The sequence below is a fragment of the Clinocottus analis genome, unplaced genomic scaffold (genome assembly GCF_023055335.1).
Source record: "Clinocottus analis isolate CAN_PGR_092001 unplaced genomic scaffold, fCliAna1.0.p SCAF_12, whole genome shotgun sequence".
Lineage (NCBI taxonomy): Eukaryota > Metazoa > Chordata > Actinopteri > Perciformes > Cottidae > Clinocottus > Clinocottus analis.
In genome coordinates this window covers 15,887,357-16,031,535 of record NW_027175843.1, presented here as the reverse complement: position 1 = coordinate 16,031,535, position 144,179 = coordinate 15,887,357, and the positions used below count along the sequence as shown (strand labels likewise).

General features: G+C 39.8%; 7 protein-coding genes across 19 annotated transcripts in view; 2 read left to right on the top strand and 5 right to left on the bottom strand.

Moving 5' to 3' along the window:
* stxbp5l (syntaxin binding protein 5L) overlaps positions 1–43,174 on the bottom strand; it is a 114,706-nt gene extending 71,532 nt beyond the window's left edge. For all 11 annotated transcript variants that reach the window (XM_068572076.1, XM_068572077.1, XM_068572080.1 and 8 more), the window contains exons 1-2: positions 42,474–43,174; positions 24,669–24,766 (exon numbers count right to left, since the gene is read on the bottom strand). In XM_068572076.1, the coding sequence (XP_068428177.1) occupies positions 24,669–24,766; positions 42,474–42,641 (266 nt within the window). In that variant the 5' untranslated portion in view covers positions 42,642–43,174. The remainder of the gene's footprint in view (positions 1–24,668; positions 24,767–42,473) is intronic.
* A 13,780-nt stretch (positions 43,175–56,954) lies between these two features.
* Positions 56,955–64,424, bottom strand: gtf2e1 (general transcription factor IIE, polypeptide 1, alpha). Of its 2 annotated transcripts, none has more exons than XM_068572761.1 (6): positions 64,270–64,424; positions 63,363–63,658; positions 62,503–62,660; positions 59,259–59,454; positions 58,727–58,956; positions 56,955–57,750 (listed from the first exon to the last, which is right to left on the bottom strand). In XM_068572761.1, the coding sequence occupies exons 2-6, from the start codon at positions 63,650–63,652 to the stop codon at positions 57,302–57,304; spliced, it is 1,323 nt and encodes a 440-aa protein (XP_068428862.1). In that variant the 5' UTR covers positions 63,653–63,658; positions 64,270–64,424; the 3' UTR covers positions 56,955–57,301. The 2 variants fall into 2 exon arrangements, with proteins under 2 accessions (XP_068428862.1, XP_068428863.1); XM_068572762.1 differs by having other exon boundaries at positions 63,363–63,655.
* A 119-nt stretch (positions 64,425–64,543) lies between these two features.
* On the top strand, positions 64,544–68,446 carry rabl3 (RAB, member of RAS oncogene family-like 3). Its single transcript, XM_068572432.1, has 8 exons — positions 64,544–64,683; positions 65,197–65,288; positions 65,949–66,078; positions 66,172–66,286; positions 66,414–66,564; positions 67,443–67,514; positions 67,976–68,014; positions 68,119–68,446. Exons 1-8 carry the CDS (start codon positions 64,638–64,640, stop codon positions 68,173–68,175), a joined length of 702 nt encoding a protein of 233 aa, XP_068428533.1. The 5' UTR covers positions 64,544–64,637; the 3' UTR covers positions 68,176–68,446.
* Positions 68,447–68,558: 112 nt separating this feature from the next.
* Positions 68,559–70,484, bottom strand: LOC137782797 (granzyme B-like). The gene is made up of 5 exons (XM_068572433.1): positions 70,426–70,484; positions 70,136–70,283; positions 69,492–69,630; positions 68,989–69,249; positions 68,559–68,773 (listed from the first exon to the last, which is right to left on the bottom strand). Exons 1-5 carry the CDS (start codon positions 70,475–70,477, stop codon positions 68,606–68,608), a joined length of 768 nt encoding a protein of 255 aa, XP_068428534.1. The 5' UTR covers positions 70,478–70,484; the 3' UTR covers positions 68,559–68,605.
* A 3,518-nt stretch (positions 70,485–74,002) lies between these two features.
* LOC137782698 (UDP-glucuronosyltransferase-like) lies at positions 74,003–77,714 on the bottom strand. Its single transcript, XM_068572240.1, has 5 exons — positions 76,854–77,714; positions 75,509–75,640; positions 75,266–75,353; positions 74,927–75,146; positions 74,003–74,549 (listed from the first exon to the last, which is right to left on the bottom strand). Exons 1-5 carry the CDS (start codon positions 77,712–77,714, stop codon positions 74,267–74,269), a joined length of 1,584 nt encoding a protein of 527 aa, XP_068428341.1. The 3' UTR covers positions 74,003–74,266.
* Positions 77,715–84,067: 6,353 nt separating this feature from the next.
* nxph2a (neurexophilin 2a) lies at positions 84,068–102,084 on the top strand. The gene is made up of 3 exons (XM_068571787.1): positions 84,068–84,563; positions 84,676–84,825; positions 98,753–102,084. The coding sequence occupies exons 2-3, from the start codon at positions 84,781–84,783 to the stop codon at positions 99,497–99,499; spliced, it is 792 nt and encodes a 263-aa protein (XP_068427888.1). The 5' UTR covers positions 84,068–84,563; positions 84,676–84,780; the 3' UTR covers positions 99,500–102,084.
* Positions 102,085–103,311: 1,227 nt separating this feature from the next.
* spopla (speckle type BTB/POZ protein like a) lies at positions 103,312–114,461 on the bottom strand. Of its 2 annotated transcripts, none has more exons than XM_068572951.1 (12): positions 114,299–114,461; positions 112,959–113,041; positions 110,603–110,720; positions 110,007–110,128; positions 109,554–109,705; positions 109,277–109,404; positions 107,989–108,166; positions 107,466–107,521; positions 107,198–107,320; positions 105,535–105,677; positions 105,384–105,437; positions 103,312–104,875 (listed from the first exon to the last, which is right to left on the bottom strand). In XM_068572951.1, the coding sequence occupies exons 3-12, from the start codon at positions 110,678–110,680 to the stop codon at positions 104,731–104,733; spliced, it is 1,179 nt and encodes a 392-aa protein (XP_068429052.1). In that variant the 5' UTR covers positions 110,681–110,720; positions 112,959–113,041; positions 114,299–114,461; the 3' UTR covers positions 103,312–104,730. The 2 variants fall into 2 exon arrangements, with proteins under 2 accessions (XP_068429052.1, XP_068429053.1); XM_068572952.1 differs by lacking the exon at positions 114,299–114,461 and adding an exon at positions 114,022–114,161.
* Positions 114,462–144,179: the final 29,718 nt, after the last annotated feature.

Here is a 144,179-nt window from a genome sequence, read left to right as displayed (position 1 = left end):
TCATTTGTGAGTTTTCTTTTGACAGTTACAATGATCAGCTAATCAAACTAAAAAAATGTGTCTCATGGGTTCACACAATGCTTGACACCTGTAAGAGCGACAAAGGATTTAGGGCACACATCTGCATAATTACGATATGATGATGTTTGTTCGCACATGCTGTTTAGCAGTTCTAAGATAAAAACGGCGGCATTAATGAATTTCTAAATGCGCTGAAACCACTACAATTTCTCACCCTGCTGTAGCAGGTTGAACAACCAAATTAGTTTTCAACATGAATCTAGAATTTAACACAATAGGCTCCAATCAAGACTATGTTTTTATCTCAGCAGGGAAGACAAACACATCGCATAAGTGCAACACTACAAACAATGGCAAATGTTTTTGTTTGTTGGACTGGCAACAAGCAACGATAACAGCGGAGGGGAAAGGGAGGAGAAACTTATAATTGCATCGCTGTATGGTGGACTAAAATTACCCATGCTTTAATTACTTACGTTAACATTCCAGCCCACATGGACTTGTGAAGAAAGGCCAATCAGCTATTCTGAGAGGGCTCTCATCTACATGATGTTTGATGAACAAAAACACTATAACAAAGCATGTAGAGCGCTGTACAATCTTCTACTTAAAGTAGGTATGGATGAGCGTAAAGACCATGCACATCTGACTGTATCTTACACGAGGGCTTTTCTTTCATCTGCAACCATTCTTTGTTCTCTGCTTCAATACCTCAGTAATATTATTACATCCTTTCACTGACTCCTGAAATGTTCTTCCTCTATCCTCCGAAGCATTTTAACTTGTTTGACGCCAACATCACGCTGAGTTAATTTTGGTACGCTTGTCTTTCCAGTCATGAATAACTGCTGGGTGTAAACATGTGCTTCTTTATTCACAAAAAAAATGCATCCTGAGGGTCTTTTTCCCGGTTGGTTTGGATTATATTTACACTCTAACAAGCTGTGCTTGTTTTTCAGTTGCGAGCCGGCTTCCGACGATGGCAATGTCTGGAATTACTCCCCCATTCACTGCTTCCCTGCTCCATATCGAACAGATCCTGCGTAGTGTACTCGATAATGAGCAGGAAATTGAGATGTTGGGCACTTACCAGTCATTCTTTTGCATCATCATTGACAGGTGGTGTTGCAAGACTGTGATTCTAAGAAACATATCAAATACCATGCGATGAACACTACTCTTTTTTTAAATATTAAAAAAAATTAAATAAAAGGCTTTGGTTTCACTGTCCAAATGTATCTTTTTGGAGCACGGCATGTGAAATAACTGTTCTGACTCAAATACTGCCCTTCCTCTTTGTGTGTATATATTATTTCTATTTTATTTTACATAGATCATCAACTAGTGAGCATGCCAACTTTTGTGCCTGAGGCATTTATCATAAGGCTCAGTCTTCAAGCACAATATCATGTGTGTAGCCAACAAGTGCTATTTAAGAGGCCTCGTATTAAAACTAGTCCGCTTGACATAATCTTAGGTGATACAACAAGTTGTGCACTATAGTCAGTCTCTCCATGTCTCTATTGCTTTCTCTATGCTTTATCTCATTGTAACATCTTTTATAATTACTATTTTAAGAAACAACATGCTAGTATAGTCTGCCGCTGCAGTGGGCAGTTTCCTTTTAATCTCCTGGCAATGAAATACAACACTTTAGTTGTTGTATTTTATAAACAAAGTGGATGTAGGAGGGACACAAGACATTATTTACAGTATCAATAGCAATGTGGATGATTTATGGTAAAAAAATAAATAAATAATCACCACCCAAAATTAGCTATGTCCATATGTTCCTACCAGATGATACTAATGTAAGTGAGGAGTTAGGGCAGGGTATAAACATATTTTTCCCTGACATCAAAACACCTCACAGCTATGTGTAAATTCATGGCTAGCAAAGTGTTATCTGCCTTTAACACGTTTATCAGTATAATAACACGTGGAGTGGAGCATGTTGATGAACATTTCACGTGTGCAGCACGTTCGTGTTCAAGAGTGTGAGTGTGGGTCTGTTCTGTATATCTGTTCAAGTATGTGCAAAATCCTTGATTTTAGAAAGATCGGGCAGCCTCTCATGTCTTAAGGTTAGATGAACAATAAAAATAAATCTCTGTATTTTAGATATATACTATAACTAGCATGTCACACAGGCATCAAATAATTGGGCTCTGACTTACTCATCATTAACAAGGGCAAGACATACAATATGTTGATGCCCTGTATGTTTTACTTGTGCAGAGTTGTGGGCTGGGGTAGTCAGATAAAAGAAGAATTTGGAAAGTAAAGGCAGTTAGAGTTGTTTCCATCCACAGCGTCTGCTGTTTATATGAAGAAGAGCCCTTGAGCGAAACACTGAACCCCAATTTGCTCTTTGTGCACTTTACAGCAGCCCCATGCACCTAAAAGCTGAGGATGGGTAAAATGCAGAGGTCACTTACTGCAGAAGACTCCATTTCATTGAATTATTACAGATGTTTTTTTGTTTTTTTTGCAAGGAGTGTTTTTAATATTCTTGGTAAGTTTGCTGTTCAAAGTGCTGACATTATAAGAGAATCTCTCTAAAAGCCATGCAATTCCTCAAAAGTAAACCACGGCGGCTTTCTCTTCAATTGATGCCAATTTGAGACCGTCTCAATCTAACTGACCTGCTATCCTCTCGTCCTCACTTTATCTCCCCAATCCACACTCACAATCCTTCCTTCATCCACTATGAATCACAAATACGCTCGTCCATTACAGTTTTTCTTTTCCCCTTCCTTTCTTTGTGTGTGTGTGTGTGTGTGTGTGTGTGTGTGTGTGTGTGTGTGTGTGTGTGTGTGTGTTGAGTGTATAATAACAGTTTTGTGTGCCTTTAATAATGCTGGTGGAGCAATGGAGACACAGCTGGGCATTTTAGATTAGTATAAACATCTCACAGTAGAGTGGATACATAACAAGGAATGTGTGTGTGTGTGTGTGTGTGTGTGTGTGTGTGTGTGTGTGTGTGTGTGTGTGTGTGTGTGTGTGTGTGTGTGTGACTGGCCGGCTTGGTGGCTGCTTGTGTTGGCACACACAGCTCTGTACACTTGCACTCAGATGCTTTCTTAGTGGCAGAGTTGGCTGACGGATCCACCACAGTCTTTATCTCTTGCATGCAGGTGAGGCTGTAGACATGAATCACCAACCAGCTTGCTTACTTAATACTTAAGTATTTGGAATATGCAGAGACTGCGTACAAATTCTCCACTGTGTTTGTGTACTATTTTTATATATATATGTTGACCAATTTTAGCAATGACAGAGGTTCATGAAGACCACACAGATTGTAGCCACTTTTAGCTTGTGACTATCTAATTAGTCAGCTGAAATGATCATCTAGCCAGCTGGTTCATGTCATTTCCTTGTATTTGTGTTCGTCAAACATTTCTCGCTGATGGACTGTGGTGTTCCCAGCTGGCTTGTTTCAACTAAGATCCATGAAAAAGGGTCAATTATTCTTGCTGGCTACATACAGTAAATAATAGGGTTGTATTCAAATGAACCTTTGAATGCGGAGCCGCTTTTTTGCATTTCTATTCACTGTGTTTTGAACCAAGTATTTCTGCATATTATATTTGTAGAATTAGTTTACAGTAGTGGATGTGTAGGATGTAAAGTTGTGTTGCCATGCACCTGCATCAATAGGGCGGTCTAGCAGCAATCTAACAGCACCATAAATTGTATTCATTTAACTACAAGATCAACAAATCTAATTTTGACGACAGACATCCGAAGTTAAAATATTGATAAATCTAAAAACATTGAATCTAAAAAAAAATGTCATTCTGTACAGCCAGATTGAATAATATAAAAAAAACCTAAAGCTTACTGGTCGGAGGCAAAATAAGTCATAATCCAAACCATCGAGATGACGCTCTGTTGCTGTACTGCAAAATTGGGCAAATTAGCTTAGGTAAACTCCTCAAAACTTATTAACGAGCAGAAGAAGAGATCAACAAACCATATAATACGGTTAACTCCCCAAACATTGCTTTTTGGCCCACGGGGAAGAGCCTTCATTGTGACATGGAAGCCTCTTTTACTTTTCTTCTGACGACTGTGGTGTCAAGTTGTACTTTCTACTTAGAAAAGCCTTTGACTATAACAGAAAGAGGACGGCTGACACTTGTTTTTTTGCTTTTAAATTGTTCTTTCAAAAGGTTTCTCTCAGTCATTGTGCACATAATTTACAATCAAGACAAATATAACCCTTTACCTACAATTTGCAATAATAATAAATATTTGTCACATCAAAAAGCCCTGCGTAAAGATTCCCCTGTGAATAAATCTTGTAACACATACACAAATGCATCTTCTCACGGCTTTTTTCTGATATGATAAAAGCAGAGAGAAGGCATCTGTCTTGCTCAAGCTTTCATCATTTAAATACATGAGCATGTAATTGACTGTTTCAAATCATTGTGATTAAAATGCTGAAATGCATCCGCTCTACCTACCAACTCTTCCATTATTATAATATTATATATATATATATATACATATATATATATATATATATATATATATGCATATATATATATATGCATATATATATACATATATATATATATATGTATATATATATATATATATATATATATATATATATATATATATATTTTTTTTTTATTTATTTTTTTTTTTTTTTTAACGCCACGCCTAATTTTTTTTAAACGCCACACCTGATTTATAGTCCATTTCACCAAAAACTGCTGCACGTATATGAACAAAAGTAACGGCCATAAAATCCATGGATACCAGATCTAGTACTGTGGCAGAGAGACTGAAAGACAGGATGAGATAATGATCATTCTTATCATTAAGGAGGAGCCGGGTTCAAGCACTCTGGCGACACCAGCGCTGTCAAGTGTCCTTGAGACAAACAGAGACACCTTTTGTTGTCCACTGCCGCAGATCTGAAGGTGACCGTTCTGGGCACAGCTGCGTGGCAAAATGAAAGATAATGAATATCCATCAGATTTCAGTAATATGGTATTGCATTGGCCAGTGCTAAACACTACCAGGAATGCCGATTGGATATTGGGTAATGACACACACACACACACAATGTCTACACTCCTGGCTGCATCTTAACAAGCAGCTCAGTGAGTAATTAACCTGCAGATCACCTGCTTTGAGAGAGTAATATTGGTCCTCCAGAAGCTGGAAACATGTCTGCTGTATCGAGACTCGTATAGGTCGAAGAAAATGACTGAAAATGGACCACAAAATAGAGAGTGGGACTTTTTGAAGTAAGAACGAATTAAGCTTATATTTTAGTTATTTTAGCAAGCACTCTCCCTGAAGTGTCTCTGTACACCTGGCAATAACACATTGAAATACTGAAAAAATTGTTCCCTCATATTCTTATCTATTTTTATATTATTTCCCTCTCCCATAGAACGTGGCAATGCAACAGCATTTAATGAAAGGTCCTGCTGCGGACAATTCTGACAGGGTAACCACAGCCCAACTTTAGATTTCCCCTCACAATCACAGAGCTTTAGGAAAAGCACACACACACACACACACACACACACACACACACACACACACACACACTCAAAGCTCAGACGCAGCAGCCAGTTGTCTGTGGGTAAGGTGCAATTTGACAACAGGAGATATTGATTCAGCTGCCTGCAGGCTTTTTATAGAACCATCATTATGACCCATAGCCCTGCCTGCCTCTTTGCCTGCCCCACTGCCTCCCCACATTGTGAGGTGCAGCAGAAACAGCAGTAAGAGAGGGCAAGATAATGAGGCTGATAATAAACATAGTTAAATGATGGGGAATAGAAAGAAAGACAGAATGCAATGGAGGGCATTGTGAAGGAGATACAAATGGTAGAGGTCAAGGAAAACAAAATGAACGGTGAAAGAAGGTTAATTAAAAAAAAACATTGGAAGGGGAGCTATGTTGTGTAAGATCGCAAGTGGGTGTGGAGAAAAAAAAAGCTAAAATGTGCAAATATGGACCATTATCGTCTGCACAGAAAACAAAACGGGCGAGGGGAAGAGAGAAGCAGGGATGTTAGGTTGAGCAAAAACAATAAATAATGCTGTGTATTACTGCTTGTATATACAGAGACTCATTTTTGGCAGAAGCCTTTGTGATGTGATGTTGTTGTTGTTGTGTTATGATGCACCTTCCGCCAGGACAAATTCCTCGTTTGTACTAACTTACGTGGCGATTAAACGTTTCTGATTCTGATTCTGAAGTATTATAAATAGTTTTAAAACACAGCGATAGGAAATGCAACTTTAATCCCTTTTCTGATTGAAAATGAAAATAAACACAAATTATTGAAAACACAGTCTAGGTACATATTGTACTTTAGTACAATATAATTATAATAATTCCTTCGGACAATTGTAATCCCGTCAAGTTCTCCCGGATTCCGTCTGCAAACACCTCCTCTTTCAGAAATAGCGGCTGGGTCCAGCAGTCAGTCTGGTTCTCTTCTGTAAAACTGAACAGCCAGCAGCAAAACTGAATGAAACTAGCCTAACTAGCTAACTATGTCCTATTAGCGACGCTGAAACAAGATGGATATGGGGCCCCTCACAAAAGGTGCCTGCAGCTCTGCAGAGAGGCACTTGTGAGCCCTGCTGGTGTTACATCAAATATTAAAGTACCAACTGAGTTCTTGAGGCAAGTTACTAAACTGGAAAGTGGAATAAAGTTTTTAAAATGTCTCTTATAATATAAGCAACAATTAAGGCTACACGATTCCCAGCTTGGCTGTCGAGCGTTTGCATGTTCTCCTCATGACAGCGCGAGATCAGCTCCAGCAACCCCGAATAGGATAAGCATTTAAAGATAATGGATTGTTGGACTGGTCTTAGTTCTAATCTTCCCTCTAAACATCAGGGAAATTAGTCTTTAGGAAGCACTAAACCAACTTCTCCCGCTGCAGAAAGTAGTTAAGAAGAAGACAATGTCAGACTGAACAATGCGTTGAAATGGCAAGTCTGTGTGTGTTTCCAACAGCTCTCCTCAAGGCTTAACCTGTAGGATGAGTGTGATCCATCTACAGTGGCATATCCTCTGTATTTATCACTCAAAAATAACTCTGCGTGTGTTAAAAAACTGCTGACAGGGTGAGCAGTAAAAAGCGCTAACAGAAGAAAAGTAGGACAAAGAAAAAGACGTATGACCTCTCGTGGCATTAGAACTGTGCTCTGTCGTTGGAGCTAATGAAGTCTCGTGGCCGCTACATGTGCATGTATTTTAGAAAGTAGGCCTATTATGTAGAGACTACACTATATGTGGTTATTTGCTGGTAAGTATGTTTTTGCTTTGTTTTTTATTGTTATGTAATCTATCGTGTGTACATTGTTATCGCTGCTATTATTTCTGTTTCATATAGTGTGACTTGAGTATCTTTTAAAGCCCGATACAAATCAAATGTATTATGACTAACATTATGATTATATGATCAAAGCAGAAAGTGAGTTAAGCCAAAGCTTATGGGAATTTCATTAGTTTGGGTACTTGGTCATAAACCAAAGTATTGACTGCTTTCTTCATTTTAGAAGCATTAATGCCAGGACCAAATTTGATTGCTAATCCGTTTAGAACATGTTAATCTATTTAAATGAAGGATTGAAGACTTGGACCTGAGGTGGCGCTAGTTGAATCGGGAAAGGATCAACAGTCAGTCCATTCTCTGAAAACCATGAATATCTGCAATCCAACTCTCAAAATTGATTACTTTGGCAGGACATTATACTGTAGAAGAAGGTGTCTCTCATGTGTAGATGCTGATCTCCAAATAATTTGTTAAAATGTTAAAACTATATTCTGACACATTTGATTTCCTTTTTCATGAAAATGGTCCACACATGTTATTGGTTCTTTCCTAACCCACACAAATATGTCTTTCTTTAAAATATGAGCTTCTATGTTTCTACCCTGGAGTGACAATATGAAAATGTAAATCACCAAAATTGACTCGGCAAGAGTTTTCCTCCATTTCCTTCTGAATGGCTTGTTCCCTCTGGGATTCAATCTCCCTATGATTGGCTCGCTGATTGATAATCACTTTAAGTGTTAAAACTCCTGCCTTGCTCTAGTGCTGAGTATCACACAGAATCAGGAGTGTCTTGGAACTCAGAACTCCAGGGCCAAAGAGAAGTGAGGAAAGCTGGTTGCGGTACTCACCGCAGCTCATGCTGTTAGTAATGCTTGTCGCCTGGTAGAAGAGCTCGGCCAATGACTGAGCTTGTCCAATCTGATGTGATTTCATCTGTGCATTTGTTTATAAACTGTCTTTGTTTCCCTGAACCATGAGCACACCTGTCTGGAGTTGTTTGTGTACAATTTAGTCATACCATAATCAATGTCTGTGAGGATTACAGCAGTCTTTATTTAGTTTATTTTTTCCACTGTCTGTGATAAGTTTAATATATCAACCACTGTAGAGTTTGCTGCTCTAGAAGGGATTATTATTAAACATCTGAGTCATCGTGAAGTTTGTTTTACAACATCTGCTCTCATCCTTCAGCTTACTGCTCCCTTTGCGTGACCCAGTTTAGTCATGCCAGAGGAAAATTGTTGCAAAGTAGTGATGTTAATAATCAACCGTTTAACCAACAATAACAATTTTGACCAACTAATGCTGTAAGTTAAAAAGTTAAAAGAAATGTTGAAAGAAAATAGAAGCTGAGCCACCTAAAAAATTAGCACACCTTAAAATGCCCCCAAACTACAGCTGCTGTATTTTATTTGAGAGTAAAATAAACTATACAGTTAAACTATGTTTTAGGGTGTAAATATCATGTGATGGACAGGTTGCTACCAGAGCGTCGTACAATCTGGAAGTTTGTCCATGTTTCGTTCGACATCTTTAACTCTTTCACAGTGAGTTTGAGGGCCAAAAACCAAGATGACGACGGACAAAATACCAAACTCGAGGCTTCAAAACAGCAGTCCACAAACCAATAGGTGAGTACTTCCCTCTTTTTATATACAGTCTAAGAACAAGACACAGGAACTTGGCTCGCGGCTTGAGGATATGAATCATGTATTGACCGACACAGGAAGTGTACTGCCACACTCATAGCTATAGCGTTGCTGCTAACTTCTTACTCGTCACACACTTGCTTTCTCTCTCTTTTGACCGGGCAGACACACAGCCAAGAACATCGCAGCGAAACTAATTGTGTCCAAGACAATACACGCAGTGCGTCTCTCTGAAGAACACTTTGATATGCGGACCCGAGGAGCCAGAGATCAAAAAGCCAGCCTTATGGTTATGGTTAAAGGCTCTACCCACGGAGGCACAGCTGAACAATGTTGTCTGCCAGTGTGATGCAAATGAATCGACTGGAAGAGACAATCATGCAACAGTAGGTGGGGAGCTGGGTTAGAACACACGGAGAGCCGCAATCATTGACCTGTCATCTGAGAAGATGCCCCAAAATGCATCTCTGTTCGCTGATATTAAGTGCTCTGTGGTCTTCATCGGGTGCTTTGAAAGTCAGATGTGAAAGGGAAATTGAGTCATCATGCACATGTGAAGACAAGTGTATGATTGTGTTAGTGTATACATGTGTGACTGACACATGAATAGAATACAAGAATACAGGACAGCTAGTCATAAATCATACAGAAAAACATGTATGTAACGTGATTGTAACATGTAACATGATTGTCCTAATAACCACAACCGCTCAGACCAACAAAAAAGAAGGAAAAAAAGCTCACATACAAACACACTGATGTCGGCGTAAATTGCATTAAAAGCATATAGCAACACAAACCTCTGAAATTATGTTTTTATAAACCATACAACCACAAAAGTGTGCCAGGTATTTACTGTACACATTTCCAATAGTGACACATTATCACTTGGCTAACTCGATGGTGATTGCTTAAGGCAGTCACCCAACACTGCGGTCCTCCCACAGACACACCGTCACACAACCGCGTCTAACGAGGTTATATTTTGCTATCGGTACAGTTCTTGTACTGCTCTTGGATCTGCAGTCCAACGTAGAGGCTGCGTGAACATGTTCCTCATCAAATGGCATCACACTGAGCATCATGTGACATTTACAGCCTATCAGGATCTTTCACAACCTCACAAAGCTTGATTTGGAAAGATGTTATGTTTATGAATGCATTGCATTTCAATACAAAAGATTCAGACACACTCAGGATCCTCCAACCAGTCACTAAGAGAGCACAATGTGCATTATACCAAATGGATTCCAAAGGCTGACATGTATATCCACATTCGGCAACTAAAAAAAACCTGAGCTATCATTTTCATTGCAATCATTCAGAGTCTGTTAGCATGCTACAGCAAAACAAATTTTGACGCTTTCTGCATTCTGCTTTGAACTCTGTCTTTTTCTCTGCTTTGCTCTCTTTTCCTGGTCCCCTATTCGCTCTCTACCCTCTTTCTCTGTGTCTTTTAGTTGCTGTTTTGAAAATGTAAACTGTATGGTTGACAAATGGTGAGTCACAATGTGGGAAGATAAATCAGCCCAACTCTGCAACGCTGCCAACATCTCTCTTTCCATCCTCTTTCTCTTCTCCTCTCCTTGCAGGCATCTCTGTGTTCACCCTCTTGTTCACACATGTACACCTACACCAATCGCTTGCTTACACTTGGAGGCGTGCATCCTTTTCAGACTCTTTTCAACACTCCTTCCAATCTCTCTCTCTCTCTCTATCTCTCTCTCTCTCTCTCACGCGCGCGCTTTTTCTCTCACTCAGATGCACACTAAACTGTTCACACAATACATGTTTGGAATGGCTGCATGTCACAGTCTCTATGAAGCTGCAGGCGGTATTACGGAAGAGATTAGAGTGCTGCTGGATTGAGGCATGACTCATTCACCCCCAAAACTACAAATGTTAAGAACAAGGAGAGTCCAAATATCATATCTAAATGGAAGGAAACAGGAGAAAGGAAGGAAGATTGGAAGATAGAAAGAAGTATAAATGAGACAAAAACACGCTAGAAACAGATAAAAGGAGAATGATGTAGAATTGGGATAAGAAATAGAAAGCAACATGAGAAGAAAGAAAGCATTTAAAAAACATTAAAAAGGATGGGAGGGGGAAGACAGAATAAAAAAGGATTCATGCCATGATGTTGTTAATATAATCATATTTAACATTAGAAAAATATAAATATTGAGGATAAGAACATGACATTGATTTCAGATGACAATTTTTTACACGGTAACTGTGATGAATATGATCCAAGTCATAGTCATGGTAATGACAGTAAGTCCATTGCACTAATAGCTCATTGCTAGCAAGTGACATGTTGTTTAGAACCCATGATACCAAAGTCAATCAAATCGGACCTTTAAAGCTTTTATGCATCATGTAGAAGTTTGTTTCCTTTAAAAGTCCATGAAACAAAAAAATAGCGCTCATAAGTGGTAAGGATACAACCCAATCCATTGCATTGATGTAAATGTTGTGCTAATACTTCACTAATAAACCTTTAACGCAGAAAACTGGAAGTTGATTGGCAACAAAAAAAAAACAAGGTGCATTTTCTTTCTCGTGAAGTGAATCAATACTTTGCACTGCACGTGTGTGTGCATGTGTTTGTGGGTGCATGCTCATTATGCTCCTGCGCTATGGGCACGCACAATTATCAACTCCAATCTAATCAGTCAACAACACAGCAGCACTCAGAAATTTCCATTTAGACAGAATTGAATTCAATCCAACCACAGTTCCTCTGCTCATCAACGCTCTCTGCCTACATCAACCACACCTCTGTTTCGCTCTCTTGCTCCCCTTTATATCTTTCTCTTTTAGGTTTCTTCCTCTTTCACAGCCTGACCCTGCAGGATCCGCTTATCTGTCTCTGGGAATTTGTTTCTGCCTGATCTGACCTTTTTATCGTTCCTCCTCATCTTTCAGGGGCCAGAAGAGCAGATAAAATAGCCACCTATTGGTTTGAGCATGAGATGGAGAAGCGAGGGCAGATAACAGCAATTGCTGTGTCCTCGCCTATCTACTCTCTGCACTGAGGTATGGCTGGTATGAAAGAGGGCTTGGTATAAATCAAGAAAATCACTGCTTCATAAGGCAACACATATTGAGACTGCCAATCATTCTCAATAACTCATTTGAATTTCAATCATTTCATTTTTTTTATATTCGAATCATATTAGATTTTTATTTACAACTGTTTGTCTTTTACTAATAGTAAATACTCTATAGACTGTATGAGTTCCATGATGAGGAGGAGTGAGGCAAAAAGGAAGAAACTCTCTCCAGATGCGCTGCCTTCAGCTCTGGATCGCGAGCTTGCTCTGGTGTATTGATTTCAGGTATCAGATGTGTCACATGGAGAAAAAAAAACATTTAATTTTGCAAAAGAACATGGTCTAATATATTCCTTTCTCCCACATCATTCGTCTACTGATCTAACAACGCAAGTGGGGAGGTGTGGGTAAAGGCCAACAGTCCGGTACAACTGCATTGTGGGTGGTATGCTGCTCCAAACCACTGTTGTTTTGAAGAGGACCTGTGCTCACTCAGACACGGACACTTTTGAGCGATCAAATCCCTGTGAAATTGGATAAAAATCTGATGCCATAGTCCGCTAGATACATTACAAAAGCTAACGATGCTCAAAGAGCCGTATCACTCAGACTTGCAGAGTAAAAGCAACAGGAAAATAATGTATTTTACTATCTGACCGAAAGGTACGACTACAAACTGTCAGTCCGTACACTTTGCTAATCAATGTGTGTTGTTTGTTGTTCTAATAGCTCGTGGTTTAACAGCTTTATCCTGCACTACGTCCTCCAACAATGAGCCCGACACTTCCCTCCCTACTGTATAATTCCCCATCTCCATCTTCACTGATCAGTTCTCCACCTTATAAAGCTGATGAGGAGAAAACAATATCCTTCTCTAGCACCTGCAGTCCATTTGGCCAGATCCAAACAAACACAGAGATTTGTGACAAAGAGGAAAAACTAGATAACGAAAGTCTTTTTGTCTTCACAGGCAGATGTCTCAACCAAACACCTGGACAGCTCAGTTTGTTACATGCTACGGGCTCGGGCGACGAGGTGAGGAATCACATTAACGAGGGAGGCAGCTGGCATTGGTAAAGCCCTTTGGCGAGTGTCTGTTACTCAGTTCTGTTGATGGACGGCATGAATTAAAGAGATATGATGTGCTACGCTGCTCTGTCTCTCTGTGTGACACGATGATGACGGTCACAGCACCTGCTGCTCACAAAGGACAAATCCTTTGTTATATTAATGTCCTTGAAAAATAAACCAAAGGATCCTCAGCTGTTTTGATCCATTGATCTATATCAATTTGTTGAGGTTACTAGCATGGGAAGGAAAACAATCTTTGGGACCATGTTGCAGTAAAACGATCAAAACGGGGGGATATTGTGATGTACCCTTAGGGTTGCTCATGTGTATTATTACATTAAGTTGTGGCACAAGACATATAATGTTCATATGATTCCCAGCGTCTCCTTTTTTATGATAACTGGAGTAGACACCGAAATATAAAGCCATACCCAAGTCTTAAGTGATCCTATTTCCTATTTCACAACATATGTAATTTCATATGGCAATAGCTACATACATGTGGATATATTGTGATGTAATAAAGTGAAAATAATCACATAGAAATGTCTTTTTCAGCTATACTACTGAATTGAAGATCTAAAAACTTTGGGTACTTCATCACATTGATGCAAACATCCTGCAAATCCAATATTTCCATTAGGTGTTCCTGCTCACTGATTCGCAGCAGTGCCCAGAAACCAAAACGAAAGATAATACAGGCACAGACACTATTTAACAAAATCTCTGGTCGACAAATCTGTATTAATCTCCACGTCGGCACGATGCTGCATGACTCACAGGGGAGATTACTGCCCCTTAATTTGTCATAATTAACTTCAAAATTTGCATGGAAAGAGCATGTGAGGTACCAATACTACCGTTCCAAAGTAAACATTGTACTCAATTAGAGGTAACGTAACCAAATTTATGTATTCTGGATTCCATCAGCTAAACAGTCAAATTGTTCCACTAGTCAAGGTGGCACAAAAAAAGCAGCTTAAGATTTTAGCCATTAAGACGTCAAATCAGTTTTCTCCTTCACAGTGTGAGGACATTTACAGTGTGAAGGTGCACAGTGCATTATAACAATGAATAGAGACCCTGTACTTTATAATAACGACCCAGTTTGAACGCCTACTGTGAATGAAAGCCTAACTTCAGATATTATATGAATGTATCTAAAAGTGGAACAGACAACTGTGCGGTAGTGTGCCAGTTTAACCTGAATACATCACAACAGGCCGACTAGAACTAACCCATTTACTGTCTGCGGATCTTCGTTAATTCGTAATGGGAATTACGTCAGGGAATGTCAGGTAAGTGCCTGGTATTTAGGATGGACATTTAATAATGGAAGCTAGACAAAACAGTACTGTTTGTTCTGGTTTGCAGCTTGAGTCTCGACACATGTTGTTGATCGCAGTGTTAAAGGACATCCCCATGTTGGGTCTCTGTCGGCTGGCTATCCGGCCTTCACCAGACTGACTGCCTTTACATTAACTGAACCAAAGTATTGTTATGCCAACTTCGTGGAAAGAAATCAACAGTATGTGTATGTATTTATTCATTCATTGTATTTCGCACAGTAGCGAGTGAGGGGAGTCTGCCAGTCGTGGAACAGAAAGACTCACAGACATACTGGGAGCTTTGGCAATACAGTATAGACTTGAGCCATTCAAAATGCAGGTCAGTGTGGACTGATAGATTTAATAAAATGTGTTGTTTGTATTGGTTCTGTGAGACTTCAAAGCACAAAACCCATCCAGGCGCACACCTCATGTGTGCATAATAACATTTTAGTACCCAAAAACATTTTTCAAAGCGGAGTAATGGCTAAAAGGAAACATCTCTATAATTGAATCCCTGATGAAAAGTCTTTTTAAAGATTTTATTTCTAATCAGAACTACAATCCAGACTTGACACCCTTTAAAAGATGCCATTATTCAAGCACACACACACACACACAAACAAACAAACATACACGCAGCAACTTATGTTGAAGAAAACAGATTTTTCATACTGTAGAAAAAATTTTTTGGATTATGACGTCATCACAATAGAATAATGCACATCATATCTGAGCAAATAAACAAAACAGCAGGAGTTGCACATGCCAATGTGTATGTGAAGTGTCAAACTCCAGTGCAATAAATAATCCGTTTTGTAACACTGGTGCCACTCATACTTAAAAAAAGGCAAACAAGTCATACCATTTGAAATCTCAATGGTTATTCTTTGCAATGAAATGTCAAATGCATACATTTTGTGTAAGCAGGACATAAAGTGTAAACACTTTGTTGGCAAGACATAGATGATTTAAATGTCTATATTTGCATCATCCGAAGGCAACCAGTAGGACAATCTCCTAAAATGCTCTGAATGGAGAGGAACTGTTCTAAAGCGATCCTTCATTACCGTTTGTAATGCAACACAGACATAGATCTAACAGTCCTGTATTCTGTAGTGTTGAAATGCACATTGTGTTTCATATGACGTAACTTGGCGCCAAGATAAGAATGCAGAGCAGCTCCTTGTCTCTTATCTGTCACACAGGCAGTAAAAGAATCCTTCAATTTCTTTCCAGTCACTCTCTCTGCAAGGTTTCTCTGCATCCGACATATTGAGCCATGCATTACGTAATGCATTTACACGTGACCACACAAACCATGCTCCGTATGCATACAAACAGACACCACCTCACCGTCACATGCAAAATCATGTAATTCAAAGGGACATGTAATCTGATCTAATTAAAGACTTAAGGATTACATGTACCATTGCATTGGCAGCGCTGCTAATTGCGTTCGCAAAATTTCTTCGCGGCTTGTGATGATTACAGCATGCCTGTGATTCAGTCAGACCCGGGCTTCATTTGCATTCTTTCCACTAAAACATAAATGTGGTCAAATGTGATAGTGTGAAAAACAAGGGAAGTAAAATTAAACTGCATGGAAATAAAAGCAAACTAATGAAGATGATTAGAAGCCTTAGTGGCTAAACACCAGAATATGAACACAGTCCATATAGAAAATGGAATACACTGTGACATTATAACTGGGGCAGCTTAAACATTGCATTCCTGGGGGTTTACTGGGTGGGTATAATTCTAAATGGATTAAAGGAGGTTCATCAAACAGAAACTAAACAGGGGACCGCAGAGAAATGTTATAACATGAGTTGTCGTTGAATATTGGTTCTTAAACATGCATTGCCAATAGACACAAAATTCTTCATGGAAATGTAGGATTGTGTACAGAGTGTCAGTCTCCAACCTTTGTGTTGATTTACACTGCATGAGAAAGTGTGAAGAAGGATGTGGGCAAGAGCACAAATGTATGTGCTGTTGTTGCTTTTTGCAACAGTCTGGTGCTATTTGCACAAATTTAGCCAATGGCTCTGACGTGCATAATTGCGGCTTGACAATGTGCCTGGCTCCAATTAGGGTTGCCAATTAGAGCCTGCAGCTGGATCACAGAGCTGCAGTTAATCAGATGAAAGGGGAGTGACTTCATACACACATGGTGGGAAAATGCTTCGCAAGTGCTTTGTGTTACACATTGCGCAGCAGTTTACACCTCGTGTTGTCATGAAAATGGACTTCTTGGGTCCCTACATTCAATTATCTATGCCGCTATGTGCTTGCTATCCACTAAAAGCACCCCCAACCGTTATGGTGGAAATGATACGGCTTACATACATGCATTAACATGTGCACACACAAATACATGCAGGCACGGTGACTCATCCAGGCCTGTTTTTACATTTCCTTTCTTCTTTTTTTCTATTTCAAGTTTCCCTCAGCTGGAGAGTACAGTACGATCGATGGGATGTTGCTGAATTCGGAGGACGAAATCTCTAGAAAACATCAGAAGACTTTCGATGTTTGTGTGTGTGTTTGGGTGTGTGTGGGCACATGAGAGTGTACACAGCCTCATAAGCCTGAGGGCCGATGAGTAACACATCTCAGCAACACTGTTAGTTTACTCAGAAAGAAAAATACTATTTTATTCACACAAGTCTTGCTAAATGTGCTTCATGCTTCAGAAACTGGATGTTAGGTGTTCATGCGTTTGGTTGAAATACATTTTTTGTTCATGTTTCAACTTAGCTATAGAACATTATCTTTTTGTGCAGGCACTGACATCTCCAACCTATTTGCCACTCTCTTTTCTCGCTAATTGCACAGTACAGTAATCACAGAAGCTTTACTTTGTGCAATAAAGGTTAGAAGTTCACATCAGACAAAGGTCAGTCTGCCTGTTCGAGTCGAGGTGACGCCCCTTTTTCTTGAAATACTTTTAGATTTTTTTTTGTCTATTTGATTTTGTATATCTCAACAGCTTTAGTATATTCATGTGGTCAATTTACTAGCATTTAAATACATAATACTATATGTGGTATTTACACAAGTATAAAGTGGTTAATTCCATGGTGAATGACGGAAACGGTCAACTACATACGGATGTACTATTTAATACTTACAAAGGCATGCGTTTTGTGCTCTTTTTCAGTTTTACGAAATTATTAGATATTTTATATCATGGAATATATTGGCTGTAAAGCTGAAGAATGCATTTCTTACAACAACCTTTAGCGAAGACAGTACAGCACACATTTCCATAAACCTGTACTAAAGTGCCTCTCAAGGTGCAATTTGAAAGGATTTGAAGTACACTCACTGAATACATCTTTTTAATTAATTTTGCTGCTGATTTTTATAAACTACAATATGAATCAGTGCATATAGTCCATAAATGGTCTAACATGATCATGATCTTTGTCGACTCTGCATGGCTGCTAGTTCAACTCTATACTCCTCATGTCATATTGTCTAAATTCTTGCAATATATCATTTAGCAGGAACTGGACTGTGAACATATGCCAGTGGCATTTCCTAGACTATTCTCAGTGCTGCTATTAATAAGCAGCTGACCTTTTATCCGTTGAATACCTCGGCATCACTCGTCATCCCTCGCTATCTCTCGCAGGGTGGACTAAAAAAAACAAAGAGCAAAGACTGGCAACATTGGGAATAATAATTTAGAAGATGAAGAAGATGCAAAATATTATTGAAACCATTCTATTGTGAGAGCATAGACAACTGATTTTAGAAAGAGAGCAAGATATTCACAATAACAACTCAACTTGTAACATCAAACGTACCCTCAATGCCATAATGAGGCTGGGCAATGGCTTTATTCTAAAAATGTTTAAACTCCTTACTGTTTCTTCTATATAAGAGTAATCATTTGTCTTTTGTTCTATGAATTCAGCATGATACGGAACACTGATACACTTCGGAGTATTCTACACAGAATTCTCTCATTTGCATCCAGACAAAAGGCTTTTCCTCCTCCAGCTGCTATGTATTACTTCACTGGCTAAAGATAAAGGGAATGCAATCAAGCTAAATCTAACTACAGAAAGTGTTCACACACAGTCACACACACACACACATACATAATTGTTGCATGACAATTGTGTAACATTTTGACAATACATTTTCACCACAACTGAGATTATGGTCCAGCAAAAACAAATGACCATCGTGGAGAAGATCTGCCCGCCTCTGGCACTGGATTGTTCAATGGGTGCCACAAGATGATATTTGGTAGTGAATATTAAACATTCCAGTTACCGCACGAAAAAGTGATCCTTTTCAAACAAACAATTAAGGCCGAACAATGTTAGAAACCCTGTACAGTTCAGCAACTATAAGTGCAGTGTTTTCAGTGCGAAAGTGTCCACAGACTTTTCTACACAGCCCAGGCAGAATTTGATACATAACGTTTCATCAAGTCTCTCCCTTACACTCAAATATTGTACATAGACGTTTGGAGAAAATGACTTTCAGAAAAAATGTGTCAAAGGAGAAGAAAATGAGAGTAGGAGACTGAATGTTGTAAAAGGCAGGAGGAGAAAGAAAAGATAAAAACCGAGGCCAACACAATTGAGAAGAGGAAGAACAGAAAATGAATATAATAAATACCTTCCTTCTCTTTCTTCCTCTCCTTTCACAACATGTTAATGGGACACCAAAGAAAGTGACGAAGGATTGTCACTGTGACAGAGACAAACTGCGGCACAACATGAGGTATTGGGTGCTTTTCCTTTCCCCTCTGAATGGTTACTCTAGATGAGATCATTATATCATAGGCTGGAAGTGAGTTTTTTTTCCAACTAAACTAGAAATGCCAGCGTTACTGGAACCCCGAGTAAGGACGAGGACTCCACAGCCACAAGCAAATACATGCGACGACATCATGATACTGAAACAGTAGCAAAACTCCTGTCACTATTCACATACTATCTACTACTATCTACATAGAATGAAGGACATAAATATATATATATATATATATATATATATATATATATATATATATATATATATATATATATATATATATATATATATATATATTTATATATATAATTGAATTACAATGAAGGAAATCATCTGTTTAGTTGAGCGGGGTGCAGCCACAGTCATGGGCAAACATGCAACAGTCAACATTTGCTGTATATTTGGCGAGCAATAGTGTGTAAAAAGTGTCAACTCTATGTGTAACGGAAAATATACTTTGCTATAAACCCTCCTCGTATTACTTTCCCCTAAATTCAAAGGGTAACGACAGGGTAGAGTCATTCATTATATCACTGTGCCACCCTACAGGGGTGAAGTAAGGATAGAGTGCAGCGTGCGGTTATGAGCAGCTTACTATTGCTGCTTCATCCCTTTTCAGTCTTTCAGCACTTTTGCTTGCTCACCTTTGGCACCAGTGAAAACTGCCGTTACTCTCGTTTACAAATAGAGGGCTGCAAATCCTATTAGGTGTAATTCAATCAAGACTAAGTGAAAAAGGCAGGACTTATGTTTTTTTGTGATTGTGTGTGCTCATATTCATGGAAACGTGGATGTGAGCTGAAGTTTGGAAATAGAGTTTGTGCTACCAGTGGTGAAAGCATAGTTATGTAAATAGATCAATGGAGTGTGCAAATACGCCCAACAGTCTTGATCTGGATAGCATCTGATTATGACACTGGCCACTTCCTGTGGAAGCGGAGCTATTGATTGCAAAATAGTCATTATGTTTGCCGCCTGCTAACACAGTCAGCAAAGCCAGCGACACACTGTGATAACGATGAATGCTCAATTGCAAACTATCTGATGGTATCGTTCATCTAACAGTCACTGCAAAGCTGTTTGTGCAACTGTGTGATTAATACTGGACTGTAGCTGTGTGTTTACACACAGTGACCTCCTCCCATTGTCCACACATGTTCTATTGTTCAAATTAGGTTTACTAATTGCTTGCTGCTAGTCATTGAACAACATGTGGCTGCCGATGAGAGAATTTGTCCTCACAAGTAACGCTGCAGTCGTCCTCTCATAAGCAGAGGACTGTTGTCAATGCTGACTAACTTATCTCGATTACTCAGCACTGTCAACAAAGGTGTGGCAGAGGAAAGTCTTGACAGAACCTTGAGTTGATAGAGGACGACATGCAACATTAGCTTCAGTCAAGTCTATTGACATTTTCAGTGCCAATTTCACATCTATTGATATTACGAATCAATATCAAAGATATTTACAAACAGCTCAAAGTATGATGTTTCCGTAATGTTTAGACTTTGTAGATAGTTTATCAGGTGTGCACAAGCTAAATGTATTGCAGTCTAATGTAACACCCTAAAGACCTAGTAGTGTCTCAACGAAATGTGGCTGTTTTGATTTGCTGTTTCAGTGACACATGGATCAATTTGAACTGTCAGTTTTTTATTAATAAACAAGCTGTTGATATCAATACAACGCCTCTATCTGTCCTTTTTCTCCCTCACTCTCACTCTTTTCAATTGCTCTCCGTCTCACACCATATTTTTGTTCTCCATTTCTCTGATCAGATTGAGTGTTATGAGAACTGACTGTCTATCAGACTCTAGCAATTCTATTACCTGAACCCTTTATTGAAAGTGCATCCTCTTTCACTGCACCGACACACAAACCAACAACAATAACAAACACACACACACACACACACAAACACACACACACACACACACGTATACATTTGTGTAAACAATATTGACACAGGTAGACAGGACACATGAATGCACACTCAGCAAGCAGCCAATGTTTAGGCACAGAAAGAGAGAAAGAAACACATTGAACACACAGACAATCATGCATACACTTTCGTGCTCTCTTTCTTTCTTACAATCTGCTCTCAATAAACCAAATCTCAGCATATTTTTGGTAATCTCGCCCCAGGCAGAGGGAGGAGTGTCCTAGGAGCCCACTGCAGAGAGCCTCATTGCCAACCCACTGCGCCAACCCTGATGACATCGTCACTATGCACCATTCACCAGAGCAGGACCAGTCCCACTGACAGTTTGACACAGTGCAGGCACTAACAATGCTGTTCAAAACAAACCACTTCACAACGGACTGTAACAACAGTATTTCTATGAATGACTAATATAAAATATTAAAGGCCTGAGTCTTTCTCAAACTTATGATGTACACAATGTTATCATATTGAGCACATGTCTTGTAATGTCCTTTGAGTACTAAAGTCTTGCTTCAGACAACACTAAGCTCAGTCAACTCCACATCCTCTCACTTTGAAAGCTTTGGATGAGAATTAAATTGACTGGTTGATTCTATCATTAAAGAAACTTGAATAAACATATGCATTTTCAACAAATAGGAAGTAGATTTCAAAGGCAAATTGAGGTTTCTTATTGGAAATACAAGTGCAAGAACTGTGTAAATGAATACATTTCTCAATAAAAAACCTGATTTATTAAATTTAAAACAATGTACATTGCTGCTTCTTAAATATGCTTCAAATAGTATGTGATGTGATGTCCGAAACAACCAGATGTTTGTATAAAAACAAATTAATTTTGATGAAGAAATATAAGGTGAGGCCACTGTTTACAGCGAGGGCTATTGCAGTGAATTTTAACGCTTTGGTTGCACCTGGTTGCTATGATACAGAATACCGACAGAAGTGAAAATGTCAGCACAAGGTACTGCTCTAGTCTTGATGAAGGGAGGGCTGAAGCACGTAGGGAGACAAACCTACTGGTCTGTGTGTATTCATTTCTCCTTCTCCTTCTCCTTGTTGTTGTTGTTCAGTGCTTGCACTACAGGCAGGATGTGACAGTTGTGTTTTGTGACATTGGTCCTGCCTGTCTTCCACCGTGCTGGGATCGTTGAGTAAAAAGTGACAGTGACGAGCACAGCTTTTTCCCCCAAAGTCTCAACTGTCGGTGACCAGAAAATAACAGTAAACATGCAGCGCTGAGCGCTGGATAGACACAATTTGGGCTCCGTCACCCTGCTGGCTTTTGTAGAATAGTGTAAATACACAGCGATCTCATTGCAAAGATGTCAAAAAAGAAAAAAGACATAGCGGTGTTGCAGTAGAGCTAGTAAGAGCAATACCCACTATTGCCCGCTTAAAGCCAGAAAATCCCCATCAACAAATATAATAGCAATAAAACAATAATACAATAAATGGCACCCATAATTGCCCAATACTCTACATCAGCATCAAAACCCAATTACTCCAAACTCGTATAGCTCTTATGGGGTAGATAAGTTGTGTCTAGATAATTTCACTCGATAAATCACAGGACCTCAACTGGGGCCAGTATCCAGATTATTAACCGTTCATTAAGTGTTTTTTCTGACAAAACAACCACACTTGTCGTGGAAACTAAGATATATCGATCGCACTCAATCACGGACACCGTACATACACACGCAGGCACAGCACTCAGAGACACATGCGTGCCGACAAACCACACACGGAAAAAGGCCTATTCTACAGAGATCCCACAGAACAGCAGTCGATCAATAGTGTCATTTGAATGTTTACACGGGAGATCAAACCGTTTTCTTGACAGGAACAAAATACACATTTCTGACAAATAAAGACTGGTTGCTTCACTAAAAGGCAGGGTCTGTCTATAGTATTGAGTCAGTCACAGCCGACAAATAGAAGAGAAAGAGACAGGGTGCGAGTTTGAAATTGTCTCTTTTGCATGCTGCTCCACCCTGGAGAGACTGGGTGAGAAAAATTAAAATCTTGTGAAATGGTCAAATATCCCTGGTTGGTTATGTGTGTGCAACACTATCATAGTGTTTATGCGTAATAAAAGCAAAACGCAGGACTTACTATCGTACTATTTAAGAAGTACAAATGGAGCATGAGAAATTCTTGCAATGACTACAACTGTGCAGCTACAAAGGAACGAACACGGAGAGGGGAAACGCATCAGAGGAAAGAAACAAAAAGATATCATGACAGAAGATGGCAGGTAGACATTTAAAGGCCTGGGATGAAAAGAAGCAACACTCAGACTGCTGTGAAGGACAGAGGAAGGGTGAATTGAATAAATAAGCAGAAATAAGGCGGGTGGGTAGGTCCTCCAGACAGAAAGCGATGGAGGGCGAGGCAGAATGAGAAACGGCTCAATAGAGAAATGTGTGTGAGAGCATGCGATTGAGAAAGCAAGAGGAGAGAGTCAGCGACAGGCCACATGGGAGCAGATGAAGGTGTGTGCAGCATGTCAATACAAACGCTAAGTCACTCAAGGGCTTCCATCCAACTGAAATTGAAGCCTTGCTTCACAGTCCAGTATTCATTCGAGAGCCTCCTGTTCTCCATTTATTTCCCTCTCTTTCAAATATTCAAACAATGTCACATCTTCCTCTGTCACTGTCTCGTGTTTTTCTCTGTTTCCTTCAGCAGATTGTCCCTCTGTCTGTCCATCTATTACCCAAGCAGGATCAGCAGTGTGGCTGCTCCAGCATCAATAATTGCTTGCTTCCCTAAAGGCCTAGTGGGAACTCTGGGTATTTATGAGGGTGTAATCTCCTACCTGGGTTGCACCCACATGTCCTCTCCCATCCCTGTGACCGAGTGACCCGGGGGATGGGCTGTTGGATGGACATTTTGAGTCTGTAACATGACAGCTGAGCAACAAGAAATGACATGGCTGAAAGAGGGATGAGATTTAGAGGAGATGGGGGGAGGAAGGAAGGTCCCTTCATGGTGACGCACTACAGCAGTGCCACAGGTTTGTGTAGGAGTAAATAGAACTTAAGCGTCTTTCACACAGCCCGTTCAGGACGGGACTGTAGTGCCATTATTCCGCTTCGCTGTTCTGTATGAAAGGTGTTATTCCACCGCTTAGCCGGCAGCAGAGATAGTCGCAGAGATGAGCCAACATCTGTGCGAAAAGCGACTGCCAGCAAGTCAGAACTGGTGTTGCATTTGGATAATGTTAGATTTGTGAGCTCCAACCGTCAACAGATTTTAAAAAACGCTATGTGTAGTTAGCAGCTAACCAGAGCTTAGAGCAATCTATAGCCAGCATTTAATGTTTACTGTGATAGACTGCGTTTGTTTTATAAAAATTAACAATAATAGTGTAATGTATTTACTATAAATATGTATTTATGCATGTAAAGTTGTCTTGTTTGTCTCCAGACAAGAGTAAGGGAGGAAGAGAGCTGATGAAAGTTAAAGGATACATCCGTATGCCGCCTGTTCTGCAGCCAATGGCCAGGATCTTCTGCACAGGGTCATAGGCCAAAGAAGTGGGCTGGTAAGGAAAGCCATGACGTACAGTCTGCAAGGAAAGAAACAAAACAATATGTTAGTTAAAATAGAAAAACATCTTACAATCTAGGGTAGTTGAATACTTTTGTCTGACTCCATGATAGTCCACTGTGTGGTGAATTCAGTTGAAGCTTTGTCATTTCAAAAAGCTAACTGTCCTTTTTCTCAAACTGTGACCTTTCATTCTGCAGAAAAAAAAAATAACTTGACGGTAGCATCTGAAATTTAATTATGTTTTTATGAAATGGTTAAAGAAAACTAATGTCATAAACATTGTCATCAAACATTTTGTCTAGTTTTTGGAACTGACCACTTTGATGTGAGACTTTAAAAGGATAAAACACATGTTCCTGTCAGATTGCCTGATTGTTGTGACAATCAGACAACATTTTGAACAACAAATGCATCCATATATATTGTGATACACACATAGCTACTATTACCTGTATTTGCACATCGTTTGCACACTAATTCATACAGAACAAATGAACGATGCATCCAAATGTTAACATACTTCTTTGGGTAAAACCCGGAGACTACACATTGTGTAATTAGTAAAGAAACCACAGCTCCTGTTAATATTGCATCTGGACAGAGAGTAAACTAGACTCAGCATATGCCAACTCCTGACGAGGCAAAACAACACTCTGGAATGCATTGTATGCGCTGCGGCTGTCTGCCATTAGTCATGTTAAATTTCCCAGCAGTGCCTCAACTACAGTAATCTGATCTGGAGTGATGTGAAGACATGGCTCACCAGCAATGAAGGGAAATGTTACAGGATATTTTTTTTTTTTTTTAAAGCAGTAGGAAAAATTACTGTTTTTAGCACTTTAATAATGCTACAGATAAGAATAAAACAGTATATTTATCAGATTATAGTTTAATGATCCTTAAAGAACTGATGACTACCTGTAACGTAAGAGAAGGCTTATAACCATCATAAATGAATATTTGAAAAGGCACAATATTTCATCTGGAAGATGAAAATAAATTGGTCAATAATAAATCTCCTGTTCTGAACCCACAATGAAGTCATCAGTTGCTTATTTGTTAATAACATAACACCTATTGTTGCCAGAATCCCCCACCTCATCACCATCACAAACACCTTTGTTTGGCTGCCTGGATTGTTGTAACAAGGGTTTTGTGCTCTCATTAATACTGGAGAGGATGAATGTGGAAAGATAACATGAGAGCCTGTGCATGAATTAAATGGTTATAAAACACTTAGCGGTGATCAGACTTCACGGAGGAAAAGGAAAAACAACACAGAGACACACTGAGTTGCAACCACTGTGCAGATTGTGCTATATGTGTGCAGGCTTTGCAGGTATTTCCCATTCATAGACCGTAAGTAAGAGCTTTTGTGTGTAAGTTTAGGCTACATGTTCATTATCATTATTTAGACTATAATGCAAACATACAAGTGCATTAGGATGGTGTGTGACATTATAAATTCACATAATTAGCAGGGGCACAGCTGTAGCATACCAATTACTGTAAGAGTACCTGACCTTCAAATGTATATCAGTCACTCGGCTAATACATGCACAGCGGGGTTCCACGACATATAAGCCGATGAATGTCTTGCATATAAAACAGAAAAGAGTAAATTACTGTACTTGTATTGGGCTTTTTTTGTCTTCCGACCACTCAAAGTGCTTCAACAAAATATGTCGTCATTCATTCAATGAACATCCTGAAGGCAGGGGCCCTTCAAGACTATATAATCATTCATACACCGCGGGAACAGCCATCAGGAGCAATTTGGGGTTAGGTGTCTTGCCCAAGGACACATTGACATGGACTAGAGGAGCCGAGGATCGAACTGCCAATCTTCTGATTGAAAGACGACCCTGCTCTACCACTGAGCCGCAGTCGCACCCCAATAACAAACAGTAATAGCACCATGCCGTCAATTGAATCTGACTTTTAGAATAAGCACATAAATAACAAGAAAGTTGCACCCCAAAGAGTACAGATCTTCACTGGATGGTTCTGCTATGACCACTGCTGTACTGTGTAATTAATTGAATACAACCAGGGCTGTACAGACTCGTCATAAGTAAAAGACTTCATTCAAAGCAACGATCTCGATGTCGTGCCAAAACACACTTCTGTCACAAAACAGTCCAAAAATCACCAAGCTGTCTGCCTGCTTAACAGCAGCTGAGTGGCGACAAGGGACAGCAGAGTGTGCACCAGTATTTCCATGGGCTGTTAGCTGTTATCTAAATGCACTATCTAAAACAATAACAGTGTGCCCCAGTTTCTACAGAATAGAAGGCTATAATAGCAGCTCGTGCGCTATTTAAGACTGGTGACAGAGGAGTGAGCAGGCAGCCGACAGCAGTACCAACAAGATGTTTTGAGACAGTCTGTGAGGTGCCTCGACCACGTCAGGTCCTTTAGCACGCAGCCATGGCTGGGCACCTAAAATATTATGCAGTTTGCTGCAGCAGAATGTGAGATTAGCCGCAGACAAACACAGAGGCTCACACTCACTAAGTAACAAATGCATGGACTCACGCAAACACAAAAGGACAGATATAACCTCTCCCCAAGCTTAAAACTGTCGGTGATAATGAATGAACTGTCGGTCAATACGGATTTAGAAAGATGAACGAGAACGTTTGCGTGGGACTTGATGCAAGAAGTATGTTGGATCAAGTTTGCAGGAGGGGCAGTGACACTCGTCTTCACTCTATCGTTAAGAATTACTTGCCTTTACCATCACCCCCACTTATTGAAAAGGACAAAGACGAAGGTTATGTGTTTATCTGAGTTATCAGTCAATAAATAGTTGAGCCACAAACAATAAAGAGAGCTGCAGGTGATACGAACAATGTTCATTTAAAAATTACACAAAAAAATGCTTCATTAGTCGCTCATAGACATACACATAATCGTCGCGGAGAAACACACATTTAGGTCAGACACACATAATCACCCATTCATCCTTAAGGTCTTGCCACCAGTCTACTTCAGGTTCTCCAGCCAAACTCTTGTACACTGTTGCTGGGATACAGAGGAACCCCTCCCCCCCCCCCCCCTTCCACTCCCTCTCTCCCATATACTTACAAGAGAGACACGAAGTGAATGAGAAACACATTTACTCTGGTGAATCTCAGAGCTGCTCATATATATTTCAAAGCCAAAGCCATTTTCTCCATCTTTCAGTGTGTGTATTTGTTCGTTCATTCTCTCTCTCTCTCTCTCTCTCTCTCTCTCTCTCTTTCTCTCTCTCTCTCTCTCTCTCTCCCTCTCTCTCTCTCCCTCTCTCCCTCTCTCTCTCTCTCTCTCAAAATTAAAATAGGAGGTATCTAATAATGATCAACATGGGAAAATAATTAATCTTTACTAACACTGTTGAAGTAGTGAAGATGTAGCCGACAAACGGGTTAGCCGTGCAGCAACTGTTGACCTGCAGCTAAGGCCCTGCGTTATGGCTGCCAGAGGTTGCATTACATCAACTCCGCTCCCCATCCACCTCCTCCCCTTTTCTTTCTCTCTCTCTCTCTTTTTTTCTCTCTCTCTCTCTCTCTCTGTGTTGCTCTCCCCCTCCACACATACACAGCCTTTATGCACCGCACACACCCCTTGTGTTTAATCAGATAACCCCACACTGCCAACCCCACCCACCAAAGACTGATACCACCTCTCTCTCTCTCTCTCTCTCTCTCTCTCTCTCTCTCTCTCTCCCTCTCTCCCTCTCTCTCTCTCTACTGCAGAGCTGGTCTAGACCCCTAGTTCTATAAATAGCAACCAGCAAACATGTCTCCCACTGCCTGCAAATTGTGCATTGAGCGGCTTTATCTCCAAGCATGGATCGACACAGTGAAATATGAAAATATATTAGAATTTCATTAAATTATAGTAATTATCAACAATATTTAGGGTACAAAAGCTCATACTTTTCCAACGCTTGTGATGCAGTTTATTAATCATCATAGAATAATTCACATTTACTGTTTCCATATGGTATTGAGTACCAGCTCTTAACAGGGTGGTCAATTCCGTGTGCAAAGTGTAAGTGTATAAATGTGAAAAATAATAGCTAAACTAAGACTAACGAATCTGTTTTTTTACATTGTATTGTTCCTCATGTTACTTATTAGCAAAGACTAATATATGTTAGGCCAGACTTTTGCAAGTAAAAAAAAGACTAACGTGGTCAGTGTTACCATTGTATTAGGTCGAATTAATTAACAATGATTGTGAGGATCTACAGCCAACACCACTTGGTTGTAGTCTATCTGTCTTTTCTGAGAGCTGTGTCTGTATTTGACCAGTGCAAAAAAAAAAATCCTTATCCTGCACTCCATTTTTGTAGCTTTTCAGATTGAGTCAGTACAGCACACCACAGGACCCCAGTAGATGCTGTTGAGTTGCGAAACAGAAGTGATGCACTGATCAGACTCTGCAGCTTGACCTTGATGGTGCATGGAAACATTCATCTACACAACAACTAAATTACGAAACAAGGCATGAATAAATATAGGCATGGATGGAGAGGGGGGCCCTTGTGACGTGCAGTTTGAAGCAGCAGGGACCACTACTAGTGGTGAATAATGCATAGTGAGAGCAGCATGCATGTGGCAGGAAATGGAAACTGAGAGACATGTATGGTTACCTAACTGTAAATGGGAAGCCATAGTCTTAGCTGCAAGTTAAATGTAGTTGCTTGACAAATACGGAAGAAAATACAACAAGCACACTGCCACACTAAACGTACCTATCCCTAATCAAGAAAAGGCACACGGGTCAATTACAGTGAGGTGGTCAGAGAGACAGTGGACATTTAATGAATATGTAAAACGAAATAGAGTTTTTGTAATCAACAACAGCTGTGTTTATGTGCGCTCTTTTTAACATGCCATTGGTAGTGTAAAGCTAACGTTAGCTTCACACATCTGACTGCCAGCAATTCAGAACACATGAACGCAAGTTAAACGGGTTTTTACGCTAAATTTGACACTAGCTTTTAAGCTAACTTTGACACTAGCTAGCTCTCGGCTGCTAACAGACATTTAACTAGCTAATTTGAATAATAAGACCACATCTGTTAGTGAAGGCGTTGAGAGACACTTTCTTTTCACCTCAGTGGCACCAAATATAACTAACAGTGGTCAGTTAATTACCGATATGGGTCTTAATATGCCTGCATCTCCTTCTGCGCTTTCGGCGTTTTCAGACGGGTTTTGCGGGGTTCACGCGCGAGCCTTATTACCCCTACGCGCGCGCACATACACAGAAGTATGCCCTTGGGAATGTGATGTTTGCCCATAAGACAAAACGTTTTTATCAAGTTTTCAGCTTCGTTGTTGTTCGACTCTTCATTAAAAAATTACATCATGCTTTATGTAATATGGATCGATACCTTGAGTCTCCTCCATCAATCAAGAGATAAGAGGCTGCGCTGGAATGAGTGCAGTCTAAAAATGAATGAGAAAAAGACTCAGCCATATTTTTTGCAGAAGTAACATACATGGAGAAACATTGGGTCTCAAATTCTGGCTGAATTAATTGCACAGATGTGAAGATTTAATATAAGGCAGATTTAATACGGCAGATGATTACCATGTCAGCTTGGTGTGCATTTTTATGTAATAAGACAAGATGCTTTCTCAAATCCGTGACTATGAAAAAAATGCTATTCTGTTGATGTAGCAAATCCTCTCTGTGTGATCACAATATATATATATATATATATATATATATATATATATATATATATATATATATATATATATATATATATATATATATACATATATATATATATATACATATATATATATATATATATATATATGTATATATATATATATATATATATATATATATATATATATATATATATATATATATATATATATATATATATATTATTTCACATAAGATTCATGGCCTAAATGAATGGTGTCCATCTTACTTTTTGATCCTTGATCCATAATCTTTATTGAAGAATCCCAATTTAATCTCAATATAAACATATTTAACATTTTTGTAAAATCAATGTTCAGCAATCCGGAATATATCAGTTTTCTATTTTAAAATTATAATAAGATTGAAGACGAACCTGGACAAATGGACAAGATTGAACTGACGTTAAGATATTGAGTTTGAGTTTATAGACCTATATGTGTCACTAAAGATAAGTCTTGATAAATAGCATACGGCCCACATGTGACTGGTGATCAAATGGGAATGTTTCAGCGTCGCCTTGACAATACTGTATGTAAATCCACCAGGGCAATTCATACCTGAATCACAAAGAGTATAGAAAACTGTCTATTGGTTGAAGCACCCTGCACTTACCACACACCACACAGTAAGTGATGTTGGAGCAGGTGTTAAACTAAGCCCACACCCACACTATGTTGTACGTAACGGCTTTCAATAAGCAATTGAATGGTATACTTGGAATATATTTTTTTGTGCTTCAATGTTGTTGTTTTTTTTACAAGTTCACAAGTAGCACAACAAACATGGGAATTACAGCCTCTCATTAAAGTTTAATTAGATAGAAATGCACAAATAGTTATATTGCATTAAAAATTAGACACATATGATATAAATGGCACTCTTAACTGGGGACCAAGGAGAGAGCATGGAGCTAAGTTTGCATCTTCCTCCTCTATAAACATAGTATGTTCAGGCTAAACACACCTTCTATAGACACCATCTGTTTTGTAAGATAATATTATCCATGAACTGCATGTAAAATATATAATATAATATTACAGCACATGTATTAAGGTGACTTTGTTTGTGATTATTGTTGCCTGTGTGCATACAAATTGTGTCTTTGCATCACCCAGATGTTATAGCATCTGTCCCCTCAGGCTACACATCAGGATGAGAGACATGGTGCAGAGTATTCCCGTCACACACACTCCAATTTATAGAGACGTTACAAAGTCAGAGCGCCCATCACACAAATAGAGATACACGAGGCTTCCCTCACCAGTGTCTGAAGAGAGATATTTTGAGGTTGCTTTATAAATTCCTTTGATCTATGGAGCGGCCCAAAAAAACAGAAGAGGCAAACCAGAACGTGGGTAAGAGAGAAGACGTTTGGGGGAGGAGTGGAAGGGGAGATCAGGGGTTTCTGAATATGTGAAACGAGTTGAAACACACAGTAGTTACACAACGCAGCAGGATACTGTTCATTTATTATCAGATACAATCTTGCCTGTATTTTATAACCAATTTTCTATAATTTGTTGTTTAGATAGTCTACCTCAGGGTGAAGTGCAATTTTCTTATTTTTTTGCAAATTTACCACCGAGTTTGCAATGTCCGGACCTGTAAGAGCAAAATGAAAATAGAAAATAAAAGTGCCCTCTGAAGCCTCCTAAGGACAACACCAGTGTTTTGACGATGTTTTATCAGGGAGCCTGCAAACTTTAAATATAGTTACTGGAATTACATTAAAACAGATCCAATACACAATTTAGATATCAAATGACTGCTGTTAATCAGATTTAAGCATTTTGGCATTTTGACAGCTACTGGGAGATCTGCATGATTTTTTTATGTTTTAACTATTAATAAGTTGATTATACACATTAGAAAATAATGAGTTGTTTAAACAACTGACTGACAAGGAGCAAACATTGGCATGGCTATGTGTTTCTGGTAATCTCCAATATAGTCTGTCCTTGTAGCTCTGTTTTGGTCTCTATCCCCTTCGGGGAATAAGCTGCTCTCTGCTATGTCGAAAAACTAGTCACAAACGTTTTCTGTTTGATGCTTGGCAGGTAATGTTCAGTGGGTTTTGTCAGAGGTTTAAAAAAAATTGCCGCTGAAATCAACGCTGACGAAAGCTGTGAACGGAAACGGGATGAGTGGAGTGTCAGGTGATAATTATCTCTTGGTTCATTATATAAATGAAAGCAATAGTCATCTGACATGAAAATATTAATTAAAGCAGTTTTAAAGCTTTTTCTCAGACACAGGAAGTAAAAAAAATTACCTGTTTGCCCACTAGTTTGAAAAGCACCGAGAACTAACATGGCAGAATGTGCAAATAGAGGACTTCCATTCATCACTGAGGCTGATGCAGGTCTTATAAGCACTTCTTCTATGCGCTTTCTGCACACACAGATCAGTACATGAATGTGAACAGGGTGAGAATGCAGTGTTAGGGCTCTGAAGTATGAAAACGAATGAATGAGCCTACCTCCCTGCTGACTGTAGTGGGCTCATTTGTATGACAGTTGCAGACTACACAGTGTGTAGTCAGGGGGAGTGGGGGCAAGACACTCGTATGTATGTGTATATGTATGTGCAGCTTTTGTGTGTTTTTTTCCTTCCTTTTAGCGGGATGATTATAATTACATAACCACACACACATATATATATATATATATATATATATATATATATATATATATATATATATATATATATATATATATATATATATATATATATATATAAATACTGCAGGTAGGTGCACCATACGGTCTTGTAATTGTTTTTATCTGGCAGCGGTAAATGCAAACCCTTCAAGGGTCAAGTGTACTGAATGTTAAGCATGTGTCTCTTCAAATGAAAACGTGGGCTTAACAGCCAAACACATCATTTTTATTTCGCAAGTGCATAGCACTTTTCTCTGTTTGGAGGGTGTGGGAGAGGTGATTGTTGTGATTGTACGCTGAGGCTCCACGTTGAGCTGTCATGCAGACGTGGGGTCAGAAAACAGCCATGTGAGGATGTACGGTACGTGTGGCCTCTTAACTACAACAGCAGGCGTATCAATCAAACCAGACATGCACACGAATCATGCCTTAGACTTCATAAACAAAATGGTCACGTGTTCCTGCCCACGACATTGTAATGTGACATGTCACTGCCCCCTCATGAGCAACGTGAAGAACCCACATTCTTGCAAGGCGGATTTTTTTAAGCTAATGTGGTTAGCTTGAGTGATTAGCTTACACACTAGTTTTACCAAATGGTTTCATCCTTGAGTCTCTTTCTTACTCTAATATTGCATACCCTGTTGTCAGGAAACTTGTCTGAACTTTTCACCAGAATTTTCGGACAATAACCTATAATTATAACCTATAACCGGACAATTTCGGACAATAACCTATAATTCTGTAACAAATCACGGTTCTATTATAGAACGACAACGAGAACAAAACCCTTCAACTAAGGCTTCTGCATACACCTTTTAGATACTTCTAGAGAGACATCAAGTAGATGAGGTTTGTCAAGCGCTTGAGAGTAGCACTTAAGAGCATAGAATCCACTAACTACTCAGAGAGGCAGGGGAGAAACTATGTTGGGTTAAAGCATTGCAGCACTGCAGTTCCAACTGTTTGGAAGTAAGTGTGTGAAATGTTGTGGTTAATAGATGTTTCTCTCCAAGTAGCCACATGATGGACAAGTTAAAGGATGCATGCACAACTGAATATGGTGTTTTACTCATGGAGATTACTTGCAGAACATCTGTCATTTTAAGCATTTGTTGAATGTTATGATTTGTCATAACATCTATATGGTTGGTCACAACATATATTCTGTACAGATGAATCATAAAACAGTGGATTTAGATGACTGACTTCAACAACCTCCTTTCCTCCCCAGAACATTGATGCAGCCACTGAAACACAACGATGATATGAAAAACAAACAAAGATTCCCTTGTGAATGGGGTCTTACAGAAAAGGGTTGGGCCCTGATCGTTGCTATAGGGTGGTTTTCCTTCATAACATCTATGGTCATAACTTGACTGGTAAGGATAAGAAAATTATTAAACTTTTTTTTTTTAAGGAATACAATAATTTTTGCCACGTATCAGACAAAAGAAGAATAACAGCAGTGATTGATTAATCGTCACTGCGGAAAACAGAGGAAAACAGACTTAATGAGAGTTAGGTGATATCCAATTAAATGGAATGAAGGGCTGTTTGAAAAGCTCACTCCATTATATTTGCACAGCATGAGGTGAGGCAGGCAGTCTGCTGTCACCTAGACAGAATGGACAAAGCCGTCTGAAAGCCCACACAAAACCAAAGAGCTATGTCTCTTTCTTAAACACACAATGTCGCAGACAGAAAATTGACCGTGTTTGTGTGTCATGTTCCTGTGGTTTTGTTATGTTTTTACAGCACTATCACAGCATACAGATTCTGTCTCAGCTGGCTCTACTGCTTCTCTTTTGAACACGTCGATAACCAGGATTTCACTTTAATAACGTTTTTTTTCTCACATAGCCAAAAGTTCGCAAAATAGAAAGGTATAAAATACTGACTCAGACAGATGGATTCTCAAGCACCAACAAAAAAAAATGGATATTGCATACTCAACACACACACACACACACACACACACACACACACACACACACACACACACACACACACACACACACACACACACACACACACACACACACACAAATAGACACACACTGTACTTCTCAGAAACCCTTTATTCTGTGTCTCACTTTATACAGTTTACTGAACATCTTTCCACTCCGTTTGCTCTTTCAGCATCTTCTCTTGTCAGCCTGACATCAACTCCCCCTTAATTGATCCCACACTGTGGATTCTGTCAGGGAGTTGACACATGGTAATGTGAGACTAGCTGGAAGTCAACCCACTGAGTCATCACACCCATGAGATCTCGTGGGGTCGCTTTTGAGGGAGTGAGGTGTTGTAATCTTTACAAGTCGTATCATACAGTCAGGAAAGAGATGGGGCGATGGCACACCCCGAACCTCTGGGCTTAAACCATGAGGTTGACAACATTATGTATTCTTCAGCGCAGTGTTTACACTGGGCCAACTGTACAAATACGCTCAAATCATTCTGCTAATGGTTTAACATACTCCAGATTATTTCAGCATTTACTCACAACCATTGTTTGATACTGAGGAGCAAATATGTGAATTATCAGCACAGGGAATAACAAGCCTCCAGGATCAATAGACTGAATACATACTGTATATGAGGAGTGCTGAAAGTGTTGGTGGAAATAACTCATCATGTAGATAGCAAATTAGTTCCTCCTACAAACAAATACATTCAATTGTGTAAAAAATAGATTATTATAACGAGACAAAGAAGCTATCTAACAAGCTACCATTGAATGGAATGAGAGTCAGAGTCAGATTCAGAGTCAGATTCAGAGTCAGAATCAGAGTCAGAATCAAAGTCAGAGACGGTCAAATCAATAAACGCGGTGCAATAGTACAAAACATAATGGAAAATAGAAATATAAAAACGTACAATAGAATATGAAAAAACAAACAGTTCTGGTTCCAAGTGGCAACAGTCAAAATGACAACCTTTGAGACTTCAAAATCTGTAGTCTACAAATGGATGACGTGACTATAGCAACTTCTTAAATACAGTCAATGGGTACTACTTTTGCACAGTGGTGGTTTGAGCTGAATGACATCGCTAACATGCTGCTGGACCATATTCACCATCTTTGTTTACCGTGCTAGGATTTGCTAGTTAGTGCCAGACACGAGGTACAGTAGAGGGTAATGCACAGAAATTGTGCAACTATTTGGTCACATAATTGTGAAGGTCAGCACACATTTGGTGGCAATCCAATAAATAAAGGAAGAGGTAGGCTCTGATTTAGGGACAAACTAAAGCAAGTGGAAGTTATTTTCTGGGGAACATGAATGTCTGTACCAAACTTATATGACAAGTTATTAAAAGGTTGTTGAGCTATTTCAGTCTGGCGGACTACCAACCGATTGACATTGCCAACATACACACTGCAATAATAGCTCAAATCCTTGTAGAAAAAATTAACCGGATTCTTAGAGACAAAAGAATATAAATTAGCACGCATCTTTCGGGCCATTAGTCTTATTAAAATGTCCATTTGTGTTCCTGAAAGGCTGCAAAATGTGGAACAAAGCATTGAAATTCTTCTGTAAAATGAGTTGTTCTGAATCATTCTGATTATCCTAATAGCCTATTGTTTTTCTTCTTCCTTTCTTTAATAAAATCTCATTTGAAGTGTGAGCGTTCTAGTGATATGGGTAATCAAGAATCCCCTTTTGAGATTAACCATTTAAAAGGAGATTAGAAATTTGAGTGGGGTCAAGATGTCTCAGTAGTGCTCTCTTTCTAACAAGCTACAATACATCTAAATATACATGTGTGTATACACACACACACACACACACACACACACACACACACACACACACACATATATATATATATATACACATGTATATGTCTGAACTGAGTTCAGACATGAGCTGCAGCTGCAGAGTCTTGAGACCACCAGTAAAACTACATCTTTAATGTTTTTTTTTCTGATAAGTGATCCTATGGTCATGGAAACAAGGATTATTCATTCAAAGAAGCAGAGGTGAAAGTCATGTGATCTGATTGTTATAGCAGCACAAACCCCTCTTCAGGGTGTTTGAGCGTACAAAGTGTTTGACTTCGACACTGAAGACCATTTTTCTCCTAAAATACCGTAACACTCATGCACTATGTTCTGTTGCCTTTGACTTTGTATCTAAAAAATGTTTTTTTTTCTGTAGAAACAAGTTAAGAGCTTTTGTAGCTTCAATACTTTAGCAAGGTTGAGAGTGGGCTTGTAACAGTAGTACACTTGATCACAATGCTACAAAGATACAGTCATACAGTAAATTGTTGGAGGAGGCTGGCATAGTTTCTACTACTTCCGTGTAAGCCACAAATCAAAGATGCATTAAGTATGTGCTTCTCTGTCAGCCTAAGGCAACATTTACAAATCATATTTCTTCACATCCGCTTACAATTATCTGTGACGAAGAGTATATTCCAAAATGTCTCTTAAGGCGATTAGGACCATGTTTTTCACTGCAACAACTAGAACGTATTGAATATGGAAGCTAGCGCTTTTCATTGATTCAAATTCTATAGTCGCTACTCCACTTTAGAGAGGTGATGGGGTAAAAAGAAAAAGTAAGGCTCATGCAAAATGAATAAAGGAAAATGAGGTTAAGACTTCCTAGAATGCAAATGACACTATGACAGATGCTGGAAATGAATAGCGTAAAGCACTCAAATGGTTTTCCAACTGTGAAAAACTTCTTTTTTTCCAGATACACAGGCTGTTTTTGTATTTCAGTGCAATAGCCTTATTATATTTGCGAAGCATGTATTGGAAATATTTTGTTGACACTGTGTCATAGAGGTGATTGCGTGGTGGCTCTTTTTTTATTTTGTTATTGAACGGTTTGTAGGGCACACTATTTCATGTGTTGTTATGTTGCCCACTCAACAACAACAACCTGTGAGCACAACATTGACTTCACTGTTTCAAGTTTATATAAGCTTCTTAGCTAAACGTTGCCTTTAAAAATCGAGCAGATAAGAAACACACATTCATTTAGAGTTGTGTTTATGTCCACTTGATTAATGTAATCCCAATATTCACTATAGGTGAGCTCTGTTTTGGTCTCCACCAAATCCATTGGGGCAATGTGTGGCTCTTTAGCAAATGCTTCATAGTGTTCACCAGGTAGTTGTACATCTGTCTGACAGTTGCTGTTGAGCAGGTAGTGCACAATGTTGGCTTTTTTTGATAAAAATAGCTGCCTGAAAGAAAGAAATCAGTAAACTTTGAGCCTTGAAAAAGAAAAGCTAAAATAAATTGCAGAGTAGGTTGCTACTCATAAGTGACACCTTTCACATGCAAGTTGCTGATAAACAAAATTAATAATTATAACCGCTTTAAGCATATCAGTATTTATTTTGAAACCCTTAAAAAATAGTTGAAAATCAAATTATACTGTTTATTGTTTTTTTAGGTACATTTTGAGGGCAGTATAATCATATGCTCTTGTTAATACATCCCTAATTAGTCTTTGCCACAGGAGGACATTGCGGTGAAAAGATTGAACAGAAATACCTGAATGAAAATGAGTGAACTAGAAGGCTATGAGTGACAAGAAAGAAAGAACTGGGGCTTAGAGGTGGTGCAGGTTTTCCATGAATGGAAAATTGGGGTATTAATTTCATGCACTTCCAGTCCAAGTGTCCTTGATACTGAGATCCAAAATGCCTCCCGAAGACGGTGCTACCAGGAGGTGAACGCACATTCATTTAGTGCCCGATTGTCAGATGACAACCTTGCAGCCTCTGCCATCAAGGTATGAATGTGTGTATATCTTGACATGTATCTTGACACTGGTAGGAAGATTAGAAATATGCTATTAAGATGCAACTCCAATCACCAATTACCATAACGATTAGCATTAATTAGCCACAAGACAGAACGGATCCAAGATTTAAGCTGTTTATGCCAAATCCTGATCCTGTTATCAGAATATGGCACCAGAGATCAGGATTGTGCAATACTTTCCAGTGGTTGGTCACTCAGTAAGACAACCCAAAATAGCATTCAGTGAATTAGTCCATCTCAGTCCAAGGCTTGACATGTTTTCCAAGACAACTTTGTGGATGCAACCTTTGTTCTGAGTCTTTATTTGCACTTTTGTGGCCTTCCTATCTGGTCATACGCTCTGACCTCCGTCAGTATTTTCAACTCCATACCTGCTGCATACTGTAGGTTTTATTTTTGTCTCCAGAAACCTTGTTGAAGCACACTTTGTGTCTGCAAGTTTTACTAACACAATCTGCAGTCACACAAGCTCAACATAATTCACAACATTGTGGCAACTCTGCAGTTTAGCTCGACTATTTTTGAGTCAGGGCATTTTCCTGTTTTTTTGGGCTCCACTTGTTTGGGTAGCTGTACTGTAATTTTATGTAGAGAGAAAGTGCTGTTTGTATTCTAGTTTTTAAGTGTAGATAACCGATTCACGTTTTGCTTTTTTTGGGACATCAATGCCGGAAGAGTTTTGTGTTGGAACCACTTCTGTTTTGGAGGTTTAAAAGAACTAAAAACATGAATTGGCAAGTTGTTTGTCAATGAAACCTAACTGAAAAGGGCTGTCTTTATTCCATATAAGCCTAAAAGCTGTAGGGGTGTTTTGAGAAATGCAAACCAGGAAATACATAGACTCTGCTTGGTCTCAACCATCATTTAGCCTCCTGGCTTTCTTTCTTTCCTCCTCTTTAGCTCCATTACATCATAATGCCATGGGAGAACGCTGACTGCAATAATACCTTTTCTTTGTTTTCACACAAATTTACATTAACCCTGACATAAATAATGAGGTTAGCGAGAAAGCTAGTGTTTGGTCACAAAAGTAACAGACACAGAAAAACCGTGCAATTCAGTTCAGTCTCTCTTCTTCTCTTTTCAGTCTGTTTCTACCACTTTCTCTCTAACACAAAATGAATTCATTTTGCTGTAAACTGAAATGTACCAATACTTTCAGCCACCTGGGTGTCTCCTGTTTCCCACCTTTACTCCTTCAGTAACCTTGTTTCAGCACCTCTGCTACTGTGTGCTACACTACAGCACTGTTCACTACAACCACATCAAATACTGTGGAATCCAAACAAAATGAGTTGTTGCATCTTCCCACACCGCACAGTGAGGACAGGAGTCATGACTAACTTTGAGAAGTTAGCCAACATGCCGAAGCCTCCCACACACACTGCAAAGCTCACAGATTTATACCCCCTTAGAAAAGTGAAGATCCAATCCAGAAATAGTTGGGGCAATACTTGGAAATGGAAAATGGAGGTGATCGCATTGATTTAGTCTCTTCTGTGTTCATATGAAATCAAAAGAAAAATGCATTTCCTGTTATTGTTTATTGTTGACTACTGACCAGATTTGGTCATATCCAACAATTCGACATTGCCATATATGACCTTTAAACATGACTGGAAACTAACTAGTTTACATTTTTCATTCAATAATGAATGAGGGAAAAGTCTCAGGAGACATTATATAGTTTGTGTGTGCGTGTGTGTGTGTGTGTCTACATACCCCATTCTGCTCGGCAAACCTTCAGAAAGTTAATGGTGAGAAAGACCATATTAAGACTGACAAATTTCCACGGATCCATCAAAATACTGATTTTATTCCATGTTTACTTTAAGATAGTGTTCTGTAGTTTTTTTTTATCTTAAAAGCATAGGTGAGCGTTATTGTCAAGCACAAGGTTGTCACAGATTTTAGAGCCCCAAACATATATTTTTAGCAAAGAATAATAGATAATGTGATGGACATAGTGGCAATACAAAGCCTCAAGAACACATATAATATCTTTGTCCTATTGAACCCTGTTTGCACCAGGAAAATAAACTGACAGACATAACATGCAGGCGCAGCTATACAGCCTCTTCCCTCCCTCTCCCTCTGTGGCTGTCTCTCACTCCCTTTCTCACACACACACACACACACACACACACACACACACACACACACACACACACACACACACATCAATGCAGACAACCAGCACCTGCTGCACAGACTCAAATTAAAACCCTACGAAGAAATGTCGTAATGGAGGGCATATTTGTACACTGATATTATTTTTAGGGTCTCTGTTAACTGTGTCTTTAGAAAAACAATCATGTATTGAGGCACTCACTGAAGGAGGAGCAGCTTCCTGCATGGGACCGGAGAATCATGCTGTTCTTTTCCAGCACTTTCTCCTCCCTGTCTGCCTGCCTGCCTGCCTGCCTGCCAAGGGTGCTCTGCAGCATCCCTTTTCAGCTTGTGAATCAACCTCCCTCCTCCTAGTCCTTCCAGAAGCTCCATAAACAAAAAATTAAGAACTCCCCTCCCTCCACTAGTGTCAGTCTGCCCAAAAATAATATTGCTTCATAAACAACCCAGTTTCTTCTGCGTTCTCAATGAATTATTCACAGTTGTATGTACCCAAAATCTACGATGTTTCTTTAAGGGTGAGAAATAATCACTGCAGTCAGCTCTAAAATTCATCCAGAAAAAGGGCTGCAATGGGCGGCAGTGGTGGCTATAAATACCCCCCCCCCCTCCCTTACCACCACCACCACCACCACCAACCATCACTCCCTCATTCTCCCCCCTCCGTGAAAAGCACATCAGCTAGGACATCCACTGCAGGTCCCTCCGCTGGCTTGCTGTGCACTTTTTTTTTATGCAAGGGAGGGACACCAGTTATGTCATCGCTCCTACACCATTCGATGCCTGCTCGCTGATGCAACTATCCATCGACTGCCTTTGGTTTGTTTATACCATAAGTGTGCAGGCTACATGCTGATGGTGGCGGCGCGCATGCACTCCAGCTATACAGCACATACTGGTAGCAGCTGGAGTGTACATACAACTGCACACACTTGTCATCTTCTGCCTGCCGTGTACACGTGTCCGCGGGGGATAAGCCGTATGTAGATGAACAATGAGTACATATTGGCCGTTAAGGGGCTCAAACAAGAAGCCACTAAAGCTAAGAAAAGCCAACTCTTCACCCATTCTCTCGTTCTTTCTCTGCTGTTTTGTCTAAAATTGCCTCTATTCTCAGCCGAATTGGATACGAGGAGCTGCCCGTGGTGCTGAACTGTCAACAAAAACAGAACAGCAGGCCACCAAATCTGGCAGCAGATGAACTCATTCCAGATTCAACTTTTACGACCTCTCTCCACTTCATTAATGCCTACATCGGTGCCAGACGTCCTTTTGTTCGCGACCATCACACATGTGAATCAGAATTTGGGGAAGCCAGAATCCAAAGTGTTGCATGGTTTTAGTCCACTACATGTGGACCTCGGTCGTTAGTCGGCGGTTTGGTGGCCTAAAACAGACAAAGCTATGTTTCTACCCACCTTACACAGCTGAAAGTTTTCCGACACCAGCGTCTCCTGGATGTCGATTTCCTTGGGAGTTGGCGCCGATGTGGGAGTCCCGGCCGCGCTGCCGCACGATGGGGATCCGATAGTCCCTCCCGGAGAGGAGGTGGTTAAGCCGTCCAATACCTTCCGAAACTTCTTCATTTTCTACCGTGCTTCTGTGTATAAGGCGCGGGGAGAAAGAAGACCGCGCTGTTTTCTTTGTTTTCCCAGAGTTCACGGTCTCTCTTCTGATGCAAATTCCTAACTCGTTTGGGTAAGCCGCAGAAATACAACGTCGCTTCCCCGCAGCAGCAGCAGCAGCAGCAGCAGCAGCAGCAGCAGCAACAACAGCAACAGCAGGTAAAATACCCACTCGGGTTCTCTCTATTACGTGCAATTTAAAAAGTAATAAAGGCACCTCATCTTGTTCTCTTGCTGTTGTCCACAAAAAAAAAATGTATTCGCCTGAGCTACTCGGATCTGAGGATTACTGGCAAACGTTGCAGATGCAGGTCGCCTATCTCATATCTGAGCATGCACTGACGGAGCAGAAACTACTCAACTTCATCTTCCCTCTGCATCCTAAAGTAACGTCCACTCCCGAGACTTGGAGAGAAATCCCGCAGCTCAACATAACATAACCAGGGAGCCGAGCAGCGACGTTTACGAGGATCAGACACAAGTGGACAGATCAAAAGAACTTCGAGCTGGTCGAGTCGCTCCACGCCCCCTCCTCCTCCTCCTCCTCTTCCTCCTCCTCCCCTTATCCGCCACCCACCCCTCCTCCAAAAAGCACTTTTACAGCGTCGTGGTTGCCAGTAAAAGGAAGAGAAGGACGGAAACAGACAGAAGACGCAGAGGCAATGCAGTTAAACGCAGATGGACTTCAGAGTCGGGCCGAGAAAAAAAAACGAGACAACTCAACCAATTGGGCGAAAAAAAAAAGTAGGAGAAGAAGAAGAAGAAGAAGAAGAAGAAGAAGAAGAAGAAGAAGAAGAAGAAGAAGAAGAAGAAGAGACAAAAAGAAGACTCAGTGCAATGACGGTGTGAAGTGAAGGTTAATCTATGGATGGTTTCGTGTCGGGTTTTTTTTTTTCCTATCCATCTAGTTGTGTTTCAGCGACGCTTCTCTCCAGTTCAGAGACAGGAGAGGGGAGCTGTCCGCGGTGCTGAAAAACCATGACAAGCCAGCCCCGCCTCTCTCTCTCTCTCTCTCTCTCTCTCTCTCTCTCTCTCTCTCTCTCTCTCTCTCTCTCTCTCTCTCTCTCTCTCTCTCTCGTGGTTTGTGTTAACTACGTCCATTTGCAGCTGTTCATTTTGTGCCAGTTTTCTCAGTACTCTCCATCAACAGGACCTGTGAAGTGAGATAATGTCCATGCATTGATATCCCAGCAAAACATCTGAGTGATTTCTTTATTCAAAAACAAGAAAATGAACCCACATCATTGTGTTTATAACTTATATTTATAGATTAACAATTAACAAAGCTTTGAACCTTCTAAAAGCTAATGCTACATTTGCATGTGAAAAAACCTCACATGCAAATGTTTTATATTTTTAGCATTTTTCTCCAATTACAATGGAATAGTCTCTTTCTACAAAACAAACATCAACAATATGAACTGCTCGTTTTAGGTGCTAAAATGCACTGAACTTACTTTAGTCCCTGTTAGTTAAAAGGACACTGAGATATTTAGGTTAGTTTAAGGCTAAAGTCCCATAAATCCCCACAGATTGTATTCTCCAGCTGCTTACTAAATACATACACTAATACACCCAGAGCAGAGTGGTGCTCCAAGAACAATCAACTGCTCAACGTCATTTAAACCAAGGAGTGGAAGACACACATACTCATGTCTACATCAAGGCTACTGAGGTGGAGCAGGTGGACAGTTTTAAGTTCCTGGGATCGGTATCACAAACAAGCTGACATGGACATCACAAATCTCTATCCAGGTGAAAAAATGAGCTCATATACGGCTGTAATTCTCAAGGAAACTTAAAAAGGAGTAATAAAGCATCCGGACTGGAAACAGGACAAACTAGTATGGGAAGTGCTCGGCCCAGAACAGGAGGGGTCTACAGCGGGTGACTAACATTGCCCAAAAAAAATCACTGGTACCTCTTCACAGAGCATCAGTGATATTGGGGACAAGAGGTGCCTGTAAAGTGAAGCACTCTGCTGCCAACTGGCAAGTGTTATTATCGGCTGCCATACCACCAGACTTACGGGCAGCTTCTTTCCTCAGGCTGTGAGACTAATATATCTCCCTCCACCATGTAATATGTTAATATGTACAAAGACATCAAACAAAACCTTGAAGACTTAATGGACTAAAACATTGGTTTGGCATTTTTAGTCCAACAACCACCAAGAAAATACTTTACATTACCACAAACCGTTTTCCAAAGCCTACCGTAAGTGTTTCGATTGCTTTTCTTTCTTCTCGGCAGCCATTGGTTCATTTCTGAACATAATGAAGATTGCCTACATGACGTTAAATGTAAGCTTGATGCGTGCTCCCATCCAAATGAAAGTTATGTCCTCGAGCATTTCATTGCATGTTTTTGGCAGCCAAGATCGAGGTCAGGAATTCCAACCTAAACAAACATGGCTGTCGTAAAAGACAATGTGAATTTAACAATTTCTCACATTTTTGATTGCAACCCACTCAAGTCTGAGATCCCTGCATCTACCAACACAAAGACTTCCCATGCAGAGCCAGTGCCTGGAGGCTGCAATACAGATAAAAATGACATTTAAAAATATAAAAGCCAACACTTGATGGCGGATGACTGTCAGAATCTAACAAAACAAAATGAAAAAAAAAATACAATGAAAGAACAATTGTAGTCCATGGAAAACAAACCAAAAAATCATAAACCATAATGACTCCATTTGAATGTTTAGGATGGGTGATATTGCACAAGCACTTACATCACCAGCTTCTGCCCTCTGGTGATACTTGATGTTACGGAGTCAGAGCGCCGCACACATTGTCGGTCTGTCCCATTCTCCAATTTGAGATAAGTAGACAAAAAGACATCACTTTGTGGTTTGTGTCACTAATGCTGTCCAGAGTGCTGGCAAGACCGCACACTCTGCAGATGTCACAAGCACAAGAAGCAAACTGATTTTGAGGTCCATTCAAGTGTTGAGTCTCTGCACTTCTTCCTCTTTTTCATTTGTTACCTTTTTTTGCCGTCCAAACCCTTTCAAATACTGCTGCATTTGGACAGGTAGGTTTTTAAATGGATTGGCAGGTGGTATTTTCTTTTTTTTTAAATTTTTGCCCAACACAACCCAATATGGCTTTAAAAAAAAAGAAAGACTTGGATGATGAGGAGAAGCTCCTCTGCCCAGAGTTTATAATATTGTCGTCGTCAGGGTAATCAAAGACATTGTCTTTTATTATATTAATGTGGCGTCCGATGTATCAAAGTTTTTTTCTTCTTCTAAATCTGGGAACAATACGAATCAACTGCAGGTTTTGTTTAGCTTGAGAAGTTTCAAAACGACTTGTAACTGGATTATTTTGGCGGACACCTTAAAAGGTATCAAGTACTAATACTCATCTCTACTTACCAGTGCTCATAATAAGAGGCTTTTGATAGCATATGACATGCATCAATATCACCCATTAAAATATTTCCTTTGCAGTGCCACTTGGACATATATGGCTCAGCAAGTACACAGGGTGGTCGGGGGTGAATATAATTTTCTGCTCAAACAGAGCCAGTTGGATTACCTTCACATTTTTAAGCACATTGGGGCTCCATGTTTTTCTTTGAAGAAACACAAAGAAGTATTGTTTTTTTTGTGTGAGTGTGTGTGTGTGCCATGTTTGTGCACTGTCTACAACACCTCAAGCGATGTGGGACGGACACAAATGCAGAAAGTGAGCTTGATATTGTGTTCAGCATGCACCCACAATAAGCTTTGTTTTGGATGGTACATGGTAATTAGGCTGCTAGATATTTCATGGCCAGAGATAATTTGTGGCTTTCACAGAGGAAAAACAAAACAAAATAGAACAGACGTAAAAAAGAAAAAAGAAGAGAGGAATATTTAGGAAAGGATATGATGAGTGTTACTCAAGGTTGCTGTTGTGGTCTCTGCAATTACTTCAAAATGCCAGACATGTTTTTCTCAGTTATAAAATGTCTCCAATATTGCTCCTTGTTCGCAACAAAATGTGTGGCAATCAAACACAATTTTAGGACGTTCTAAAGGCTATTATGATAATTATAACTCACTACTGATTGAGAAAGAAGGGCAGGTTTGAACAATGATTTCACAAGTGACCTCTGTATCCCAGGAATACAGGACCTGCACTCAGACGGTTTCATCTCAGAGATGATTTGCGGTGGCTGATTCATTTTTAAGAACATATGTAATTAAAAGTCTGTCAAAACAGTTTCAGAAGTATTCAGTGAAAACACACACACACACACACACACACACACACACACACACACACACACACACACACACACACACACACACACACACCATGGCAAAGTACAGTTGATGACTATTGATTAGGGCCATGCTCTTAGGTGATTGTAAATGACAAACAGTCAGGACTGCCTAGAACCCTTTGGGCCCATGACGCACTAAGGTAAAGTCAAAGAGTGTGTGCCTATACAGAGTGTTTTTATTCAAACACATTGCACTACGTGTGAGGCAATCACATAATCTTTCAAAAGCTGCACCGGAACGCTCCATAAACACTACATCTGACATTGTGTGAGAGTAATAACATGTCACTCGCCATCTCGAGACACTGTTAACTATCCCTGTCTTCTTCAGTATAACATAGAAATAATCATAACACTACGGAAAAATTGCATTTCTGAATCAGATGTACATTGCAGCTCAGATACTGAATGTTTAATGTCCTCTGTAACTGTTCTGGGAATTTGGGGTTCAAGGAACCTGCAAGCAGTGCACTCCTCAGTTACAATAAACTATCAAACTGTTAGTATTATATTGATTGATTCTAGTATTTCCTGAATGAATATTTTGACTGTGCATTTGATATATTTTAAATTAAAAGAAATAAAGGAACAGAAAATAGAAAAGAAAAAGAAAAATATAGCAAGAAAATGTTTCTAAGAATTCTCACTAAACTAAAGAGACATTCAACAAAACCAACAAAATACAAGTTGAGAAAAAAAGTAGAGGAAAAGAGCTGGAAATTGATTAGTCATCAATGTTCTACAAGTTGCTTTGAATTATTTTATGCCATGTTGTTGCATACAAAATCCTAAGATAAGCGTGCAAGATTAAATGAATAAATCAAATAAAAAGTTAATTTACTCATACTTTGAAATAATTCTTTTATGGAATTTATTTTCGAAATTCAAAAGAATTGATTGCAGAAGTGAGAGTTGCTGCTGCATCGCACTGACTCCAAAAGTCTGCAGCGGCCATTAAATGTGGGCGTTACGTACAGGAAATGAATAACATTGTACTTGTTGTTTGTATATATACTGTGTACCTTTTAAATTAAATACGACAGGTTTCCGTGTAAAACTTAAACATATCATATTCAGTAGTTGGAAATGAGCACATGAAAACACAAACTCAGTAAGACACATTCCAGCTGTAACTTTCATAATTACTTCAACGTACCCCATGGACACCCCTCCATGTCGTCGTCGTCCCCGAACTCCCAACTGAGCTGATTACCAGAGACTCAGACCACCTACCAATCTGTTAAGTCACAGCGGCCCAATTAATAGCTGCACGGTGATTTGATAAAAGTGTACAGGAGCAGAGTTTAGAAGCAAAGTGAAGCCACGAAAAGTTGTTTTTTAATCAATTTCCAATTACGAATTCATCGCTGTCTGTGGGACCACTGGTAATTGAGTCAAGTGGAGGAAGTAAGGGCCAAGGAGGCGGGGATATTCCTTCAGGGACCGCTCATTTCCATATAAATGAGCTGGTAAATGCACGCCTGATTTCCGGGATTCATTATTGACCAAAAGGTTAATTTGACCACTATGACCACTTTCATTTTTTACTTAAGATTCCTGATTTCTTTCTAATTTCAAATCTTGTAAAACTGTGTTTGAGATTTCTCCAAGAGAGGTTGAGGAGTGCAGATGTTTTTTTATAACGCGCAAGGGCAGAGCAGTTGCTCACCACCCGCAAGCAAACGCAAACCTTTTAGTGGAAGAGATAGTGAGAGTCACAATGAGCCCAAGGACCAGATGGCATTTCCTTGTGGTGACTATCCACTGGAATATTTGTAAAATAGAGAATTGTTCTCACTTCCTCATCTCTGTGCCCAACGTGCAAACAAATTGCGTGTGTGATTTACAGTGGTCCTATTTTAAATAGTGTGTTGGGAAACTACCTGCACACAATCACAGATGCAATGTGTGATGTCCCAGGGTTGTGATGCAGTTTACTGGTATTGATCCATTCATTATTTATTAAATGGATCAATACAGCACATATACAGCATCCAAAGACTACAAACAACCATCACAGCTACCAAAGCCACCCACAGCTCAGTATTTCACCAACAAGTCTTAGAAAACAAACCTGTATATTTCATCATTTTGTGACAATGATCACCAGTTTGATACCGCATATATTGGAAGTGAGTATAGGAAAGTACCTGCATCTTTTTAGACAAATACAAATTTACAAATGTAAGGCCTTCTCTTGTATCTGAGTACAGCCAATCCCACACTGCAGGGAGTATTATTGATATAGTGAAAAAAACTGCATATTTTCAAGGCCCTCTGATTACTGAAATTCCCGAGCGGCAGCATTTAGACCCAATCAAATCAATAAGATCTATGTCCGTTGTCTGACACAATGAACATAAAGATATGTCAAGGAAATGCCTGCAGCCTGTCGTGTTGGAGATGGCAGATTTGGAGGGAAGAGCAAATTGGTTTCTCAGTGTTGAAGCACTTTACCGTGATTGTAAAAGGTTGACAATCATGGTCTGAGCATTAAATGATTTAACAAAATCCCTTTGGTTGATGAGAATACAAAATATTTCAAAGAAGTTTTATTCTGCTGTATTTTCCGTGATGTATAGTGTGACTTCTATTTTATGTGAAAGGTTTATTTTCCTTAGGGATACACAGTACTATAAGCCGACAAGGTATGAACGTTGCATTGACTGCTTGATGTATTTATGATTCTGCTAATTGCCTTTTCTTTATCTCATTCTGTAAACTTTTTATTTGACATGTAAAAATACATACTTACACATAAAACAGTCAAATAGTAACAGAAAATGTCATTGAACATATACTCTAAGCAATATTTTGGCATTAGGCAACAAAAGCCAGACATCATGACAGCAAGAGGACATGTGACATAGTCTTGTTTCCTTTTGAAGTTTCCTCCTCATGTGTCATGTTTCGTTTGCTTCCTTGCTTCGTGTGTTTTCCCGCCTTTGTTGATTGGCTGTCCCGCCCTGATTAGTTTCACCTGTCTCTCGTCAGCCGTGCAGTTGCTAGTCTTCCTGCTCAGCTGGTCCCACTTCCCCATTAGCCAGTCCCTTTTTGTACCTCCTCGGTTCCCTTGTTGGTTGCCGAATTGTCTTTCATGTTTCTGCCGTTTTTTTATTTTTATTTCTCTATTACCGGCTCTCGTTGTTCCTGCCTGCTTTTGTTTAGTTATTCGTTGTGTATTTTCTTTGCAACTGCCTGCTTTATCTGTGTTTGGGTCCTTCTCCTACTTCTGTGATAACATCAAATGTTTAAACGAGATCAAACCTTCCATGAGTCTTCTTCCTTTACATCTCCCTGCAATAAAAGTCGTTTTTGAAAGATACCTTAAACTTCAATACCAAATCATGTATTGTGTCCAATATAGCATATTGTGAATTACAACAGCCAGCTGTGACCTTAATCCAGTGGCACTTTCACAACATTCCTTGTCGCTCCTCAAACATACCGTATAAATCAAATAAAGGATCGTAAATCTAATGTTACATGACACAGTAATCCTCTCCCAGACCTCCAGGCGGACCACAAACTCCATCCTTGTGCCTCCTTCCCTGTAAGCGCTCCCAGGCCTAATGCGGTTGCGACGTCAGGAACTGCAGGCTGTTGGAGGTCAAGATATATGGGGGTGTAATGGTGTTGGTTGGAGGGGAAGAGCAGCCGCTCATGTCTGGACCGAGCAAAACTCCAGCCAGCAACAGGATGTGGTCTCACATTTCCCTGAACTCAGCGGCCTCCGTCCTTCAGACGGGGACACAGTCATACTTACCGCTGGTGACGTTTTTTCCAAAATTTGCAGTTCTCATTTGGTGGAGGGCTACCACTCAACCGAGTGGTAGGTTTTTGTGCAGCCGCTGCTAATTAAATCTCATTAACAAGATGTGTCTCTGAATTGCCCTGCCTTTGCTTTTACATCATTTTTAAATGCCAAGTGTTTTTAAGTTAATCTAAACATACATAACCTATGAGAAGTGCCATATGAAGAGGTTGATCAAAAGCTTCAGATTACTGAATATTGACACACATGGCCTGGTTTTGATTTAGTTTGTTTCCTGTTTTAATTTGAAATTCAATGTGTGTTGGTAGTTTGACTCCCTGTCTTGTCACCTGTGTTGGATTAGTCACGTCAGTCTTGCGTTCCCTCGTGTTGCTTCCACCAATCAGCTTTCAGGCGGCCCTCACGTCTGTCCTCCTGAGTCTTGTTGGCTGATTAGCTTTTTGTGTATTTATAGTCCTGTCTTTTGTCTCCTGGTTGTCGGTTCGTCTCCTTTGTTTTTGGTAATATCGCTTGTGCACATCGCCGATCTACTTATTTTTGGAATTGCATGCTTATGTTTTTTTTTGTGGATATTTCTTTATTAGAATCACCATGTATACTTCTGCTCCATGTGTTTATCTGCATTTGGGTCCACCCCCAGTTGTCTTTTTTCCTTAACAGGAGACCCTGATGTATCAGATTTGAATAATACAAAAGCAGCAAATAGTTGAAGATTACGAGAAAATGTTTTACCTACTGAGCAAAATCAATCTCTTAATATTATTGATATTATGACTTGTCCATTTGCTGAGTGACTTGGTGTTTTGACTTGATGGGTGAATCACTGTGCCACTAGGTCACGTAAAGACAATATTAAATCACTTCCTGATGTATTTTTACTTTTCTCTTAAATGGATGAAGACAAATGGATTAAAGCCCTATGTGAACACACTTTAGAGATAAATGAGTCACACGCTAATAAATACTTTGTCCCCTGAGGGGCCTGAAAGTTTAATTTTGCCAGGAGACAGAGACGAGGCTTTTGTTTGCGGGCATAGAAACACGTCCCTTTGTAGGACAGCAGTTGGCATATTGAGGAGGTGACGTCAGCGGGCGGCGCAGACTCGTGGGACTTTTCCCGTAGGGCCTGGATGTGGGTGGAAGAGGAGGTGTGAAGCCCAGACAATGAAAAAGAAACCAGAAAATTAAATCAAGGAGACACTTATTCACAGTAAAATATATATTAAAGCTCCTATTTATTTTTGCATGGCCAAATATGGTCAAGCAAGAAATTGAAATTCACTCAAAAAAAATAGTCTCTGGCTTGAGGTACAGGAACAGTGACACATTGTGACAAATGAAGGCATGTGGAGCGATAGAAATGCAGCAGTTAGATCACTGCTTGTTACACGGTTCGTTCTGTGCAGTTTCCAAAGTGCAGCTTTTGTTTTTGTCCTTTCTGTGTCTTTTATTTAAATGTGTCCAAGTTTTATTTCTTCATGTGCTGCTTTACAATGTACTGTTAAAAAATATAATCTGTATCCTATTACTATAATAAGTTCACCCCTCAGTTTCAGTACAAGCGAAGACCAAATCAAATGTATCTATCCATTGATTCTGACACACGATAATACGTATAACACTGAGCTGTGCTATAAAACTATACAATGCCGCTAAAATTTATATAAAACATGATAAATGTTAACACAAAGTCTAAGTAATTCTGTTTGCCAGACCAAAATAGATACACCTCCTCAGATGCATTTCTGTCCTGGGCTGGTGAGGGTGAGTGCAGGGACTCCCATGAATAAATAATGGGTGAATAATGGTTGTTCTTTTCAAAGTGGATGTGAAATGCTTGCACAAAAGGTTAACAGCTTCTAAATAAGGACAGATGTTTGTCATGGTTGCCCAACATGGTCTTTAGCAGCACGGCCACCTCTTCAGTGCAGCCTTGTATGTACAACACAATATGCTGCCTGTTTTTAATGCTATAGTTATGTTGTTTTGTCTTATTCTTGCATTTGTTTTCTTTACTGACCTTCTCTTTCTTCAATAGCTCACTGCTGCTGTTCTGCACTGTGCTCATCAGGCGGAAACAGCTGATTATGCCATTCATCAGAAGCGTAGCGCCAACCTTTAGCTTCCCTTCCAGGTACTGTTAGCTCTGTTAGCACTGCTACCTTTGTACTGTGAGCGCTCTAATAGCTGTTAGCACCGATAGCTATTAGCACCTTTGGCTGTTAGCACCGATAGCAATTAGCATTGATACCTGCGATCAGCCGGCTCAGCCATCGCCATATTGAGAGCCATGTGGAGGCAACATATATGCACAGATTGATTTTTCTTTAGTTTAAAGTCCTTAGTGACCAAGTCAAATATACAAATACACTGAACAATTTGTAAAAGCTCAAGGTAGAGCAATTGTTCACAATGTTTGTTTTTCATAAGAATTGAGTTTTCCCATCACAGCATTTAGCATTGAGTGAGAAGCTTTATCAGGATAGGGTAAAGTGTGCAGTGAACCTCAGTTCAAGATGTAGTAGGCTTTGTAATACTGTAGCTGTTCAGCCATGTTTAATTTGCTGGAAGTTTTCTCCAAAAAAGGGGTATGTAGAATTCAATAGTGTGAAAGAATTTGTTTGTAAAAACCACTCATTTCATTTTTAATCTTGAAATGTTTTCACCTGAGTCCCAAAGCGCATTAAGATGAATGGTTAGATAAATGGATAGATTAGACAAACTCTCAGCTTCTTCTGAGATCTCAGATTTCAAAGAAGACGATGAAAGAGAATTGCAGGCTGAACGACAGACCGACAAACGGGGTCGATCGCTGAGTCGTTAATCGACGGGCTTTATTGGATGAAGAGTGATAGAGACACACCTAAGCAATCGATCCTTATGTAATCTTCTCAGGCAAAGCTTGTGAAGCATCAGTCAGTTTTGAGAGTCCACACACACACACACACACACACACACACACACACACACACACACACACACACACACCACACCCTTCCAAATCCTGTCCTAGTAAAATCCTGCTCGCTCCCTGGATGTCAACCTTAATACCGTCTCTGTTAAATTATTCTCTTTCTTTTGCAAACAAATGAGCTGACATGTGTTTACGCAGAGAGGGAAAACACAACAATAAAGCGTTCACAGGAGAGAGGTGACAGCAATTCGATAAACTTCAGTATGTTTAAATGTTTTCAACACACTTGAATCTATTACCACTTCTCACCACTCCATATGTGATCATCCAGGTCCCATGATTTTATACAGCTTTGTAGATTCCCGACTGAGTTCTGTTCGCCCTCCTAACCCATTCTATCTGCCCACACTCGGGCTTGCCTAGGCAGATCAATAACACAGCATGAGGTTAGGTTTTAATTGAGCTGTCTTGAAGGGTGGGGTCTGTTTTAATGAGGCCAGGTCCTGTTTTCATCCTGACCTTTGAGGCTCTGCCCTACAGGTGTCCATCCTCTAACTTAAAAGGAATATATGGACTTGTAGGGCGCCAGAGGTGTCTGGCCTCACCAAGCTCCTCTGACATTTTCACTTGAATCTAATACGCCCATAGATTTTTTTTATTTTTTTTTGTTCCTAGCCATTACACAGGATCTGGTGTACCTATCACCAGTGCGACCCTCCAGCATAATGAAAAGGATGTTCTGTGGTTGCATATAAATGATATACAATATAATTTGAATTATTATCAGCACCAAGCACTGCTCACCAGATGTTAGCTCAGCAACCGTATATGTAACTTATTTAAGCAATTGTTCTCTCGTAGCTCGGCGGTAAAGCCGCCCAATGTTAAGCACGGTGATATTTGTGTCAGTGTTATATCAAGCATCTGCTTGTTAAAGTGCACAAATCTATTTCTCACTCCCCAGAGGAAAATCATGACTTTCCAATAATAATAACAAAATCTTTTGAAGCTAAGGAATCAACCAGCAGGTGTTCTCATGTACTAATCTTGTTGAACCTTCTTTGAATTAATCTTTGGCCTCTTGAGTAGTTACCTACTTGCACAGCAGGCATGGAGAAACATTAGCATTCATTTGGAATCATCAGCCCACCTGACAAATACAATGTTCACTGGTTTGTTGCTCTATTTTGTGTTCTAAATAGCTCCTGATATGAATATCTGAGAACTAAGCGAATGGACTATGTTCACCAATCACCACTCTCTTGATAATTGTGTCTGCCTTTGTAAATTGAAGGGTAGCGTACATGCTCATCAGAGTGTCTTTGTGAGAAAAGGTGGCCTACAGGTGGTTGGTGTGAGAGCATACGGTCCATTAAAACTACACCTTTTCGACGACACCTTGAAAATAAGTAACACTTTAGTAGCACTTAAATGGCACTTACTGATAGCAATTTGTAGTTTGACTTTGATTGAAGAAATTGTACTTTTTGTACCTTGTTGGTCTGAGTTTGTACTCATGGTTGAATACACTTATTGTAAGTCGCTTTAGATAAAATACGTCAGCTAAATGAAAGGTAATCTCATAAAACAAACGGTCTGCTGTTCATTCTCAATGATTTTGGATTTAAAAAAAGAGAGAGAAAGGGGTAATGTCACTGCAGCAGGCACCATGACATGTGTAACATTTAACATTTTATTTGAAATGGCCTGTTTTTAGTAAATGCCAGGCCTACATCGGTATTCAGACTCTGGATTCGAGGTGAAATTGCTCCCCGCAGGTGACCCAGTGCCGTGGGTTACTGAGGTTACATCAAAGAAGTCATTATCTGGAAAGCCACATAACAAAATATCCTGAATCCAGCCAGAGCACATCTGGAGGAAAGCTGCAAGTGTGTTTGTCGAGGGACCGCCTCGGCGCATAATTGTCATCCGGATGTGACCAGACAGGAATGGTCTCTCTGGGAGGATATTGCAATAGAATGGTATGAAATGCATTTTATCTTTTTCCCCAAAGCCTGTTAATCTTGCCCTGATTTGTCCTGAAAATCAAGCTTCCATATAAGAACTATACCTTGATTATGCTATCAACCTCTATAAAAGCTGCACCATCCTTGATTACAAAATAAACTAACACTTGGAGACGCAATGGGTGGTATTTGTGTCCTTTGTTGCATGTCATAGATTTATTTTTTTAACTCACAATTTCAGATATATTTACCATATGAAGTCTGTTATCAGGTTAAGCGGCACATTGTTTTACTGTAAATCAAAACCTGTAGCGCCACCATCTGTGATAGCAGTAATTCCTGCAGGTGTTTTTGCACATTTTTCAAATACATTTAAAATGTTTTTTGATAATGTAAATATTCCTTTTTCTAACTGCTGCTGTGTAAGAAAGCCATTGTAAGACACAAATATGTGTATTCCCCTTGTGTTTTTTGCACTGTTACAGTTGTGACCATAGAATTTGGTGACAGGATTGAGAGCTTCACATTAGTTTAATGTGTGCGTTAGAGGGAGAAATGTGGTGTGACCGCATTACTTTAGGGGACATAAATACTGAGAGAATAAGTAGATTTACAGTAAAACAAAATAACATATATGCATTCCATAAGGCGAATATAATTTAGAATTAAAAAAATAATTCAAAATGTACTCTCGTACCGTCGATCATGGTTAACATGTCTTTTGCTGCTTATAAAAATTATCACATAAAAAAGGGTAGAAACTCTGCCTTTGTAGCCAACAGCAAATGACCTATCCAACATTGTAGCATGAAGCCATATCCAGCTTTGGGGTATCATTTAGTATTAGCATAAATCTGAGTATCTAAAAAGACAAATGTCACAGTGCCCCCTTACTGTTATATTCTGTATTGCTTGCAAGTGTAGAGTATATGCAGGTTGTGTCCATATACATATTAGTGCATGTCCAAGCATATTGCTGTACTGCAGTATTTTTTTCTTTACAGATTGTTCACAGAAACACATGCTTTACTGTAAACTACTACAGTTTACGCGTATCCTCTTGTATTCAACATTTGCCTGGGTCTGATATAAAAAACTAAAATACTCCGCCCAACACCTTTTCTACCTGGGTACCTTAGGGGAAAGCTGCACTTCAGCAGTTTCAATGTCACACTGCGTACATTGAACCACAGCACTGCTATGCACTATGACATCTTTTGGAAGTGCTCACAGCCCGATGGACAATCGGAAGAAAATAGATTGAAGCATAAAACATACACTTGTGTCTGGACAGCTGAATCATATGTGGTCGGTCATACACATGAGAGAAGCACACGTTTAAACATGACTGTTTAGTCTGTTTTATTTTCATTTCAGATTAACAAAAAAAATAAAAAATTGACACCCTTCTGGGCTGATGACTGAGAATAAAAAAATACGGAGGACAGAATACTAAAGGTGTGATCACCTAGGCAACACTGTCAGAGAGCGTCCTTCATTCTTATAATACAAGAGCAGAAAGCCAACTGTAAATACTTCTTGAGCAGCATCTTGTTTGTTTTTTTCCCCACAAACATTTTTCTCAGGTGCCATCACCGACATTGTGAGACAGCAGAAGTATACTTTTTGGAAATCTAAGCCATCAAATTGTTGATAATGAGTGTGTAAATGCATGTGTGTGAGTTCAGAAGTACATGTCCTGAAAAAGGTTTTGTCCCATTTCAATGTAGGCCTCCTTCTCCTGCGCAGACATTTTCTCCACTAGCTCTGGCTTCTGGCTGACCTCTCGGTATGTGAACTGCCTGCCTCCGACCATCACCATTGGCTCGTCCCCAACCTCCTCAAACTCATCATCGTCCTCTTCCTCCTCCGCGCCCCGATGGTGAGCAGCGGTGGCGGGGGGAGGAACAGAGGGAGAGTCGTCGTCTGATTCGCTGGTGTCGCTATCGGAGTCGCTGGCATTGGCTTTGGTAGAGGTCCTGGTAGCGGTGCTCACTCCAGCTGAGCCTGCTCCCGCCGCCGCGCCCCTCTTCTCGTGGATGAGCAGGGCGCGCATCACTTCCTCGTTTTCATCCGCCTGACCAATTCCGAGAGCCGCTGCTCCGTCCGGGGCCACGGGTGCAACGTCTCCAGCTGGCAAAACAAAACAATGACATGTTCAAATTAGAAATAAAGTCGCTTTTGAAGTCATTCTTTCTTGTTACTTCCTGAGAAACATGGCTAAGTAATTCTACATTGTGCCTGGAACAGGGCATTGGGATGCGGTAGGCCCATCTAAGCTCCAGCCTCAAGCATTCCAAATTGCAGCCAAGTATCTGAACATTTACTTCATTTACACAGCATCATCGTCAGATGTCATGTCTGTTTCAAGGCTTCTAAAGGGCAACAAGATCATTATGGGGCAGATCCACAGAGACACACCTCAGAGACAGGATATATGGAAGGCATAATTTGTGCAATTTCCACAGAATGGATTGTATTAATGAGAGTCTTGCTCAGCCATGCACTAATCAAGCCTCTGATTATTTCAATTAAGCAATTATGGCTCAATGGGAGTCTGGCCGGGCCTAATTGCTGCATGCCCTTGGGTGGGGAAACAATGTCAGAAAGAGATGGTGAAGGAGTACTCCGACCGAGGGAGATAACCTGAGTTAACCTATAGCCGCCTGGTTGGACTACAAAGAGTATAGGCATTGGAATGTAAGGTCATGGAGGAGCAGTCTGTCCGATTATCATCTTACTGGACAACCCAGTGCATTCAGCAAGGCTCACCGTGAACAGGCAACAGGATTTATAGATAATGACAAGTGAAAACAGCATTCAGGAGTGGGAGGGAATTTAATTTGTAATTTAATGTCTTCCGACTTATTTTTTTCTGAAGTAATAATTTTTTTGCATGACTGCCTTTTTTTTAGATGCATCAATATATACATATATACGCTTATTAGATTATTTAATTATTTAATTTTCACTGCGGTTAGCCAAGATGATGGAGGGGGCATGTAAAATGATAACATGTTTCACACTTGAACTCACAAAATGTAGATTGTTGGCCAAAGAGGGGTTTGATTTTAATGCGTTGTGCATTTTGTAAGAAAATCCCACTTACTGTTCTTGACGTCAGGCTCGCTGTAAGCACCCTGCACAGTGCTCTGGGTCAACCAGACGGGCCTCTCCTTCGGTGCCTTGCCCTCCTTGGCCAGCTTCTGCTGCTCCTCCTGCTCCTCCATGCTGATAACCACATTCTGGGTGTACATGTCACCGTAAGATGAGCTTTTGTTGGACCAGGCCTCGCGGTGTGGGCCTAAGTTTCCTCCGGCTGCTGCAGCACGATCACGGCTAGAGGAAAGATTCAGTAAGCATCGTATAAAACGCAATCTTCAACAGTTTAAACATTTTCAGTGTGCGTATGTGTTTAAGCTTAAAGAAAAAAAATCATTCATGTGCAATGGAATTTGAAAAATTTAAATGTTCAAACAGTTATCAGGTTGAGCCAGTATCACTGAGGCCACTATTGCAGGGAACAGAGGTGAACACCCCATTTGTTGTCATTGAATATGCTGACTGTTAAGGACTGGCAGATAGAGGGGAAGAAGTATTTAGAAGAAGTAAACGCTGCGTGAGGTTTGTCAGAAGCTGACCTCTGTTTGAGGGCAGGAATCTCAGCAGGCTCCGGCTCCAGCAGATCCTGAGACAGGTTGACGTCTTCGGTCTCACGCAGCAGCGCATAGATGGGTTCGATCTGCTCATTGAAGCGTGCCACTAGTGTCCTGCCGTCAGGACAGACCGACGCATCTTCCTCTACCTCCGTCTGGCAGAAGGTGCAGCGAAATGTACCTACAGGTGAAGACAGAACTGTGTTTAAAACAAGGTGTGTTCTGATTACTTACCTAATCACATACTGTGTTACCCTCAACCTTGGAACATGCCTATAGGGCACTGCTTTGAATTGCAGCCCAAAGCCGCAGGCTATAAACCAACTTGCAGAAACTTGCAGAAATGTAGCATAGTTGGGATTGTGCAGTGATTTTACGTCAACAAAGATGAATATATTTGCATACAGATATAGCGACAGTCATGGCTACTGCCTCACTGAGTGCAAATTATAGAGGTAAAGGTTAAGTGATTTAAAAAAACAATATATCACCTTTCCAATTTGCTGCTAAACATCCACTATACTGATTGACCGGTGGATTTATAAGCAATCCTGTGATACCTTATTTCCATTTACCAGAAACATCCAGATAATAGGTGAACTTCTACCTAAAACTGTGCCTTGCTGTGAATGACACTGCAGGTCGATCTTTTTCTTTGGGCCCTGCTTCATACCAGTAAGAGAAGGACATGTTCGGCCATCTGCTTCTCTGGCTGAATTCAGTTTCAAAAATGGGAAACGCTCCAGCATTGTATACTGCCGTGTGTGTGTGTGGGGGAGAGAGAGAGAAAAAAAAAAGTGTGTGCATGGGATACAAGAGAGCACATATGCTAAATGTGTACGAAAAAGAAATAGTAAAAGTAACATTTCATGCACAACTAAAAAAACGTTGAGTGGACCTACACGTCAGATGGAGTTAGTAAAAAAGAAAGACGAAATGCGTGTTTTAAAAAGGAAGGGGGGTGGGGCGGTGCATTCACTTTTCAAAGTGTGAAAATTCAGAGCGGCAGGATTTCCGGCTCTCCCTTGTGGGTCAGAAGGAGCTGGCAGATTAATAATGTCACTTCCTATCCCCGTGAGGTAAAACTGAGTGTTGCTTGCCCTGAAGAAGCAACCAATCAATCAGACTACCACTATTTGAACTCAAGGTATTCTTTTTGTCAGCATCTATCAGGGTGCAGAGTTACTGCCTCCACAGCCAGATATGATACCAGTCGGGTTACGTTGAAACAAGAGGAACGGAATTAGCAAGACGTTCATAAATCAGTCACCAGGAAACTGCTGATGGCTGTAAAACAAGACCATGAAGCTGGGAATGAGAACGTTTACCAGGATGTGATTTACAATAGCGATCAAATGTATCATCCAGTGTGGCGTTATTGGGTATGTTAATGACCTCAAATAAGTTTTATGTTGCATTTTGGGGCTAAAATGTTCACAACTCAATGAACATTGTATTATTCCCCCATGCTTTTATTCTAAAATAGCCTGTGACATGTGTGGCATGTTGTCTGAGGAGCTTATGATATTCATGTTCTTCATGGGAGCATATCGTTGGCAACGTGCCAGCTTTCTTACTTAAAACCAATTTCATCATCATCAATTTCTTACTAAAGACTAAAATTACTCTTCTTAGGACAGTTTGATGGCATTTCAGGATGCTGGGTGTTTTCTGTATTACACCAATTATTTGCCCAATGATAACAGATGATTTCAAGAATAATTTAACACCCACGGAAAATCTTGCCTTTGCTGACCTCTAGTGGTTTTCACCTTGCTGCAGTTGAGAACAAGTGGACCTCGGGATAAGTTCTACCAGAACGGGCAGCTAAACCCATTCTCTTCAGCCGGGTGGCATGTTTTACAGTCTTTGTTTCCTAGCAACAGTGGTGGTTGACTGGTAATCAACATTTGGCAGACAATGAAAGCACGGAGCCTCGTGAGCCTGACAGACTCAAGAATGAATGCTGTCAATGAATGAACACAGCTCAGAGTAGCGAGCGTTCAAGAGCTTCGTCACAAGCACAATACTATTCTGGAGCTTTATTATTTCACTGAAATGCACAGCATGTTGTCAACAACATGAAGCAAATATTTATACCCACCATGCAAAGCAATGTAATGAAACTCCACAGTCTTACACCCAGACCCGCTCACATAAACAGAAAGTGTCATTCGAATCAAAAACAAACTGGAGGACACAAATTCAACAGAGAAAGTACTGCCAACTTAGGTAAGTTGGTCAGATCGTGGTTGTATCAATCGACTTATGATTTTGAAAACCATGTGTGAGCCGACATCCACTGTCATGCCGTGGTTATTTAGCTTTATTTTCCCTTTGAATTCTGCATGTCCACACCCAGTCAGATGACTTGCTGGTTGCTTCTGTTACTCACGTGCACAATCGCAGCATAATGGAAAGCTCTTTGCGATAAGTGAGTGATGTCTAAGCAAGGGTTTGGACAGCTGCCAGACCAAGACAGTGTGAGAGTCAGACTATGATTGTGCTTCAGGGTTTTTGTTGTGATAGCAAGTCATTTCAAATACACTGAAAGACAATTTCCAGTTTGAGTAACACAGAGACATTTCATTTGACCCAAGACAAGCTACCTAGAAAACCTAGGACGTTTAAATGTACCCACAACTCAAATACCGACAGGTTTACCAGGCATTCGATTGCTCATCTTAAACTGAGGGTAAATAATAGCAACACAAGCAAATATATGGATGAGATTACTTTTCACTCATTGATCAGCTGGACTTAAGCTGATGTTTTTATTATGTTCTTTATTTCATTCCTCTTTTTTTATTGTGTTAGCATGAGAAGAAACAAATGGTACTTAATACAAATTTAATGAAACTTTAGTTTAACAGACTCCATACTATGTTTTTATTGCCTGATAGCAGGAAGCCACAAGCTGCAATGGGCTTCATCACGTGGAACACAAATGGCTTGAGATCTTGTACACATTCTCCTTTCCTGTCAAATAGCTCATCTTGTGCAAGTTCTATTAGTGTTGACAGGTCTTGAGAACCGATTGTTTTTTCTTTCTAGCACATACAACTACACAATGGTAGTGTGGTCATGAAAGAGCAGTCAATGTCTTCTCCAGAGAAAGGCCACAACACTGTTCAATTTCATTGCCGCAATTTCAAGGCCGCAAAGAAATTGGACAGTGTTGTTTATATTAAAAAAAACAAATTTCCTCATAGATGATGAGATTGTTTACCTGTCATTAGGTCAAACAGCTGATTGGCCTCTAAATCCGTGAAGGTGGAGAAGCAGCAGGGGCACCGGAAGGAGGCGCGGTTGGTGGAGTCTCGCTCATCTGTCTCAATGCGCCGTCGCATATGATCCAATTTATACTTCACCACGTTGACCAAGACCCTAAAAAACAAGTCCAGTTTGTAGAGCTCTATAGTATTCAAGATATTAGCATGGGCTGATGATTTTTTTTCCCATGTGGATAACAAAAGAAAAGCACACAGTCACACACAAACAAACAAAACACAGAACACTTCCCAGGCCTTAAAAATAATTACAATATTGTTTTTTAGTCATAATGATAAACAAAAGGGAAAACTGACAAGAGTATAAAAAACATTACAATTACCTCATTTGAAGCTTTCCGATATTCAGCTGTTATGTCTATTTTTGAGGAAGATATGCATTCTTAGGTGAGGTCAACTTTGAGGAGCCCTCTCTCCTGATTGGTCATTGAAGTTAATCTGAATCAGCTTTATTATCCATGCGTGTCTCTACATGGATTCTGACTCCTGTTCCATGTTGCTCTTATCGTACATATATACAGATTATATACAATAAACAAGATACATTTAAAAAAGACAACAAAGTAGTGCAAGTAGCGCAGATGGAGGTGTCTGATTGATTGTTCAGTGACGGCTTGTTGAAAGAATCAAACAAGTTCTCACAACCCCTCATAAGTTATCATGTATGTAAACGTGTTCAAACTGAAGTGTGTGATGGGTGGATTTCTGATGCAACGCCTCCCAATGTTACAGGTACACCAAAACTCCACACATAAATAAACAGGAAGGTATTGTGTGTTACTGTGTCTATTATGTTCACCTGTAGTTGATGAAGTAATAGTTGTGCCGTGTTGTCTTGCCATCGGTGGCCGTTTCCACTCTCATGCGACACTTCACAAATTTGTCTGCCTTTAGGGTGTTGAGTACTGAGCGCAGTTGTTTGCGATCAAACTTGAGCAGCTCCAGCATGTCCTCCTCGCGCACACATGGGTTACGAATGAGCACGTCCAGGGCCAAGGCATGATCCACTCCATAGAAACCACGTACGACCTGCTTGGCCAGCCGCTTAAGTGCTGCAGGAACCTCAGTCAGTACCTCTGGTTCTATCATCTTCTGCTGTGGAAAGAGACGACAACTGTTGAGCTATTCTGAAAGGGACGAGAAACATTAAATAAGTAGATCTGAAAGCTTGGAGTGGAAGAAGTGAGTCTAAAATGTGTAAGTAAAGAGTATTTAGTAGGGAGCCGATCAAGAGAATTTCTTGGTCATTTTTGATGAGGTTTATAAAGAGGATGGATACATGTGGCGCACACTCTGGTTGTCACCCGCCAATAAACCTAACCAGAACATGAGTAAAGATCTGAGAAGGCAGGTAAACGCTTTAGGAGAACAGGTAGGAGAGGAGTGCCAAATACTTTAAGAATAAACCCGAAGATAGCAAAGCTTGTGAGGGAGATTAGGTTAAATTTAGACATAAATGAAATATTGGACCAAATGGATACAATTTGAAGTGAGTGAAAGATCATATTTTGCTAGTAGCGTGCAGTTTGCATGGCTGTTGGGATAGTGCTAACCTAATGTAACTTAGCTCATAACGTTTTAAGCACTTTACTCTCTCTTATCTTCAGTCAGCGGACTAGCTCGCCTTATGCTAACTAACGGTAGCTAAATGTAACGTTGGAGCCAACATATAACCTAGTTCACACCAACTCTGCTTTATAACTTACCCGTTATGTTCCACCGATACGCCAAAGTCTCCGCTTCCTTAGGACATTGCAGACGACGCCGACTTTGTCTCTAACAAATACAGTTTAAGCTCACTGGAAACATGTGTACTTGTATTTGAACTGCTAAATTAGCTCGCATGCTTCTATATGTATTTGGGAAGTCAACCCCGGAAATAATACCAAAACCACAACAAACGTTTACCAGCTGCGCTCAGTAGCCAATCAAAGTGAATGATTGTTAATCGACGTACATTTTGACCAATGGTTCAGCGTCTGAACTATTTTCTCGGGAACTAATCAGATTACAGGACTAGTATTTGTAGGCGGAGCTTCCACTATTATCTTCCGGGACGCCGCTGTCACAAAAAATGGCTTCTCTTGACAGAGTAAAAGTGTTAGTCTTAGGAGATTCCGGTAAGTTTAATACCATTTCAGAATTCATAATACAACGTGAACTTGAATGCATATTTGTGAATACATATGTTTGTTCTGGTTAAATAAATACTAAACCGGTTACGACCCTTGTAATCTTTAACTGGGACGTCAAGCTCCTGTCCAAAGTCTGGAGTAGTGTAGTAGCGGTTGTTTAGTTACTATGTAAACCCGCATACGCGAGGTGGACCAGCAATAGTCGATATATAAAGTGACATCCAACAGCTCGTTAAAGGTATGTTTTGAGGTTTTAAAGGATATATGCTTGTATTGAAACCGAGGATATGTTACACTGCCCAGTTTTACAATGAAGTCTGTGCCATATACAAAGGAACCACGTATTCATTGCCTGCAGTAGGAACTAACTTACATATCATTACGTCAAGGCTGAAAGCCAAACATTATGATATACCGGAATATAACGTCTGTTATTGCATGAGTGTATACTGATCTCATCAAAAGTGTAAGTCATCCACCCACATTGATCTTTTGCAGGCGTGGGCAAGTCTTCCTTAGTCCATCTGCTCTGTCAGAATCAAGTGTTAGGAAATCCATCATGGACTGTTGGTTGCTCTGTGGATGTACGGGTAAGCAGGTTAAACACATAATTTACTAAATGTGATTGTAATAATGTCTGACATGATGCAGGCCTTTTAAAAATAGCCTCAGAAACTGTAAACGCCTCATACAAGAAACTTTTAAAATAATTGTGAAGGCTGGAATGTTTCAATCATACATGTGCCAAGAAATTATGCCAGGCACTTCATACACAGACTGGAAAACATATGCTTGATATTAGTTCAATAAATACAAATATGATTCACGGTGGTGAAAAAAGTATTCAGAAAAAAAGCAATACTACAGTCCAGACTTACTTCATTAAGTAAAAGTAACGCATTCAGATTATTACTTTTTATTATTAAGTAAAAGCTTTAGCATCAAAACAATGACCCTTATGCAGAACAGCTCATCTCAGAATACTGTATATTATATTGGAGGATTATAATAATTCATGCATTAATGTGTATGCCACTTTATTGTTGCATCTGGTCAAGGTGGAGCTAATTTTACTAAACATAAAGGCCTAATGACACAAAAGTAGAAGAATTCAAATATTTAGTACAAGTACTACAGTATTTGAGTGAATGTTTCTAGTTATTTTTCTAGTAGATTTGCAGAGCACTCGCATGTTACAGATGCTTAGAGGACAACATAATTGAAGGGTCAAAATAACTATTCAACTACAGGTCCAAGACTACAAGGAGGGAACCCCGGAAGAGAAAACCTACTACATTGAACTCTGGGATGTCGGAGGATCTCTTGGCAGTGCCAGCAGTATCAAAAGCACCAGAGCTGTCTTTTACAATTCAGTTAATGGTGAAGATGATTTTTAAATAATTATTTAGATACATCTGTAATTGGTAGAGTTGCTAATATTTAGTCGCCATTTTCTCTTCTCATTTTTTTCAGGAATTATGTTGGTACACGATTTAACAAATAAGAAATCGTCTCAGAATCTCTACCGCTGGTCACTAGAAGCTTTAAACAAGGATTCTTCTCCAACAGGAGTTATCGTCTCAAATGGGTGAGTAGACATGTCATGGTAATATTTTGTTTTCATGGGGTGTAAAATGTATACACGCTGCCACAGTGGTTAAAGATATTCAATTGTGAAGAGAAGTGTTGGATACTGAGGAGTTTTCTCCCTGCAGTGACTATGACAGAGAGCAGTTTGCTGAGAACTCGGTGCCTTTGTTGTTGATTGGCACCAAGTTTGACCAGATCCCCGAGAGCAAACGCAACGAAGTTCTCACACGGACGACCTTCCTGTCTGAAGACTTCAATGCAGAGGAGTTCAATCTCGTATGTCAACTTTGTCATTCATACAAGCTCTGATCTTAAGCCCATTTTACATTTTATTTGTAATGTTACTGGCCTCATTTATGTGTTGAAATATCATTGTTTTGACATTCAAATGTAGATCTCTGTTCCAGAAAAACATTTTGAATAAAGTTGCCATGCTTTAGTGGTATTTTGGCACCTGATACACAAAAGAGAGCACAAAGCTCCTTTTCTTTCTTACCACAGAGGCAACACTGCTTGATAGTAGAGCAGAGTAGGAAATGATTCACCTCAAAGAAGTATATGGTTTCCAGTCCTCTCTCAGGCTTCATCAGTGATGGATGTCTGTTGCTTCTGTTCCGTTGCTTGATTAATGATCGTTACAAGCGCAGTCAGGGAGACTCGTCCCTGATTCCCACTGCTTAAGCATCCTTGTGAATCCTCCAATAAATATTTTTTATAGATTACCGGCTTGTTTTTTTATGGAAAGAATTGAAGAGGCTTATGTAAACGTGTAGCTGACATAAAAAACTGACATAAAAATGGCAGCAAAAGTACAGAGTGAAGTAAAGTATGTGTCTTAAAGGTATAGTGGTGGTTGGATATACAGGACACTTGTGGATCGGAGAAATGGAAAGTGGAAATGAAAATCTGTCACATTTAAAAGGAAATAAAAGAGACCTATTGTAGCCCTTTTTTAATTATGAAAATCTCTGACTTTGAAGGCAGAGACGTCAACACACCTTCTTTAATGTAAATAAAAACGTATGCCATCAGCAGTTTGAAAGAAACTACAATCTCAAACACTTTCTATACACGCAGTTGTAAGATGTCACCTGAGAAAGAAAAGACTCAATTTCTTTCAGGTTTGTGGCTGAAGTGCTGTGTTGTTTTCACAGGACTGCACCAACCCGAGATACCTCGCTGCAGGCACATCCAATGCTGTGAAGCTCAGCAGATTCTTTGACAAGGTGAGTAACCCTGAGTTTGTGTGTGTGGGTGTGGGTGTGAAATACACCCCCCCGCCCCCCCTCCCACACACACACACACAAACACACACACACACACACACACACACACACACACACACACACACACACTGGTATATTGAATTTCAACATTAATGTTACAGTCTAACATTTCAAACCACTTTGACTTGGTCAAGTAGGCCTAGATTTCATGCCATTGTGTATAATGTAAGGATACTTTATAATAATATCAGTAAGAAAATCATGTAATTTCTTTTTATCCTTGTTTTTTACCAGATATTTAACTTGTGTCTGACATTGAATTGACGTGATAGTCAAGTCTGTGACTTCTAAGTTTAGTCTTTTTTAGTGCAAAGTGCCCTGTTTTCAATGTACATTTGGGTATGTGAGTTTTGTATTTAAAAAGTCTTCGGCGTCTCAATCTCAACCCTTCTCCTGAACAGGTAATTGAGAAGAGATATTTCACAAGAGACCAAAGTCCGGTGAGTTTTACATTTCAAGTCTTTAATTCGGTTTCGGTGATAGTAATTCAGTTTTGATGGGTCCTTTTTTTTAAAACGGCTCATTTTTTTTACTTTCTCTACAGATGACAGGTTTCACGGACAGAAAACGGTTCAACTTCAAAAGTTTGCACTATGACTGACAACAGCTGTGGTCTGTGGTGGTGTTTGGCAGCATTGCCTCTGAGCTACAACACCACAAGTGAACATCACCTCAACATACTCCCCCCCCACCCATTGTCACCCTTTTCATCTGTTGTAATGTTTGATATTGAATTATAATAATTAGATTAAATATGATGAATAAGTCATAGTTATAAAGATGCATATGTACATAGTTGAAACAACTTCCACAATCATTTTGCAAAAGGGAGTATAGTGAGATGATGGTAATAGATAAATGCTATATATGTACAGTGAGAAGTTTTTATTTCAATTTTTTTCACATGCAAAATATTTTGTACCAACTTCATTCATTCTTTTTCAAAACAACATTAATTCACAAAAAGTTTGCCATGTTGTTTAATAAGCAAGTGAGGAAAAGGCAATATTTTTTGGCCTCTGAAAAGTTGCTCATGCAACATTCCCCAATCTGTTCATCACATTCTTAATCCAGGGAATGAAGAAATTGACTTTAGTGAAGACATGAGGATATTTGGGATCATTGCAATCATCTTTCTTGGTAAAAGCTGTTATACCCTGAGGCTTACTGTTGCAGATAAGTGGTCCCCCGGAATCCCCCTAAGAAAAAGACAACAGACATAAATGATTAAATATAATGCAAAAAATAAAAAACTGCACTTGTTTTTGATTCAAAAAATACAAAGAAAGTATTCTTCATGTTTTCAGCATAATTAATGTATATATATATATATATATATATATATATATATATATATATATATGTATATAATGATTACTTATTTGTGGTCCTGCTTCAAATGCTGTTAGATTACCTGGCAAATCCCTCCCTTCTTTTTGGTAAATTTTGTGCAAATCATGTGCTGAGACTTAAAGGTTTTTTGCCATATATTTTTGCACTCCGAGCCGAATTGTGTTTTCTCCGTGGTCTCCTTCAGTACATTGGAAGACTGCATACTGGCACCGGTTTTGCCCCAGCCAGCGACAGCACAGTCGATGAGGGCTGGGATTTTCCCATCTTTCTTCGGTAGTCCGATGGCCTTCACATACCTCGTCAGTGTGGCATTCTCTTTTAACTGTGGAAGAGAACAGTGAATATTATGAAAGGGTCTAACCAGTTAAACGGTGCGTTTATGTCCTCTTAAAGCACGATTGGGGGTTTTATGTTCAGCAGTTCACCGCCCACATCCTTCAGTGCAAATGTGTGAAATCACCCTGTGCAGCTTAACTTTTGTACAAGGCGTTGCAAAAAATGATGGCACCATCCCCATAACCACACACAATATGTTATATTGACCTTTACACAGTTTCAGCTTACCTCAAGCAACATGATATCATAGTCGTGTGCTCCAGTGTATTTCGGATGCTGGTGGTACTTGGCCACTTTGATCCGTTGCTGACTTTTCTCTTTCTTGCTTAAGTTGTGTGCTCCAAGCACCACCGTCAATGGCAAAGATCTGACAAAAAAGTACAATTAAATGTCAAAATATGTAGTTATACTTGGCAATTGTACTGCACATCACACTTTGAAAACTTAAAATGACTTGAAAATACAAATGATTACAATCTGTTTCATTAAGAATTATTTGTTCTCGCTATGACAAACATGTATGTGACATATCACTGAGTAAAAGTAACAACCAACACATCTTTGGGAATGACAGGTATGCACGTTTTTAATGCTAATAATTACTATCTGTGAACTTGTTAATTGATTGTGAGATCAAAAACAGTTATTTCGTTACACTACATTTCATTTAGCTGACCCTTTACTGAAAGCGACTACAATAAGTGCATTCAACCATGAGTACAAACTGAGAACAACAAAAATTAAGAAAGTACAAGATACTATGAATATAAAACTATGAATTACTCTAAGTAAGTGCCATTTAAGTGCTACTAAAGATTTACTTTCTTTATTCAAGGAATAGAAAATGTGTTTTTAGATAGTAAGAAACTCACTGTCTGCAGTGTGCTGCCGTTAAAACAAAGTTCTCCTGAATGAGCATCCCGCCACAGAGATGTTTGTCGTGAAGCTGGAGGGATGCCATGTAGGGCCTGGAATGAGGCTTCGCGACCCTCCCACCCACTATGCCGCTTTCAGAGGCGCCTTACATGAGGGAGAGAAGGTGAATTAATGCACAGATTAAAAAACACAAACATCATTATTTTTTAAATATTACAGAAAGATAGAAGCTTATATTATATAGTCATGCCTCTCCTGGCAATACAGAAATTTGATGCCCTCTTACCAGTGAGGGAGAACAGCTGCAAGAAAATGATGAGGCAGTATGTGTGGCTCATGGTCGGTGTGCAGAAGATGAACAGAGTGGCTGGAAGTGCTCTTCCCGCCACCTTTTATATTCAAGTCCCACTGCGGAAACTTTGTGGGCAGATGTCATTGTTGCACAGAAGAAACGAGTTCACACCTTTTTTACATGGCACCTTTTTTGTAAAACTAGGTGAACCTGCTAACATGTCTTTTGAGTTGGCACTCATGCATCGCAGTTAATTCATCAATAATCTAAACGGGAATCACCTTGCTAAATGAAACTGTGTCCTTGTGCCTCTACAAAAGAAGAAATGAAATGAAAAAAAACAACTATTGAAAGTTTTAATAAACTAAGCTACGTCCATGAGCTTAGGTCCTGGCTACTGGTCCCATCTATATATTCTACCCTAAAAATCCAAAAGGTGGGCATTCAATGTGGGCGATCACGAATGTACTCCCTTGATGACTTCTTATTCCACCATAGCTACTACATTTACTCTAAAGGAAGAGCGTTGACTGGAAACTGTGTGTTGTGGCCACAGTAACCATAATGTGAACAACGGTCACACCTCACACATTGAACTTCACACACACACACACACACACACACACACACACACACACACACACACACACACACACACACACACACTTTGCTCTAATTTCTATCGCTTATGTATTTTCTCGACCGAAAATGATTTGATGGTGTTTTAAAAACAGACATGCATGTTATTATTTGACTCTAAAGCTCACTGATTTTACTTGAAAGCCCCCCGATTTTAAATTCTGTGTTAAGAGGAGCTGTAAGCAATAATAATCAGATTTTGTGATCACTGTACTGGTCCTGATAAACCAAGCACTTGTCTGCTGGAGATGTTTCCAGGACGACATTGACCTCAAATACTTTGTGAATTTCTGAAACTTTATATGATATCTGAGGGTAGAGTACAAGTTAGCGGTTCATATATTACATTTCTTTTGTTTTTACTGCAGAAAAAAAAGAGGAGGTTGTATGATATACTTAGTCACACCCTTGGTCTAGGAATGTGAAAGAATGCTGTCTGATTAACACTTCACGCATGTCTTTTTGATAGGTTTTCATGATTTGAATATTATTAAACGCATGAAACCAAAAATAGCTGCAATGGCTGTTGAAGGTGGCTGGTGTGCATGTGTGTCTACTGGCCACTAGGTGGAGCCGTAGGCCTCTAGTCTGTCCAGAATATGCTCATGAAAGCAAATTAGCGTCCCAGTTCTCATGAAGCACACACACACACACACACACACACACACACACACACACACACACACACACACACACACACACACACACACACACACACACACACACACACACCTTCCTTCTGGCACTGTTACATGCTATTGTTTATGGAAAATCTTTTCAGTTCTATTCAGCAGCACATAGGAAGTTTATTCAAAGTTTCCATGGTGGTGCTGCTCCATTGTCTTTTCAGGAATAGTAATTTAATGAAAGTATTTCTAATGTTTTTGCAGTCTCAGGGTGGTTTATTTGACCCCACCCTTACATGCAGTCAAGCTGGAGGATACACAATAGCTTATGGAGGCGACATTAACAATATGACACACAACACAGCAGCATGACACCACAGGTTGCAATCGAGGACACTATGTCTATGTAGGGTTATGAACAGATTAGCAGCTATTTCTGGATTGTGTATTTCTTTTTCTTTTTAGGCTATCTAAGATCTGGCCTAAATGGGCCAATGTTATAGTGATACTGGAACAGATGGTTGTCTAGTCCAACAGAGTCGATGGCAATCTTTACTTTTTCGTTTACCCCACAGATGTGCAGACATGGTACACCACTCCTGCATGTCCTTTAATATAGTCGGAGCTGAAACAGGCTTTTGATGGTTATTAATGTAATGTCGGACCAGGAATGGTTATGAAGTATTAAACATTCTGAGCTGCCACAAGGCCTATCTGGTCATCAGTCTTTATTTCAATAGCTTCAAACTCAGCTTTTAAAAATCAAGTAAATGACATTTAGTATGTCAGTGTTGTGGATTTCGGCTCAGTGAAATTATAAAAGTGACACATTTTGTGTATATAAATGTATACTGAAACAGGTGAGACATTTAGCCTACAGCAACTTACCACAGTCTTTGCAGTGGCTACTTGTACAATACAATACAGTTTACAATTTTTATTAGCTTTCTCAACAGGAAGACTTTCCAATACTGCTAAAGCTATGTGGTTTCCACAAGCAAGACTGCAACCTCTGCAAAGAAGAGGATAAGCAGTGAATGCTGCAGCCACTGTAGCGTGGCTTAACACTGACTGTAAATGAATACAGTATTCTTGTGGGGATGACTTCTGTTTTCAGAAAGAAGGGAGCAATGTCCAAACTGAGACTTTAACCATTTGGCTTGCCTATTTTTAGTGCGAAGCTCTTTTTTCCAAATAATAAAAAATGACACAAGAAAATGTTAGAACTGAAAGCGGCTATAGTGAAATGTCTGATTTGTACCAAGTAGAAGTAGTATTGTATTTTCCAGCAAAGGGAGCTTCACCTAAAATTACATCATGTTGTCCTGTGTTCTGCTTCCACCCACATGCCAACTTTGACTATTTATGTATGTATCTTTACTATGTTACATATTTTTGCACCAATTGAGCCACACATATCAAAGCTGACTTCATTTATTATACTGTTTTGTACCTGCATGGATTCTAAAAGGATGTTTAATGGGGCTATTCTTCTAGTTTTGTTAAACAAACACCACTGAGTCCAATGACCAGCCGGTGAATTAAATGAAAGTCAACACGGCCCAGTTCAGAGCTCTGGCTCACAGACTGAGCTGCAGAGTCCGCTCACTTTAAAAAGTGTGTTTTGGCCAAAGCTACAAGATAGCCACACCTGTGTCAAAAAGGTAGAGTAATTGTAGAGATAAGACATTGCAAAATATTTATATTAATACAAAAACTATTTGTTTATACGGTAAGATAATTGTCTTTTATATGATGTACCTACAGAAAACTAAAAGCAGACTAAATGTCTCCAATGTAACATGCAAATAACAGTCAGCCATCTCTTTATCTAGCAACAGCCTCTATGTGTCCATGGTACATTCCTGAAAACTACAGCTCAGACATTTACAGTGATTGTGTTCCTCATTAGGTATTGCATTTCTCCAGGGAATAATCCCACAAGATGTTGAAAGGAAGAATGTGTCCACTGTTTGGCTAAACAAGTGCAGAAAGTTAATTTAAATACAGTAAATTAGGACATTTTCTATTTTAGTTTTAGTTCACTTGGTTAGCCAGTGTAGTTTTAACAAAGCTCTCAAGGTTCAAATTCTGCTTATTGTTAGCTTGCTAACTAGAAGGCTGATTCAGCAAAACAATGTACGAATGAAGCTTTTAGCTTGTTGTTGGATACGTTGTTAGCTACATGTCAGTTAATGATTCCAACCAATCAAGAACCAAAGTTAACTCTAAAATAATCTCAAAGTACAGCAGTGTCTACTTAATATGACTTTAATAATATTGACCAATAGAATTATAGTCTAAAGTGTACTTTTTCCAAAATAGATTTCTATTTCTTTAAAAAACGATTACAGTTCAAATCATGACAGCAAAACAATGATTACAGTTAAAATCACGACAAGATTTACGACACACACACACACACACACACACACACACACACACACACACACACACACACACACACACACACACACACACACACACACACAACAGAAAACCTGCACCATGTTTTATTTCTTCTTCCAACTCCTCTGTTCATCTCCTTACAGACCGTTGCATCAGAAACACTACTCTTTTTTTCTCTTTGGAGTCCCCTTCCTGAAACACATGCGAGTGCAGAGCAAGCAGCATTTGACTGTCAACCACAGAACAATGACGAGAACGATGGCAAACAAGCCGAAGACATCCAGGCTGTGGTACTGAATCCAGTTCAACTTGTGTGCGGCGATCCTTAAATGTGCAGCTCCTTTGTGCCTCATGACGAACTCCGTCCAGAAGACAGCCAGGTCCAGCGGCTCAACAGGGCGGTCCAAGTGATTCTGAGACAGCGTCACTATCTTCTCTTTGTAACTGCGGAGTCATATTTAGAGAAATTTAAAGTTGATGGAATGATTTCCAGTTCTGTTCATCAAAAGGTCTTTGCACTATAGTTAAAACTATTTCCTAAAACACTGCTGCCACCAACAATGTGTAACATAAGATGTGAAACATTCATGTTATTAACTACGACAAGCACTACATGGAGCAACTTTTCATGCACAGCATTACCAAGCATAACAAGCAAACATGGATTCAACTGTTAAAACAGTAATTTCTTAGGAACACCTTTGTTAAATCAAAAGGATACAGAGGACGTGTTTTCGTGAAAAACACACAAAACTTTAGTTTTTTAATTAACAGTAAAACTTCAATAGCTGCTTGACGTATGTGACGCGCACTTGTCTTACCTTTTGTTATTGATGATGTTATTAAGTGCAACCAATAGGGTTTCAGTTGTCATATCATAAATTGTCAGCGTCTCTGCAACACCTCGGGACACCATGCGATGCACGTTGTCCCCCTGGTCTCCAAACAGTGGAAACATCAGCATGGGTACAGCATTGCAGATACTCTCGTAGATACCATGGGTACCTCCGTGAGTGATGAAGACTTTAGCTTTGGGATGGGCTGCGGAGCACATGGACAATCTTAAGTCCAGCCCAAAGTGCAGTTCGATAATGCTTTGATTAGTTAAGCGCAATGTCATGTTTTAATACAGAACACTATCTGGGTGAAACTAAACCCACCTAGGAGATCATTCTGAGGTAACCACTTCATAATTCTCACGTTCTTGGGTATATCTTCAGGTAAGACTCCAGTGTACCTCCAAACAACCTGAAGCAGAAACATGGATGTTTTGGTGAGGGGAGACCTTCTCGTTGTGAGGCAACAGTGCTAACCACTGCACCACTTTTTCTGTGTTATATGTATGAACTGATGTACGTAATTGGCTTGAATTTCAGTTATAGGATTTGATCTGGTTGTATTACCCTTTGAGGAATTTGCCGAAAGGCATCAACAAACTGTTTCGCCTTCTTCTCAGGCATGTTGGACACCATGGAGCCCAGGGTGAAGACGATAAAGCCGTCGTCTCCTGAGCCATCCACAAACTCCTCCAAGTCCTGCAGCGGGGGTTGGAAAAGACACAAAAGATCTAGTGGGCAATGACCAAAAGCTGCTTTTGATGCATTCTTTTCCAGAATACTGAAAGGAATGATCTCGATCAACATTGAACACAGCACCAATTAACCTTCTCCTTGTGTTAGTTAGGGTTGGCTTTTTTATTATTATTGCATCAACACTTTTTGACTTTGTCAGGAATCTCTATGTCAACAAAATGAAACAAAAGCATTTTTTTTTTTCCACTAAATTATAAAAATGCTCTGGTTGAAATTATGACCTTTGTATTGTTAGGGTCGATTTCGATCCAGTTATAAAATAAGTTTTGTTTGATTGCTTGTTGTTTTTTTGACCTTGCACATCTATATGTTGTGTTATAACTTGTTCTGCTTTTCATTTTGTGTTTTTATTAAAGTACTTTTTTTTGCCTTTTTCTTGGAGTAAATACACATGGGTCGGAATTGACCCGTAATACCATAGATGTTACTGTAGTTAACAATATTAAAATGAAGAAATACACACAACAAATGTTTTTAAGAGATGTGTTCTAATACTCCTCAGTAATAGTCAGGTAACACAACCACCTTTGTATTTATTTATATGATTTTAGCATTTTTATTGAGATGAAAATCGAAGGTGTATCTTGACAAAGAAAAGGCTTAAAGGCCCACACCAAAACAATATTCTCATGGATAAGGAAGCCCAACAAGGTAACCAAGAGATGAGAAACCACTTATAATTGTTTTTAGTGTATTTTACAGCTGATTTAAGGCATGAGTCAAAACCGACCCGTTAACACAAGAGAAAGCTAACGCAAGAGGAAAGTTAAACAATATTAGAAGCACACTCTTGATTGTGTTTCTGTCAACCATCCCTTTGCTTTTGCATGAGTGTTTCATTCCTGTTACCATAATAACAGGGCCCCTTACTTTTTTTTCTGAGCTGACCATAGCCCACAAATTAGCTTTTCCTTGCTCACATTCCACACTGCATCTTCCATAAGAGCAGACAAACCTGTTCTTTCACAATGTTGTGAGTCGAGTGTTTGTCAATCATGATAAACAGCCCAAACAATCATTACAATATTTTAACCCCCTGGTAGTACAAAGGGTTTTGCTTTCGCCTGACATAAAGAGCAAGTATGCTATTTGCCTAACGCAAATCCAGATGTGATGCATGCATGTTTACTCTGGCATACATTCTTTGAATACTCACCGCTGGTAGAGGAGCTTTCTGTGCACAGTTGATTCCTCCAATTAAAACCATGTTTGGCAACATAGGTCTGGGCCATTCAAAAGTGAAGTCATATCTGAGAAGCCAGATTGCAGCATTACTAAGAAGTCCCGTGTAGGTCATGTCGTCTCCTAGGTACCTTCTGACGAGATCCTCAAAGTTGTAATAGATTAAGTTGCACACGTGGGACTCCACCATGGACATAAACATGTTTTTGACTCTCTGTGGGAAGTTCATGACGTCTGTATTATCAGTGAAGAACACAGGGACGTAGGAAGGAGGAGAGGGGCACTGGTTAGCCTTTAAATCCAGCCCACATGGAAGTCCGCGCAGGAAATAAACAGCTGGAATGGAAAAGATGTGAGCCAGAATGGAGCCGCAGGGAAGGAAGGGGTCTGTGAGCACAAGATCGAAGCCCCCTTCCTTCAGTTGACTCATTAGAGGCTGGTTGTTCAGTAAACTCTCGCAGGCTGTCACCTGAATCGAAGTAAAGTTAATCAAACGCTGCATATTGACAAAAACATCTGTGATTTTTGGTGGCTTGAGGAAAACTCCATCCTTCAGCACGTTCAATACTCCATCCAGTTCAGTTTTGTTGAAGGGCACTGGGTAGATCTCAGTCTTGTAGCTGTCTGAGCTTTGCATCAAGAGGCTGGTTTCAGGCACCAGCACCACAGCCTCATGGCCCCTGCGTGTAAGCTCCTTCACCAGTATCTTCATGCTGAGCCAATGACTTCCATCCACAGGCACAACCAGCACCTTCCCCCCATGAACGGGTCCCAGACTGAGGCAGCACAGCCAGGCCACAAGTCCCAGTGCAGGAAACCACACCCCGTTGCTCATTGCCTCCGCTCTGTAGAGCAAGCTCTCTCGTTGTAAGAACTAGTGATAGCTGCTGTTAAGAGCAGCTACGTGTGTGTGTGTGCGTGTGACTGAGTGTGTGTGGGTTTAAGTTCTACAGGAAGTTCCGTTTGCAGATAGGCGTTTATATAACTCGAGGAAGACAGAGTGAGGGAAGATTCCCAGTGGATACTCATTCTATTGTGGGACTTTGCTTCTTTTTCTTTTTCGTCATACTTACATGCAACATAGTGCAACTCTTTCTTTTTACATTGTAAGTTGGGATTCCATTTTTTGACTGTAAAGCAGTCTAAGCATTATAGAAACAATATGTTTATCCATAAAAAAATAAAATTTAAAGATAAAGAAGTTAATACATCTTTTGGGATATCAGTTGCAAAATGGATTACCTTCATTCTATTTATCTTAAATGCAGCTTCTTATTGCATTCTTATTTAAATTCACCAGCCGTGGACCTTTTTATTACAACTTGCAAGTCATGGTGGTTGTGCAAGTTTGCAGCACATATTACCTGTTGATGGGTGCAAAGTCCTTTGTTTACTTTGGCTGCTTCCTCTCTCCTCCCCCTGGAGAACACAGTGACACGTGCTGATAACGGGTCATTATAGTACTCTTTTTTTCACCCTCTCCAGTCTCACGCACATAGCTGCAACCAAAGTTATAAGACGGATGGCGTGCGAAGCCATTCGTAATAAGAAACCAACACCCTCCTCTTTGGAGGAGGGAGCGAGGGAGGAAGAGTAGGGGCGTTGTGACATAAAAACAACAATGGAAGTCTTGTGTTACCGTCGGTTAGAATTTGCTTTGCCGGAGACCCTGAGAGTAACTATTGCACTGTAATTGTAAACTTAAAGAAGTAATTTGCCAATAATTTGCTTCTAAAAAAACCCATAAAGAATCCCCAAGAATGTTCTGTCTGTGCTTGTTTCACATTCTTTCACAATGTAAACGAGTAACTGTGAAATCCTGTCAGGGAACCACACATACTTTGACAGATTTAAAGGAAAGCCGGGTCACAGTTGTGACCCTCATACTATAAAATGTAGCTTTTTTTTAAAAAAAAACACTGAATTTGGAAATGCAAGTGTAACCTTTTGGAAAATGAGGATATAAGCTTTCCCAGACGGGGGAAGTAGAGAAATAGACAGAGTAGCCAGCCTGTGTCTGTGCCACTTCTTACAATTGTAGTGTTTGCTCACAGCTGTTAAGATTGAACTTGTTTAGTGTGGATTGAATTGAAAGGTTTAACGTGTTACACACAAGTGAAACATGCATCTCTTTTGACAGAGGTTATTAAAACATCTGCATTGTTAAATACTACATCTTGACTATTTCACCCGCTGACTGTTCAGAAAAGAACATAACTACCACACTTTTACCTGAAGGGGTTGGACAGTGCAAATCACTAGGAATTAGTATTTTTAAGCATATTGCAGCGTGAGTGTCATTATACTTCAAAACCGCTCCGGAGGTTTGTAAAACATGCATGAACTTGCACGGCCATTAATCACAAGCCTGAACCTCGTTGTGGTTGATTTTGAATGAAAAAGACAGAGCTCTTGCGCAATTAAAAAAGTTTGGCTGAAGTGAATGAGTCGCTGGCAGTTGGTTGTTTCACAACCTCTTGAAACACACTCAACGTGCACTGTACTTGACCTTTATTCTCTTCCGTCTCTCAGGAACTGGCACCTCATTTCGTTTTATACAGACGTGAATTCTTGACATTTTCGATTTTCTTCTCTGTGGTTTAATTAAAGACCAACATGAGAGCTGATGGGAGGCTTTGATTCTCCTCTGAGCCTGTAAATTACCTGCAGTCGGCTCCATATTCATACAATGAGAAATTGGCTTAAATGGACGATTACGATTTTTGGCTGAGTGACTGATTAGTCTGATGATTATCAGATGTAATTATAAGTTGCAACACATTGATGCTTCCAACCCGTCACGTACGGACTTCAACCCTTTGGTGCCGCCAATAAACACACTGGGACGATTGCAGTTAACCTGTGGTTAACGGTGTCAAACAAAAGCCCTTAGTAAGGTTTAGAAAGAAAGAAAATAATTGGTACAACAATTTGTGCATTAACTAAGTAAAATACAACATAAACCTGTCATAAACATCACTAACATAGCTTCAACATAACTCAACAACACATTGAGACGCGTACACTGGTACACTGGTGTCCTTGTTGGGAGTCTGCACACCTTTTGGGAGCCCAGTGCATGTGGCTTGCATAAAAGCATTACCCTCCACAAACATGCTGGTTTTGCAAGTGACTGGCCTTTTTGTGGCTGCACCATTCTGTCGAGGGTGCAACTGTGACGACCCACCTCCCATCCCCTAGGTGTCGCTGTTTCAGGTTGAGTGTGAGGGACGGTCATGGGACTTCGCTGGATTTAGATGCAGCCGTTAGTCTGAGGTTAGTTCCGCAATTTTGTGAACAAGACCCAGATTGGGGGTGGGCGGGGAGAGAGAGGGGGGAGACCAGATGGGGGGTTGATTTTTTAGGGCAAAGGAAAATCTAACTTCTTTGATCTCAAATCCTAAGGGACAAGAGGTCAAGCACATGCCATCACTCAGCGTTCTTCTTTGTCTCACCGTGGCTTGGAGGCGTAACCCTCAACATGTATGAAGTAGGGTTGTGACTGTTATTTCATTGACTCTTGTGTCACAGACTGCTCTGAGTAGCTGCTGCATCCTTTTCCTTCTCGCAAGAATAAACAGACGAAAGACAACTTTGATTTAGAGACTCCATTCCTCCTTAGCAGATCGACAGAGAAAATCTTCCATCATATTTGCCACCCGCAGGGAAACAGTGGGAGGAAGGAGCTGGTCTTAGGCAGCGTAGACTGGAAAGCACTGCACGTGGTCAGCTACAGAGGCTAGTGACTGATGTCGTTACTGTAAGGGCAAAGAACGATGGGAGGCTGAATGCCCTGTTAAGACAAGTTCCATCCGTGGGTTCAGTAGTAGGAGTGTTAGACTGGGAGTAATATCAAGGTACCGGTAAAAATACTGAGAAATACAGAAGGCTTTTGATTGTTTCATTGTGAGTTCTTTGCTGCCTTTTTCTCAGGAATCAAAAAATGAGGAGTGTATTTTAATGAGTGCTACGGGTTTAAATACGCTTCCGGTCCCATTGCATAAGCTGGTGCTCGACTGTGGTTTGGTTCAGGGTGAGGTGGCCATGGGCGTACATCATGTATTGCCAATTAGAGGTGCGGATATCATTCTGGGACACAACCTGGCTGGTCACCGTGTATGGGCCAATGGTCCGCCACCTCCTGTTGTAACATCTTTTCCCTCGGTACCTGATGAGGTATCTCTCTTGTCTGCTGTCTTTTGTCTGTTTCTCGCAGCGAGTTGGTGGGTCACTTGGAGTCTTTGTGTTGCCCAACAATTGTTGTGCCGTGTCTGGATCCCTGGGGGGGCCCTTGTTTTTAGGCCCTTGGTGTCGCTGTTTCGCTCCTCTGTTACAGGTGCTGAATGGCGGAGTGAGCCACACCTGGGCCTGATCTTTTTAGGCCTCTGCTTTTGGCTTTCTGGGGTTGGGGGAGGATCCATTTCCCACTAAGCAGCAAAACACATGTTGTAATACAGCTAAATGCAATTTGACAACTCTCCGGCCACCTGCAACAGCAGATGAGCTGTTTCAGTTCCTGTCGTGTTCGGGAGTCGTCGCCCTTTAAGCCTTCACCCTAACCTAAGTGTTTGTCTTATACGTTGGGAAGCATCTGTCTTTAATTTATATGATCTTATTCTTAGTTTTTCTGTTGGTCCGTTCATGAGCTTTTCTCTGGTCTACTCTACTTCGTCTGCCCGTTTGCGCCTGGCCCCGCTGTCCTATATGTTTTTCATTTTATTCTGCGTTTTTGAATCAATTTACTCCCTTTTAGTACAACTTTTTAAACACAGCCCACCTAGTGCCAGTGCCCCTCTTGGTCCTCTGAGGAGGACCCCGCTTCTTACTAAACCTAACCCCTAATTATTGTTTAAATTGTGTTTAAAGGTTGTACATGTGGATTATATATTATTGTAGCCCTGATTTTTATGTTTAATTTAAATCCTGACATGTTTATTTTTTGGGAGAGGAATTTATATCATGCTTTCTTTTGATTTTTTTTTTTTTAGTTCTCATGTAATTAGCATGTTCAGCTTGAATCATATTATCACGTATAGCTCATAGACAGGATGTGAGCAAAACTTTATACAAATATAATTCCAACATGCTCCTAAAACCTGAGTATCCAGTTCTGAAATGAGCAAGTGCTGATTAAATGTGCCAATTTGGAAAATAAAAACACATTATGTATCACTTAGCAGCCAAGCTGCTGCCTGTCAATTATATCTGGCTGCACAACTAAATAAAAAAACATAATTAATTTTTAGAGCAATACAAACTTCTTTTAAGGATTTTGTCTATTTACTTGCACAATTTCTATAGGTTGCATTCATATGTTGAGCATTTTATGCCAGACATATTTTCATTTATGCGACAATTTTAATTAATATGTTCAAACAACATAAACATCTGACTTCTAAAGTGCTTTGAGGACGTACGAAACGAAAAGAAAATTGCCTTTCTTGAGAAACTCTTGTGTATTATTTAACCAGATGGTGGTGCCAAAGCCATCAAAGACCCTCCGACTGGATGTTTTCTGTTGGTTTACTGCATCATTCATCATCAATCCAGGGGAGATCTTCCTGTATCTTTTAATTACACAAAACAGTACATCATCAAACTCTGCACCAACTGGTTAGCTAATAACTAGCCATCTATGTTTTCTCATCACTTAAAACCAATCCTATAAAACGCTGACATATTTGTGGAAAGCTTTCCAGGAGACAACCTTCAACTTTCAACTTGACTTATGTCCACACAGGGCAGTTAATTTCAAGCATATCCAGTCACTGCAATGCAGTTCATAAAAATAATGGGAGTCTGATATCAGTGGTCAAAGTTCAGGGCAGTTATGATTTTTCCCTGATGTCATTCATGAGACTGTTTGCACCTAATTTTCCAAGAAGGGTTCAAATATCCTATTCATGCCAACTGAGTGCTTTGTTGGTAGTTTGCAGATGGTGTGGTCTTGTGTGCACTTCCTCTCGTTCCTTCTCTTTCTGCTTTTTTAGTCAAACAAATCAGATAAAATGTGGGCGAGGCTCGGATAAGATTTTGTTGGGATTCCAGTTTGGAACAGAAGACTCAGCTCAGCACAAGAGTCTTTCTACCAAAAGGATCAGCGCCGGTTTCAAAATGACATTTACTAAAAAGTATCCAGGCTTTCAAATGACGCAATGCATGTTTTTGTGTTAATACAAGGAATATTTCATCTCACACTCTTTTATTATGTATGCACATCTTCCCATACTGGTCAAAAACACCACTACTCTGTATATATTGTGTTTAAAAGAGTAAAGGCCCTCAACCCTCTAAAATAGTCTGCAATTCAAAATAAAGATGTTACATTTGTTGGTGATGTTTTAATTGTATCCAGCAACTTTCCCCAAAGGATGTAAGGGGATCAGAAAAGAGAAAAATAAACACTGAATTGATACTGTGGTGTGATCAGCAACATTTTGTTCTCCTTGTGTTTCATTGTCTTTATATTTGAGAACGTTTAAGATACATCTGTCTCGCGAACGCTCAGCGCAAAAATATATATATATATATATATATATATATATATATATATATATATATATATATATATATATATATATATATATATATATGATGATTTAAACTTCAGAATGTAACCTGAAGGTTTAAGTATGAGCTGATTTACCATTTCATCTGCACAATAGTTACTGCAAAAAATCTACTCTGTGAAGTGACCACGTGGTGGTGCCAGAGTCCTATGGATCCCTAAATGTCTTGTCCATAGTAGAAAATGGCATCGCCTCTGGACCGCCATGGGCACGACGTTTGACCTTTTGCTGTGTGCACTGTGTGGTCAAGAATGCTGCATCAGCCAGTTCTTAATAGGACCACTTACCAGTGAGCTTTTCACTGGTACCATTCAAGTGATTGTGTTTGCATGCTGGGAATTCATATAATGTCCATTAAAAATACTAATACACGAAAATAAAAAGTTTTGTATGGATTCTGCAGACAGTCAGGAACGTCACCATACGCACAGGGCTCTGTTCTTTATTTCCAATGTGACTCACCACTCATCACCCAACAAATACAACACAATAAAAAAAAAACTACCAGTGAAGCGAGACGACATGTGTGAACGTGTAAAGGGTTAAACACGTGAACGTGTTGCCGAACAAAACCGGATAACAGTGACATCGAGCCTCTTACTTGACTCCTGGACGGAGAGAGTGAGACTTCAGAGGTGCATCTTTTGTCTGACTCGCTGCACGACTGCGCGCCGACCTCGTTGGAGTCTCCAGACGCGCAGTGGAGGATTTTGCGCACTGACTTCAAGTCGAGCTGAAGAGAGCGCACAGCGCGCGGACTGCTGTCGACTCACTGCAGTCCTGTCTCTCGGATCCGGGCTCACTTTGCTGTAGTTGACCGCGCACATCGTTATTTCAGAACCACCATTGCCCGGGAAGAAGGGGTCTATATAGTCTTCAGATTATTTCGGTTTGGCTTGATTCGCAATTTAGAGGAGAGTTGTGTGAGCTGAGCCATTGAATGTAGCCGTTCCACATTGTTTGTAGAGAACTACAAGTGTCCCAGCTGCTCAGGGGACATTGACTCCACATCCTGAAGAGGAGACGTCTGTGAGGATTTTAGGACTCTTTCCCAAGAGTGGATTGAACAAGGGTGATTGCAACTAAGTGAGGTATTACATTTTTTTTTTTTAAAGGTAAGGAAAAGTTTATGTCTTCTCCCAAATATACGATTCAAATGGGAAACCTTTGTAGTCCAAAGGGGTTTAAAGTGATTTCACATAGTAGATGTTGTCACTTTTCTTGCAGGTGATCATAGCAATGCTTCAACAGCATGCGCGTCTGTCCCTCTCCAAATCTCCCAGAGAGGATTTAAGCGCCGCTCATTTTGAATAAGTCAAGAAGTCATCGAAGATGAGAGCTCTGCAAACATTCCTGTTTCTGTTCCTCCTGCACCAGGTGAGGTGTGAGATGTTTGCATGAAACTAGAATATGTTGAACTACATTCGTGACTAAGAAGGTTTTAAAAAGAAAGTTAGAGACAGCGAGTGACTTCTATGTGCTATCTGCGTTTTTAAATGTTGTATTATTCCTCTTATTATATATTTTTTAATTATCATTGTAGGCCCCTTACAAAACATGTAGTTTTTTTCACTTCATGTTGTATATATTCAAATCCTATAGTTCATATGTTTGTATTTTTTCCCCCATTTATTGTAGATCTGCATATCGCTCCATCAAAGTGAGATGTATCTATCACCACATCATGACAGCCATTGTTCCTTAAATTCAGATCTGATTTTATTTAACAGTCATCTGCAGCAAATATGTTGGTCGACATGAACACAAAGTCTTACAAGGGATAAACTTATTTGGTGTCATTTAGCCATATTCAATATAATATAAAAAAATTGTATTTCAATGATAACGTTTGTTACAAACATTTATTAAGTCCGAGGATATCTCATCACCTTTACAAATATGGTGATCTATCATTTCTTCATCTTGTGCTAAATACACATTTCAGAAACATTGCTTGTCAAGTTGATTGGATTCAATTTTGCAGAGCAGACTGTGACTTTATCAATTGCCATAATTTATATAACAATATTCAATACATCATCATAATAGCATCTGAATTAACTAATTGTTCATATTTGGAATTGTGAATTTTATTAGGAAACATTTAGATATATAAAATAAATTGTGCATGTCTATTTGTACAATAAAACAGAACATTTACTTTGCACACTTTAATGTGAGTATATTGCTTCTTATATTACAAAGACCAATTTTGCAGTATTATATTAAATGCAGTATTCATTGAAGAGTTAAAAAAATAACTGAATATAAACTAGCATTTACTGATGTGTCTGTTTGCAGAGTGTGTAGTTTTTTGTTTTATATATGTGGTGAGTTTTTATTTATTATATTATCTCCTTAGTACCAAGTCTCTGTCACTTATGGCTTAACAAAATGACAAAAAACAACAACTGCCTATTCATTATTCAGCTACATTGCGGGGATATTTTGTGGTTAGCAATCCTCTTCTTTTATTTTGCTTCCGGGCTTGAACAAGGCTTGACCTCTGTGCTGAACCCTCGACAGCCGTATACCATTTTAAAGACAAATACGAACAATAGGTGTAAATTGCACAACCCACAGGTTTTCAAAGCCTGCACTGTTCCTCCTTTAGGACTTAAACAATTTGATGAAATCACAAATCCTTATGTGAAATGAATAGTATTTACCAGAGATTGAAATCTTTCTGTAGTCTAATTCTCTTATTATTGCAGGAATAAGCTCTCCAAAGGAAGATCATAAGCCTTAGGGAAATATAAAGGTCTTTTCTTTCATCTTTTTTTTTTTTCAACGGCTGTTGATGGCAGTTGAATAAAGTGTGGGTTTTTATCATGGTCATCCTTGCTTAACGGACTCTTGCCGTGATCACACCTGGACAGAAAATGCCATGTGATTGAAGAAGTTCCTCACATCTGCGCTATCCTCAAAGAGGGCTTCTTTAAAGATCTTTAAAGCCTTGAACTGCGCAGATGTGGCGGCAAAGTGATGTCTGCTCTGGCTGCTGTTGTAATCAGACTTGTGCCTATTGGGAGCTCTGCCTCCAGAGAGAGAGAGAGAGAGAGAGAGAGAGAGAGAGAGAGACAGAGAGAGAGAGAGACAGAGAGAGAATGGCCGCATCCCTGGAGAGGCTCTCTTCATATGCTTCAGTGGCTTCCCTCCCAGTAGACCCAGCACTGTCTGACTGGGGACATACTGGCCCTTTCAATATTCCTCCACCTTCCAAAAGATAGAACACGTTCAAATACCAGGCTGACGCTCACTAAAGGAAAGGAGTTTGCACTAAACTTCTTGAGCTGCAAACAACTTTTTTTCCTTGTGCGTTGCTTCGTATTATAGTTTACTATGAGGACTGTAAGGATGTGAGGATGGTGACGTGGCAAAGTTGCAATGCTTGCTTTTTAACCCACGGCACCAGACGGTGCATCTCAAACAACTGGACACTGAGTTACGCATTCTTCCTGTAGTGGATATTTCAGTGTGTGAAGCAACCGTTAGTCCCACATATGTGAGAGCCGCATCGTCCAAAACACGAAACGAACACACACATTTTTTTAAAATTTCTTGTGCATTGCTCGTACAGAAAACACACAGAACATGAATCAAATAGGGAAAATGTAACCCCGGCCCGAGCATCTGTGCCATACCCCAGGGACAAATAAGAGGGTCAAAGCCATCCTGGGAGAATCCATTCTTCCCCATGACATCTGGCGCAGTTATCCTGTGTGCCATGACAGCAGAACAATGGAGATGGAGATAAAAACATACTTGAGAGCTGCTCTCTGCCAACTCCCTCTGTCCTGCCCTGCAGATTGCACGCAGGGAACGTGGGGTTTTCCGACGCTGCTCGGGATTAAGTGTGAGGAGACGTTGACAAAGTCTATTATGCCTTTGTATCTTATTGCCGGGGTGGGAGCTCTTCGGTAATGTTGTGTCATGACAAAGCATCTACGGGGCTAGTGCCAAGAGGATCAGCGGCGGTGTTAAATGTATATCTACCTCCTCTGTTCTCGTAAACGGCGCCCAGGGTTGGACTGAGCAGGGCTGGAGCGAGCATCCTGATAGAAGAGTGTGACGCATTAAAGAGACAAAGCTTAGCTGGTTACTCGTAAGCTGAACATGTCTTGTCCTCTGGATCCGCCACATGCTTGGAGTTCATCCCTGCAACTTTGATGTGCACTGATTTGAGGGATTACAAGTCATTTCCCACAGGATTTCACATTCATTTCAACAGTTTATTTATTCATTTATTAATCGCATGGTTATTTATCTGCTCATCCCTCCGCACAAATGTAAAATCGTTAGAACAAGAGAGTCAGAATGTGAAGTCGATTTGAGTCCGTTTTTAGCCGCTAATATTATTGTAAAAATTTGCAAGCGGACTTTTTTTCTTTTTTTTTTTTCCCCCCGCTTGTGTTTTTTCTCTGCAGTGCTTGAGAAAAACATCGAGGCTCTATTCAAAGTCAGAAGAGGCTCTGGCAAGGACAACAGTTTTATCCCCGTCTTCATAACAAAACACAAATTCTACATAAATTCCCTCTCTAAGGGCTCTTTAACCCTTTTCCCCTTCCTCATGCTCAATTAGGTTTGGTTTTATTATTTATTTATTGTATATTTAAAGGCAACTAACACTGGGAAGAGTAATAAAATGTACAGTGGGGGGATTAGGAGCAGCTCTTTAATCTCACGCTTCTGATAATACTGCATGGGCTGATTGATTAGTTTTTCAGGAAGCTTATGTCAGAAAAACCTAATCCGTCTTTGGATTGTGCCAGCCTTGTAAGGTTTTCCGTGCTGCCACTTTATCATGGCGGCGAATTACAGAGCTGCTGGGCTGTGATAAGGTCCTCGTCTCTTTTACAGACCCCACCGCCCAACCCCATGCACCCCCACTTCCCTTCCCTCTGGACAATAAAAAAAAATTGTGTTTATATTCTTCACATCCCTGCTCTGCCTGGTCCTCACATCAACCTCTCCCAGGATTTGCCTTGTAAGAAAGTGAGCGAAAAAAAAGAGTGGAACTTAAGTCTTCAAAAACCCACCAGAAAAAATTGGGTGTGGAGGGAGAAAAATATGAGAGAAAATGGCAGGCAGGCCAGTAGAAATTTCTGTAGAAGTGATTAAACATGGATTGACGGAGTGAAAGGGCCTTGAATGCATGCGCTGCCTTCCAGGAATCATTTGAGGCCTTACATGGTGCCGATGTGTATCTGCGCTCATATTGGGGTCACAATCTTCCTAGCCAGCAGGCTTGACTGGATAATCCCTCATAAACAATACTGTCTCTGGCATTTGCAGTCCTCGGCCTGTATGTTGTCTCAGACCTCTAAAGGAAAGGTTGCCATTGCCGCGCGTTAAATCCCTCAAATGTATCTTGCAGGCACTACAGGTCGTATTGACTGTGTCGAGCCTTGTAACCTATTTCTTTTCCAATCATCAATCATAATTGTGTGTGCGCTGGCAAAAAAATCCATGATAAAGGTCCTGAAATGGAAGGAAAGAAGTTCCAAATGATTGATAGGTGTGAAGCAATTGCCCTTTGCATTGACAATAACCATAATCTGGCTTGTGGATGGACCATTAAAGACTTAGCTCAAACAATTATAAGCAGTTTGATTACTCCCCCCTCAGCTTCTCTTATGATGTGAACCGTTCGGATGAAGTGAAGTTCCGAGCAGCTCTCCTAAGTCGCACCAACTGTGTCGGCTCCGGTGCAGGAAACGCCGGGTTTAATATGGTTTTTGAGTTTTCCGATCTTAGTCCACAGCTATGAATTTTTATGGGCGATGTGCAGCCCGAGGCGGTGTTAGATCTGGAGGCTCCGCTACCTCATAGCATTGTCATTACCGCTCTGCAGGGTTGGAAACATCCAGCACTCTCTAAAGCGCAACCTCGCTGTTAAGCTGCTCTTTTACTGCCTGCATCGCTTTCCACTGCTGTGCTGCAACAAAAGGTGGTGAGCAGTTCAGATACAGCAGGTGTTTTGTCTGAATCGTGTGTGTGGATGATGGATTATCGTTTGGGGGAAACGGGAGGGGGGGGTGGGAGGGGGACACTTTTTCTTTTTAATACATCAAATATTGCAAGAGTTGTGTTGTTGCTTCACAGCCGTGAGTGTTCCTGCATTCATGTTTGAAATACCAGAGTCAGGATCGGCTGCGTCTTCAAGTCAAACCACGTCTCTATAGGCACAGAAGCAAAGTTTCTGCCACTTCTCAAACACTTTGACATGTAAAGTTCTTAATTACTACCTTGTTTGGTACTTTGGAGAAGGCAATCATTCTGCATGTCAGAGCTCGGAAAAATGATTGACCTATTTAATTAAAACTGTGTTGCTTTCCTGTAAAAGGCTAGGTGTGACAGCTTTAGAATAAGTACAATAAATCTCCTTTTTGATTATTCTCACTTTTACATTTCCTCCTCTGCCTCCAGGCTTTGAGGCCTTTCTTTTCAGCTTGTCATTTCCAGCCCTAACAAAGCACTGTCAGCTCCCCTCTGTCTTTGTATATTTCTTGTGAAGTACCTGTCTTCACAGCTACTCTGAGAGAACGGAAGTAACGTCTTCCCCACTCTTGTTTCTTCTTCAAAGGGAGCTGCTTCTGTGAAATCAGCCGAGGCGCAATCTGCTTTGAGAACAGAAACATTCGCTCTGTCAAATTCGGTGGACGCACGTTTGAGCCAATCAAGCGAAAACATTTCTGAATAAAACATTTGTATCATTTGCAGCATGGATTTGAAGAGTGGGAAATACTAAATTGAAGTTGTCACATGCGTACAAAAAAAGCTCAGTGAGAGAAACATTTAGATTACGTCCCCCTGAGATGAAAGGGAAAAGAGGGAAACTGGAACACGGAAGTGTTCACGTCAGAGGAGCATGCCGTGCCTCAAGTATTAGCTGAGGACTTTTACAAGCATGCCAGCATTGTTGTACAAAGTAGAAGGTGTTGAAAACTGGTCAAGAGAATGATAATTACACAAAGTTCGACATGCTTTGTGGTATTATCCTCCTGAATCCCCGCTATCAGACATACGGAGGTGTGCTGCAGGTGTCAGGAGCCAGAACAGCAGTTGGAGCTTTGACCATGTAAGGGGATTATGAAACTGATGATGCGTTGAAAGGTATCGCCTGCCCAAAAGTGAAGTGTTCAGGGCTTTGCCGCTGTCACATGTGGCAGGTGCAGAGATAACACGAGCATCCAGATTACCTGACGGCTCTCGTCCCAGAGGCCCGCCTCGCACCCCTCTTCTTCTCTCCGAGTGAGATCTTAGCTAACACTTTCTGAACACCTGTCATCGTCGCTGCATTTACATTTACCACACCAAGTCATTCCCACCAACAGCCCTGCCCCCTAATGCAGGTTGAAAAACAATCAAATGACAATGATCTCGTGTGGTTTGGGCACAAAGGAAGTGCGGTTTTGCAAATTGCAACTTTTAATTGATATAGTATTGGATACACAGTAAATATTCACACAACTCCCTACATTTCGTTTTGCACAGTACACAAACAGAGGTCTCTTGGACTATAGTCCCACCTTAGTTGCTCTGACGCACTGAGGATGACATACATGTGTTTGCAGTGGCGTTAGTTGAAAGCTTGGTGCATCGGTATCAGCCGCCGGGGGGCCACTGGCCAACCGTCTTCATTAGCCGAGTTCGATAACGATGCTGAAACCCCCGTATGGACGGAGATCAGTGGATTAGTGTGGAAGTAGCCTCAATTTAATAATATCTACAGTTGAGCTCAGCAGCAATCGACTGCGTCAATATAAGAACTCGAAGATTGGTACCAGGCTTCGAAAATATGTTTCCCTGAACAAGAGAATTAAAGGCGGCAACTTTTTAGTTTGAACACAAATATGACAAACAAACCTGATCCAAGGGCTTGTACAGCAAGTGCACTGTATTGAACCACTCCAATCACCGTTCACTTCCTGCTGCCTGAAAGTGAGGAGGGGATTTTGGCAATAACATTGCAGCAATAAGACGAGACCAGTGCGATATTGACACTGGTTTGCTTCAAGTGCGGCTGCCTGTAAGTTGGTTGAAAAACACCTGATTGACTCCAACTTGTTTTGCATTACGACACTTTTTGCATATCAGAGATTTCTGTTGCAAATAGTTTTGACCATAAGAGTAGTTGCTGTGTTTCATGCATGAAAGGGCAGACCACTAAGTTGATGTAATACGCTCTCGGTATGAAAGCTGTAACAGGAGATGCTCCTACAAATGTCAGCGAGGTCTGAGCTAAATGAGCTATAATTTCCTGCAATTTGTCCCGTTTATTACCACACTAAAGCGCGGTAATACAATTCTGTCTTGGCAGCTTCCACACTGCAGGAGAGGTAATTGTGTCTGATTTGTGCAATTTAGTGTTGTGCTTCCTGTAACGAAATGCACATTAATGATACCAAATCCTTCACTGGGAGGATTCACGCTAACACTGCAACTAATCAAAGTCCGTCAGTGTCCGAAGACGATGGGGCGAGGTGGGCTTCCAGTCTGTCAGCTGCTGGAAGGAGAAGAAGAGTATAGAAACACACTGACACTAGAAACATGACTAATAACTCACAACGTAGGATTCATGATAGCCGCAGGAGGGTTATGATATGTGCAGTAATTTATGCTAATCATAGGAGGTGAGCAGCCCAGAGTGACATGAGCAGTCAAATAACTTGTTGCCACAACAGGCTTCAAAACATAGTTCATTTCCGTTCAATGTGTGAGGTGCACAGGCATCATAACTTCATGAGCTCCATTTGTTCAGCTTTATTTATGTAAGAATAAAAAAGGACTCGTATGGACAGTGAATCTTTATTGACAACTCAAGTGGTCTGAATACTTGTTTTATTTCTTGAGCAGCATTAACATGCATTAGTGTAGAATGAGCTTAATTAGCGTAGAAAGCATTTTTGCCTGTTTCTGTTCAAATTCCTCCCCCTTGTGTGTTCCCCCTTGTGTTTCCTCTTAATGTTTGTCTGTTTGTAGTCATGCTGGGCCAGCGGTCTAAACAAGTTTGTTGTTCATTAATTTGACCACGTCTCCTGCTATTTTCTGTTTCTTTGTGCTTGCCGCTTTGGTTTTGGTGACAGTTTTCATTATACATTCATTGTGAAGCAAGAATCCACAGTTGCACAATTATTCAGTGTGTGGCGATAGATCAACGTTTGATCATTTCACTCACTCCGATAATTGACTCCTCGTCACCTCTCTTCCTGAGCGTCTTGATAGCTCTCGCACCTTCTTCACATAAATATTAGTGTCATAACAACGTGATACACACTCTTTTCTGTCAGCATTAACAGATGGAATTAATGGGCTATGGTGATACATCAATGATGATACTGATGTTATTACAGTAATTAAAACATCAGCATCACTTTCGCTCCCTCTCCTCTCACCTTCAACACTTAAATATTAGCTGTTGACAGGAGGAGCGTTAAGGCCTTTGAACGCCCACAACCTTTAAATAAACTCATAGATGCTCAGTATTTTATTTAAAATGTATTCTGTCTAAAAATGTAATGAAAAAATAATTACATCTCACCCTTAACGGGCTCCAAATGTAATTACACATTAGATAGGTACTGGCCAGTCCTAATATTCCCCACAAATTATTACAAGTATGTGGATGATGAATTCAGCCACCGATTCAATATTGGATCTATAACATCTTAAGCAAGAGTGTTAGGATATTAAAGCTGTGGTCTGTCTGATTCTCACAAAGGTCAGGTGGTAATGGCCTGAAGGATTATACTGTAGGGGAGTAGATATGCTACATGCACACTCTCTCACACACACACACACACACACACACACACACACACACACACACTAACCGGAGCCTGCTGTGATTGGTAAGGTGCCCCCGGTGTGGATTTGCTGTTGCGATCCACCACAGTGCAGAAGCACCTGTCATGTGTTTCCCTGGACGGCCCCTGATTAAAAGTGATGGCTCTGGAGCGTGAGGCTGTTCCAGCGATCAGAGCACCAATCTATTCTTCAGCAGCGTGTAGACTTTGGGCTCTGGACTGCTTAAGCGCCTCCAGGGCCTTCTCTCCTGGAACCGGCTCTGGGTGTGAATCATTACAAATGATATGCCCTGTAACATCAGTAGGAAGATGGCTGGGGGAAGGACGCCGGGCAAGGGATTGCAGGTTGAGAACGGGTTTAATGCGAGTGGAGCCGCTTGTCATGTTGGGTGCTAGAAAGCAAGAGGCTGCAGTCAATCCGGGGTCTTATAGCAGTAGTGGCGGGGCAGATCGAGTGTGGCAGGTGTTGTGTTGGGAAAGTATTACAGACGGCACTGGTGAAGGTCCAGATTTTTACCACGAAGAAGCGCATCAAGTTAATGAAGCTTCAGACACAGAAAATTAGCAAAGAAATGAATTGCACCACCAAAGTGAGGTCAATTTGCACAGATAAATCCATGAAGAACAGTGGAGTGAATCATTGGAACAGCTCTGCTTGCACTGATGAGCAGGTTAATTACCCATTTTGTTTATTGTGAGGAAGATGCCTGAAACCCGTTTCCCCCAGACGCATATCCCAACCTTATGAGCTGGAAAAAGATCAACTATGGAAAACTCCGAAAAAAGATTATTTTAGCTGACTGATACTAGGAACTTGGTAATGAGGATGCCACAGAGGCTCGCGTGGAGAAAGCAGATCCCAGAGCATGAATGGGGGCCACATTGTCAACGATGCCAGGTATAGCGAGAGATACCATCACAACCCCTTCGCAGTCGAGCACAATGTCGCCGGCTGCTCGCTGCAAATGCATTTTAATGACGTCTCTTCAGATGATCCAGAAGCCAGATGTCACTGGCTTCTTAATAACTTTCTAGAGGCTAGTTCTGGTCACTGTGGCAATTACCTTTATGTCAGGTCTCTAAAAGATATGTCTACCCACGGGACAAGCAGACAGCCAGCACCATAATGCTCATCACAGATGAATGTGGAGGCTGATTCATCTTGACTCAATGTGTGGCCCGCTGCCGCCCAGACTACTGTCTGTTTTTAAGTTCCTCTAATGCCTCTCAACAGTATTGATTGAGACAACATTGAATGAACATTGAATATAGTACATGTGGCGTCAAAACTGAACATTTACAAATGATCATTGAATCATACTGGGGGCGTTTGTGCACAGAAATAGCATAATAAAAACATGACGAATGTTGAGAAAATAAAAGTCAGTCAACTTTACACAGAAAATACAACATGTTCATAAAAACAAGAAGACAACCATATTTCAAATGAGAATCATAGAGCCCATACTATTTAATATATTTAAAATACTTGAAGGCTGAAGTTCATGCACCATTGGTTTACTTGTTAAAAGTAGTACCCGTAATCATTTTTCACTATGAATGCATAACAAAACAATAATTTCTAATATATATATATTCTCTAAATTTGTTTTTAAACACAAACATTTTACAGTTGAAACTGGCAAACAATGTATTGTTTGAACTGTTCTTAAATTACCTCAAACATATGCTCGGCATTGCCCAACTACAAGTTATTGTTTATTATCAGACGTTTATGGTGACAGATGCTATCAGCCCTGCTATACTATATATATATATATATATATATATATATATATATATATATATATATATATATATATATACATATACACACATATATATATATATATCATTATATTTGGCATTATATTATATTCAAAAGCTCAGACACAGGATCAAAACTCAAGCCAAAGTGTTTTTTGAAGTTTCTTTTATATGTTCTAGGTCAGGTGAATCAGTCTGCCACATGCTCATCAAAAAATAACTAAGACACCTTAAATCAAAGTATCAAAGATCTGCTTGTTGGCTCATTAGTCTACAATATTCACTTCCAGACCCTACATTTAACTAAAGGTGTAAAATACATAAATTGAAATAAAAAAGAAATCTCTGTTCCTGAGATTACAGTGTGTAAATTTCAACACAGCAACACTCTCCCTGTCAGTGGTGATGCAAAAATGATGATAAAGGAATGCAATAAATAAATAACATCAAACATCTACCATCTGCCATTCACACCTTCAGTATAATGAAACCTTGCTTTGGCCAGACTTAAATATGTTTGGTTATAAAAAGTGGATATCTATTAAAATGACGGACCTAATTTATAGTTCACCACCTTTATGTTTGATGCTCTATTACTTTACAAGCCACATATAACCTTTGACTGCTGTGGTATTTTAGATGTAATATCTATGCTTGGGGGGGTTGTAAAGTTTGTGCATCTATTTGCGTTTTTGCTGAGAACGTACAGGAAAAGGAAGGAACTAAACCACACAGACAGATATCCGCAACGTTTGCCATTAGTCACTTTGCCGAGTGCTGTTGAAATGAGGTCTGGTGTTTTCAGCTCCATAAGTCTGCAGTTATTATCATAATAATGTCTTGTTTCAAGTCGCCCCGAAACGCCTCTAGCACAGCAGCACCGATTAAGAAATCTTAATTAAGCTTTTGTAGACTCTCCTTCATCAGACCTTGCCACTTTTTTTTCTTTTTTCCGCAGCGTCTTGGTGAACGTACAAAAACTCGGATTCCTTTAGTCTGTTTTTAAGAGACTCCACTTCTGCCTAAATGAACGAGGTGTGCTAGTGTGTGTGTGTGTGTGTGTGTGTGTGTGTGTGTGTGTGTGTGTGTGTGTGTGCGTGCCGATGCTGCGTGTGTGCAGGGAGAAAGAAACCAAAGCCTATGTGTCACTGCGAGCTTTCAAGTTCCCAGTGCTTCATCTCTCTCGGGGCATATAAGTATTAGATATCCCTCTGCTGATCCCCTTGTTGTCACAGCAATTTCCCCAGTTGCTCATCATACTTAAACTCCTCTCTCATTTCCATTATAATCACCCTATACAAAGCTCACCTGAGATTTACACTGAAAGACAAAATTTGGTTTCACCTCTTAAGCTTGCACAGCATGACTCCCAATATGTAACGGATATAACAGTTTGGGCTGGTGGGGAGACGAGTGCTGCGTCCTCCTTGATCACAGCGGTGAAGACATGTTCCTGTCGGGAGCCCGCAGATTTTTATGTCCAGCGTCGCCTGTTGTTGTGATGCGGGAACAGTCAAATCAAATTAAAAGCTGAGCTTACACGAGGTATCACTAAGTGGCAGTATCGGTGAGGGAATATTGCCACCGGAATTGGTTGATTAAATGACTGTGCAGGTGATGAGCTACACGGAGGGACATTCTTACAGTGTAGCCTCATTCATCCATGTTTACAGGGAGCAAGTGTCTTAATTAAGCATCGGGAGGGCTGATAGATGGGTCAGGCTCACTGTCCGTGGGAGACGCATTGATTTCACATTACATATCCAGATGGTCGAGCCATTAGGCCCCGCTTGCCAGTACATTAAGGTGTTACTCCCGTCTGGGACGTAAAGAAGAGTTCTCATTATAAGATTCACAGTGGGCACACCATGAGATGCATACAGCCCCTTTACACGCCGAACAGAAAGCTGCACAGGATTGTGAGTGGAACAAAAACAAATCGTCAGAGAGAGACCTAGTTTGTTAGCATTGTACACATGTGCCTCAGTTAGGCTTACAGCAAAATTATAATTAGTCTGAAAGTAGTGTGCACCAGCACAGTGAGAATTCAAACAGCCGCTGCTCAGTGCTTTCAACATCTGCTTCTCTCAGTGATCCCTACAACGGGGCCTGGGGAAAGCCGGCACTACTAATTACTAATAAAACTAGCTAAGCTTATTGCCGTGAATTATTTAAGCTTTATCTGAAGTGGACCAGGAATTGCTCCTGAAGCTAAAAGGCTTTTGGGCAAGAGGAGGGATCACAGTTCATTGCTGCGTCTGGATTAGCACTTAGCCCGTACTTTACCATAGCCTGTGTTATTGTTGGGAACCATTACAAGCTAAAGTTCAGAGGCACGGGGCATCTAAGAATAGCACCGCTGATGTGAGACCTGCTCACAGTCCAGGGGATTTGCATTGTCGTGTAATCCGACAAGTCGTCCTAAAATATTAGAAGCTTCATGCAAATATGAGCCAAGCTGAAGTTTATCGCTGCATCCAAAATGGTTTTCTTACACCCTTGTGCATTTCTTACATTTGTCCCCATTTTTGGTCCTACCAGTGTGAATTCTTGATTCATGCATTGCAGCTACTATTAATACAATTTTAGTCATCTTAGCAACTGGAACTGCCACAGTTTGGTGTCATACTTGCAAAACAATGTTATTTAATTAATGCCTCTCTGTCTAAAGCATCCTTAACATTGTGTAAAGAATGGATTGTCTACTGACATATCAGACAAGCCTTTTTATCTGATTAGCGTTGAAGCTAATCCACTAGCTTGAATAGAAAATTGTTGAAGTTGTGTATTTGATTAATGTCATATGTTACAAAACTGAAAAGTGATGTACAATATGTTTTTTAAACGTTGTTTAATCTGACGTGCATTGTTAATATCTTAAGCTTAAAATTTACCACGTGGACACGATCATCAAACTCACTGCAAGAAAGAGAATAAGCATATTTCCCAAAATGTCAAACAATTAATGAACTGCTTACAGTTATTTTCCTTTTTAAAGACTCCTTCGTTCATAATATTCTGAATACATATTAGTAAAAGAAAAAAAATAGTATTTGTGTTGAAAGCAGTTGTAATACATATTTTCACATTATTGAGTTAAGTCAGTTATCACATGTATTGCCATTTGCCACCAGTGTAACCACAGTTTCACAATGATCGAATAATGCTATTTTACTTCAGTTTAAAATACCAGAAGTTCACCAACGCCATATATTTTATTGTGCCAAGAAATCTTCTTTTTTTATTTTTTATAAAATGACATTTTTTTCAAGGAGTGAGCACTCCTCCTGTCTTATTGAAGTGCCAGCATCTGTTTGAAGCTGTTGTAAACAGTTAGTTTTTCCCGACAAAATGTTTCCCAAGGGTACCATTGTCGTAGTTCAGCATTTTCTAAAATAAATCTTAACTTGTGTGAAAAATGGGTGGCTCCATGCACATTCTGAGTTTCTTTGGCTTTCCCCTCTTCAGTGCTAAAGTGCTGTTTTCTTTATCCTCAGTGCTGAACTGCCGCTGTTTCATTTTAACAGCTCAATCAACACATAAGTTGTCAATCAGTGATGAATACCCTCTGATTTTCTGTTATACGTCTCGCCTGTGAAACCTATCACCGCCCATGTGAACGTCATTGTACTTGAGGAACATTAAATCTGAATTTGTCTGGGCATCAGCGTTGTATTATGTCACTTAATCTTTTTTTCCCCGTCTTCCTTTGCTGTGTTTTTCTGAAGGTCACATGCAGGAAAGAGCATGGAGGAGCCACAGAGCTCATCGAGTGGGGCGACACTGATAACGAACAGAAGATTTCTCCCACGGGGGCCAGTCCACGCATCCTCAACCCCCTGCGTTTGTTTGCCAAGGGGTCCCCCGGGTTCAAGAGCAACATGAGGGAAATTACATATTTACAGAACATGGAGGACTTCTGGGACTGGTTATCTAACCAGACAGATGCTCAGGGTGCACAGGCCAGAACTAAACGCAGGCCCATCGTCAAGACTGGCAAGTTCAAAAAGATGTTCGGTTGGGGGGACTTCCACTCCAACATCAAGACCGTTAAACTCAACCTGCTGATCACGGGGAAGATCGTGGACCACGGGAACGGCACGTTTAGCGTTTACTTCCGCCACAACTCCACCGGCCTGGGGAACGTGTCCGTCAGCCTGGTGCCTCCCTCCAGGGTGGTGGAGTTTGAGATCGCCCAGCAGTCGACGCTGGAGACCAAAGACACCAAATCATTCAACTGTCGCATTGAGTACGAGAAGACGGACCGCAACAAGAAGACTGCCCTGTGCAGCTTTGACCCGTCCAAGGTGTGCTATCAGGAGCAGACGCAGAGCCATGTGTCCTGGCTGTGCTCCAAACCCTTCAAAGTCATATGCATCTATATAGCCTTTTACAGTGTAGACTATAAACTGGTGCAGAAGGTATGCCCTGACTATAACTATCATAGTGACACACCCTACTCCTCCACAGGATGATCTAGCTTTTAGTGTGCGTCTACCTTCTGTTTAATCTTAAAATAATGAAAATGTCAACCTCTAAGCTCCTTGTCCCGCACTACCTAAGTACCTGAAACATGTTGCAGGAAGTGCTATTTATGTAAGGATATACTCTGGAAGGATTTGATGCATTGATAAAACAAAACAACTAAAATGTATATAGCGTACAGATCTAACACTTGAGATAGTTAGGTGTGCAGGGACTTGGTTTTAGGGGTTGACTTGGGATTCAGAGCTAGCTACCAACCCTGTGTGACTCCTCCCCTTCACAGCGGCACATGTTCTGCGTAAACCACTGGTGTAATTAGCATGTAGTCCAGATGTTTTGTTCAAGGCTAGACCATAGGCGAGGAGCCTCCCCGTTGGAGTGCAGAGCTGGCTTATGTGCCAGTGCTCCATCGATGCCAACATCGTCAAACAATATCCTCACCTCATTTAATGGGATGAAATACGACACGACTTTGAATCATGTTAATAATTACAATACGAAGACATTTGAATAGTTATTCAATAGAACGTTAAATTAAATATTTCATATTTGAAACATTGCTCCATTTTGACTGATCGGTTCATTGCCTTCAATGTAGAACTAATATCCATTTGTACCTGTTAACAGAACACAGAGAGGACGGTGTCTATTGTTTCAGCTTGATCAATGGGTATTTCCTCAAGTAGCTCTGAATAATTCACATGGATTTACAACCTATATTTTATCTCTTTATCTTTATAAGGACTGGAATAGTGAATTGATTGATTATGTGCTCAATACCCATGACAAAGTGAATTGATTCAATACGAATCCCACAGGCAAGCAGAGGCCATAATCATAAATCCTTACACATACGTTTATAGATATATATATATATATGTGTCTCCATCCGTGTATAACCTGGCTGCTGCCTTGTGTACTCCTTGAAATGTGTTGGTTTTCTGCTGCAATCATCAAAAGGCATGTGTATGCTAAACTAGTGTGAAATCCAACATCTGTGTTTGCAGGATGCACTTTAAGGCATCAGCCTGCCGGGTGGGCCCCGCAGTGGATTAATGTGTCAGGAGGAGGGAGGGGAGGGAGCGATAATTGCAGGACAGGTGGATTTAGCGAGTCTGGCAGACAATTATCAGCACTTTGTCATGGTCCTGCCACCAGCCCTGACATTACCTGTCTTTAATAGGCTTTAATTAGCCTGGGAAATTTCATTTACCCAAGACCAAGAGTGGAGAAACCAAAAGCAAAAAAAAAAAAAAAAAAAAAAGGTGAAAATACAAAATCCGTCTGGAGTTTTAATGAGAAGTGGGAGCTACATTTTGAAAATGTCATACATTTCCCAATTGTACAGCGGGCTTAAGTTGACTTTTGTGTACAAGTGGGTAACATCCAGTCTTGTAGTAAAGGGTGAAATGTGCTTTGACTTAGCAAATGGTTTCAACAGTTCCTGTTGAAAACCATCAACACAGGACACTTCTAGGTGTTGATTGCGTATATCCAGGGTTCTTAGACTAGGGCATGTGCCACTGACAAATCACATGGCAATTATTTCTGTCAATGTTCCTTTATTTGCTGTATCTCATGTCTTTCCCCATCAGCTGTAAATGATCCTGTCACATGCTACACATGAGAGGTGTACAATAAGGACATTACTAAATCAGAGTTGATCTATGTCGATGTTTTGGTTCCACTCCTTTGTGCAAATGCTGTGTATTAACGTGTAACTCTAAAACTAAACCTGTTTACTTACGGCTTCAGAGTAAACAATGTCAATTTATTCTAAGTTTTCCAGAGAAATATATCAATAAGTATACTGTTCCTTACTTTTGGTGTTTGTTAAGAAATATCATGTAGATATATGTCATATTAATTGCTTGTAGTTATAGATTGCTTTGATTTCCATTTTTGTAACCCTTGCAGATTGTGCCTAATTTTGATTTCCTGCTTGCTTAATCTCGTTTCAACAGTTTCCCCTGTAAAATAGGAGGACAAAAAAAAAGAAAAAGAGCATTACTGTGTGCATAGTGGAAGTACAAATGTTCATTTGGGAATATTTGATTTCATAGGGGGTTCATTTTGTTGAAATGAAATTGTAAAGATCAATTTAGGTTTTTATGGCATTAAACCTCATTTGAACTTGGCTCACAGCACGTTGTCACACTGAGTCAGCTGCAGTCTGTCGGCGCTCACGGTTGTCTCGTTTCATTTCTACAAGGACTTCTCAACAGGATAAACACACCATTCTAAGAGGTACATTTCAGTGTAGCTTTTTAATGGGCAATAAATCTGTGTCCACAGGCGTGGATGATACCAGAGGTACACCTCAGGGAGCACATCCATTTTGCTGTGGCCATCAGTGACAGGGGTCTTTTCATCACTTCCATTACTCTTATCTGATCAGGGTGAAAGGCACCCACTCCTTAGGCATCGAGTCACAGCAGCTTTTCCTGCTGCACACATCCAGATCCTAAAACTAAGGAATGTTAACGTATATTTCACAGGGTTTTAGTTTAATTAATAGACACGCAAATACAAAAATACGGTTAATGTTGACAATTCACCATAATAATTTAAAAAAAAATTAAGATATTCTCGTCAATTTACGTAGTGGAAAATCTGCAGTTACCTCTTAAAAAAATATCCATTGTATAAGTCTGTATGTATAAGTAGTGTTCAAACCAATAATACTGTGTCAAGTCACATACATATTTTAGTGCAGCAGGGTTACAATTTACTATTTAAAATTCAACAGTGGTAAATATCAGGTTTGGCTGCGTCTCTGGACTGACAGTCATCAGAGAGAGAAAATTAATTGGAATAGCAGAAATGCTTATTTCCTGTTTCAACAGACTGGAACACAGAAACAATACATGTTGCATTTGAAGATGTTAGTGAACTCTTTCTGCTAAAGCTCACTGTCCATGAATTATTTCTCCTGCTAAAGATCACATGTTCACAGGAACTTTGACAAGTGTCTGACTCTTTGCCGCGTTTGTCAAAAATGTATTCTGGGAAACAAAGGAAACATTGTACGTATGAGGACAAGTCTATGGAAAGACATTTGTTTGAAGTATCTTAAAGAGTTAATCACAAAATACCTCCTGGGATGCATCCAGATTACCCTGTGACTTGTTTATGATGGCAGCGGTTGTGTCCATTATATCAGGGCTGTCTGCTGCAGCGTCACATTTGGACTCATAACACACACACACACACACACACACACACAAAGGCCATATTTATATGAATTTGTCTAAAGCCTGGCCCATTGTCATTGTCCACTGCCTTTTTTAACAATCTCATTTCCTATGATGCAAATGACACATTTTCAATTGTGGCGATGCCACTGCGGGCAGCTTGTCTTTCAAGTGGAACAGCTAGCGGAGGAAAGCGAGAGAGGAAGATAAAAGGTTGGAGAGGCGTCCTAAAGCATCGATGGTATCAGGTCTTTTTCTAGGATCTGTGCTGAGAGGGGCGGACGAGGATCAGCAAGCTGCTGATGAAGAAGTCTCCGTTCCAGCAGGAGGGAGCAGCCTCGCGTTCACTTTAATTAGAGCTTGTGCCGAGCATTCACACATAAAACAAGAGGGAAAAATGTCTTTCATGTGGCGTAAAAGGTTCGACATTAAACATGTTACTATGCAGCAGTTTAAGAACATTGTCTTTTGATTATCACAGTGTTGTTTTCTAATCTTCTAATTAAACGAAATCCAGTGGCGACGGAATGAAAAATGCCATCACCTCAGCTCGACACTCGCATCCATAAACATGACCATTAAAAAAGAAACGGTATGATTATAATCATCTTCTCTTCAACTGACATCTCTTGTCACATTGAATTAAACAAAAAAACCTGGGCTTCTTCAGACTGCTGGAAAATGGTTTAATGGGTTAATGCAGGCATTCTTGCAGACCACAACTTCATCATTTCTGCTTCCAAACAAAAGAAGTTTCAACATCTCAACATGACTCTGAATGACGAGTAATATCATGTAAAAACGATGCTACTCTTTTAATTTACAAAATCCTCTGAAGTGTCGGTCACACCACACTACATACGAGACGGACTGAATAAACATGACAACCCCCCCCATTCAAACACAGAATAACATTGCCAGTAGAAGTGATGCTCAGCATCCTACAAATGTCCAAGCATGTTAAGAGGATTTTTTTTTTGCACAGACTCAATTCATGTCATCCTGCACAAATGTCAGGTAATTGCAGAAAATAAATTGTTAAAAACAAAATTGGTACTTGGACACTTTCTTTTGACAATAACATGACCATGCATTAGTCTCTCCACTTTTAGTTACCACAGTATATTGAGAATATATAATATTTGCAAGTTGGCAATACTAAAGACAGAAATTCTCAATTTAATCTAGAACAGTTCACAGACGTATGATCTGGAATATGCCATTCAAATGGGAGACTGAGTAAATACTTCCAATGTTTTAATATAGTAGGGCCAAAGTATAGACATGTTTTCGTCTTACGTGAGTTATAAAGATTGACACTGGGTCTTCAAAATGGCAGATTACAATTTTCCCCCCACAAATATGCAATAGAACAGACTTTCTTGTACACTGGTCTTCTGAAGATGGTTCAACTGTCATTTACATAGAAATGGTGCCATCAATATGGGGCATACACATATTTTAAAAAGTGTAAAGAACTGACCTTGCACTGAAAGTGTTCATGCTTTTTAATGTCTAGTCACAAAACGGGCTAAACATTACAAATATATAATATTTCCCATTTAGTTAAACCTTTGTTACGTTCCTATAGAACTCCATATCAAAATGACTATTCATGGGAACTAGTGCAACCTGGAGGAGGCCTGGTCTTTGTGACAAGGCAGGCACAGAGTAAAATAGACAAAGTACTCTGGAGCAGCTCCGGAGCAATGGCAGATATATTAAGGCCATTTATAAAATTACAGGAAAAAAAACAGTAGCAGACAGCTTGACTTGCTACCCGGGCTGAACAGCATCCAGTTGGGGCAGCAAAGCAAGCAAGCGACACCAATTTTACCATTTTCTTTTCCCAATCCATTGATGTCCACGTGCCAGCCTCCCCAAATCCCTGGCCAGAAAGCTCCACTCTTCTTTATTCAAGTGTGTTCAGTTTTGGTGGAATTAAAGAGTGGTATCCTCACTAGTCCTTCCTTTGTAAACCCATGCTTCACACCTCCAGTAAAGTCCTGGGGCACACAGTCAGGCAGTCAGGACTGTTTTAGACGCTTCCTGGGAAGACCAAAGGGTGGGCACTGTGCTGAAGCCAGGGCACGAAAGGCCTCGGCTACCAAGTGAGGATGGGATTGGATCATTGACTTCCAGCCTGCAGTCTCCATTATGTCTGTAGCATGACTGTAAGCACAGGCAAAAGGAAGTTAACACGAAGACAATGTGAAAATGTGCACATTAAAAATCAATAAACTTAAATGAGATCGTAATGACACAGCAAATAAGGGGCACTTGATTTGTGAGTTTCATGGTAAACTTAAGAAGGGCCATTAGTGCTTTCTGTGCATATGTTTAAATGAATATAGAATTAGGACGTCTTCACATGTTGAATGCAACAAAGTTCAACATTTCAAGGTGTCCTCTAAAAACACACTATCATCTGAACAAATAAATAAATCCTATAGCGACCACCTTCCTTTTTAAAAAAAAAAAAAAAAAATTCTACAAATATTCCATTTCCAGGTATGAGTCTATTAATAACTTGGATACAAAGATATGGAGCTTCAAACTGAAAAGGCAAATAGCACTCTGTCTGCCTGGGCTAAAACAATGAATTCCAATGCATCTGGTTGGGGGAACCGATAAGAGGGTGTTATTAATCTTGTGTCACATATATCAGCTAATTACATACTTGCTATTCCAGTTCTTTCCATCTTTACAGCCCAGCTGTCTCAGGACACTGCACCTATGGCAAGGAGATAAAAAGGTAAGCATTCAGGGCTGGTAAACAGAAATGGCAGCAGGAATTTATCACTGGAGGTTTTTTTTTTTGCGAAACTTGCCTGTTGATAAAATCTATGGCTTGTGCTTTGAGCTGCTCGGCACTGTGCAAGTCTGCTAGGATGAGGGTGTCGGCCACATTCTCCACTGAAAGGCTGTTGCACAAGGCCTCTTCACACATGACCTTTAAACGCTCCAGAGCATACTGGGATTGGAGAGAAGGGGGAGGGATGGAGCGGCAGACAAAAAGCTTTAGTTACACCCTCGATGCAAAGTGGATCCCCATGATTTGAGGTTCTGTCTCAACTATTCTGAACACAAAATAAAAAAGCTACAGATGCAATCAGTTCAATTATCAAATCAATGTTTCAACTCTACTTGGAAGAGAGAGAGAGAGAGAGAGAGAGAGAGAGAGAGAGAGAGAGAGAGAGAGAGAGAGAGAGAGAGAGAGAGAGAGAGAGAGAGAGAGAGAGAGAGAGAGAGAGAGAGAGAGAGAGAGAGAGAGAGAGAGAGAGAGAGAGAGAGAGAGAGAGAGAGAGAGAGACAGAGAGAGAGAGATAGAAAGAAAGAAGAAAAGAAAGACCAGGACCAAAAGATGTCCAACCAGAAGGTTTCATTAATATGAACTGCAATCTTAAAAAAACAGGAATGGCCCAATTTCACCACATGGTCTTTGTGAAGCATCATTTAAACAATGATTGGGATGATTTTGCAAAGGGAAGTGAGGGAACTTGCCTGTTGATTATGTTGATAGGCTCAATATTCTGGTTCACAATTCACGAAACCACAATACATCAAATTCAAATGAAGCACTTTTTTTGATAATAAAAATAGGGGAACTCATCTGTGAACTGATGAGACAACATTATAGAGTCTAGGAAGGATTTGGGGGATCATAGGGTGCTTCATGTTAAAGTCCCGAGAAATATTGCTTTGCATAAGCTGTAATGATTAGAAATGCAAAATGTGGCTAGAAAATATGTACATCTACTGGCAACATAAAAATCCCAACGGGCACCAAACAGCAAATCAAATGAAGTCGTGGTCTCATATGTGACGTCGTACCGTGTCATCTTCTGTTGCAACGTTATAACAAAACACTGCATTGAGTGAAGAGTTTTCTCTCGTCATGAAGTATGTTTCCATACTGCCAAGAATGACATCGCTTTCAGTAACATGTTTGTTACCAATGGACGAGGAAATTTCCATTATTGATGCAGGCCGACAGAAAACACGTCACTTATTACGTCCTCAATCACTTCTGTTAACTTGAATCAGCACTTACCTGACAGTCTCCACAGATGTTGAATTATAAGCCTCACAAACATACAGTGTTGAAGAGCGACTGTGCTGTATTGGATTCTACATTTTTCAAACCCTGTACCAGCATGCTCTAAACTGGCTGCGGAGGGGGGGCTGAAGCACACTATATTTGTTTTATAGGTTATCAATACTGAAATTATGTCAGATAAGATGGAGCCTAACTGCGGTGTAATTATACAACTCCACATCACCCTTTTAGCCTCATTGACTTGCATACAATGCTGGCCTCTCAAGTGATTGGAGGATCCAAACGTACCAATGAGAACATGAGGAACATTTGCTACATGGCCACATTACATCTAATTGTCAGCATCACTGTTGTGTTTTAGTTACCAGGAAGTGAAAGGAAGTGGAAGGCAGATGTTTGTAAAAATATTCGCAAAAGTTTGAATTACTACTTACTTTATCTGCAGCTGCCAGCAAATTGTCTGCCATCTTCTCCAGGTTCGGGGCTTTTCCTGTATAAATGAAGCCCATCATTTCCTTAAAGACATCTGGGTCTACATCACTGATATCCACCCGGTTCTGCAAAAGAAGACAAGAGGTTTCTACACGACTCATTTCAACTGAAGAATATTTCATAAAATAAGAAATAATTACTCTGTATAGTGTGTCACAGTAGTTCTAATTTGAGGAGCAGTTACAAGCAGTTGTAACAAGTTATTCTTACCTTTTTACTCTCCTCCATTTCATGTTCAAACATGGCATTAAAGACTGGTGACCTCGCTGTCAAAGAAATAAAAAAAACACGTATAAATATAGCACACAGTCTACATCATATGAAGCATGTTAGTACACCAAAGCAAGAGTTTTGAACTCTGACAGTCTTAACATCTTGCTAAATCCACATAGCTCCACTTTGTCAGCGTTTTTCCCTGACCAGTGCAGCTGTCACCATGTCCAATGGAGACAAACTGGAGAGGAGAGTCAGCATCTCCTCTTGGATTCTACAGTCATCTGGGTCAAGAAGGGCCACGCAGAGGTAGTGGGGATTAGAGCCCACTGCCACTGCAGACTTGGGCAAATACAAATCAAGTCAGGGATACAGGCCAACCGTAGCCTTTTGAGGTACTTTCAGCTCTCCACAAGAGGCTATTAAGAAGGTGTGTGGGCTTGTCTTGCCAGGGCCATTTTGAGGGCTTCTCTCCTGGTTGCTACTTGCTAAAGTGTTGAGTGGCTGGGGACGGTCTTACCTGCAAGAATGGATTTGTGGGCTTTGAACTCCTGCCCTCCCACGTAGAGACTGCAGTCTGTGAAGCGTGAACACTCCCACAGGTTCCCCAGGTCATCAGACAGCTGACACTCCGGTACCTTCAGCATGTTCATGTTGGACTGGCCCGAAATGTTAACCGAGTCCTGAACAACGCTCACCTGAACACAAGAAACATCACTGAGAGGACAACATGCTGAAGCAGTCTCAATAAAGCTAAACATCCGGACCGATCCAGCAGCAAATGTGTTTGCAAATGTGTTTTACTGCATTAGAGAACAGCCTAATTTATATTTAATTGGCTCCATTTTGAGCACATTTTCAAGATTGAGGATCCTACAATGGCAGGGACTCTGAACACTTGAAACCAAAATTAATTAACTTTGTTGAAACACCTAATTGCTGAGGAAAGGCGTTTTGTCTTTAATTTATAAGCAATTTGTTTATCAAAGTGGCAATTTCCCTGATATTGTTGAATTTCTGCAAGTGTTGCCTGGCACAGTGTCTGGTCCTGGCAGTATTTGGCCGAATGCATTTACATCAAAATCCATTGACACTTCATTTAACTTGTCCATTGAAAGAACATTTTAGGAGACATTTATTCTTCTTGACAATTTGAATTCAATTATTTTTGAAAAACAAGCACGGTGGAGGAGGCATTTCACTTTCTCGGAGCGTAATGTCATTTGAAGCAAATGCCAACAGTATGTTTATAGATAAATGGCTCAACGGCTTACGCTCAGGGGTGAACTGGTCATAACAATGACTAAATTAAGAGACTTTAGCCTTAATTCCAATAAGGTCACCCAAGGGGTATAATGTTTCAATCAAACAGTGGTGTGATTTGGATGCTTTCATCATAGAAACAATGCAGCTATTCAGTAATTTCAACATCAATCACAACATCATTCACAACAGATCCTCTGTAACATGGCACTAGTATGCAATGACGGAAAATCAGGAAAACCTGAAATTTAATTCCGAATTGAGAAGTGGCTGTGTTCTGAGGACAGATTATAATTGTGGATCAGGGGAATGTGTGCCAGCCCAATCGATACCCTTTCAGAAGAATTCCCCCAGACAGTAAAATATATCTTCTCCCATCAAATAAAAGTGTTGCTGAATAAGCCATTATGTACCATCATTGAGAGTAGAAATGGGGAAAGTGTGGTGATATCGTTCGCTATTTTGGTCAAATAACAACATATGTAGACAAAAAGACTACATCCTTTATTAATTGAAGAATAAAAAGAAAGTCAAAGTAGAATTACCTCACAGAACAGGGTGAGCTTGTCATCTGGTAAGAGTCCATTGGCTTCATCAAGGAGGAAATCTCTCCGTATGAATTTTTTGAAGCCCCAATCTTTGCCTTGGACAAATCTATATGCTCTTTGGCTTTCTGTTACAAGAAAAAAATAGAATAATGCTGTCTTGATAATTTATTTATTTTGCTTGAACATCTTATAAATTAACAAAAGTGTTGGAATAGAAGGAATAGTAAATGTTCGGCATAAGAGATGTAGTGAGGTTCTGATTGCTTTTACTCACCCATCGCTTTTGTTTCTTCTCTTTTAGCGTTCAACAAAGAAAACTTGAACTTTGCTCTGACTTCACTTTTTGGACAACTAACAAGAAGTAAATACAATGACAGATAATCTTTGCTTTCATCATCAAGTCCCTTTGGATTGACTCGCAGACACCTGGCAAGAAAAAAAAGAGAACACTGCACATCAGCAACAGTACAAACTAGAAGCAAGACAGGCATAACTGCCTTTATCACTTTTGTGAGAACAGAAATACTTTGATGAGCCTTCAGGGGTGATTCTCTCTTGCTTTGGGAGACTAATTATCACGTGTGTGCAGAGTTCCCACAGCACAATAAAAACATGCAGACTTTTCAATAACATTTGTACTAATAAAAGGAGATGAAACTGGAGATAAAATGGGACTGATAGATTAATGCAAAAAGCTCAAGACATTTGTAAGCATGAATGTACTAACCATTTCATCTTGTCATTAGGGCCAGAGGAGAAGGTTGAGCTCTTCAACACCTCCCCCATTTCTTCTCTGCAAAAACTAAAGTTGTTTATGGTCCACATGTATGAAAACTTCACAACTTTGACCTAGGAAGAAAAGAATATGCAGAAACTTTAGGCTTATTATCTGTTTTTGAAATACAGTCAACAATTTAGAGGGGGCTGTGCACTCTAAATTACAGTATTTTGAATTAAATAGGTACAGTACCAGGATTGTTGACATTAGACACATCTCAGTAGCATCTTCACACAATATTAATGAGGGCGGAATGCCATTTGGCTGCTTTTGTTTGAGGCTCTTAGTATTGTTCATGTTGGAACTGAGCCATTGCTAAAGTTATTATTAACACTTGGTCAATAACACCTGGTGAAGTCAAACAGGTCTAATTGCCTGCTGCAAAAAAATGCTCATAAAACACAAATGAGGGAAAAATAAAAAGCTAGTAATGAAATATTAGTAGCGTGATATGATTTGAAACTATTTAATACGACATGTAAAACATGACTAACTTTTACCTTTTTGTATAGAACATGATTCGATGAGTTTAGTTATGCCCATACCTGTGTGTAACACCAGCTCTCTGCCACAGGTCCACTTGACATCTCCCCAGGAGGAGGAGGGGTGGGAACCCGTGACATCACTGGCTTCGGAGTACCACTCACGTTTGTCCTTTAAGCACTAATCATTCATAGAAAACAAAATGTTACATTTATTCTGCAGAAATTAGTAGCATAAAGTACACATAGGTAATTCATTCCCCATATAAATTACTGTCAGAATAACCCTGACAGAACAATGTATTAATCATTTATAACCTTCACATGATTTGAATCTATTGGCATTCTTATACTTTTAAATGTGATGAAAAAAAGAGTCTGCATCCTCACTATATGCTGAACTATTGTACTTTGGTGAAACCTGAGACCAATGTTTGACTATGGGATAGGAAGAAACATGGAAATGTAATGTAAATTCCTTCAACAGTATTGCAAATGTGTCCATTCGACATAGTAAATGAGATGCTCTGTGATGATGTAAAAAACAGTGCTTACTTAAATGTTAAATAAAACAACAAGACGGCTTCCTTCATGTCACAGTGCCAGACTAGGTGGCCATATAAACGCACATTATCCTAAGACTCTGTAGCAAAGCTATTCTCAACCAAATCAATCAATCGGAAGACAACGATGACATATTGCATACAAGTATGTATTTGGGCAATCAGGGTCGTCAGAAAAGCCCTGACAAGAAACTAACGTCCAACAGCCGCAGCCAACTTTCATGTCCTCGACAACAAACTGTGCGTTAAAAGGCAAGTCTTAAAACAATAGTCAGGTGCCCATAAAGATTGACAGATTTGTTGCTTGCTATATTCAGAAAAAAATGACAAAAGTAAAAAAAATTTAAAAAGAGAATTTTGTACTAAGACGATTTTAACTTAGGCTCATAGCCAACGGTTCTAACGATGCTAACAGTGCAAACTAGAGCTCACTAGTGAACTGTGTTTACCTGAGGGCGAGCCTCAAGGTGGGCGCTACACTTCCAACAAAGTTATCAGCCGTAACCTCCATGAGCACAGTGCAGAACAGCATCTGCGAGCCAACTGGTGTGGCATTCTCACATGCACAAACGTGCAGTAAAAGTACGCTTGGCTGGCCTGACTATGTCAACAAAGCAAGAAAAAGCTTGGATAACAACACACAGATTTTCTACCGATTGATTTTGTTAATGAGCAGAGGAAGAAAGATCCACAGGGTTTACGGTCTTGGCAGTTTAACTGGAAACATACTGTCAAAAAACAACACCTAATGTCACAACACTGACATGTTGAAGTGACTTTGGTAGTTACTAGATGGTGATATTCAGCAACCTCTAAATAGGCTGAGTAGTCAGTTACAGGCTGGGCTATGGCTAATAAGCCTGCAGTTAATTAAGGAAATAAAACGTCTATTTCGTCATAGCAGCCATTTTAACTTAAACAGCCCTAACTCCTAAGCCAGCAAAATGCCAAAGCAAAATCACAACATCTGCTATGTTCAGAAACACGTGCTGAAATATCAGAATCACATTTGCAAGTATTTAATGTTCACTTATCCCTTAACACTAGAATACACCACCCCTTCAGTGAGGACTTTTCAATTCACTTTTTTCACAAAGTTTAGTTTGTATCAAAGCCTATAAACCCATCATAAGCCATCTCAGAGTCAGATATTTCAATCTACACTTAAAAAGGTATAAACTTGGTAAAGAATTGTTTTGACAACTGGAAAATTAAGACAATGGCAAAAACCTACCAATTTCATACAATTGTATCTTTACTTTTGATAAATACATTATATGTTACATACTGCACACAGACCCAAATGACTTGCATGTTGCAAGAATCACAAAAAAATGTGTCTCTATGGCAAGAGGATATGAAGGCAGAGAAGTTATGAAACTACTGCTCTTCCACCATCTCTCTTCCCCAGAGTTCACTGTCTTTCTGTGCGAGTTTCCCACCATGTTATTTACAATATACATTACAGAATCCCTGGTTCTCAGAGTGACAATCAACTATCATGCAATTACTGTTTGGTTTTGCCTGTTTTACTTGTCCACTTTATAGCTTGTTAAACATCTCAAGAAAAACATCTTAATATTTTGCCTGAGGCTATACATGTTTAACATTTTGAAATGTGCAATTATAAACTTGTAAGCAGTGATTATATTAAGGACATGTAGTGTATTTGATTATAAATCACATGACATACCGTTGATGGAATGAACAAACCTTGATTATTGCAAGTGCATATAAATATGTGCTTGCAATAACAAGTTTAACAACTTTTTTGCAGCAAACTGCAGGAACTCATCACCTTCATAACTATCACAGCTAAATCATGCAACACCGGCAAGGAAATGAAACCTAATCACCTCTCGAATGGTTGAAATGTACAGAGATGCAGTTTTTCTAAGTTATCACAGGATCCTTCATGGCCCCATCTTCATGTTCCACTCTGGGGAAAATGAAAAAACAACAACATATATTAGACATAGAGAAGGTACTGGTTCAACCTTTCCAATAGCAATTCAAGTTATCAACCAACGTCACTGGAGCATCTGGCAATAAAGCAACAGTTCTCACAATAAACAAGACATGTCATAGCTATCTTGGGACATATATTATCGAAGTGACAACAAAGTGACATCTCTAGATAATTTGAGCTTTTAAAAAAGTCAATGCCACGTTATTGTAAAAATGAGGGCAGCAGTTAACGTACAAACAGTTGATCGATAACTAGCATGGGTAGTGTACACTTTAGAGATGGTACATGGTGTATGCTTTGGTCCAGGACGTAATAGATGATTGTCGGCCTGTCTGTTAAATTAGCCAACTCAAGAATCACCTGCAACTTTGTTTGGCTAACAGACTAGTTAGCTAGAGCCCTGCAACCTCGCCTTTAACACAACAGACATGACGTTTTCCGAGGAAGCATCTGGCTAGTTTGCATTAACTTAGTTAAAGTTAAAACGATCGTATCTTAAATTAACGTCTCGGCTTACTTTAGCCTGTGCGCTAATTGAGACGTGAGCGGATGTGACTAGAAAAAACAGCGATATCAGTGGAAAGCAACAGCTCAATGTTAGCGTAAACATCAGCTACATTGACAACACATTTCCAAACAATCGTTATTATTATTATTATCGCTGAACGCTATCACTTCACTAGTCCTATACAACGTTAGCTATCTTAGCTAACGTTGCCCAAGAAGAGTGGCGTTCATGTGAACAGGAAAACAATTAGATTCTGCCAATCTGCCAGTTATCTGTGCAATACGTATTTAGCTAACCCAAGCTAACATGAACATCCCCACTAGCTAGATTAATGTTAACTTCACTATAACGTTGCACCGCAAATGCAGCTAGCACCGATTAGCTATCTTAGCACAAAACATGTCACCATGAAATCTGTCCGCATATTACCAAGCTGACTTACTTTAGTTACGTTATTCATTGTTGCGACACGAACTAGCTGAGGACCCCTCAAGTTAAATTGGCAATGTGCTGTTTAGACCCCGCATCACCCGGTGTAAAACAAAGGGCCTCTCCTGATCCCTGTGACAGGATGCTAACTAACCGAGCTAACTCTCAGACCCTCACGTTTGGTACAATCTGCTGGTGGGAAAACAACAGCGGCTAACTAGCAGCTAGCCAAAGCTAATCTCTGCACTGACTGCTCACAAAAAGTTTAAAAAGACATAGTGACGGCGTACCTTTCAATTTCATACTTCCATATATATCGAATAACACATATAGCTTTGTGTCACAGTCGCTCCTTTCACCCTCCGTTACTTTAAACTATTTTTCACTCAGTCTCTCCACAAGGTTTCTTTGTCTAATTTATATCTGTGCTAGCTTACATCTGTCTAGCTGCCTGGTAGCTTAACAGGCTAGAAAATATATGTATTGCGCATGCGCGAAATCTGGATAACGTCCTGCTTCATCTCATGTTATCATTGATGCCTGATCCAATAAAATCAACAATTTTAATAATAATAATAATAATAACATAATAATAATAAAAATAAAAAATCAACGTAATACATTAGTTCAAAATATAATTGGACAACTGTAGGCTTTATTCCACATATTATTATGGATGTTGTATAGCAGGGGTGTCAAACACACGGCCTGCGGGCCGAATCCGTTCAGTCCGGCCACCAGGGTGTTCAATCCAAATACAGCTGTTTTGTTTTTAGACTTAAATTAGCAAAGCTGGGATTCAAACCTCTGATCCTCTGCATATAAGACAGACATGCAAAGCATTGATCTACAGTTGCAATTGATGTGAGCACTGACATTATTGTGTTAGAAGTCGTTAAACATGGATCACATCATGAAAGTGGCGCCACAAACGTGTCACAAAGCGAGGGAATCTGCAGAGGAGAGCCCAGGCCGATAAACAGAGGGCTGATGTCTGAATGTTTGGTCTTTTTGTTTCTAGTTAACTGTTGAAAGACCTTAAAATAGAGTTTATCATCTAAAAACCTTCAACAATGATTTAAACATAGAGAAACATTGTCGTTAATTATGCGTTATTATGCTGTGATTTTTCTGGTCCGGCCCACTTGAGATCAAAATGGGCAGCATGTGGCCCCTTCACTAAAACGAGTTTGACACCACTGTTCTATATTATATATTCTGTAAATAAATTATGATGATGAGATTGAGGTTAGAAAAAATGTTAGTATGTTAGTTTTCGAGGCTCAAAATTAAGATGTTTTATAAAGTGGTTTTTGCTTATAATTATATTTGGGAAATATGGATTGCTTTGAGGGTTACGAATCCAGATTATGTTGCTTATTGGGAAAGGTTGAGATAGACATGGTCCCAGTCTGAATGAATTTAGTAATTCACATGTCACATGGGGGTCCTCGCATGAGGATAAGTTGGTGTCTGCCTATTATATGTGTATAATAGTCCATCTTCGTAAGCTAGAGACACAGATAAAAGATAAATACAGAAAGGAGACTTATTATAGTGTAGCTTTTACGATAGATGAAACCCCACACCGCCTCTCATTCTCAGCCTTCCTTCATACTGTCTCTCCTGCTTCTGATGTTTCTCGTCTCGAAAACACAAAGCAGCTTGGGGTAAGCCACTCTCTGAAACAATAGTCTATAATGGCTCCCTGTAGACCTGTGATAACTAATTCCCTTTCAGATGGATGGACACTGTTCTGCAAAATGAACGATAAATGGGTCCTCTGCACCAATTATTGTGCAAGTACAGTACAGTCTGTGAATATGTGTGTTCTTTAGCAACGACAAACACCAAAACACCTGTGTAAGTCAGTTTGGGTTTGGTCAAATACACTGTAAACACCGCAGCAAAATGTCACATTTCGATACTGAAGCACACATCAAATGTCTTTGATATCCTAGTGATGCCACTCTGACCCATCTTGAAGTAGAAGGGATGGATGATAAGATCACAGTTAAAGAGATACAGGTAAGCTTATCAGGAATTCAAATCGATTTAATTTAAGGCCAAGGAAACAGGCTGTGCTGAATATGCTTACAGACAACATCATCCAACAATTCAAAGATAGGTAGTCTCCGGAATAATCATTTCATTTAATTTATCTGCTATTATATAAAAAGTGTTGGTATTAGTAAGCGTCGCGCACAGCATGAGGCCCGTAATACTAAGCTTTTTTGTTTAGTTTCATATCATTATAATTGGCACAATTGTATTCTTGTTGCATGTTTGGCTTCGACATGAATAGCACTGAATGCCTGTTTTGTGTCTTTGTTCTATTTCATATGTTCTTTAAGAATAGCCCTGAGCATGAATCTTCAACTTACAATACTGTTCTAATTAGAAGCCCCTCAAAGTGCTACTGATATTATTCCTGACAAGTCTTCAGTGCATTCAGTGATGAAGACTGACACAGACAGAACTGGTGAGCAGGAAGAAAAAGGCTGCAGTGACAAGGCGAGCCCCAATGACCTTATCAGAACACAGTAAAACAGATGTTGAGAGAAAAATTGAGTCTGACGTTAATCACACCTTTTTTTTCCAGTGTCTTGGAAATAAAGTCATAAGACTGAACAAAGGAGATGGTAGAAAAGCTCCAACTATTCCAATTTCATCTAATTTGATTAAATCTAAGCAATAAGATATATGGTAATACCCAAATATTGAGTAGATGGATATGGAAACATACCTTTTAGTTGAAATCCTGAAGAAGGTTCATTATTCACTTAAGCTTCCAATGAAAATCCCATACAATTGAAAAATGCATATTTTTCTTTTAAGCAGTTAATGAGTATTTTGTGATGAGTTTTTGTTGTATATCGTTACTTGTCGTATCTACTTCCATATCAAAGACTGCTTTCCTCCACTTCTGTCTGGAAAGTATCTTTTTAACATGTCAAAACACAACTGGAAGGAATTGCATTGTGGTCTATTTTCTATTCTCAGTAGAGAAATGTATCCCTCTATGATTGATCAACTGTTGACTTTTAAAGATAACAACGAATCGTAATATTGTGTGTGTTTCATCTGTGAAATAAGAAAAAATAATGACAACATCAAACATCAAACTAACCCTTGAAAAACAGTGTAAACTGCAAGTCGCGTTGACATGTAGTAGTGAGAAGCTTCATTTGAATATGGCCCTGAAACATGGGTAATCTGATCCCAACTACATGAGATGCCAATAGTTCTGTAGGCGGTCATTAACATTGTCTCCTGTATCACCTTGAATCCCCTTGCCAAACTAATCACACTGGTGTGCGGAGAATGTATGAGATATTTCATGAAAAATATGCAAAGTGGAAATCAGTCTTTCCTTTCAAAGAGAGGATCACTTTGTTTCATCTCAGTGACATCCAGTGTGTCCTTTATCACACTTTCGTGGGCATCAGAATTTTGTGTTGTCTGAAATGTATGTGTGACATATTAACCTTTATCATTTGGTGTCCTAAAGAGCCTGGCGTTGCTGCGAGGTTTAGCATGGTAATTTAAGAGATGCCAGTTCAGTCATGATTGCAGCTCTTTAGAGCCCAACACTTATTGTCGTGGTGTTTATGCACTAGCTGTGACTTCCAGTCAGTGTTGTCTGACTTATGTCGTCTTGTTTATTGCTTTTTCATTACTCAGTTTTCCTTTTTACGTATTGCTTGTGCTACAGGAAAAAAAAAGAAATTGTCAAACAGCACATTGCCTCAGGTAAGCCCAGACTTTACAATCATCTTCATGAAATTGGGGTCTTTTCGATGCACAACAAAGTGAAGTAGCACTTCTATGTCTTGCAGTGCTGTTGACTTTACACATGGGCTGCCAGTCAAGAGCGGAAGTGCTCATAGTCCATGGAGATATTCCTGAATAACTTCACACATAATGAGCTTGATCCTGTGTAATCCTCCCTACCCCACTACACACACACACACACACACACACACACACACACACACACACACACACACACACACACACGTGAACGGGGCTCTTTTGATGATAGTAACAATGTCACACTGATACAATGGTTATACATCAAGCTTTGTGAAGTATGTTGATAATCCAGCCCTTAGAACCTAAAATGTAAAGTTTCTATATAACTGGAGTCCGACAGAAGGTCACTTCTATCCAGTAAATATAATAAATAAATGAATTATTGTTGCACGTCATCGACAATTTCATTCAGATCATTGGAAAACTGAATCCACAAAGCCACTCTACGGGCCCATATTTGAAATGTGCAGCTCCATTGAGCCTGGGCACTGGACCAGGACTCCTCAGATGTTATCACTGAAAAAGCTTCGGAACTCTTTTTTTCCTCTTTTTCCCCCGTCTTGTGACCAAAAGAGATTTTTCCTCATTTGGTGAGTTGTTTTGATTCTGCTAACTGAGCTATTCAGCAGACAGTAATACAGCTATAGATTTCATATGCTGCTATATAATATACTTTGTAAAGCATAGACTATATCTCTGCTGTAAAATGCATTGTTGATATGACTGTCAGCAGAACCAATTAACAATAACACAAACTGAGTGTTTCTATTCTGTTTAAAAATGTGACAATTCAAAGCTTACAAGTATTTGTGACAAATATCTCTTGATAACACCGAGGTTCAACACCAGAGTTGACAGGAAATGAGATGTGAAGGGAGTTCAGTAGAAGTAATGAGATAAAATTAAGTTTTTCTTTTTCAGTTTTCGTGCATTCCGTGTTTTCCTTTCCAACAATCTCTGAGTCTCTTCAGGATTTTGACAGGGCTGATTACGTGGCACCAAGCAGATGCTTTGCTGCCAAGACGTCCGTTATCAATTGTTGCTATTCTTCATTGCTCATTTCCCACTTTGCGGTGAGAGAAATTGCACACTGGCTCCATGTTTATTAATAGTAGTGCTTTGTATGGAAATGAGACACTAATTTAACCAAAATGTGCATTTTTATTCGCTGTGATTATCAAATGAACTATGACATTCTTGGAACATTTTTATTATAGTTATTAGTTTTGAGATGAACACATTCTTGAATATTTCTCTTGATTAAAGAGAATGAAAAGAATGTGATCATTTGTCAACGATTCTTTGTGCATTCGTCAAGCTGATCTTGAACCAGTTGCATGCTTGTTTGTGTGTCATTGAAGCAGAACAGCAGAATACAATGGCACAAGTGTGGTGTAAATGTTCAACACTTTAACTCCAATTCATTGAAAACACGGTTTGACTATTGAACTAACCTTTGTGCATTTATTTCTCATAACAGATCTTAAAATTGAATATGAATGCTTAATGTAAATAAGAGAGATGTAAATTGAAGTCGATGTTGATGCTTGAAATCAAAATGTTCTAAATTCAATTAATTAGGACTGTACAAATATACTTCATATAAAATAATGTAAACAAAGTTTAATCTATGTGGATGGAAAGTTATAGCAGTCTGAGCTCACCACCTTGAGTGCAGGAAACATCAGACACATTCATAAAAAAAGATGTACTATTTATTTCATATGATGCTTTTACACAGCAGTTCACACAGGAGGACTGCTTAGTGACACATGGTGGGTTGGCTCTGTGTGCTCGCTGGCTTTGAATCAAACAATGATAACAAATTGTTCAATCACAGACTCAATATGAGGCTATAAACAAGCACATCAGATGAACAGTAACGTAGCTGCATATCTTCTTTTAACCTCTAATTATTAGTGATTGAAGTTTAAAAGCCGTATAGATAGATAGATAGATAGATAGATAGATAGATAGATAGATAGATAGATAGATAGATAGATAGATAGATAGATAGATAGATAGATAGATAGATAGATAGATAGATAGATAGATACTTTATTCATCCCCAAAGAGAAATCTGTTTGTAACTGAAACAAGCAAAGTTACATAGAAGACACAAACATATTAGGAACAAAAAATACTCAATGTATACAACACAAAACAAGACAACAATTTAAGAAATTAAACAATAAACAGAGTGCAAAAATGTGATATAATCAACGACGTAACAAAGCAGGGAGACGTTTGACAACAAACACAGAAGAGAGCAACTTTATTCAAGAAGACATCAAGAAGCAATTGTTGTTGCTGTAATAATGTTTTAAATATTGAATTTAGCCGCTTTAACTCATGTATTAATTATTTTTCAGAAGAAAAGCTAGATATTTAAAGGGTCACAAAGTTGAAGTCAAATCATTTGCGAAAGGAGTTTTTAAAAATCCAGACAGCTTTTTTAAATATTTGCATCGACAGTAACTGGCAAAATGAGGACGTTAAATCTGAGCTGTACAGTCGGGGTCTCATATTTGTAAACAACGATGCCGTCTGTCACGTATAAAGTGAGGATGATTGGGTACGAGAGTTGAGGGAGGAATAAAACATTACGACTCGATGACGAGGCGTCTCATTTCTCAAGCAGGGAGCTGATGATAACCTGTCGTTCTTCTGGTCTGCTACACTTGCACACTCACTGGCTGCTGGGACCGGCTTCTTCCTGACAAGCTCCTGTCTTCTCTGCCCTTTCATCTACCCGCTCCACAAAAGAGAGTTTAGAAGTCTTTTTTATCTTTGCCTTCGGGGTACCGTTCCTTGTCTGCCAGGAGACAAATTCAACCAATTAAGCCTGTGTTACTATGCTTATGAAACACGCACCACAGGAACGTTTTTCACAACTTCACTGTGCATAATTGGCAAACCTCTTTTGACTCATCGACGACGGAAATGGTAGAATTCAACACAACCAGTTGTGTGTATGTAAATGTTTACCTTGATTTGTGATCTTATGGTTATAGTCTGTTATATCACGTCTAATAGAAGAGCTATAGACGAATAGAAGTGCTCCTAAAATGTTAAAACCAGTATTTTCTTTTCAACAGGAGTAATCTAAAAGCTTTTCTAGTTATATATAAGGACATAGTTTTTATTTATTTTTATCTTGCCTGACTTTGTTAATGAAGCTGACAGGTGAATCATTACATTAAAACATCTGTGATATCATGGTGGATCAGCCTATTCTAAAGCAATGCTTCTCAATGCTATACCCCGGGGGTATTTGAAGGCACCCCAGGGGGGTGTTCCTTTTAAAATAGTTATTTAATATATATTTCATAATATAGGTGTAAGTTCTTAAACAGAATTGTACATATTCTATATTAAATCAGAGGCTAATGGCACAGCGCTGTGTATTACATTGTTTTTTCCACCAAAAAATGCTTTGTGCTGAAAAAACAAATCCACAGGGGGTACATCACTGATAAAAGGTTGTGAACCACAGCTGTGAAGGATGCATGTAACCTGATGTCCTTGATTTCAGTCATCTCTCTTACATTGAATTGGTCTGTCTTTTTCGACTATCAAATTAAGGTGAAATGCCATTCTTTATTTGTGTTGCTTTAAAACATTTTAAAGAAATATTCTTCTTCGGGATGGTGCTTGGAATGCTCTGATCTCCCTCCACTTCTACTCTTGTATTCACTTCTTGTATATTGCATTTGCAAAGCACATAGGCGTGCTCTAAGAGATACCCAGCATGGATGCATTACTGAGAGACTGTCGGTGAGCAATTGCTGATCTTGGGGAGTGATAAAGAGAGCCGGGCTGTCTGGAACCTGAAAAAAGAGACTGGAGAGAGCCATGGAGCATATAGACCAGGAAGGTCACCAGCTGCCAAAGAAGGGCCAGACAATCTCCAGAATGCCCTCGGCTTCTCCTCTATTTACTGACACTTACAACATTGGGAACCTGCGGTGGTGGAGCATATCAGGAGGAAGTAGAAAGTATGTTTAGGACAAAGAGAATGCAGACTGACATAAATTAACCACAATAAAAAAAAACAGACTCTACATAAACTCAGGACTGATTTAAAAACACAACACGGTGATCTTGGCCTTTACACATGAACGCTGCAAGTGGATTGATTAGAAGATATGCAAACACGATAATCCGCTGGACATCCTCACTATCGCTACCTTTGCATATGGTCATTTTAAGGACTTGCTTATCTCTGCCGGCAGAATTTACCGTACGCATAGATTTATTTCCTCACATCCCTCGACAATCAGGTGCCTCACATTTGCATTTGTTTGGGGATGCACGCTTAAAAGTCACATTTACTGAAATACACTTTGCGTGTTGTTAGCGGAGCTCATGTAAAGCTCGACAACTTTTTGTCAGAAGCACCCAGCGTGTCGTTATTCTCGAAAGGATTTTACGTTCAGTCCGCTGTCATCTCATTTTCTTGTGATTTGGCACACAATTGGATCTGGTTTAGGATGTCTTTCCTTTTTCTAGCTTCCAGATTTTCAACAGTGTGCAGTCACTTATTTATCTGCAGTCTTCCCCCAATCACATTACTCGGCAGGTGCATGGCTGCCCTCCACAAATTACGTCCAGGATAATTTCATATTGATTAATGCAGATGCGTTCCTGTTGGCTCTCATACCATACCTGCAGTCTATTTGGTATAAATTACCAAAGCCATTTTGCTGCACAAAGCCAGCCCTCTCCAATAAGGTGCTGGCTCATGTGTCGACTGGGGCCCTCAAACTACCCCTCTGCCTGCAGGAACCAGTAAAGCTTTTAATTGCCTTCTGTGCAAATGGTCCTTATGCACTTGATAAAGTATCTGGAAAGTCAGGCACGGGTTGGTAGAGTCTTAAGGGAGTCTGTGCACTTGCAGTATATGTGAGCGCGAATGAAAATGGGTGTGTGAGAGAGAGAGAGAGAGAAAGAGAGAGATAGATTCTGGTAAATAGATAGTGAGACTTAACGGCTGGTGAATCCTATCCATGATATTACAACCTTTATGAGTATGATGTTAACGTTACCGTTTATGATTCACAACTCAGCAAAATACTTGAACGGCCCAGCCAGTGGCCCACAGGATTATTTCCTTCTGTGTACATTTGCTACAGTAGAGTGGCTGATAACCCTGGGTAAAGCGATAAACAATCAAAGTGCGGCTTCAGTGGAAATGATTGCATTCTGTACCCTGCCCCAGAGATGGGGGGCCATTATTAACGTGGCTCCTGTCCTGACAATGCTATTTTCTGGAAGGTAATTGCAGATTCAGATCTCTGAGAGAGCCTGACTGAGAGTAAATGCCACCTCTTTAATTATGGTCTCCTCCACGTCTCCTCTATTGAGCCGCGGAGATGTCTATCGCTCCACAGGATCCTGGGGAAAATGACTCTAATGGGAAATGACCAGTGTCTGGGAAGCCGACTCAGATTAGAAGCGACGTTTCTAATTGATGGCTAAAGAAATCCCTGGCTGGATGACTGGGAAAAGTCACTTTGGAGTAAATGTAATTGGAGTGATTGGAGTTCTAACAGGAATCAGTGGATAATATCTCCTGCTTTAAGCTTTTGCTAATGCAGACAACAAGCTCAACAAGCATAGCATCGACTGTAGATATTCACAAAAGTCTGACAGCCCCTGTTTCATACTGTCTGGGGTCAAGAGGACAACGAGAGTGTACATTGTATGGCACTCGAGCTAAAGGTGACATGCTTTATCAGGACACAAAGGTGGGCCATCTGAGATTAAAGTAGAAATTCTCCAAAAATCTTTTTAAAAAGTCAATATAAAACATGCTGCTACATATATATTACAAACCTGTGTCTACTTTGATAAGATAATGTCTAAAAGCTTGTTCATAATTTAAACTAGGGTAGAAGTATACTGACCTGGAATAAAAATAAATGTAGACTTAAAAACAATATAAACATAATTTCAAGTGTTGATTGTAAAAAATAAATGCTATTTTCCTCACTAAAAGAAATGTCCAATTTTTTAGTTGAATATTTTTTTCAAATGTATTTCGAAATGTTAAAGATGGACTCCATCTGACGGTGGATGTAAATTGACATCTTTTAAAGAATTTTACAATTACTGGATTTTATATCAACGTTTTCTTCTTCCCAATGTTTGAATTTATTCATGATTTATTTCTGTGATTGTTGTGTTCATATGAGCAGTAACAGCTCGTGCATTGACTGTGTCACCAGACCTTAAGACTGTCTGCAGCAGCCTGCTGCTTTGTGGATGTTCACCAGCTCTTGAATCTATCACGACTCTCTGTCAGTGGTAACAAATTTGCTGCTCTTTTCCGACTGTCCGGTCATTAGTTGACATTCTGGTGCAGGGCAACAGGATCTCTGAGGTTCTCCAACTGCTGCGGAATTTTGAAATGACAAAATAATAACAACATCTGTCTTGTGTCCGGCGGTATTGACATAACATTACAGGTACCAAATTGTTTGTGTTGTGAAGTGTGTCTCAAAGATACCTCAAGCTTAAGCTCCAGACTGTGTCAGGATTTCCAAGAGTTGATGGCTGACAGGCAGACAAATATGTTTTGGCAGGACTGAAATTTGACCGTCCACATGTGCAGACAATGTTTCTTTCTATTTTAGTTTATATGTGTGAATACAACTGTGTATGTACTGTAGGCCTGTGTGTGTGTGTGTGTGTGTGTGTGTGTGTGTGTGTGTGTGTGTGTGTGTGTGTGCGTGTGCGTGTGTGCGTGTGTGTGTGTGTGTGTGTGTACATGTTTGTAATTTGATAAAGTGCGTTTAGGTGTCAATATTTTGGCAATAGCTTAAAAGTAACTTTTGCAGGAGTTATATGAAGAAAATTTAAATACATCTCAAACTGACATTACTTAAAATAGCTTACACAAATGAGATAGAGTTGGTCACAGTACAACAGCAAGAAAAAAGCATGTATTCTGTACAAAATGCTGTTTCAAAATATGATTTATATGACTTCATCTCTTTAGGCATCTAAGACCTAGTCAAATTAATAATAATAATAAATTAAACAAATCTGATGCTAACCCATTGACATGTGGGTTGCAAGAAGACATCGCTTCATTTTCAGAGGCCAGAAATGTTAACAGGCCTCATCAACATACTCCCGCTGACAGATTATTACACGAGCGTGCTGTTTGCAGTTTACTGACGTCACCAGGATTTCTGAAATCTAAGGTTAAACGATTTGTAGATGTGAAAGTACAACGCTGCAGAGTGAAGCAAACAGCCCCTCACTGCAAAGGCTTCGTTCTCTTCCAAAACTGAAAGATGTGAACTCCCTCTCCAACACTGCATTTTGAAATTATTCTCATTTCTACCTGCTCTCAAAGGTCAACATTTACGTCTTATTCAATGAGTATTTACTGACCTTGTCACCTACTTTGTATTGTGTGTGGACAAATGAATTAAGATTCAAGGGCCTCTGTAATGGAAAAGTGTTTTAATTTCCCCCTGACATTAAGGTGTTGTGCCTCTTAGGCATTTGGTGGCACATTACTAGGCCCCTGCTCTCTGGCTGTGCCATTGCCCCTCATGTTCCACTTAAACACTTCAATCACAGCAAAAGATCAAAGGAGCTGTTAAACTAATCAAGTGGAGACACAAGAGATGAAACTCCCCCTGTATTCAGTGTTTTTCCTATTAGCGCTCTCCTTCTCTCTCTCTCTCTCTCTCTCTCTCTCTCTCTCTCTCTCTCTCTCTCTCTCTCTCTCTCTCTCTCTCTCTCTCTCCGCTCTTGCTTCCCTCCTATAACCCTCTTAACAAACACTGTAAATTCAAGTAGGAGGTTCGCTGGCTCAATTGTCTGCAACATATATAGAGCAAACAATGATCCTAAACAAATGGGCGTGTATTCACTATGAGCTGCATTATTGAACAAGGAGCGAGAATCGTCTTGGGAGTGTTCTGCATCTGCAGTGCTTAACGACTGGGAACAACAATTTCACCATCATCCTCTCGCACGAGACGCATAATGCCGTGTAGAATCTGTATTCCATTCCGTTGGATGTACTTTTAGCTTTTATTGGTGACGGCTCCATTAAAACAGGATGTATTTAGTTCCGCAGCAACCGGTAGTTACATCTGCAGTTGCATCAGATCAAAAGGATGCATGTACTTTCTAGTATTATTAAATTGTAAGAACACAAATAAAGCCATCGGCGATAATGGGCAAAATGAATTGAACGTGCCTGACAGTAATATATTCATAGAATTCTGATGTATATCTCCTCGCAGACAAGTAACATGGGGAAAGATTTCTCCGGTAAAATAACCTACTGTAAAGAGACAAGACCCAAAGTGAATTTGAAGCTGTGTGGTTTCATAATAAAACACTTTGGGGTTGAAGGACAGTCTATTGCAGTCCTTAAGAGTCCATACTCTAGCTTAATAACACTCCGGCACAGACCCTCTGCCACTTTTCACTAGCTCTCAAAAGGGCTGCCATATTGGATAATAACTTGTTATCAAGCAGCTGAAAAAGAGGTAGGTTTCTGAGAAAAAGGTCAGGGGGGTGAGCTCCCTTTCATTTTCTCCCCGAAGAAAACAGTCTCAGAGATCTAACACAACTCATGTTGCTGTTAATTCAAAAGAAGTTTAGCAGAGTTTTTTTTTTTTAAGACACACAGAACCTGAAATTGTATAAATCGTGAAATAGTATAGTCTCAGGTTCAGTAATTCACATAAACTGCCGAGAGATATGCAATGTACATATCATCGTGCACAGGCGCACGTGATGACATCTTTGCACATTATATTCGCTTTGAGAGCTTCATCAAGCTTTAGATTTATCATTTGTTTCAAGTGTGACCTATATACAGATAGCTTGTGCCAATGTAAGAATTCATTTTGGTTTAATGCATAAATGTAATGTAGTGGAAAAAGGGGTTGATTTGACAGGTCTTTACATTTCAATCACTAATTAAGTGGTTTCATTTAGGAACCTAAATATAGCAATTCATGCCATGCTATTGCAGAAATAAACATCTGCAGCAGAACTGAAATGAAGCAATTAATGGTGAAAGACAGAAACTCATTAGTTTAATGGGGAAATTATGAAATAGAGTAGTGCCTAGGGTGTTTTTATACCATTGTCCATTTGTTGGTTTTTACTGATAATACATTTGGCTGCATTAATAATTTCTTTATTGTATTTATACCAAGTTTTTTTTTTCAACTCTGTAATCACAATTGCAACATTTGTTCTGTTATTGAATGGTGCCTGGATGAAATGAATTCATAAATGTAACATTTTAAATGATTCACAAATTATTGCATTTCAAGGAATGGCTTTCAGGACAACGACTAACATAAAAAAAAAAGACTGGGAAAAGAAATTAAACGCAGCAAAAGTAACTTGCAGAAAAAGAAGTTTTGATCTGATTACAGAGGAGGGAAAGTAGCTCCTGACACGCACATAAACTCTTTGGAGCCCTGCTTGTAGTCTCCTTCCACCAGTCCTTTCACAAGGAAGTTAATGATGCTGGCAAGAAGATGAATCACCTCAGACAGCACACAGAGCAGCTCTGACAAGTGAGCACCGGCGAGTCTGACACCTGCAAGTACCAGAAGAAAGACTAATAGTCATGTCAGCTGTTACCTGTAGGAGTTGAGCTATGTCTGTCTGTGCTGAAAGAAACTGTCCCTCTTATTGTAGGTGAAAAGCAGCCTGAGGGATGTGGCTGGCTGGACTTTAACAAAACATAAAGTCGTGGAAGCCAATGAGAAGAAATGTTGGGTGACTTTTATAACTGATTTCAAAACTTGTTTTCGGGAATGTGTTTGTGTCATGTATGCTTGTACGGCCATTTTTACTGACTTTCATTAACATAATTATTTAGTTATCCTCCTAGAACACATTTAGCAAAAATTAATTGAGATCGTTCTCTGAGTAAATTCACCATATTTGGGCGACTCACTTTTTTGCTGTTGCTGAGGTATAATTTTAATTCCCAAAGCAACTCACAGTCACAAATGCCATGTTTTTCCACATCTTACAGTATAATGTAGACAAATCAGTAAACACAAATCTGCTGTAGTTTATCTTCTTCAACTGCCCTCATTACAAGGAAGTGTGCAGCCCGCTTTGTCACACACCTTACTATACGAGGATTTTCTTTAGAGAAGATGCAGTGTGGATTTTACTGATTGAGTTTTCTTTCTTAGCGTACCAAGTCATACATTTACTTGAAATGATGCAAAAGAGACTTACAGTATTTACATTCCATGTAATTATGCAGTTTTGAAGATGATCACATCCTGGATTGTAATGTTTAAGCATCATCATCAGTGTAAGCATCATACAGATTCAGTGAAGATCCAGATAGGGTAGATAGGCCTAAAAAATATGCAACCACACATTTGAACTTTAAAGGAAGAAATTTAAGGGGAAACTTGTGTTTCAGAGATAAGTAAGTCATTTTACAGGATTACTGAAGTCCTTATGAAAACAGTTGTTGCCAATGAGAGCTTTTAAGACTCAAACAGACAGAAAGCGCGCATGCCCTAAAACAACTAGCTCAACGAGGCTAAGATGCTCCAGAGCTGCAGTGTTATATTCTCCATCATTCGGGTATCACTGACTCCTTTCACTTATTTAGACAAAAAGGCTGATGGATGCAGTTTCAAAAGTACTAATGTATCTATCAAAACAACTTAATTGTGTGTTGTTGATCTGCCATAGTCACACTGTGGAACTCGCAACCACTCAAGGCTAAAAAGGAAGATGTGACATCTCCGGCAACAGCTCACGAAACAAGGAACACAATGTGATATGTCCTTTGAGAATGTTTGACAGCGCCCCATTTATGGCACTGTCAAATTAGACGTTCACTTTGATCTCTCTACAATTCTTTACCTTGCTTTAATTCTTTTTGGTACAACATTTTCCAGGGCAAAAACTCATATCATGTTTTGTTATGCTCTCAATACTTCCCCTAATTCTGTAACATTTTACAGAATATGGGGAATTATTTCAAATACTCAGGACATGTCATGACTGACAAAGCCTTTGTCCTGTTTTAGACAGATCAAGTGCTGCAGTGACAAAATAGATAAAAACATGGTATTATAAAAACATAAAAAATATGTGGATTCAGCTTTTGTCTTAACTGCTTTGCTTTATACAGCAGAATTTATATGACTACATATAACTTCTCAAAGTGCATAAATAGTACACCATCAAGTCAAGTGTATTATGCTTTATAGTCTTATGTACAACAATAAATTGGCTCACAACTCAATATTTGGAATAATTCATTTTTTCTCCAGATTATTGTGCATTATATCACTTAACACAAAGACATATTGTATCAGTTAAAAATATTACATAAACCTAAAGTACTGTAAATACACTTTTAGATAATAATCATCCTCAATGTATTTTAATGTTCAAAAATATAGTTTGAAAGCAGTCATCTGACGACTTTAGATGTTTATGATGTTCTCTCAGGACCTTCAGTAGTGTGATTACAGTCACACAAAAAGTATGACTCGGAATCATGGCTACATCTATGAAATGACACCCAAGTTTTAGCAAACAGAAATGAACCCTGCACACCTGCACGTGTTCTCAGTTCTGACTGATTAGACCTCGGGTCAGTTACATGTTGGGTGGAGCTGTGCTCAGGAATGCATGAGGTCACTGGACTTCATGGGAGGAAAAAAAATGCTGTCAGTGTAACTTTCCCTCCCTAAGAGGTTCAACAAAGCCAACAACTCAGTCAAGAAGTGTCAATCAAGCAGAGTCGGTACACGCCCACACAATGCTGAGAAGTTGTAAAAACCAAAATAATATAAATCACCTTCATGTTTACAAGGGTGTGCACACAATATATACAGTAGACAATGTGCAATCTAAAATACTGAATTAAAACTTGCACTTTTATATTTTTTACAAATTATGAGATAAATAGGTGTAGAGATGCGACTTATACACATTTTAATAACAGACATCATACCGTAACTAACAGTTCAAAGGAGTAGTACAAATATACATGTATGATACTGCCAAAATCAAACATTATAAGTATCAATAATTGTGACAAGATTTGGGGTATATGGCTATTCCTTCTCAACAACGTTTTAATGTGCTCTCTGAGAAATCTAACTGGTAAATGCATTCAAATGCAAAAAGTTATTAGGATAGTTTCCTTGGTGATTTTCCTGCATCTAAGCCATGTGACTTGACCACACACAAACACACACACACACACACACACACACACACACACACACACACACACACGCACACACACAAACACTGGAATCTACAATTAGTAAATAAGAAAAGGATGGATTCAGATGTGGCTAGTTTGAATGCAATTTTGTGACTGTTCACACACACACACACACACACACACACACACACACACGCACACACACAAATATGCTGCAAAGTCACACTTCTTACTTTAAATAGAGATATATTTTGGCACCAGTGTGCAGCAGTCCCTCTGTTTCCGTGGCTATTCCGAAGTATGTTGATGTCACTCTAACATTGAACAAAACAACTAAAATACTCCTTCACGTCGGCTCAGCACTGCTAGCTCTGCCACCAGAACTATGGCCTCAAGTAAGCTGAATCTACTCATTATTGGCTCATTCAGTATTATTTTTATTTGACTTATGAGTCTATTGTATAGATTTGATAAAAGACTCAAGCCTGGACAAAAGAATGCAACCGATTGTCAAACCATCTCTCTGACAGTCTGTTTTTTTTCTTCTTAACATTAAGGATGTCATCACAGCTAAAATCACAGCCGTGTGTTAATGAGAAATTTCCGTGCGTATCATCTTTTAAAAGGGAGCCATTATCAAAAGCGGTAAAACAAATGTGACAGCCTCGAGAGCGTACTTTCTCCCTGGACCCTCGTAAAGTCCCCACAGGGATGGTGTGATGAACGATTCAAGGCCAGCTCTGGCCCAGGGATGCTCCACTGAACCATGCTTTGATCTATCATCCGGCCTTCCCATATTAATGATGAGGTCACAGCGTTGAGGGTCACGGCATTGCTGATAAAAGCGCAAAGCCGGCTATTTGTTATGGGCCCAACTTGACTGATCATAACTCTTTTGATGAAAGGGGACATGATTTTACACCCCTGTGCTGTCACACTGAAGACATGCCCGTGTTCCTCATAATATAATGTCTTTTGAGGAGCACAGTGAATGAGCCCTATCACAGTCCATGTAGAACTAAACGAAGTGGCTGTTATCACTCAAAGGACAATGATCAGGGTCTTTCCACAGGCAGTTTGCGACTCAGACCTTGCTGGTATTACACATGCGCGTAACATTGGTAAAAGTTTGCAAGTTGTGCTTTTTAATAAATTGTAGCTCAGAGCCCAGAAGGCATGAGATGACCAGAACAGCTTGAAGCTGATTCACCGTAATGCTCAGATTTGAGAAAATCTTGACTATTTTTTACGAATAATTACATACTTTTTTGGTACAGGTTTCAGTATCATGAAAGTTAACATTAATCATGGAACATTCATGGGAAATTACTGTAAATGCAAGACCAAAGTTACGAGGAGAAACCAACCTAATATAATATTAGAATGGGGATCTTTGCATGTTTAAAGTAAAGAAACAATAATAATGGGTTATATGTAAATAACTCAACTTAACTGCAACTTTAGACTCATGACAGGTTATTTCGATTACTGTAGTATTGACTGTAAAGACAAAACCCCCAAAAAGTAGGATAAAAGCATACTTCTGTTTTATAACAAATTTTGAAGATTTATTGGTCATTTCCATTTTCGTTAATTTGAACTTGTATCTGTTTTTAACCTTTGTCTTTAAAATGTGTATTTGTGTATGGCATGTGAACATTTTCCTGCTCAGATTTCAATTATTTTACTGATGTTTTCTACGATGTTGGCTAATTCTAGTTTATTAAATCCCGATTTGCACAGCTCCCTCGACTCAAATGAAATACAATGCTAAAAAGCAGCATAAAGCCAGCATGTATACAGACTAACGCATGAGGAACACATTTAACCTTCATCCCCATAATATTAGAAAAATGCAGATGTTTTTTGTCTTAGTAGTCAGTTTTTCAATGCAAGAGTTGAGTGGCAACAAAGCATTTTAATTCATGCCGATGCTAACAAGTAAAAGAATAAGCAACAGACAGACAGTGTACACATACAGATACTCAGGATCCATTCAACCAGGTGAAGGGTTCACCATACACAACGGCAGTGCAGCTACCAATTTTACAATGTTTGCCAGCAAATGTATGTCACGTCCATCATTTAAGAGGCAGATGATGATATTTCTTTATGTTTAACAAACAGCAAATATTGTCCATGAGTGTGTGTGTCTGTGCTGTGACAGCCAGCAGAGTCCCTGTAGCGCCTGCAGGTAGAGGCCCCCGTGGTCACTTCATTGGCTGTCTCTGCCAACATATGGCCTCATCCCCAGGGATTCCAGTCTCACTCGGATTGGTAAGGAGATCTGCTGATGAATCTTGAATATAACTGCAGGAGTTTACATTTTGAGTAAGTCATTTGCAATTTTGGTGAGAACCGGTATTGGTTAAGTGCTAAACTGGAAGAGTCCAACATTTTGATGTGCAGTAGATTGAGTTGATTAAAGACGGCCTCACATTGTTTGTGTGTTTTGTGTGTTTTTTCTTCTTCAGTCAGTCATTATAATACAATCCAATATTATTCTATGTAATATTCTAAAACAGGTAAAAAGGTCATATATATATATATATATATATATATATATATATATATATATATATATATATATATAATATAAAGAATCCTTTTGAAGACCAGAAATGAGTTTACCGTTCTTACATTCATGTTAGTGTTGTTCTATACTTTAACTCCTAAAATAGAAATACATCTTCTTTTAATTCCTTTTTAGCTTTCTGTAGAACAAACTTACAAACATCTCTCGAATCATTTCTACACTCATGTACTGAAAACAACCCCTGTACACAGTGACCCTGCCTTAGCCCTGTACATTGTCTGCATTATTTTATAATAAACCAAATCATTCAATTTCATAACATGTGATCTGGAAAACAATAGATTTGTGTGCTCAAAGTAGCTAACATTATTTAAGATATGTCTCGCTCATTTTTGTAACAAAACTGTTGAATTTATAAAGGTTTTATAGGTTGACCACATTAATAACAATTTGTAAATACTGCACTAGCAAGATGACAAACCTAAATGGCTTCAAAACCATTACTAAAGCAGTTGTGATATGATCACATTGTGCTCCTAGATTAAGACATCCAGCAGCGGGAGGAAAATTAACAACTGAACCGCATGTTTTGAAGTAACAAGTTTAACCACACGCATCTAAATGATGTCGCGTTTCCTTACAAGCTTCCTCCACCCTTCACCTTCCCTCCTCTTCCTGTGTCTGTGGCAACGTTCACATTTGAACGCTGCTGTTACTTAGCTTGCTAATGAAAGGATGAGCGCAGCAAGTTCTCTAATGGCTTGTTGTGAATGTCAGCAGGGACAATGAATTAAGCTGGGACTTAGCATTCTGACCCAGACAGGCATGCGTTCCAATACAACGGGAATCAACTCACAGGATTGTTGCAATATGTACACATTAACTCATTGATGCTTGGAATATTCAGTTCTCAGCATTATTGCAGGGCCTTCTCATAATGCTATTGTTGAGAAACGCACACCTTTCATGGAGCTGTTTGACAAGATAGTCCATTATTATGAGCAGCTTATGTGTCTGTACACAGACAAGCTTTAAGGGCACACAGCAAGGCTGATGCAATAGCCCGAGACAGTGCTGAAATGCTACCTGTGAAATCCGCCGGTACTGTAAATGCCTTTCTTTTCATCTTTATAAACTTTCCAGTTTCTAAACCATATGAACTTTTAATGTACCATACAAAATGTTATCATTTGTATTGACATGCCGGCCATGTCACCATTGAAAGTTGTTTTTTTTTCACCGTTTATTTCGTAGGCCATTATCTTTTTTACTGATCTTCATACATATTAAACCCTGTCTATCAGATCTTCCATAAACTGCAATCTATTCTCTCACCCTTAGGGATCTATTGGGGTTCATTGAATGAATCTCAAACATCAAAGCAATCACTGCCCATGCTGAGTGGCATTTCTCTCTGCTCTCTCAGTCTCGCAGCCATGTTCCGCTTCATTTGAGCCGACATCCGGCCAGAGAATGATCTGAGCAGCCAGAGGAGTCTTCCCAGCCGTTTTGTGGGCGTCTGGACGTCCTGGGCTCCTCTGTATTCATTAGCAGGCTAGTCACAGCGGTGCGATGGAGCGTATCCTCTCAGCGGCCCGCAGGGACTGTCAGCAGAGTGACGGAGACGGATCGCAGGTGGACCAGCGAGGAGAACTGCCATAGATTAACTCGTCTGCCAGCAGGGGGACTCGGTTGTACCATTTGTTTTCAGCTTAACAGATAATTTTTCTAATTAACGTTTTAATGCATTGCTTGACGTTGCAGTCACAGTGTGGAAAACACAGAGCACCGTAGTTTTCTGCGTGTTTATGAAATTGGAAATGTCTTGGAAGACTAGATCTTGAACTGTATGTCTTGGCCACTGTAGGTCAGGCCTGTGTGGGCCTCGATGAACAATGGCTACTCTATGAGCCCGCTGCAAAATGCGCTTTTGGTTTCGCCCCCACGAACAGAACCAATGTATTGTTCCATCGTATTTTGAGGGACAATGATATCACAAATCTAGATTGTCGGCGTTATTTAATTGAGAGTGTGACAATCACAACCAGGCCAATGCGTCAAAAAGTCCACCTCCATCAGAGTAGTTCACACATACACTTCACACAGCAGACACTTCATCATTTTTTAACAGCTGCTTCAAAACACTAAGAGGGAAAACCACTCTCCACTCAACAATGGTCAACAAGTTATTAACAAATGGCATTTTTAATGTGTGGTGATAAAATCTGCCTGACCTAACACCAACAGGGATTCAAATATGTCGCTTTTCAAACAAAGCAGAAAGTAGTAGCTCAACATTTTATGAAATTCACATATTGTCTTCCTGGTGGGGAGTTAGATGAGAAGATTGATGCCTCTCTTATCCCTGAGAGTGTTATCAAAGTTCTCATCTATTCTGGCAGAAAGTGAAATAAGTGAATTTCATAAAATATCAAGCTAATCTTTTAAGTGTTCAACAACCTACTCATATTTACACATCCACAACGTATACACTGTTCCGTTTATCTGAAACTAAATAAATATATTGTGTTTATTTGTTCAAATCACCAGAATCTATTTACAGTGTGATGTGGAAGTTTGTAAGTTTGTCTTATCTCTCAGACTGTATCCAAGGAGACTGAGGACAATCATTGTCAACTTCATATTTACCATCAAATGTTACCCCCGGGGCAAGAGGCTGTCTTCTCTGCAAATAAATCCAAAATGGCTATCCCAAGAAGATTTCCCCAAGCCTAGAGAGGTTCGTGCTTTAGATTAAAAAATGTGTAATTCCATAGCCATCTGGCCGGAGTAAAGGAATTTAAGAGCTGTGTGGATGCCAGCCCGATGCCACATCTTGGAATGGGCTATTGCTTTCCAAATGGCTCTGGGCTGTGTCCCTTTCCATGTATTTGTGCAATATCATTAGCCTGTTTTCTGTCTGCCCTCCCCTCTTTCCAAAGTTTAAAAAGTAATCTTTTCTCTCAGCACGGCTGTATTTTGATAAGGAATCTAAACTAGGTCAAGGACTCAGAGTAAAGTCATTGAACAGTAATTAAAGCACCCGCCGATTCTATACAGTTCAAACTATCCCCACCACGAGCTTTGAGATAGAAATCCATTCAAGGATTTGGAGAGCCATTGTTTCACTTTCCTCATGAGTACAATCATTTTCTTGCTTTTTTTTCTCCCTCTTCTTTTTCTGGGAAGCCGACTCTGTAATTAAGAAAGCTGAGTTATTATCAAACCACTGGAGGGAATGGAGAAGTGCTGCCTGTTCACCTATGTTGTGATGTCCACTTATTCAAATGAGCGGCAGTATGTGGAGGGCATGGTGGATGCTAAACAACAGGATGCTGCAGCTTAAAAAATAAACAATACATTTCCAATACATTGTCCTTTTATTCTAAAGTCTGTTAAATTGTTTCATTCCGCAGGGGTTCTATTTTTCTCTTAAAATAAAGCTGCTCCCAAGGTTGATTCTTTACAAGTATACGCATTTTGTGACTTGTAGATTTATATTGGTGTTGTTCAAGAGAAGAAGGCATAGCCATCCATACCATGTTCTGTAGCAGCAATTTAATAGTTTTGTTATATCAGAGCCATCCTTTTTTTCTCCCAGTAACTTAGTAGCTTCCTTATGTAAGTCGTATTAAACAAATCAAAAACATAAAGGTCTTTTACTGTATAGGGATTAAAAATGTCTGCACAATGTGTGTTTGTTACAAAATCCAACCAGTGCTAAGACGGGCTGAAAATCAGGAAAGGAACAAAATAAACAGAAATGTATGCAGATCTAGAGAACAATACATGCTCTAATATTCTCACCAATGGGACCACCATTGCCTTGTGAAATTCATAATCCCTCTCTGTAAGAAGATGATATTTGGCAGCCACCTCCATCTACAGTAACATTGTGCTTGTGGTCTTTTTGTTTCTTTACGAGAGCCTCTGGCTGAGCATTTGAAGTTTTTAATCTGTCGCTCCAGAGACTAAGGTCACCTTTCACTATCCCCCTCTCCCTCTTTTATTTGCTCTAGCTTAGTTCTGGCAACCCCGCTATTTCACACACTATTAAAAGAAATCTGCTAATGCAAGGAGCGAGGTCCTTGGCCTGTGGAATGGAAAATGATGGCATTTCTGAATTCTGTCTCTCTAAAAAGACCGTAGGCGTCTTGTGCAGGGTTTATGACCCTAAGATTAGTCACTTTTTGGAGCTGGATGTACTGCCTTGGGCTATTTCTGCCAGAAACTGATTTTCATATTGATGTGCGACGTTGAGCCCTCTCCAGTCCACATATTGGCTCATGCATCACCTGGACTCTGCAGCTGTCAAGCCTCAGTGATAGCAAGTGAAGCAGACAATTCCTTAGTTAATAAATAAACAAGTGAGACGTTGCTAGTAAATATTACATTCCTAAGGCTTAAGGTATCCAGCTATGTGTCGCACATTTCATTACCATTAACATTGCATGATTCTCAATCTCAATGTTGTCCTGATTTCTTTTCACTAAGCATAATTATGACTTTGTTATGGATTGCTCGCACGCCATCAACAATGCAAATTAATAACTGTCCTGTAAAACCACATTTTGAGCTGTCATTGAAGGTTGCATTTTGCTACTTAGGGCTCATTTGTTTTTCTTTAGTGTAGCTTTTCGAGCATGGGATAATGTTGAAAGACAATCTGTAAAAAAAAATTAAAAAAAATTGTAGTTCTTGTTCTCTTCCACATTTATGTTTAAGTCACTTTTGCATGGATAAGGGTTGAAAACATGCAATATACTACATACTGTTCCTTTTACCCTTGCCAAGGGAAAAAAAAAAGCAGTTGGGGAATTACATGGAGCAGAGCTTTGCATGTATTACATAGTGGAAGACTAAGGAGAGATTATCCAAGGCCAGATGTGTCTCTCTCCAAGGAAAAAAACCTTGCCGTCCTCTAAGAAGCAGCCATATCCTGCCGCTGGTAAGCATCTAGCAGCAGGGCGTCGGCGGTCGGCTGTCTGGAGCATCACACTGGCTGTCTCTGAATATGCAAGATTTAAGGTTTAGGAAGCGGTCGCCTTTTAATGTTGTCAACACATCATCCATCATACTTAGACAAACATTTACCAAGTTGACTGATTGACAGTAATGCAGCATTAGCGTCTGTTTGCTAAGAGGCAAATGTCATGCCTGTTTATGCATTTCTGAGCGGGGGAAATGTGGAGTTCAAATTAGTCAGTGAAAAGAAGCTATTTCGCCTGCAAGAAAGAATATGTTGCACATGATACAAGAGAGCATGACAAGACTGAACCTCCTGAAAACAAAACTGATGTATCATTCTTTACTTATAATATCAACAACGCCACTTTTTTTCTGGCTTAATTGTGAGAAGAAACTGTTCTCTGAGTAGCGTCCCAAGGCAACGACACCCTGTAGTTCATGAGCTACGACTCCAGAGCAGAGAAACCAGCATGATTCTCTCGGTACAGATTGAATTTTATTGAACCAGGGCTTGTCAGCATTTTTGGTGAGCTGGTAAAATATAATTGTGTCATCCTTTATAAAGCAGTGTTGGGGTGACAGCACCCACAGAAGCTTCATTACTCTGCTTTTTATTGGGGTGTGAAGAAGGGACATTCTCTTGGTGATGAATAACGTCTCTCTCGCATGAAGTCAAGGTAAAACACACTCACAGTGGTGGTGTGCTTCACTGGATGTACATGGATCATTTAAAATGAAATCAATTCAGCTGAAGATTTAGAGCTGGTTGCCATAATGGTTTTTATCTGAGGTCCATCAATACCCGTATTGATTTGCTAGTACAATCGAACCTTGTGAGAATTTAGAGGAAAAAAAGAAAAGCTACACACAAATATCTGAGCAACGCTGCACATACATGGAAGGTGTGAAGTGACGTTGGTTAAGCCGTCATGACTTTCTACAGGGGAAACTTATATGAATATTTAATTATTATAAAGTGAATCCCATAACGTTTTTATAGCACCACTAGACACGTGGCTATGTTCATAACTTGTTTGCTGGATTTGATTTGCTGCAAATCGCCGCTTGTTTTCCACGCAGGAAATGAATTGGATTGAATTCAAACTGTAGGTCGTTTCAAATAGTTCAGAAGAATCAAAGTGCACAAAGAACATGGCGGTTTAGAATTCTATAGAAAATCTGCAGAACAAATTCAAGTCACACATTGATTCTCAGTGTTGCAGGGAAACTCCTCAACTGGCCCAATATCTCCAGAGCTTGACAGTAACTCATAGCTCCTGAATGAGATGGCTCAATTATTTTTAATTAATTTATTATCAAGTTAAACAACTGGTATTGTGTTTGGGTTCTCACTTGGGCTGAAAACAGTTTTCATGGATGGAAAACAGAACAATTCAGCAGAACGTTTCATTAGAATGAGTTTAGTCGGGAACCCCGGTGAGGCGGGAAAAAAATGGAAGTGCCCGGGGATCCTGATCTGAAGTTATTAAGACAGAGGGGTCGCTCCAGGGACCTGCACTTTAAATAGAGCTCCAAAGTTTCCAACTTCATTTCCTATGCACAATCAAGCTTGCACCCATGAGGGAGGATCCAATGAATGGATGTGGGCCAGAAACGGCGTTTAATAAAAGCAAAAGACGAGATACCAGCTGATTAATGCAGTGAAGAACAATAAAGCCGTAGCACATCTGCAGGGAAATGTAAGGTCTTATTTTCTTTTTCTCATGACAGGGATTAAGTACAAATATCCATGCTACCGGTATTAACTTCTGGCAGGATTGCTCTCTGTCATGATCAGTTTTTAAGTCCTATATCTGTTCACTGGCATAGCTGCAGGAGAGACAGACATCTTCCTTAGCGATTGTACAGTAATAAAACACTGCAGATACTGTCTGCAGAGTTCAACTGATACAAGCTTTTAAAGACCTATGTCGATACTCAGAAGTCAGTGATAGCCTATTGCAATCATCACTATCTTTAATTTGGACATTTTAATGCAAGTTTATGGTGTTTACTGAAGACTTCCATGTTTATTCTCTGCAATGACATCTCCAAACCTCTAAACATTAACTTTTTTTTATTTCCCTTTGAACTCCAGACTATTTAAATCCTTTAAATCGGAACAATTCTTTGGAGCAGACTTACCCAGATCACCATTGTAGTGATTAACGCTGGGAAACTAATTTACAAAACCCATTGTTAGACAACTACATAAACAGAAAAAGCAACACAAACTAAAATACATTATATAGCTGTGGTCATGGAGCTCAGTCATATCAGAGGTAACAATGAAAGGACTGTTCCACTGCTGATAGCCAATATATCCATCTAACCTCAGTCATCTGAGCAGAGAATACATAGGCTTTTTTTTACATCCCACAACAGAACATTGCACATTATGAGGGGAAATGAAGCAGTTAGTGAGAGTAAACGTCACTCAGTGTAATTAAGTAGGATCTCACCCTCAGGAAAGCTCTCAGTTGACAAATTAAACAAGTGACAGTGAGAGTCACTGTCACTTTTATCAAATGAGCAAATATGAGCTTAAAAGAGCATGGCTTAGAGTCAATATCAAGTTGTTTCTCAAAATTGTTATCACTGTTTGTCAGGCACATAGAAAATTCTTCTGAAGTAGCCTAGTTTTTACTTGAACTTTTCCTCCCAACAAGAGAAGTTTCACAGTTGTAGCACAAAAACAAAAGGCCTTAACTGGAATATTTAATTTATGAATTCACTAAATGTCTTCTGTTATCTGTAATTGATCAGGATGTGAACAGAAGGGGTCAATTAGTAGCATTTTTGCTCAGTTTATCTCTCCTACTAATGCTGCAATATGTGGCATGGAAAATAAATATGATGTCGTCGCTTATCTGTGGCACTTCTCCAGATTCAAACCCACGGGACAAGTCCTGAAAATCAGACTGTAAGGTCTTGAATCACTAGATTAATGAGAGAGACAAAGGTAAACCCTTTCCATTCTTCCTGATTTGTAGTGAATTGCTGTGGTTTGATTTAAACCTCGCCTCTCTGCAGCAAAATTGAACCTCATTGAAAAACAAAATACAGATTTCTGCAAATACAATTTCAAGCTTCATCTTTTAGAGATTTAACTGATGTAAGATATTTGAAAAGGAAAATAAATAAATCCTCAGAATTGTCAATCAAGCAGCCATATTTTTCCAGACTCAGACCAATGGAGGACAGCTGCTATATAGCACCAGCTGCTAAACAGGGCTAATTCTCCAGAATGAAATACGCCGTAGAGGGCAGCCATTTACAGAACTGGTATCAGAGCTATATTTCAAGGGTTGGTCGCAGCCTCCGCCCATTAAAGTGTGTGTGATGTATTTTAGGGCCAGTGTATGTCCTGCTCCGGTCTCAAAGAGGTTTGCACGCTGACATGATGGCTGATAGAAGACGCCTTTGGCCTGATACTGGCTCTCCATAGGAAGGGAGCAGAGGAAAGGAGCTGTACTATAAGAAGAAAATAGACATCTGATCTATTTGACCAAACAGTAAATATCCAGCTTCGAAAAATACCAAAGCCAGGAATAGGTGTAATCATTGTATATTCTTACAATGTTAGATTAATATAAGTGGTGATTTCTTTCAATAAGATTTGGAAAATGATTTAGGTTGCTGGCACACATGTGGAAAATAAAAGGTATTAACTCAACTTTCATGTTATTTTGGGGAAATCAGCGCTGAGTACATCCTGCAGCATCAACATCTGTCTAATGTCAAAATATTAGTTGTGAGAGCGCAAGATAAAAAAATAGAAAGAGTCATACTTTTGGATGGTTGACGATTAGATGCAGTAAGCGTCAAGGTGCCAGTTAGTGTTAAGATGTTAGTAAGGTCAAATGTGTTTTGAAGAAGTTTTTAATATTATGTCTTGCTTTGATCTTGTGTTAAAATGTTTTTTTTTCATGGCAAATTGTATGTCTTGCCACCAACGTTCACAAATCTTTCAATCATTTGATGTATTCCAGGAGAATAAAGTCAACCTTGGTTCACCTGCACATTGCCTCCCTCAGCACTGAAGGGCATCAAGTAGAGATGCAACAAAGACATTACAACATATTCTGTTGCTCTCAGAAACACATTTTAAATAAATATGGCTATATATATATATATATATATATATATATATATATATATATATATATATATATATATATATATATATATATATATGAGGTGTATAGTGAGGTGTATAGACAAGCTATTAAAAATAATAAAATTCACCCTTTGAACACACGTGTACTCATTACACTCGTGTGAAGGAACACTGCGAGCGCCTTAAGAGCCAGAGGCTTCAGCTCTGATAGCCGGCCAGATGGACAGAAGAAAGCTGTCTTTCCTGAAGAAATCTTTCACCTGGATACTTTTCACGACCGTGTCAACATTTCAGCACAACTGCAATGTCTGACCGGTACACAGAAGAAGTATTGATCTGAATGCACCTCAACGATGGATTATTTACTGTTTTCGCAGCACTTCCTGTGCAATGCAAATGCGATGAAACGTAAATGTACATCAGACACCCTGGGGAGCCATTCATGTCGAGATGCAGCTAACAACATAAAAATATCCAGCTGTTCAGCCCCTTCTAAGTCTTAATCCATCACCTCGAAAACAAGGTGATCTGTAAACAATTCATCGCATTTATCTAGCGGGAAACTTATTCTATGATCAACACCAACAGGCATGTGAAGTAAATAGTTCTTGAAGAGCATTAGCGGCAAACAGTGTCTTGAGGTTGATTATCTCAGTGACTAATGCTCTGTCACTCTGTGGCGTGAGAGGGCCCAGCGAGGACCCCCGGTAATGGAGCCTGAGCAGGTGCTGAAAGCCCACTGACATCAGGGGGGAGCGCTCTGACAAGAATTTCTGATGAATTTCAATTACTGATCTATTAAAGCTAATGAGGTAAATGAGCAGCCAGAATGCATTTGCAAGGAAGCTTGAGACAAGGCCTCGGCGGCTTGACATGATTTTTTGCACGTGCTGCTACAGTAGACACTGTGCGTTCGTGCCGTTGTTGGAACTACCTCTGCGTTAACCTGCTCAGTGGGAGCGGAGAGTGCAGGAGTCAAATAACAAGTGTCGCTAACTGTTTTTTCCCTCCCCCTCACACATTAGGCATAAGGTTTTTGGTAATGTTTAATAAAAGTTAGTGATCTCACTCTTGACTGTAGAGTCATCAGTGTAAGGACAGTGTGCCATCTGCTGGAGTTACGGCAATGGAGCACATTTACAGGATCATGTGTATTCTCAGGCACGTAGTACCATCTGCTGGCTTTAAGGTGAACAGCATCATGTGGAACCTCGTATATATGTAGAAAAAATGACATTTTCATGACATTGCTCTCTCTAAGGAAATCGGGCATCTACTGTACAAGCGTGACATCTTTTTTTTTTTTTTAAACAGCAGCATGGGTTTTCTAAATTTTGTTTTAGGTAAAATTAATTTTCATATGTGTCAGTACCAATTATACTTGACAAAGGGAGTTAGTTGTCTTAGGGCTAACACATTCACTCTGTGGGATCTTAAACAGGACCACAACCTAGGTGTCGTCCTGTACGTCCTGTCCTAGGTACAGTGGAGATGACTGTGGACTTCAGGAGGAGCCCCCCAACAATACCCCCCCTCACCATACACAACAGCACTGTGTCTGCGGTGGAGTCCTTCAGGTTTCTGGGTTCCGCAATCTCCCGGGACCTGAAGTGGGCCTCCAACATCAACACCATCCACAAGAAGGCCGAGCAGAGGCTGTACTTCCTGCGCCAGCTCAGGAAATATAACCTCCATCAGGAGCTGCTCCTGATCCTGTTCCACTCCGCCATCATCCAGGCTGTCCTCTGCTCTTCCATCACCGTGTGGTTTGGATCGACCACCAAACAGGACAGAGACAGACTGCCACAGATCGTCAGATCTGCAGAGAGAACTATTGGTTCCAGCCTGCCCTCCATCCTGGACTTGTACACCTCCAGAGTCAGGAAGCAGGCTGGAAAGATCACTGCAGACCTCTCACACCGTGGACACAAGCTGTTCCAACTCCTCCCCCATCTTGTGTCACAGACTGCTCTGAGTAGCTGTTGCATACTTTTCCTTTCTTGCAAGAAAATAAAGGACATTAGATAACTTTGATTCAGAGACTACATTCCTACTGAGCAAATCAACAGAGAAAATCTTCCATCATAACTTCACCAACTATACCTCCTGTGGTTAGGAACATTTGCTCCCACAAGAGCTCAGAAACATCACATATCCATTTTAGGCGCTGGTACCTGAAGTGACTGTCAAACATTCTTATGCCTTTCAGTGTAATTGAGTTGAGCTCGTGCCCCAAACATTACACATTTTATCATCAAGGTGAGAAATGTATATTGAAATGCTGTATAAATGATGAAAAATGCGAGAAATAAATAGACAAGGGGTGGTTGTTTTTGTATGGATGTTGTGCGCATATTCTGTATGAACAGATCAATTTGCCAGTGCAAATTATGACTTTTTTCATTATCAGAATATTCATTATTATTTTGTACAGGATGTATGTTATAGGAAACGAAGCATTAGCAACCAATCCATTCAACCTCTCTTCCTCCGCTGTAGTTTTTGACAAGTACTGTCTGA

Coding starts and splice junctions, on each gene's coding strand:
- gtf2e1 (XM_068572761.1), bottom strand. CDS start 63,652: ATGATAGAACCAGAGGTACTGACTGAGGTTCCTGCAGCACTTAAGCGG. Junction 62,661..63,362: donor TATTACTTCATCAACTACAG/GTGAACATAATA, acceptor CTTGTTTTTTAG/GGTCTTGGTCAACGTGGTGA. Junction 59,455..62,502: donor GCTGTTTGACCTAATGACAG/GTAAACAATCTC, acceptor CTTCACCTGTAG/GTACATTTCGCTGCACCTTC.
- rabl3 (XM_068572432.1), top strand. CDS start 64,638: ATGGCTTCTCTTGACAGAGTAAAAGTGTTAGTCTTAGGAGATTCCG. Junction 66,079..66,171: donor CTTTTACAATTCAGTTAATG/GTGAAGATGATT, acceptor CATTTTTTTCAG/GAATTATGTTGGTACACGAT. Junction 68,015..68,118: donor TCACAAGAGACCAAAGTCCG/GTGAGTTTTACA, acceptor CTTTCTCTACAG/ATGACAGGTTTCACGGACAG.
- LOC137782797 (XM_068572433.1), bottom strand. CDS start 70,477: ATGAGCCACACATACTGCCTCATCATTTTCTTGCAGCTGTTCTCCCTC. Junction 69,250..69,491: donor ATGATATCATGTTGCTTGAG/GTAAGCTGAAAC, acceptor TCTCTTCCACAG/TTAAAAGAGAATGCCACACT. Junction 68,774..68,988: donor AGAAGGGAGGGATTTGCCAG/GTAATCTAACAG, acceptor TCTTTTTCTTAG/GGGGATTCCGGGGGACCACT.
- LOC137782698 (XM_068572240.1), bottom strand. CDS start 77,714: ATGAGCAACGGGGTGTGGTTTCCTGCACTGGGACTTGTGGCCTGGCTG. Junction 75,147..75,265: donor ACCTCAGAATGATCTCCTAG/GTGGGTTTAGTT, acceptor TGTGCTCCGCAG/CCCATCCCAAAGCTAAAGTC. Junction 74,550..74,926: donor AACATCATCAATAACAAAAG/GTAAGACAAGTG, acceptor ATGACTCCGCAG/TTACAAAGAGAAGATAGTGA.
- nxph2a (XM_068571787.1), top strand. CDS start 84,781: ATGAGAGCTCTGCAAACATTCCTGTTTCTGTTCCTCCTGCACCAG. Junction 84,826..98,752: donor TTCTGTTCCTCCTGCACCAG/GTGAGGTGTGAG, acceptor GTTTTTCTGAAG/GTCACATGCAGGAAAGAGCA.
- spopla (XM_068572951.1), bottom strand. CDS start 110,680: ATGTCACGGGTTCCCACCCCTCCTCCTCCTGGGGAGATGTCAAGTGGA. Junction 110,129..110,602: donor AGAGCTGGTGTTACACACAG/GTATGGGCATAA, acceptor TTTTCTTCCTAG/GTCAAAGTTGTGAAGTTTTC. Junction 104,876..105,383: donor GGAAAGAACTGGAATAGCAA/GTATGTAATTAG, acceptor CTGTGCTTACAG/TCATGCTACAGACATAATGG.